The following is a 144179-nucleotide window of genomic DNA, read 5'->3' on the forward strand; positions in this document are numbered from 1 at the left end:
TTCTATGACGCGCTCTCGTCAAATGTTTACACTCTAACGAGCTAGCCTAGTATATGTAAGCCGTGGTTTACACTATACTTTGAAGTTTTTAATTCACATTATAACTCTTCAAATTATAAAACTTCCCTTTTTCATTGACTACAGACGAATACAGGGGTGGCATTGCGCATGTCGAAATGAAAGGTTTATTGTATGCAAGCTTGTATGAAAAGGTCGATTCGAAATGGTTCCATAATGTAGCCCCAGATTTTTCATTGAGACAATACAATAGGTTAGTGGGAAGTGCGCAATAACACTTTATACATATTCCCTAACCTTATAATCAACAAAGGCTGTCTGCCGTCTGTAATGCAGAAACGCTAGTAATGTGGCCAAAAACACGTCAGATAACCTTAATTGACTCCCTTCGACATCAGATTGGCCTTACCAAGCCGTAATGCACTGCCCATAACAGCATAAAAGTCCCATGTTGAAAAACAGCAAGCCGAGATAAACGCTGTTCAAGATTGTCCCATCCATTGAGCCAAATGGATGGGACAACCATGTTTTGGTATTTTTTTATATTTTCTGAACAAACCCGGTAATCTTATTTGTGCAGTGTGTTTCAGTGGTGATACAGAATACAATGCAACGGATAACTCATTTTCGACAAAAATCCACATGGGACTCTTATGCGTTTATGGGCAGTGCAGGTGACGTGAAAACTGCCGGATAGGAGTTGAGACCAGCTTGAAGCTACATCTGACGTTGCTCCAAATGTATGTGATCCAAGACTAACTTGGGTAGTTCCATCGAGCCTAGTTTGCACACCTTACATAACTAGACTTACTGTTAGAACTGTTCTCCATTCACCCATTTACAAATTCTATTGGGATATTTCGTAAGTAAATCATATATTATATTGCAGTAATTTACAAAGTTTATTGGCAATTGTTCATCTCCCTGTCAATTCCTACTAAACCAAAACAAAAATTACAAACAAATGGAAATGGCTACACAGTGAATACCGTTTTCGTTGACTATTTGGGAATGCATATAACGAGAAAGTATCGGAACGAATAGTTCAACATAAAGGTCAGCACCTCAATATATATATAATATCTTAGACAAAATGTGAGAAATATACCACGTCTATATGCCTTGATTTCTCCGTACATTAATTTGAACTGTGAAGTACAGAACTATGATTCGATTGTATATTGTGTGTATCCTTTATTATCACTGAGAACTGACATACAAGTAAAGTTTTCAACTTGTGTAAGAAATTAAACTGTCGCTTTGAAATGACAACAGCAAGTAGCAACTTGCCACTGGTCGGCGCTTCGATCAGCCAGCAAGCGCTATACGGGACTTGTATGCAAACTTGGATATAACAGTGACTCACGCATGCGAACCTAAATGCGATGGTGATTTTCAACGTATTTTCATTTAAATGTTTACACAGGTTTTTCCGGGAAAGTTTGTTCTAGCTTATATGTCTGTTCTCTGTGTTATTATGTACTGTAACTTCCGCTGTTTTTCTTATGTTTCTAACGTGTATAAAAGTGGATAAAATGCGTTGTTTACTGTTTGCAATGCACTATTGTTTTTAAAACAATATGGTACCACAATACTATATTCTAGTTTGTTTTCATTTCTTCGTTTTTTGTAATGCGCCGAAATCAGAATTAAAGTAAAGATAAAAACGATTCATACATTTGGCACCATTTTGCTGAAAGGAAGGAATGCGTGAAATGCCAATGAATTTATCTATGCACAAGAACTCAATGATTTTGAATTTCAATGCGCGCGAGTTTTGTTTTGGCTACGCTCGGTGTTTTAGATTATCGATGTTACAAAATCATGGCAGCACAAAATCATTAATAATCGCAAATATGATATTTTTTGTAAGTAAATAGATACTTACAATTAAACACAAACATAACAAACTAATAATACTTGGTCATCTTAATACACATATAACCGCACCGAAATAATACATAATTCATAAAATATATGCTATATTCAGACTTATCGCGGTTCTCGTAATTGATGGTCTAGTATCAAATAGTATAAAATCACCCTAATTCTTGCTTAACGGCAGTCTGTTCAATTGAGTTTGAAAAAGTGTAACACATTGTTTATGTATTGCGCAGTATCCCGCAAGTTGGGTATAAAACTACATAAATCTTGGTACGACTATTGAAATATCGATTGCTACGAGCAATAACCATGGTCTATCTCCATCTGATTGAGCATCTCTATACCCTGATCGCTGTACTACACATCTACTGAATCGTCTTTGAAGTAATTTGACTCGCGATGAATACTGGTTTTCCTCGATGATTTCTGAAGGCCTTCAACTAGCGTCTCCTGAAAAAAGTAAAGAAAAACGTTTTGAAAATCATGTACATCAAAAAATGGTTAAGAAGTTTCTGGCTGCCTTCCGTCCCGCCAAAGCTTCGGTAAGTTCAAGTACGTTCGAAACCCGGCACCCTTGATGGCTCCATGCGTACTATAATTAGTGCATCGGAATGGTAACCAGAACATAATATTGCTACGTAATGTTCAAGGTGCGACGTTTATGTTGATTTGTCCCAAAATAGCTGAAGCATCTATACGACCTTGGAGAATATTAGCAATGAATGAACAATGATCTTGCTTTATTCCTTCGAACATATACAGGCGATACGTAAAAAGCGACGTTGCATGCTCTCTCGAAGCCACCTTTTATTGCTCCAAACTTCAGGGTAATAATCTAGGCTTAATCGTATTCAAGAGCAGTACAGCGATTTAACACAAGAAATATCCATAAGTTTATTGGCTATCCTGAGACACTTTACCTACTTATATGGAATGTGATGTTTAAACGTAAGTTGAAAGTATCACTCCCAGTTCCTTAACGTTATTAACGTGTTCAATATGTGTTTGTAGCACACGGTATCATCAATATTTCGTAAAAATGAGCATTTATACGGGCTTACACATATGCTATACTAATCAGCAAATACTTGAAGGTGGTGTTGAAGGAATGAACAATTTTCAATACAGCGAATCACACGAAAAATCTTGAGATTGTCCGCAAAGCATCGTGGAGTCTTCAGCACTAGATGCACATCATTAAAGTATAAAAGAAACATCAACGGTTCCAAGTGACTTCCTTGGAATATGCCTGATGCAGAAGTGAATGTGGGGCATGACAATCTACTATAACGGCTATCTCTCGGTATGCGCGATAGGGTCGAAACCGCTGCTCAACACTACCGTTTATTCCGAATCTTTCCAGTATTGCGATTGCGATCGTGATTTATCTTATCGAAAGCGGTAGATAAGTCTTTGTAAACAACGTCGATTTGAGCGCTCTGTTATGTAGGATGTTAGACACAGCAAGTTAGACGCAGTTGACCGTCCAGACGTCAAGCCGTGTTGATCGTCACTTAGGTACTGCTTAAATTGAACCTGAAGAAGTTCCATAATCACCAGCTCGACCAACTTCGAGACAGCACCAAACGAAGTTATTGCAAGATAGTTATTGATGTCTCGCTTATCACCCTTTTTAGAGACTGAAAGCATGCTTTCGGATCTGTAGCGCGATAGAAAAGTACCTCTAGTAATAGATGCTAGAAAGATGTGAAGAAGCGCACCCGAACAGAAATGTGCAGTAACAACACCATGATTTTCACTGTGACAGTACAGTAATTTTACAATAATTTACAGTAAGTTTTAGTGTTATGCTACAATACAAAAACCGACAAAAACAATAAACTTTGACATTTTTACAGTAAATTTCGATGTAAAATAGACTTTTACAGTGAAAAAAGGGGGGTGGTTATGTATCTTAACATTAAAAAAATCATTTTTTCTCCATACATTTTTTCTCGAAAACAGTAAAATTTAATATGAATGCACTGTATAAGTTTTTTGCTGAACAGTGAAATTTATTGTTACATGAAATTTTATTTTAAATCTACTGTGAGAACTTGGCATCGAACAATGTTGAAACAGTAATAACTATAATATTTATTGTTTTATAGGGTAAATGCTATTGTAAAATTTTATCCGGGCAGTAACCAAAGCGTCGTTTTGCCTTTTCATGATAACGGAAGGGAAGCCATTGGATCCCAAATCAAAAGATGATTCAAGCAGAGAGGAAGCTCTAGTAGGGTAAACAGGTCTAATACGCCCTCCTTAAGCAAAAATAGCTATATTTCACCATTCGACGATATGATCTTCTCATTAACTACTCTAATTTATTGTTATATTAGTTAGAAATTATAGAAATTAGTACCCGTTTCATTTTTTACTAAAAACATCCTGATACAAGTACTATTAAACATTTTTCAAAGATGCCTAAATTCTAGTTTTTTCTTTCACCCAGGGCAAAATGCCCCCGGTGAAAGTGTAATATGCCCCACAACAAGAGGACGGTATGCCTCACAGCAATCGGTGAGTATGCCCCACAACAATGGGTAGGGCGTTTTGGCCGGTGATGAGCTGTTGTGAATACATGAATAATTCTACACACACATAGTTTTAAGCCAAGCTAAAAACTATAATAGTAACTATAATATTCTAGTAAGCTACTTTAAATATTGTTTTTTTTTGTGTTTCGAATTCATCTCGTGAGTAACTAGCACCATCTGGGTGTCTAGTTAGACGATGTATCTAAACTAGTACCCAAATTAGCACTAGTTAGACACAAAAAATTCCAAACAGTTCACACAAAAACCATCTGGGTGTCTAGTTAGACGATGTATCTAAACTAGTACCCAAATTAGCACTAGTTAGACACAAAAAATTCCAAACAGTTCACACGACATATGTGAAAGCCTAAAGCCACATGTCCCGAGTGATGTCCCGGGAAGCAAATATAGCTCTGGTTTGCGGACGAGAAAGCGAAGACGAACTCTTGTCTTTTGGTTCAAGAAACCAAACGCCTGGTATTATGCAATAAAAATTGGACTAAACCGTTTTGCGCGTTAAGGGCACAAGACCTAATTTTAATTAAGTTTTGTTTTTTTTTGTGTTTCGAATTCATCTCGTCAGTAACTAGCACCATCTGGGTCAGGGTTGCCAAAATTAAATCTGTATTTTTGTCCTAAAAAATCTTTTCATCTGTATTTACTCTTTGAAAAATCTGTGTCGATATCTGTATCGAATCAGTTGAGTCCTTGAGAGAGCGAACCATTTCAAAAGCTGACATATGGATAGTTATTTAGAATTGACAGCTGCGATGACCACAAGTTGGTAGAGGTGTGAACATTTGTCGATATTTTAAAATCAGTTTTTTTTCTTGTTACATTAAGTATGACAGTCATAGCCTCGAAAAGTAAACATTCACATCATGAAATAACCCAAAAAAAATCTTTACACAACACGTTATCGTTTCCATCTTTATCCCTTCCATCTTTATCCCTTAATTTTGTATTGAAAAATATTGACAACCTCAATTAGGTACAGAAAATGTTTCCGCCTTTTCATTCTGCATCATGGGAAATTTTTTAACCATTTAACTATCGCTCTGTCAATTTTAACCATGCTCCAGAGTAGGGTTATTTTGCAAATAACTTTTGAAGTGTCAGATTTTAACTAAAATTTAAAAATTTCACCAAATGGTTCACAGCCTAAGTCGACCAATGTAGCTGTCTAATTTTCGGACAAAAAATTGAGAATTCACAAAGTCACAGAGCATTACAATTAACGTTTCTGGAAGTAGACTTCAGCCAGGCCTTTGCTGGGTGCTAACCTGAGTGCATTACAAACCTTTACCTTTCAGAATGAGCGACCACTCGAAAAAGTGAAAATATATTGATTTATTTTTAATTAAGGTTTGTGGACGCGGACGAAGTCGATATAAATAATGACTTTTACTGTGAGCCGTGTTTACCAATACTGCTATTAAACTGTGAAGCAATGTTTGTAAACACGGCTCACAGTAAAAGTCATTTTTAAGTCGATTTCATCGGCGTGCACAGCCAAATATAAAGGGCTAAGCTGAGAGAGACACAGAGTAAGTATTACTGAAACTAAAAAAAATATTTCTAAAATAGGTTTTGTAACATCACTTCTCAAAAATCTGTATATCTGTACATACACGCAAAAATCTGTATATCTGCACATACAGATTCTTGATCTGAACTGGCTGAAAAATCTGTATAAATACAGATTATTCTGTATTTTTGGTAACCCTGATCTGGGTGTCTAGTTAGACGATGTATCTAAACTAGTACCCAAATTAGCACTAGTTAGACACAAAAAATTCCAAACAGTTCACACGACATATGTGAACGCCTAAAGCCACATTTCCCGAGTGATGTCCCGGGAAGCAAATATAGCTCTGATTTGCGGACGAGAAAGCGAAGACGAACTCTTGTCTTTTGGTTCAAGAAACCAAACGCCTGGTATTATGCAATAAAAATTGGACTAAACCGTTTTGCGCGTTAAGGGCACAAGACCTAATTTTAATTAAGTTTTGTTTTTTTTTGTGTTTCGAATTCATCTCGTCAGTAACTAGCACCATCTGGGTGTCTAGTTAGACGATGTATCTAAACTAGTACCCAAATTAGCACTAGTTAGACACAAAAAATTCCAAACAGTTCACACGACATATGTGAACGCCTAAAGCCACATGTCCCGAGTGATGTCCCGGGAAGCAAATATAGCTCTGGTTTGCGGACGAGAAAGCTATATTTGCTTCCCGGGACATCACTCGGGACATGTGGCTTTAAGCGTTCACATATGTCGTGTGAACTATTTGAAATTTTTTGTGTCTAACTAGTGCAAATTTGGGTACTAGTTTAGATACATCGTCTAACTAGACACCCAGATGGTGCTAGTTACTGACGAGATGAATTCGAAACACAAAAAAAAAACAAAACTTAATGAAAATTAGGTCTTGTGCCCTTAACGCGCAAAACGGGTTAGTCCAATTTTTATAGCATAATACCAGGCGTTTGGTTTCTTGAACCAAAAGACAAGAGTTCGTCTTCGCTTTCTCGTCCGCAAACCAGAGCTATATTTGCTTCCCGGGACATCACTCGGGACATGTGGCTTTAGGCTTTCACATATGTCGTGTGAACTGTTTGGAATTTTTTGTGTCTAACTAGTGCTAATTTGGGTACTAGTTTAGATACATCGTCTAACTAGACACCCAGATGGTGCTAGTTACTGACGAGATGAATTCGAAATACAAAAAAAAAACAAAACTTAATTAAAATTAGGTCTTGTGCCCTTAACGCGCAAAACGGTTTAGTCCAATTTTTATTGCATACTTTAAATAGTTCTATCGAATCCAACTGTTTCTAATTGGCTGTAATGTTATTGGAAAAAGTGGAAGCTTACATAAAAGTAACTCTTTTGAAACTTTTGTGTATTTTGTTGTTTTGCAACATATTAAAAATACCAAACTAACTTAGTACGTTGATTTCATGAAACGATACTGTTATCAGTCATTTTTACTTTTTAGATAATTCAGGAATCCTGGGAATCGAAGAGGGGCATTTAGCCCCGGTGGGGCGTATTATACCTTTTACCCTAAACGTGATTGCATTGCCACTGATAGCACTGTATGTATGCGAGTATTTTTCCGAAAAAAAGTCCACATGATGATGTCACAGAAGTCTAAGCCGCGCACGCGATAGGCACATAGACTATCCTGAAATTGAATATGGTGTATTGATCAGGGTTTGGAATTAATAATAGCTTTGCTCGACAATAGCGCTAATCTCAGTTTTTGCAGTCTTAGTGATAATAACGGAGTTAGTTCGTGGAGCATGGGGCTTGATGATTCCTTCTTATTGTGGTATCAGCATTCGAAGAGATATTTGTTTCAGTGTAACTGTTATACTGCCCAGTCAAAAAGGGCAAGTTGCTGGCTAACGGGGGGCTATTTGCCAACTCGGTTGCGCTAATTGCCCTACAATTTGCCAGCAAATTGCTGGCAATTTGGGGGCTATTTCAAATGCAACATTTGGGCGATTTGCCGTCTTTTTTTGACGCTCTACCCGCCCTTAAATTGTCACTAAATCGCCCAGGGAACGCGCCATTTAATCGCCCTTAATTGCCTAATATGAGAATTACAAATAATACTTATTTTTTGGATTCATTATCTACTCACATAAACTTATCAGTACACTAGGTAATCACCACCAAACTATAGGAAGAATCGTTGGTTGAATTGGTATTGCACACCAAAACTTACCACACTCGGACTTTCATTAAGACTTTAGGTCAGAGATCTGATTCCACTATACTTATACACGATTCCACAATTTCGTTGGCTAAATGAAGTGCACCAGACAAAATACAAGCGAGAACACGTCAATTGTTTAAAAACAATTTTAAGCTTAAGCCAAACATGAACCGCCATGTTTGAAAAACGCAAAAAACAACCAAGTCCATTTCATCCGCCAGAAAATATGTCTAAGTGTTGAAATTGCCTTTAAATCGCATTCGCAAATTGCATTTGTTCCTAGGGGCAATTAGCACAGGCGAGTTTAGTCAAACGTCAAACTATTTAAATCGCCTGATCATGTTCGTCCGCATTTTCTGACCGGGTGGAACCCAATAATCAGGTATTTGATTAAATACAGTTTACAGTGTTTAATGACACAGAAATAAGCATAAAATCACGATTGAATATAGAGCTGGCCCTAGGGGCAGATCACTCTAGAAATGTATAACAAATTTGCATCAAATTAGAAAATGCATTTAATTTTCATTTTTGCATCAACTTTGCACTCCCTCGCAGAAAATTTTGTTTAACAAACGTCCTACGCTGATTCACTTTGTTCGACGTTTTGTTGAATGTAGGGCTGATTTTTTTGTAGGGTTTTGACGTCTTACACGCAACGCAAAATACATTGCACGCAACGCAAGATACATTACGAATATCTATTTTGATGGAAAGAAATGCATTTAATTTAGCTGATTTTTAAAAATGCATCACAAGTGATCTGCCCCTAGAGCTGGCCTCTCATTAGTGTTTGGTCATCAAGCTAACAACACCACTTTTGCTTTACGCCGAAACCCAAAAAGTGCTACGTGATTTTCCGCCGGTCTTTCATAGGCTGTTTGTTAGACTTATTAAGTGGCGACGAGGTGAAAGGTTTTTTACGAGTGCGAATCCAGTGCTGAAAGTGATTTAGTGAAACGTATTGCTGGACAGATCAGGACGGAGGTCCCACGGACAGTTCGTCGGCAGCATTGTTTCAAGAGCCGGCACAGTTAGAAGATATTTTTTTCAACAAGCAGGCAGTCTTCCATCAACCAGCGGAAAGAACAACGCGGAGGTCGTGACAGCATTTAATCTGGACAATTCTCGTAATTGGGACAAATTCATCTACGAAAACCGTAAGTCCAGCACTATAATATTGTGAAGAGAAATAGTGTTGTGCTCAATAAAAAATTGGAAAAAGTGCCGAAATTTACCCATCCAACGCTATTTTATTTGGTGGCGTCGTTTTTTTTTAGGAGTAGCGCGCTTATTGTGGATCAAGCGGATTTTTTTTTAGGATTTTTTTTCCTTTAAGACTGATTGAACGGTTGTAAATTAGGGTTCTGGTCATATTTTGGTCCATATATAAAAAAAGAAATTTTTTTTAAAGTGTAATTAACAGTGTTTTTTTTTTCTTTGCATAATTCCATATCAACTTTTGAATAGGGCTAATAAGATATGTAAACAAACTATTGTTTTGCTGATTTCTCTTATTTTGTTATAATTTCAACACAGAAAGCATTTGAAATTGATTCTACCAAGGGTAAATATGTTGATTCAAGTGTATTTTTCATGAAATTCAACTCGGCAGCGGAGTAATGAGCGAAAGAAGTTTGTTTACAAAAATCTTATTAGCCCTTTTGAAGAATTAATTTTGAATTTATTTAGGCTTGCGAAATTTACCAGCTTATTGGCTGAGGACGGCTCTAAGTGGAAACCGGTTGTGCGAGTCCAGAAGGTTGGCCGTGCTAGGTACCGAAAAATTAACCCGTCGATAGTCACCAGGTTTGGCCGCAAAGGGTAAATTAGACATCGTCGGTAAGCGAAAATCTTTGTACTTTCAATTATTGTTTTATTGTTTGAATTTTTTTACATATATATTACATATAGTTATGGCTCAAATGAATATTGCGGCTATTAGGGTAACCAACCTAATTTGGATCCCTACATATTTTGGCCCCTGTTAATGTATTTTCCTCCTACACCGCCAAGTTTCTCTGAATTTGTTTGGTTTGGTGCAGCAATTACATTCCTTGGGTTGTCTATTAAGTTTCAATTTCATTAGTTCATCTCTAATTGTTTAAAATTAAACAGAATCCACAGTTTTCAAAAATATCACCGAAAACGTTTCATGTTTCAACGATAGCCAAGAGGAACCGGTAGAAATGATACATGTTCAAATTGGATTTAAATGTACAATTATAATATTTTTTATCGATTTAATTAGTTTGTCTGATTTGGTATTATGCAAGTTACGTGTTTGAAAAGGTTTCTTCGTAATGTTTTATCTAAATATTTTAAATAAATGGTGTCCACAATATGTCTTAAAAAATTGATATCAACTTATTTTGGACGAGTTACAATAAACAAAAAGTGAAAAATTTCGTAACGGTAGGTCGCCTGCTCTTTTCGGTCAAATTATTTAAAAATGTTCAAACCAATGGATGTCAAAAACCAAACGATTAAGAAATATTTTATTGAAGACCATAATGTGACCAAAGAGGAGACTTCTGAAATCCATGTTGAAGAACATTTGTAGTTCGAATTTGTTGAATTCGACGAGCTATATATTGACAAATCTAAGAGACATATCGAAGCTATATAATGATAAAAAGAGTGTGCTTGTTGAATTTCTAGAATCTCCTGAAACACTCACACGAACAGGAACATCACGATTCAAGCGACGTAGTATTGCTGTTTTAACATTGCGCAGAACAGTTGAATACCACAAGGCGAAAACTGAAGAAAAAAGGAAAGTAAAGGAAGAGAAACAAAGAAAAACTGAGCTTAGAAAGAATAACAAGAAACCACCTCGTAACAAAAGAATTAAAAATTAATGTTTAGTACAAGAAAATTCCTGACGAACTTTGAACCTTGACTTATCATCCGCTTGAGGATGTTTTTGCTCCATAATACTGCTACAGATGAATTGCTACACGAAATATATTATTGTTAACTCTATTGCATAACTTTTAATGCTGCTTTGTTAAGTCTGCAGTAACCTAATTGTACCGAAAGTTTTTCTATTTCTCAAAATGATAGAACTAAAAAAATACTTCATGCAGTCAGCCTTCCATAGAAAGATTAATGTACCATTTTTGATTGGCAGTCACTGATTTGCTTATGTTCTTCTTTCATGCATTAAATATATTGCAAAGAGAACGAGTCAGTAGGTCAGTTTAGTAGAAAAAAACTTTGCTGTTTCCAAAATATATTCAGTCACATTCAGTGTGTCCAAAATATGCTTGGAACACTGTCCAAATTAGTGTGGAAGGGTCCGAAATGTTAAAAATTCATACTGTGAAGAAAAGGCATTTTCGAGTTTATGTCAATGTATAAAACATCCATTGACAGTTTTCTTTCAAGAACAGTAATTTTGGAGCAGACTCGTGCATGTATTGCATTAAAAAACATAGGCAAGCAAATATTTTTTGACGTTCACGTAATTTCACTTCCTCTAGGGGTCCAAAATTGGTTGGTTACCCTATAGAGCCGTACCGTAAAGGTGCATCGTTTTCGGACTGGGATGAAGGTTTGGGGTAATTTTTACAATGAGTAAGGTATCTGAAGATACTAAAAAGTCACATTTCACAACCCTTAGTGGTCCGTCCGTGTTTTCTGAACTCAAACTGCTTTTTCCAAATAGTAATTTAGCCAAAATTACTTACGAAACAATGATTGCAAAGCTAAAGGCACGGTTTGACAAGGTCGACTCGGATATTATACAGCGTTTCAAATTTAATAACCGCATCGTTGCTTGTTTGAAGGATGAAATTCTCGAACAGTGGCTGCTAAATGAAACAAATCTGACCTTGGAATCGGCAGAGAAGATAATTGCCACGTGGGAGATGGTAGGGGCCAATGCTAGATCCTTGGGAATTGGGAACCATACAAATCAAATCTTTGAAAAACGACTTTCATAGACCACGTGCTCCGGTTTAAGAGAAGCTTGCAAAAACATACACTCAAAAAAGTAAACGTTATGCCTATTGATTTTACACATAGATTTTTGTAATTAACGGAGGCATATAGACACTATTTGCTGGTACATAAACCCAATGTGTGTATTTTTAAGAAATATTAATCTTACATTCACATTTCATAACTATTAGGCACATATTCTATAACAATATGCACATATAACTTATGTGTGTGCATACATAGTTTATACAGTTGACACATAGAAGGAATGTGTGCGCGTGATAATAATAGCATTTCTTCTTCATATGAATTTTAAGCGGTTTGAAGCAAATAGAATTAACGTTTGGATTTTTTTCAGTGTACGCTAATGCTAAGGCAGGTGCGCATGATTCTCGTCCTATAGGAGGTAGAGAATCGGTGAAGAATCGTTTGGGTTTTAAACCATACAACTATGCGGGAGAGCGATATGGCCGACACAAAAAAAACCCGCAGGTTTCGCCCAGCGGAATGGAGAGACGAGCAGGACGAACATCGTACCGAGTACCGAGTCTGCGGTATTAAGGGACATCTGAAGCGGAAATGCTTCAAGCTGAAAAATCTTCGTAAGGATGTGGTCCAGTTTGTCGATTCAGGACCGAGTACCTTGAGCGAGCTTTTCGACCGATTGGAGACGAAGGCCTTGGATGACGACGAAAACAATGATTCAGGTGAACTTCAATGTATGCATGTCTCGTCTATTAATCACATTAGCAATCCTTGTTCAGTCGATGTAGAAGTAAATGGCAAGTCTCTTAAAATGGAGATCGACTGTGGGTCATCTGTTTCAGTTATGGGGAAAAGACAATATTTTTCGAATTTTAATCAAACTATCGAAATCTTCCAAAACATTTGATTGTACTGAATGGCTCTAAACTCATGATTGAAGGTGAAATTAATGTTTCAGTCAAATGTAGAGGAAAAGAAGCTAAGTTGAAATTACTGGTTCTGAATAGTAGCAATGATTTTATTCCCTTATTAGGGCAACCATGGTTAGATGTGTTTTTTCCGGATTGGAGATTATTTTTTTCGGATAATTTGTCTGTTAACAATGTGTTGTCGAGCAAAAATCAATGCGATGCGATTGTACAGGATGTCAAGCAAAAATTCGCAAATGTTTTTACTAAAGATTTCTCCACTCCCATAGACGGTTTCGAAGCCGAGTTGGTTTTGAAAGACGATGTGTCTATTTTAAAAAAAAGGCTTATAACATTCCCTACAGGTCAAGGGAGAAAGTTTTAGAATATTTGACAAAATTAGAAAAGGAAAATGTGATTACTCCTATTAAGACGAGTGAATGGGCATCTCCAGTGGTAGTTGTAATAAAAAAGAATCATGAAATTAGGCTTGTTATTGATTGCAAAGTGTCAATTAACAAATGTATTATTCCAAATACTTACCCTTTACCAGTAGCGCAAGATTTGTTTGCTAGCCTAGCTGGTTGCAAGGTGTTTTGTGCTCTGGATTTGGAGGGGGCATATACACAGTTATCTTTATCAAAACGGTCCCGAAAACTCATGGTAATCAATACTTTAAAGGGGTTATTCATATACAATAGATTGCCGCAAGGGACTTCTTCCAGTGCATCTATTTTTCAACAAATCATGGATCAAGTATTGGAGGGAATTGACAATGTATTTTGCTACTTGGATGATGTTTTGATTGCAGAAATTGTATTTGGTTTTAGAAAGATTATCTAAAGCAAATATTAAAGTAAATCTGGATAAATGCAAGTTTTTTGTAACGGAATTAGATTATCTTGGACACATTATTAGCGAAAAGGGTCTTTTACCTTGCCCAGATAAAGTTTTGACAATTCAGAATGCTAAAATACCGAAGAATGTGACAGAACTCAAATCATTTTTAGGTTTATTTAATTATTATAATAAATTTATTCCCCATTTGTCCTCCAAGTTATATCACTTGTATAATCTTTTAAGAGTCAACGTAAAATTTGATTGGGATGATAACTATAGTAAAGCATTCGAAGATAGTAAAAAAAGATGGGTGGGTAATGCCTGCGACATAACCGGAGAGATGTAGAATACATAAGGAACACGTTCTTTAAATATTTTGATACTCATTGGAATTTTCGGACAAAAGGTGATTTGGGCGAGGAATATTTCAAATTATTCTTCACAAAAATGATGGTGGTCCTGAAAAGGACCGGTTTTGTTGGCGTTGTTGGCCTTGGTGAGGGAGATGGCTAACGATGAAATTAATTGTTAGCATGAGGAAGTCGCGTAGTACTGGCCAATGGAAGAACAGATAATAATTGATTCCTGAAAATCAATTTTTCTTTATTCATGTAAATTATACATACTTACAAATCTAACAGAAGATTCCTGATCATATTTCTGAATCATTAGTGCGAACATTGTGTAATTTGGTTAAGTACAATGAAAGTTACAAACTTTCCAAACTCGACCTTCTGTTCCTTCAGAAATATTGAAATGGGGTGTCTATATTAAACCGTTAGTCGTGGCCACAATTAAAAAAGATGGGTGGGTAATGTCTGTCACATAACCGGAGCGTCGTGATTTCAATTCGAGACGTTAATTTAAATCTAATAATATTCAACAGAATCACGTTTGAATGGGAAATTTTCAAATAATTCTCTATGGTAATAATGGTGGTTCTGAAAAGAACCTTTGGTATCGGCGTTGGTGTTGATGGTGATGCGCTGGATCGTTGGATATTTTTGGCATGATAGTTACGTGCCTGGCGAACTGTTTTGTAGCCTCGAACAAAACGACAAGACCGGCTTCTTCGGGTACCATTACGGCTGAACTTTATAAGCTTAGCTCGACTTTGAAATCCTGCACAATCTCACGAATCAGACACTAGTAGGGCCATTTTGTTTGTTACTAGCACGGAGCTGCACAAAAAAACCAAAAAGCTTGAATAGAAGCATGCGACTTCAACGTTTCTCTTAAACACATGCAACAACACATTCGTTTTGGTAATACTGATAATAACAGTAGAAAGGAATGGAAAAGCAGTGCACGAAACGAGCGAGAGGATAATTTAAATTTTTGTTCCATGTGCAAGCTACTTCTTTCCACACAACGTATTATGTTGCTTGTTGAAAATTTGCTACACACCTTAAAATGAAAGTTTCTGTTTAACTCTCGCTAGAACACAATTGATTGGTCCTGAAAAGAACCGTTGCTTTTATTGTAATTTACGCCCACTCCCACAAACCGACCAAGTAGGCATCACTGGCTTCATTACGGCTGAGTTTTGTAAGCGTAGCTCGACTTTGAAGTAATACACAACCTTACGAACCAGACGCTGGAATGTTAGCCAGCGGATTAGTTGCTCCGTTGCCCTTTAGTTGGGGCGAAATACTAGCATGGCGATAGTTCCTGATCGGTAGTTGGTTGCGATGGGCCACCAGTAGCTGGAGCACTTTTGCGGACCGTCATCATCGCCAACTGCTTTCCTCCGGTGGACTGGCTGCTTGCTAGTGCTTGAACGAATACGAATGATGAGAAAAACCGACCGACCAATATTCATATATGAAAACACGAGAAAGCACTACTATCGCTCTCCCGCTCGTTTTCGTGCCATTCCTGTGCCTTTCCTTTCCGTTCGGCTACCAATACTAGCATAACCAAAACGAATATTCTGTCTTTCCATCGCCTTCAATCTAGTGGCCAGTGCTAGCAAACTTGCATGTTCAGTTTTTCAATAACAACATTCAAACAATATTTTCAAAGAGTGCTGCAGATTTGAAAAGAAGGAAAAGATTTTCACAAATTTAAATTCTTTCGTGTTATTTGTTAGCGCTGATAAAGGCTATTTAGTTTGCTACTAGCAAGGAGCTGCACAAACAAATCGATTTATGCAGTTAATCAACGGAGGCTGCCAAAAAGTTCGAATAAAAGCATGCGACTAGTGTACTTTGCACGTTCTATATTTTATCAATACTAGAGAGGATCAATAAAATAATTCAAATTGTAATAGCGACATGCAATTGTGGCAACACTGGCCAAGAGATGGTGGGGGAACACGCACATTCGTTTTAGTTATGATGGTAGTAGCAGCAGAAAGGAAAGGAAAAGCAGTGCACGAAAACGAGCAAGAGAGGATAATTTAAATTCTCTTTCTTTCTTTCCACACATCGTATTTTTTATATAGCTTTCTGAAAATTATTTGTTATACACCATAAAATGTAAATTTCAGTTTAACTCTTATTACAACACAATTAATTGGTCCTGTAAAGAACCGTTTATTGTTTTATTGCGGGAGCATAATTCAGACGCACTCCCCGCGGACACGGTGAGCCACAAAGCACTATTTTGCATCCTCGAACAAACCGACCAAGTAGGCATCGTTGGCTTCTCGGGGCATCATTACGACTGAGCTTTGTAAGCGTGGCTCGATTTTGCAGTCCTGTACAATCTCACGACCCAGACGCTGGAACGATAGCCTACTCTGTTGCCCTTTAGCTGGGGCGAAATTCTTGCAGGGCGACAGTTCCTGATCGGGTTGCGATGAGTCACCAGTAGCTGGGGCACTTTTTCCGCCGTCGTCATCGCCAACTGCTTTCCTTCGGTGGACTGGCTGCTTGCTAGTGCTTGAACGAATACGAATGATGAGAAAAACCGACCGACAGATATTTATATAATCGCGCTAATATGCACTACTATCGCTTTCTCGCTCGTTCTCGTGCCGTGCATGAGCCTTTCCTTTCCGTCCGGCTTCTAATGGCCTAACCAAAGGAATATGCCGTCTTTCCCCCACCAACTGCTCTCGTCAAGCAACCCAATGCGAATAATCATAAAACAAACATGTAGTGGACCTATATATAAACTTTTCATTATTTTATTGGTCCACCATTTTGACGGCTCTGTGCGGGATGGGCTGAAAATTTTCACTTTTCCGAGTCGTTTTCGAAAGATTTTTCAAAAACACAATGTTTTGTTATTAGTGCATGTTATAAATACTTCAAATTTTAATACAGCATAGAGGAACATATTTTCAACAAATTGGCCTAAAAATCAAATCATTATGTTAAGTATGATAAAAGTTATTAACGTTCAAAATCTGACGCGGCACCGCAGCCGATATTTTGAAACGGGACCCCTATATTGAAAGCTTAAATGTATTCTACATTAAAATCCTTATTGGCTACGAATTTTCTGGAGTTTTATGACCCGAAAAAGCCTTTAGTAGTTGTGTCCGATGCTTCAGGATATGGCTTAGGCGGAGTAATTGTTCACGCTATGGATGGAGTAGAAAAACCTATATGTTTTACGTAATTTTCGTTAAACAACGTACAGAAATCTTACCCTATTCTAGAAGCATTAGCTCTGGTGTGTACTATAAAGAAATTTCATAAATATTTATATGGACAAAAATTTGCAGTATTTACAGATCATAAGCCTTTGGTAGGGATTTTAGCAAAGAAGGAAAGAATTCTATATTTGTGACAAGTCTACAACGCTTTATTTTGGAATTATCGATTTATAAATTTGACATACAATACAGACCATCTGCTAAAATGGGTAACGCCGATTTCTGTTCGCGATTCCCCTTAGAGCAGATGGTACCAAAAGAACTTGACGCTAAACTGGTAAAAAGTATTAATTTCAGTACAGAATTACCAATTGACTGTGCTAAAGTGACCAGGGAAACAAAGAATGACAAATTTCTGCAGGATATTATAGTGTTTATGCTAAACGGTTGGCCAGAAAGAATTGACAAACGCTTTGTCAATGTTTTTTTTTCAAATCAACACGGGTTAGACGAGTGTTTATTATATCAGGACAGGGTTGTAATACCGCAGATACTGCAAAGCGGGATTCTTAAACTTCTACACGCCAACCATGCTGGCATAGTAAAAATGAAACAATTGGCCAGGCGCTTTGTTTATTGGTTTGGTATTAATACTGACATTGAGAAATTTGTGGTTCAATGTGATGCTTGCAATGGAATGGCAAATGTGCCTAAGAAGAAAATTTTATCTAAATGGATACCGACTACGAGACCATTCAGCAGAATTGATTTTTTCCATTTTTCCCATAAACACCTTTTTGTTGATAGTGGATAGTTATTCTAAATGGATTGAAGCGAAGTGCATGAAAAGGGGTACAGATTGCAATAAAGTTTTAAAGAAACTCGTAGCATTTTTTGCACGGTTGGGTTTACCACATGTTCTGGTATCCGACGGGGGTCCTCCATTCAATTCCTATTCATTTACAGACTTCCTGGAAAGACAGGGGATTAAGGTACTCAAAAGTACACCATATAATCCGGCTAGCAATGGTCAGGCGGAAAGATTGGTAAGAACAGTAAAATATGTTTTGAAAACGTTCTTATTGGGACGAGAAATGAGGGAATTGGATCTAGAGGATCAGATTAATTTATTTTTAATTAATTATAGAAATTTCTGCTCGACATCAGATGGAAATTTTAAATCTGGAAAAATATTCTCCTATGCTCCTAAGACTAAATTTATTAAATCCAAAAAAAGTTATAAACAATTTCTGTTCAAAACTCCTCAAAATCGAAAGGATGAGAGAGATAAACCAATTAATGTTGGTAATCTTCCGAGGGAGCCATTTGACCCCTTGAACGAACTGATTCAGGGGGATGAATTGTGGTACAAAAACCACAACACGCATAATCTTGCAAAATGGGTAAAAGTAAATTATATTAAAAGATACTCTCATCATACATTCCAGATACTTGTTGGAAACGTCGTGGTGCTGGCTCATCGCACGCAGCTGCGAGTGGCCAAGAGAAACGTTGAGACGACAAGGCCGAATGTGGTTGTTTCCGCATCAGAACGGCTTCCAATGGCACCAGGACCGGACGATAGTGACACGGAGTTCAGGGGATTCCCTGAGGTCGAAATAAACAGAGGAGTGAAAAGGAAAACCGAAGAGATGAATTTACCACTTCATCAAAATCGACGTTCGAAGAGAATTAAATTGAAAAGGATGGACAACGATTTCATCTATTCGTAAATTATGGCATGAATATGTCAATTTTTAAGTATAAAACCTAAGTTTAAGCATCAAAATTAGTTAAGCATGTTTTGAATTGATATTTGTCAATTCTTTCGATTTTCTTTAAATGAATTCAAATCTCCCTTAGGGGGAAGAGCTGTTGTATCAGCATTCGAAGAGATATTTGTTTCAGTGTAACTTATACTGGAACCCAATAACCATGTATTTGATTAAATACAGTTTACAGTGTTTAATGACACAGAAATAAGCATAAAATCACGATTGAATATAGAGCTGGCCTCTCATTAGTGTTTGGTCATCAAGCTAACAACTCCACTCTTGCTTTACGCCGAAACCCATAAAGTGCTACGTGATTTTCCGCCGGTCTTTAATAGGCTGTTTGTTAGACTTATTACTTATATAACAAGATATTGGGTTAGTGTTAGGTAACTTTCAATAAAGGAATCGGATGTAGATGATATAACTTGACTGGGCTTTGCATTGCCACTTGGTTCGTCACTTTCCACCGTTGCAGATGGCAGTACCGATGTCATGATCAGGCGGGAAGAGTCTTACAGAGTATTATTGAAAATGGGGGACATTGGGTTCAATTCCCGATTTTCTCGGGAAGTATTTTCCCGGGATGAAACTTGAACCCTGGTTGTTTACGGAATATTCGAAATGTATCTAGTTACGTTCTTTTGAAGGAAAAGCTATATCTGCAAATGTAACCAGTCATTTTTTGCTCACTGGTTTTGTCATGTGTCAAAATATTAATTATCTTCTAGATAAATAGATCAGCTCAAAATTTTGATATAAAGACCAAATCAAAAACTTGAACCATCAGAACCAGTAATCGGCGCTTTAAGACTTAGTTTGGTTGTCTTCATCAGCTGTTGCTCACAAATTTTTTTCGAAGCAGCCACGGTATTATTAAATTGAAAAAAAAACCTGTTTTAATCCACCTAGTCGTGCAATTGTGCCTTTCTCATTTCTCCAAATTATAATATCATGGTTGATTATGTTCAATATGATTGTGGAAATGTCTATTACATTCTTAGAACACTGATATCCACGAACTTGATGAGCTACGTGTCGATGCTGAAACACGTAAAACAAAAAAAAACTTAATTAGCATTAGTTCAATAGTGTCTTATTGCTAACTCATTTTGCCATGCGGGTGCGTGAGGGGGATGAAAAACCCACAACCCTGACACACCACACCCAGCTTATTTTGGTATGTCTGGTGGACGAAGGCGATGGGAATAAGAGAGTTGTGTGTAAGTAGCAGGTAGGATGAGGTGGTAGTCTGAAGAGAGGGGGGATGATGGAAAGAGATGTTAAGGGGGTTTGATGGGTGGGGGTTAAGGGGATGGTTGTGCGACATGTGGGGGTGTATCTCTCCGCCACACACCCCTGCTAAAATTGAGAATTGAGTGGATTAGGTTGACGATTTTCAGAGTAATGGCAAAACCTTTCTATACTGCTCATGATCGCAAATCAGTCCCATAAAGATAGAAAATCCCACAGAAAATGTATTCAAGTGGTTCTGAAGATACGAAGTCGACAAGCAAACCCCTAGTTGCATAAGGAACGTTCGATCGTGCGAGGAGTAACCAGGTGTTTTCTAGTTTCCCTATTGATGAAAGATTACGTTGTTCCCACCATGGTGGAGCAAGGATCCTACCGTCCAAAGGTCATGAAGGCGTATAGCGTGGTATTCGTCTGTATGTCGACTGCGGCAGTCTATTTGGAATGGTATTGGATTTGACTACTGGAGCATTAATATTCGCAATTCAAAATTTATTCAGTCGCCGAGGTATGAAATCGGAATAACATTTCGACAGTGCCACCAATTTTCATGGATCTAAATGACTTTATCAGATGTTTCGTTCCGAACCAGACGTAACCCGTGGTAGCCCGCATCACCCAATTTTCTCATTTTAAGGAAATGGCATTACAGCCCACCAGACGCCTCAAAGAGCATGAAACGTAATCTGGGGCCCTATTCTCACAGTCACGTCACGTAGTGACTAGAGCAAAGTTTTCTTCTAGTCACTGGATGACGTGACTGTGAGAATAGGGCCCCTGATGTCGAACTGTTAACACTAGTTTACAAATTTGGGGTAGTCTTGTTAAGCTAAGAAAAATATGTTTTATAAATCAATTTTGCGTCACTAAATACGAAAATAATGTCCATTTTCCTTTTCAAAGAAGTGTTCGCGAGATTTAAAAAAACGTGATTTTGGGGATTTAAGCAATTACAAACTAACAAGTACGATAGTATTTTTTTATTTCGTCTTTGGTAACTTCAGGGTTACAAATTTACATGTGATTCACACACACACAAATCTCTAAAACACTTCTTTGGAAAAAGAAATTAAAATTGTGTTCGTGCTCAGCGTCCTAAATTAATGTATTTAATATAATTTTTTCAAAGGCCGTTTGAGTTGTTGCCGGCATTGCTTCCAAAATAATATTGTTCATTAACAGCAAAACTATTCCAGAATTACATAGTTGCACTGCATCAATGCTTCGTTGAGGGAAAATATGCACTGAAAAAAGTGAGATATTTTCCTAAAAACAAAAAAAAATATGTAAAACAAAAGTTTCATCTGAATAAAAATGGTCAGTCACGATTTTTAACATAATTGAATCAGTTTTGGTAGAATTACTCAAATATTACATGAAAAAAACTATCTAACCTCAAACAATGCAGTAATTTTTTTACCAGCCACGATACGCCTCACGGGACTAATGGTATCTTTGGTTTCGTCGGTTTCCAGATATGCTTCGTCCGGATTCAGTTGTATGGACATGCTTGTTATCCTACAATCAACAGTACTACTGGGTACAGTTGCACTGTCAATGTCGCATAAACTGGAAATGTCTTCATTGGGTTTATTTGTAGCGTTGCTACCTTTGCGTATCAGCCGGGGCACTGGGACGGGTGGTTTTTCGAATGAACTCCTATCCTGGTCTAGCCCATATACGTACAAAGTATAATCCAACATGCAAAACGGAAAAAAAAGATTGCAAAAAAATAGAATGAAACTTAACAAACATTCAAACCATGCATAAAAGGAGTTTTCCATAATACTAACCACCTAGTTTATTCAGACTGGCAGCCATATCTCTAACTGACTTCTTTTCCAAAGCAGTACCTGAAATCAAATGATTTAAGTGCACATATTTTTGGGGGTGATTAAACGAACTACTCTTACCTCGAGTGATACCGACAATGCTTCCACCACTAATGGCACCCGGCGTAATTCCGACGATTGATCCACCAGGTGTTTGACCGGATATCAAGACCAAATCAATATCATCATCGATTGCGTCAGGTGTTGTCTTCGTCGAATCGTTTGCGCTAAATTCATTTTTTGACTCATGACCAAGAACCGACCATGGTCGAGGTTTTGGCGCAATTACCGGTGTTTTCATGATACCATTTCCTGCACGATGCAGTTCGGATTGTTGACTTTTAACGGATTCGATGCTGGGAGATTTTTCTTTAGTTGCATTATTTTCAGATGTTTTGCCTGAGTTGCTTCGATCATTTTCAGCTTCGTTACTATTTTTGACCAGTGGAGATTTTCTGTTAACTGACGGTGAAACTTTCTCTAAAGTATCTGTAGACCGAGATCGTGATGTCCAATTAACATTCTTCATAAGTGGTGATGCACGCTCCAGCTTGATTGGTCTTCTTTCCTCCAATATAGGAGTTGTTTCGCCTGAAGTCACATTACTAAATCTACCACCATCATCGCGACTTAAAGTGGGACTGTCGACGAACGACAATGAACTACACTCCTCTGATGTCGGCGAAACCAACGGAGTGAGGGTTGAGGGAGTTGCAGAGCCTGGTCTGAAAAAAGCTTCTATACCATCACTGACTAGCGGTGCTGTTACCTCAGTCGTAAGTACAGGTTTCTTGGGTGCTCGAGTTTTGGCGCGCTTCGGACGACCTAGAAGAAAGAGAAGTATTATATTGCGAAAAGACTTTCAGAATTTAGAATTATTTTTCGGCAAAACGAATGTGGAATCAGTCTATTTCCAGCCTCACCTTTTTGAGATATTTAGGGCGATTTGGTGGAATGTCAAAAATTACTCAAACAAGAAATAAAGTTTCGTTGTGAATTCACTATTTCAAAATAGGATTGCTATGCACTTCGATACTACTTTTATCCTGTTCTACATAGCTACAAATATGCTTTTCAAAAAATGTCTTTACTGAGGCTGCTAGACGTTTCATGCTAGCGAATAATCATTACAATCGCAACATATTTACATTTTTTAAATCGTCTGTTAATTTTTTCTGAAGATATGGTTTTTGTTCGTTTGCTTGTATAGACATCAAAAGACCACTTGGCCACAATGTAGGTTACTTAGCGTAACTATATTTGAGAATAGACTAGTTGCATTAAGCGATAGATAAAAACTAAACTTTAACCGTATTCCTCGTCAAGTGGAAGTCGAATGCGGTAGTAACACTGTTAAAAATACTCTGAAGCCCCGTTGATTCTCCTGAAAGTTAGTTGCAGGAAGTTATTACGTAGTGCTCGATTGCGGGCTTATGTGGAGTTGTATTACCTGACAACGGATTTCGTAGCTCGGCAGCTAAAATCTGTTTCACTATGAGAGATGTCGAAGTACAAAGCGGATGAACAATTGTTGGCCAGTCTGTTCTGATAGTACAGATTCCAAACAGCAGGACAATATTCCGGTGTTGAGCGAACCAACGTGCAATAAAGCGATTTAAGACAGTATTCGTCCCTATTTTTTGCTGTCGGCCTTATAAACAATGTATGAAGTATGTAATTTGAACATTAGAGCTGAATCCATGATGACTCTGATATCCTTGACGTGAATGTCTTACAATGCTCGAGTCGAACAAATGGTAGTTGAACTGGATCGGATGACGTTTCCGCGCAAACGTGAGGATTAAACATTTGTTCGGGTTTCAAACGATTCTGTTTATATCACATCACGTATGACAGCTGTCCAGTTCACTCTGGCAAAATTCGGCGTCGGTTATATCCAGTATCTATCGGAAAATCTTCATGTCGTCGGAGAAAAGAAGGCCAGATCTGATATTGACGTCAATAACATTGAAGAGAAATATTACTTTCCGAGATGGTTTCCTTGTGGGATGCCGGATGTACCGAGGAGTAGTGTAGATACAATCTTCAATCCTGATTTGGCGTTGCCTTCCATGGGGATAGGAACGAAACCATGAAGAAGTCCATTACTGCCGAGTTGGTCTATCTTGGCTATTGCGATGTCATGGTTGACTTCGTCAAAAATCACTAGGATTCGTCGCGGTTGCGGTAATCACCGCAACCGTACCGCGATATCTGCGGTGCGGTGAGACACCCGCCAATGCGGTGCGGGAAATGAGCATTTACCACGCGGTGTTACCGCAACCGCACCGCATTAAAAAATAAAACTAGGAGTTTTACCATTTAACCCTAGAACGTTGCACTTGCGTTTTCCATCCTAGAACGTTGCACTGGGGTACAAATGTACCCCACGCGCTTGATCGCAATTTTCGCAGCTAAAAATGCAAACAAAAGAAATGTATAATACACCATTATCTTCATTTTTAATTGCGAAAACAGCTGAGTAAGTGAAAGTACAGAATTTATTTAATCAATGATACATAAATTGGTTTGAACAAAATAAAAAGTTAAAAAATCGCTGTCTTGACTTTTTTTCACAAAAATTAATATAATTTTGCGAATTTTTAACCGATTTGAAAAAAATCATATGATTCTAAAAGTTGAAAGAATGATCCTGATACGGTATAAAATGGAGTTTCGATATTTTTGAAAAACTGCAATTATTTTCAAGAGTAATAGTTTAAAAATCGGGCTTTGGAAAATATCACGAAAACCCCATTTCGGAAATTGAAATGAAAAAAAAAATTTCTGACCAGTAATAAATTGGTAACACGCAATGTTACTGTTACAGCTGTTATTGTGCACAAATTATACTTGAGAGCCATTGCTTTGAAAAACTATAAAAAATTAACAATAAAACAATTAAAATAAGCAAAAATGAGACCGATTTTTTGTTCCGCTTCAAAATTAAATTAAATTAATTATATAAACGATTAAAAACGATTATATAATACTAATTGTTACTACCGTAGTAAAACAACCAGTATTTAAACTGGTATTGTCACGAATCACATTTCCACTGGCAGCACGAAACCTGACGAAACACTATCGGCAACCTACACTGGGTTACAAATGTACCCCACGCTAACTTTGACACCTGCTTCCACGAAGGCTATAAGCAAACTGGCTATACCACCGTTTCCTACTCTTACCAGTGTTGTCATAATCATAATCAAAAAATTGAAAATCAATGATCACCGTCGAAAAAAATCATCGATGATAATCGTTTTTTTTTATTACCACCCGACATCACAAACCTTATAACTTGATATACAGAGAGTGATGTTGATCTAGTATTCTCGTTTTCAATTTTATGTGCCCGTTGTCACCCATTACTGTTCACGCAACACATTTGAGTAGAAGAAATTTTATTAAAAAATCGTGAACAATTTTTCTCAGCGTTGGATGATGTCTCTGGCTAAATGCTCTCATCATATTTTGTAGGCTCTATTAGTAGAACACACAGCTAATGGCTAATTTTCGTTTTTGACAATGCACTACACTGGTGTAGTCGGTGTTACATTCACTCAAACTCCCTATCAGCAGAGAATCCGTGTGAAGTTTCCGGGTTTCTAGTGTTTTGGCGACTTCGATGATCATGATGTAAGCCCTGTTGGGCTGTTGGTCAACTAAAATCCTAACACTCAAATATGTTTAATAGTATAGGAACATATACTATTTGCACTATAATATTAAATAAATATTTTGGCTCGCTGAATACGAGAACATTTTCCCCCTAAACAAATGTGTTGGGCCCTAATTATTTTCCCGTATCTCCAGTTATATTCAGCTCTAGTTGTTCAATCGCAGCTACTGAAAAATGGCAAACGAAACTGATATAGCAGTTTATGCGCATAATAAAATAATCAATATCATCACACATCATTGATAAATGGTGAGATTGATTTTCTCTTTAGATGATTTTATGAGTACATGTGAAAGAAAAACATCACGATGATGAGATCGAAGAAGGCGTAATGGATTTCACATTTTCATTGTATTGCTATACTCATCCGTGATTTGGTTGATAGTAAATATCGAGTAAGAAAATTAGTAGTAATTTTATGCGTTACCGATTTTTGATTTTTTGATAATTTCCCAACACTTACAGAGTCTCTTACTAGGAACTCTAAATTGAATTATGTTTAGGGTCCCAGGTCGGTAAATGCCGAATTCTCGTTTTAAAACGGCCCCAAAGAAGGCGTGGGGTACATTTGCATCCCAGTGCAACATTTGTACCCCAGTGCGTTAAGAAGGACGCAACTAGATTTATTTCCTTAGCGAATGCTTAGCAAGGACAATGGTTATTGAACTTGACTGCTATTAAGAAAGAAAATATATACGCGAACGGAGGTCTTAGCGGAATTAACATACTTTATATATGTTTTTCTACTATTTAATTCTATCATGTTTGTTTGTAGTTAAATGCACTTGCATATCACTATTTAACAGATACCTGGTATTTCGATTACTACTTTTAATCTCCTTCAATATCTGTATCAGTCTATAGCAAATTGCGGGATTGCTAAGTCTTTTATCTTTAATTATTTCCGCTATCCTGGATCTAGCGTAATTAATTGTTGAAAAATGAAAACCTGTCTCTAGGTCAATAATTACTTATGTTCAAAATTTGGTCTTGATGCTATTGCATAATTAAGTCCCTGATCTAATAAAGACGATTGTTCTTCGGTAAAACTCTGGGATGAACGATTTACCGCAGTCATTTAAAAGGTGTACTGTCGGTCGGTCGGAAATGATATCAGGGAAATTATTTCATCAATAGGTGCCCCAACCCATAAAATTGCAAAATGGCTAGCACAAGAATTTCAAAATATGCCAAAAAAGTTTTCCAGTCGATCTGCCACCAATACACAAGAATTCAATCTCAAACTTCAGAACTCAGGTGAAATCAAAGACGATGAGATTATGGTCTCCTTTGACGTGACCGCACTATTTCCAAGTGTCCGTGTAAAAGATTCAATTAACCTCTTAGAGGATTGGTCACTACAACAAAATAGCTACAATTTATGGAAAAGCAAAGTAAGATCTTATATCAAACTTACTCGCCTTGGCATGGAAGAAAATTATTTCACATTCCAAGATGTCTTCTTCAAACAAACCAAGGGTGCCCCACTCTCTACTTTTCTTTGTGAACTATTTATGTCAAACCTATCAAAATGTTTGAAAGAGAAAGGCGAGTTACAAAAACGCAGGTGGCGATACGATCTCTATTATTCTTCAATCAATTTTCATAAAATGTAACTTGTTGAACGCAGAAAATTCTTAGAAATACAACAAAAATACATTCGTTAGCGGCAAAATTCAGAAAAATGATTTTTTTTAACATTAACTGTACAAATCACATTTTTTCATTAAATGTCCTAATACCTAAACTTCCCCTATTTTGCCAGGCATGAAACTTTTCTGATGTGATCCGTAAGCGTATTTTACACTAAAAGTAGTGAATTAAATAAGAAATTTGTTGTTAAATTGAGTTAATATGTGCGATTTTATGATAAAAATGTGAAACCGAGACTATATGTCAGATAATTTGATGTTTCTGAATTTTACCGGTAACAAATCTGTTTTTATTTTGTTCCCAAGGATTTTCCACGTTCAACAAGGTACAGTTTTTTTAAAAATTGAGCGAAGAATAATAAAGATATATGCACGAGAAAATGATAAAATTTAATATGAATGGCAAAAGGCCCTATAACCCCAACTTCTCGTATTCGGACAAAGGTCAAAAAGCTTCCGTTCGATTTCTGAGCTTTTTTCACATTATAAAAACTGCAAAATATGTATAATTTGCATCACGGAGCAGAAAAAATAATTAAAAATAAGGGATTTTCGGGCCAAAATGACCCAGTACCCCACTTTCCCGTATTTTTCTAGACATAAAAATATTTTCATTCAAATACTAAAAAGAGGTATAAATTGTAATTGTCTGATTGCTATTTCAAAAGTTATAGCATTTCATATATTTTTGCTCTATATTTTCCCATAACACCAATTTCAAAAATTTCAAGCGAAGTGGGCGGGAGTCTAGAGTTGTCCAAATGATGTGAATTTTGGCATCTGAGCTTACTTTGACATTTGTCACTAGAGATGCACCGAATAGTACTATTCGGCTTTCAGCCGAATACCGAATATTTAATGTTTAATTATTCGGCGTACTGTATATTCGGCTTAAGTTAAAATCGGTCGGTATTCGGCCCGAATATTCGGTCGACCGAATATTCGTTGCATCTCTAGTATTTTGTACATACCTATGTATTTTCTTTTATTTCGTTTCTTTTAAATATTTCATGAATATTAGACCATTACTTATCATACTCGGCCGAAAGTCGGTTTTTATTATTCGGCGTACCGTATATTCGGCTTAAATCAAAATCGGCAGGTGTTCGGCCCGAATATTCGGTCGACCGAATATTCGGTGCATCTCTATTTGTCACAATATGAGAGTGTGGTAATAATAATACATACTTTCTTTTTTAACGGGCTGATAGGCTGCAGCTTATAGCTCGGGAGGAGGACTAAATTTTGCGCCTGTTTGTCTCGAAGTGTGTAACGTCAAGTCCTCTATTTTGTCCAGTCCAATGTATTAAGCTCCTAACAATGCGTGTTTAATCGTCAGTGATGCAATTAAAACTTCGCATTGATTCCACTTCTGTCTTGTTCCTGATCTCCTCTTGGGTCCGCTAGGTATGAAGCGGATCAATCAACTATTGATTAAATCAGAGAGCGCTGATAATCGTAATGTCCACGAATACTAATTTCCCTGTAACTATGTATTCTGCCAGTTATTATTCCTGTTCTAGTGTGTACTAATGATTATTTTGTTTGAAAATCAAAAACAAGATTTTAATTGTTGGGACTAAGTTATAGAGAACAGACACCCAAATTCCAACAAACAAGTTTAAAATGCTTGTTTTGTCATTTGAACAAATATTTGTTAGAGCATTACGACCACCATGCTGGGATATCCCATAATTAGAATGATCACTTGGATATCAATTCAGGAACACTCACGCACTAAACGGCATGACAGAACCACCTTTGGTGGTAACCTCTCGATTACCTTTGGATGTGCCTTTTACTCAACTTTTACGCTTGAGATGGATGTCTGTTCTCTGTGCCGAAATTAATGTTTCTTCTCAGTTTGGCGCGACCCAGGGGGAACTTGGCCTTAATCCCACTGCTCTGTCATTGATGTTACGTGATATTCGTTTTGTCAATACGCGACATTATTTATGAACGGCTCTTGGTAATATCGATTCTCTTCTTCCCCGTTCTTGGTAATATCTTTAGAGCAGACAATCCAATGAAAAATAGGATTGACAGGATTTTTGTGCGTTTTAGCACCTTGTGTCACATCTTTATGTCTGTTATACATACTAAGAATACCAAATCATGTGATGTGATGGCCTGAAGATTAGAGCAGCAATCCCCCCGCCTTCCCCCCAGGGTGGTAATAATAATACATACTTACTTTTTACTAAATGCTGGAGCGTTAAAGATTGACTAGGAAGCTCAGTAATTGAATCGCAACACTCATCCTCGCGCTGCTCGGGCGTTAATTCTTCCTTGCTCACACTGAAATGTCGTTCCGGCGAAGGTGTTTCCATCAAGTCTGGAATGTGGGTAAGGCTCAGGTTTTCTATGCCAAGCCCGACTACCGATTGGGGACGAACTTTTCTTGCAACCGAACGGCGTTTAGTTTGTAGTTGTGGTGTTGCCTGTCAGGATGAAAGTTCAATCATTTATTCTATTAATTACAGTTTCACTCCTGGCTAAATACAGTACTTACGAGATTCAAATATTCCAGCTTCTGAAGGATGAAGTGAGCGTACATATGAAAAATACGTATCAAAAATGCATATGCTTCAGATGATAGTGATCTTGATATACAAAATATATATTTACAAAGCAAAAAGGTATGATGGAAATGACTAAATGCCTTGATATGGATTGATATGAATGTATGATTTTTTCTGGCATATAAACTGATACTCACAGTCGGCGAATCCAAGCCTAATTTCGGTAGATCTAGCCCACGGGTTTCAAAATGGACTACACCATCAGATTCCTGCAAATGTAATGCATAATTATATATCATAAACGCTTGATTTGATTGTATTTTACCTGACTAGATCGACTTCTCGCAGCATCCGGTGTTTGTGGGTCATCGGTAAAGCTGTGTGGTGAGTCGGCGATTCCTAGCCCTCGTTTGTAGCGAGTTAATGCATCCAAGACCTCATCTGTTGCACGGTCAGAGATTAAACTAGCCATTGATTGCTCTACTTCGCTGTAAGTCGAAAATATTTGTAAAATAGTAAAATTTCGTGAATGCTAATGAATCTATGCATACACACCTAATTCGGTTTATTATTTCACTGCCAGCGCTATTTACCAAACAGTTTTGCAAGAACTCGTCAGATATCACCAATCTTTCTTCACAGCCTTTCCGAAGCTCTGCTATCACTGTTTGGTTTCCAAGGGTTTTGGGACACTGTTCAATGCCTGTTCGAAGCATTGTTTCCATCGTTTCCTTAAAAATATTGTAATGATAAACACACCACAAAATAAAAAAAATCTACTTTTCAAGTGACCTAAAATATAACACAAAATCATGTTTGATCCCCTTAAAACGTGGTATTGATGACGCTGACACTACCATTCGCCCGCAGAAACTGTCATACATTCGAGCACAGAAGCAATTTTCGTTTTGACGCATGCTAGGACCTTCCTATATAAGGACTTTGCTACGCGGTCACATTCAACCGAATATACATTTCCAAATGTATCGTATGTTATGTTCTTTTGTTAAAAATACTGTGCAACATGAAATTGTGCAATATTGTAATAGAAAGCGTTTGTTTTAATGAAAATTCAGAGATAACACATAATTTCGCACCTAACGACCTGTTTTGCATAAAAATCAGATGAATAAATGGCAGATATATTAGGTTTGTTCCAGTACAAGGAAGTCACTCCGGAGTAAGCAGGAGCAAAAATACTTGCTCCTTTTTACTCCGGTTTGCTACCAGAAGAAAAAAGACCACCAGTTTCTCCTGGTACTGGAACAAACCTATTAAGAAGACAGTCATATAACATTTTCAAAAAATTGATTTTTTGCTCGATTACGTATACATTTAAAAGTATGTGTGTAAACTTTAAAGCTGAGATTGGAAAATATAAATGAATATGAAACTTAAAAATAGCCATAAAGTGCGCGATAATGTCTCTCTATCCCCTTAAGATTTCATACGAGCAAGGTTCAAATTTGAAAAAAAAAATCTGGCATTTTTCAACCGATTATGATCATAAATTGGTCGTTAGATGCAGAAATCGAACAATTTTCATATTTTCCATGGAAAAATCGCAAAACTAACTAGTATTTTTTAACAAAAGAGCATAACTTCTTCTTTCCAGGATAATTGAAAAATTGTAAACCGGTTGAAGAATGACAGCGCAACTTAGTTTTCAAGGCTGAAAGTCCCAATAAATATTTTTTGTTATAAACCAAGATTTTGAGGTATCAAACATTGTTTCGCGGTGCATTTGATTAGAGATGCACCGTATATTCGGTCGACCGAATATTCGGGCCGAACACCAGCCGATTTTGATTTAAGCCGAATATACGGTACGCCGAATAATAAAAACCGACTTTCGGCCGAATATGATAAGTAATGGTCTAATATTCATGAAATATTTAAAAGAAACGAAATAAAAGAAAATACATAGGTATGTACAAAATACTAAAGATGCAACGAATATTCGGTCGACCGAATATTCGGGCCGAATACCGACCGATTTTAACTTAAGCCGAATATACGGTACGCCGAATAATTAAACATTAAATATTCGGTATTCGGCTGAAAGCCGAATAGTACTATTCGGTGCATCTCTACATTTGATAAGATCTACAACCTATACTAGATCACCTGAAAAGTACAAAATCACTGTAGCACCATGTAATATATAATTATAAGTAGTTGGCGGTATCTTTTACCTCAAGATATTTTTTTATTGCTGATGTGAGTTCAGTTTTCATTTTTCCTAATCGCACCTCAACGGGATGAGGATCACACCGTACCGATTCTTGAAGTTTTGGAAGAAGCTGTTTGCAGTTTTCGGCGTCCTCCAGTAATCTTAATAAATTACCTTCCAGAGAGTTCTGCCGCATAGATAGAGTTTCTTGTGTTTCTGCTACAAGTTTATCCAAAATTTGGTGTGTTGATGATAATAAAAATCCATGTTGTAATCTATCGGGAACGAAAGTCAAAAATGTACATGATCTTCAAATACGGTAAGTACTACAACAGCTCACCTAAATCCCTGCCCATTACCTCTCCGCAGACCACATCCATTGCGGAATAGAAGCTCCTGCATTTTTCGCATGAGTGCATCCGTTCGTTCCGGGTGCTGCTTCAGGCAAGGGGCTATGTCAAACACAGGAAAGGGGACATTTCTCATCGAATAGTTGTTTTCTAAGGCGTACACGATATCGGCGTATCCTTGCAATGTAATGTTATTCCGATCCATAGAGATCGTTTTCAAACGGTTGTTAATTTGCAACGCTTTTGCTAGCAATCTTGCGCCAATGTCGCCCATCAAATTTCCGGTAATATCTAATACTTGCAGGCTTTGATTGCTACCAAGAGCATTTATAAAATTATGTAGATCGTTTTTCAGCTTATTCTCCGAAAGAACCAGCTCCTGTAACTGAAAATCGTCTTTCTGAATCAAGTTTACCAACGCATCCATTACTGTTGCGATATGTTTCAACTTCATTCCGGTAAAGCACTTGTTCATGTGTAATACTCTAATCGAAGGGTTTTTTCCTATGGCAGTAAGCACTGAAGCCATCTCGGCATCAAGATTGTTGTCACTTATGTCTAAGCTCGATAGAACACGAACACCGTGAATACAGGACTCTAGCACGTGAGCACCTTGCGATCCAAGTGAGTTACCACTGAGGTCCAAGTACAGACCAGCTGTCGATTCGTTGCATGCGAGTCCCAGTAGCAGGTGTTTCAGTGCCTCCAGTGGCAGCTTGCAATTGGCAATGTTCAAATGTTTCAAACTTAGACTGCTCGTGAAAAATTGTTTAAAAGAGGGAGGAATTTCTTTTCCTTTCTTCGTACCAAATAAGTTGTGCGACACGTTCAAATGAAGAAGATGTGTTGAACATCCTCGAAGTAGAGCACCAAAGAGCTGCAATAAATAAGCTATTAGGTTGCAGAACTATTTTAGAGGGTGACACGACTACAATATATTTTGAAAAATTATGTTTGCTCTAAATTAGCACAGTGTCAAATGTGTGGTACCGATATCGGCTAAGCTAAATATTATTTTAATTAGAATTTTGCTTGTTACATTAGAAATCACAGCGAAGACATTTCATCAAATGGGGCGAGCATAGTGTAGTTGGTAAATCGATTGCTTCGTACGTAGCTCACTTGGGTTCGAGTCCCAACCCTCCACATAGGGGTAAATATTTTCTAACCGGTACAAAAGTGGCAAATATCAAATAATCAAAAAATAATAAATCATATTTGTTTGAAATTTTCACAGTACTTTTTTAAGCTACTCAATTCAGGGAAGTTATCTTCGAACGCTTGCAATTTTACCAAAACCTAAATGTTTAAAAATTCCGCACGTGCTTCACTAGCTAATTATGAACAACACAGATTTATCATTTACGGTGGTGTTACCCTTCAAACACAAACAAACTACGTACACTTTCTAAAGTTGTGTCTGTTCTGGAAATATCTAAATATTCGATGGCGTTTGGTTGAGCTAGGAAGTTGTATAAATTCTGTAAATAAAAAATGAAGTTGACGATAAATTACAGTACACTGCTCAACGGGAGCTTAATGCTACTTACATTCACATCATCTTTCAAATTGTTTCCACTCAAGTCGAGATACGTCAGTGAATTGGAAATATTATGATTTAACGACAAGGAGTGAGTTATTTGATTCACTCCCTTTGATGTTAACCCACAGTGAGAGAGCGCTAATCTGGACACGCCCTTGGAAATTTTAGCAATCGGACCTGCTAAGTGACCAGCACCTGAAAGCATTATATTTCACTTACTAAGCAACATTTTGAGGAGCGCGTTTGAGGGAAAACAGAGCTAGAGAAAATGTCACAATGGTTCAAACGAAATGCAACATCAAGCAATATATTACAGCGGGGACTTAATTGATAGAATAATGGATAATAATATAATCTAAAACAATGCATATTATGCTAATGGGCAAATTTTTGAACGCAAACTGCTTTTAGGGTGATATAATTGAATGCAACGATACAATGGTTCTCGAAGACAAATTGATACATTTGATCTATTATCTTAGATTATTTTCAAGGATTTCATTGATTAATTTTATGTAAATTGCGAAAACATTTTCTGAGAAACAATAATTTTGACATTAAAAATGTCTTACTCCACTATCTGGGGCTAGGTGTCATTCTAAAATCTAAACTATCTCCCATGTAACGAAACTATGTAAGGTTTGCACGATTATAACTCCGATATTACTAAATGGATTTTAATCATTCATACACCAACCGATTCAGAAACACCTAACTTAAATATTGGTAATAATTTAATATCTCCCCAATAAAAGTAGACTTTTGGAAATTGGTAAAATTAAAAAGTTCACGAAAAACGGGAAAATTACCATTCGTGAGGCAGATTTCTCATACACAGCCGTCAAGAGAGGGCAGCTTAGTTGCTCAATGAAACTCGAAAAGTCATAAATAGAAGCAACGCATGTCCGTTTAAATCAGTTGTTGCTCTTATCCCATACGAGCAACATCGTCTCCGGGCGATGCAATAAGCGCTATCTATTTTCGGTAACGTTGGCATTTGCACACACTCGCACCTAAGTGACTAAACCATATACGGTTAGTTTATAAATAGAGGTGACGCGTACCCGTTTGAATCAGTCTTTGTTCTTATGTCGAACGGGTAAGATCATGGCTGCAGCGTCTGGGCACTACAATAAGCGGTAGAGGCTATGCATTTTCGGCAGCGGTGGCCGTGTGCGGATTTTTCGGGTACCAGCACGGTGTCACAGAATAGGGCCCCTTACACGAGGCGCTAGTAATGTCATTACTGAGCAGTAATGTCACTTTTAATGAACGTGTAAGGCGAGTAATGATGGAATTCCTATACAATTCCAGTAATGACACTACTTAGTAATGACACTTTTATTGCTCGTCTAAGGGCCCCTAATGATTTGCAAAGTGGGTGGGCGGGGTGGTTTGGATTTAATTCAATACGGTGTGTGCTGCTTAAGGCTCAAGTTACCTCAAGGCTTGGTAGTATGCGTAAGAAAAATTGTGTTCAGCTTTGCCACCAGATTATCCATTCAAACCTTTTCAAAACTCTAAAAGAAGAATATCAGTCGATTTATTAGATCATCACGATTCAATTCATGCAAAATACCTGCTGGAAAAACCATCGGCATAGCTGGATGGTGCTTTTGAAAAAGTGGCTGTGATTTTTTATCACACTACCACACCGAGCTGGGGTACGCAACACAACTGCGCAATGAAAAAACCACAGCCACTTTTTCAAAACCACCATTTAGCTAAGCCGATGGTTTTTTCAGTAGGTATTTTGCATGAATTGAATCGTGATGATCTAATAAATCGACTGATATTCTTCTTTTAGAGTTTTAAAAAGGTTTAAATGGATAATCCGGTGGCAAAGCTGAACACAAATTTTCCTACGCACACTACCAAGCGTTCAATTCTAACACATGCTTAAAAAAGGTAACTTGAACCTTAAGAGTGTTGCGTTTGAAAAAAATCTATTTATTTTTATGCATGCGTGTGCGTTCTAACTTGTTAATCCATGTTTACGGTGCTTTGTAGCTGCGTAGGGTAAAGAGCCTATTGGTTTTCATGTTTCATATTTCGGTTAGGGTGATGTGCCTATTATGGCAGTAGAGCCTATTGTGACCCTATTTCGTACCCCTTGGTTTCGAACCAAGCATATGAGATAATGACAATATCGATTTGGCTAAAACAGGTGTGCAAAAATAAACTCAAGTTATATTCTTTATTTGTTGTGCACATACGTATTCAGAACTATCCACTAAATCCAACTTTTAATTAAAACAAAATCACCTTATTGAAATATCTGCTGATCCGCCTCACTCGCGTAGTGAATCGAAACAGGACGCAACGGCGCTTAGCAAAATAAACACTTTCGAGCCAGCATTTATCGCCTCATATCTCGTTATTCCGGCACAAATATATTAAATATTGCACTGATACATACCTTTATTTTAGCTGGAGAACCTTTTTACGATTATTTCACTTTAAAAGCACTCGTCAAACACTAGGATATGCATAGTGTTATAATAGGAAAATATTAAATACTGGCGTTCATAATTTTGCCATGTTTTGCCGATACACTACCACAATCAAAACAAACTTTTTTGCATCCATCGTACAGAAAAGAATCACCAGTGCGGCCAACCCAAAACATGAACTTGAAAATATGTTGTAATGCAATTTCATGTATAAGTAATCAATTATTTCAAGCTATTCAACTAATTGTTGATTGCAGATATTTTATTTTCATCTGCACATACAATTTGGATCGGGAGGAAGTAATGTGTGATGTGAAACTTTATATTCCAGTTGTTAACTTTCGCATGGTTATTTCCTGCATGCGCAGTTCTGGGCGCTCTTCTACTAACAGCTGATGAGTTTCTTTCGTGTGCGTGATGTTTACGTTTGTTTTGATCGGCTGAAAAAAGCAGAATGATTCGTTTTACAAATCACGCGTTGGCGTCCATGATCTGGATACCTAGTTAGAATCGACGCAAATGAAATATGAGGCATTGCGTTTCAACTAGATTGTTTTTCGATGAGGTGGAAATCGGCACACCCATGAGGCGATAATTGGAACGTTCAGGTGGGAATAGATGCACAGAATAGAACATTTATTTTTATTTATGCTGAAAATTGAGACAATTCTGCCAAATAAGCATTATACAGATGTTTAAGAAACAGTACACTGATACTTTATTCGGAAAAAGGTTATAGGTAATATGGCTTCTTTTTAAGTTGTTCAAAAAATAGTGCGACCCTCTCCATAATGGTGCCAAAATAGGCTCATCACCCTATATGTTTTTTATCAGTAAGGCATCTGACAACGTGCTTCTGTAGTTATTGCACTGTTCAGCAGCGTAGTATTTTATATAGGAGAGTACACTCAGGTTTTTTTTACGCGGATTTTGAAATTTACGCGGTTTTCATTTACACGGCCTGTATCCCCTGCGTGAAAAATCTGAGTGTAATTGCATCGGAAACAATCACATTCCCAGCAGAACTTTTTGTTTTCTAATTTCAAACACTTTTGTTTCGTACTGCACACAACGGAAAATTTTAAAACAGAACTTACCGTCCCAGCAGCAGTTGAAGCGGGTGTTCTTTTTCGATTCAAATTCAAGCCATGTCTTAAGCGTTACTGGACTTAAAATCGTTTTCCCAGTTTATCCAGTCAGAATATCTGTCCTACCCTATGTATTTAAAACACAGTTCTAATTGCGTTTTAAAGTATACAACAAAAAGAACGGTTGGGTATACTAATTTAAATTTTAAAATAAATCTGTTTTAAATTATGAAACAAACCGCTGTACTGAAGATATAATTATGTCAGTCCTGTTACCACATAAAACACCTATATAACATAAAACGCTGCAGAATTGGTTTAATAATACAATGTTTACACTACAGAGTTATAACACGTTTTAATAATTAGCAACAAGAAAAATGTCACCAAGATAGCATAAAAACCCGTTTTAACTGGTAGTGCGAACGTTGCATAACAATGTAATTTATCAAATAATTTCATTTTTTCCACCACTAATCGATCAAGAAATACTTAAACTTAAGATTGTTTACTTAAGTTCATTAGTACATTATTGAAAATTTAAATGGAAAATGAAATTTCATATTTCATGGAGAATCTGTATATTTCCGTTGGCGGGCGTGGGCTTCCTCATCACAGCTCTCAATATGGAACTTTTCTTTTGAATATATTTTCTGGACAGACCAGCCTATTTTTACTAGATGGATCAGCCAAATAATGCCAATCACCTAGTGAGACACTTGATTAATTAATAGATTACCGTTAAAAGACCTTCAATAAATTATGTTTTGATGGGGAGGGTATATAGCAAATTGTAACATATGAAAACAGGCAAGTGAACAAGAACGTGAGTCGATATGTGTGATAGATAAAATTCATTTGCACGCTCTTGAAAAAAGCTACATTTTTAATGTCACCGTGGTCGTGTCCTGTACACAACCCTTTAATTTTCTGGTCACACATATATTCAAATGAATTCTGCACAGAAATATGAAACAAATCTAGCATGTTCATGTTCACGATCACTTGCATCGATTATTGTTGTCAACAACAAAACGAAAGTCACCTTCTAATCTTGCTCAAAACAGAAGCAAAATTGTGTGTCGATTTGTTTAATTTTCGGGAGCAAAATATTCTAATAATAACGCAATGAACCCTAGAACGTTGCACTTGCGTTTTCTACTCTAGAACGTTGCACTGAGATACAAACGTACCCCACGCGATTGATCGCGCTTTTCGCAGGTAAAAATGCAAACGAAAGAAATGTATAATACATCATTTTTTTCGTTTTTTTAATTGCAAAAACAGCAGTGTTAGTGAAAGTACAGAACTTATTGAATCAATGATATATAAATTGGCTTGAACAAAAAAAAAGTGAAAAAATCGCGGTTTTGACTTATGTCACAAAATTTACTATAACTTTGCAAAGTTTCAACCGATTTGAAAAAAATCAAATGATTCTAAAAGTTGAAAGAATGGTCTAGAAACGATACAAAATTTCGATATTTTTGAATAAGTGCAATTATTCGGGTTTTGGAAAATACTAGAGGTGTGCGCCGATGCATTTTTAATCGGCGGCGGCGTAAGCGACATTTTTGGCCGGCGGCGGCAGCGTTGGCGGCGTCACGCCGTTGGACCCTATCGGCGGCGGCGCGCCGGCGTGTGTCGGCGTGGCGAATATTGATGCCTAGGTAACTAAAAAAATTCTTAACTGCACAATTCCTTTCCCAAATTTTCGGTTGCTATTGTAACAGACTTAACAGCACATACACACAAACGTTACAGTTTGAAGAAAATCTAAAAAATCATCGCCCACGATGTACTAGCGACATCTGTTTAACACATTGCACAAAATGTAATTCTCGCAACCATATCAATTTTTTTTTCAACTGATGCTCCAATAGTGACCACCCTGCTTGCCAAATGCAAGATAATAAATGAAAGGTAGAACTATTTTTACAGTTGTAAAATTTGAAGAACGAAATAGAAAAATTGTCGATATCGCATACTACGACTTCGCATGAAATAATGATTGCAATGGACAAATTTGAAGAATGCAGAGTAACGACTGTATTTCAATGACCCATAATAATTATTTATTGTTCTATATTTGGGAAATTAAGCAACAGTAAAGCAGTTTTTGTTTTGTTTGAGGAAATTAATTGTTGTTGTCGTTTCATTGTTTTTTGTTTCTATTTAGTCATATTTACCGTAAGCCCGGGGACAATTGACAGCTCCCATATATTGAATTCATAAGCAAATTTTGGGGTGATTTGGTGATGTCATGGCGGCTCGAATGGAGCAAAATTTGAAAAAGGCGCATCCCATTTATTATTTTCCATATCTGTGAAAAATAATCAATTTAAGCATTTCTACCATTTCTTTTTGCTGCTAGAATTCTAATAAAAACACAAATTCTATTCAAAACGAATGGTTAAGCTTGGTGGTGATGTATTTTCATTAGCCAAAATGTTTTTCATTTACATTTCTCGAGATAAAAAGCACCAATGATTTAACGGTTTCAAACTTCACACAACAAGAAAACCAAAACATGTTTAGAACGGAAGAGAACCGGTTGTTAAAAAAACGACTTCCAGCTAAATATATAATAAGATTTATGTTACTTTGCTGTAGGTTTTCAGTTAGGGATAAATTTATTCTCTAATAATAGTTTTCTTTATTGACATTTTGGAATAAGTTTTTTCTAAATGTTGTTCTAGCCGCATTGACGGCGTTCATAACACACGTAACGAAGCACGCTTTTTTCTTGAAACTTTTTCGTTTCGTTGTTCGTGGTACTCATACAGAGAAGGCATACTAGCGCCACCATCAAATCGGTGGTGCATATATGAAACAAGAACTATCTGTCAAGTTGTCCCTGGGTTGTTTACCGTCGCTCTTTTAGAATCCCGCAGATATCAGGAACCCTAACACGAGGCGTTATTATTGGCATTACTGCGCAGAAATGTCACTTTTAATGATCGTGTAAGGACACCTTTCAAGGTAGGCACATTACTTCATTTTCCAGGCTGGTGTTTACTTTTACTTCTTGTAAGTACAAAATCGCCAATGATAAGGAATACGATTCCCTGGCACTACATTTTCTTACAACGTACGGTCTGCTTCTATCTTGAGTGCAAAGTATGCTCGATTTGCTGGAATAATACAGATCTACACCCTGAAGAAACCTAAATATACAGTTACTATCAATCATAATCATTCCACGACTTGACGTGTTAGCTCCTGTTAGGTTGAAACTGATCACTAAACAAGTCTGATTGAAAATGGTCTGAGCGTTCTCTAGTTTTTGTAGCACCTGCACCCCGTCAATTTCTCCAGCAGTTCCGGGGACCAACGAATTCTAATCCATTGCATACATTCGATACACCGAATCAATTAAATTACTAATGTCCTGTTATGTGCTTACTCACCGATCGGCATCGTGTTGTAACTTAAGAAATGGTTGTGAACAACTCCCACCTTGGGCACTTCGACAAGAATGAATTTCACATTTCCGGCCCATATTGTTTGTTTTGGTTTGCATGAGATTAAAAAGACCGTAACGTTTTCGGGTGGGTGCGGGAACTAAGTAACGCAATTAGCTCTGTGTCAAAATCTCACTAACGCCACCGATTTGTAATTGAAATCGACCGTTTTTTCTACGAATGATGAAAATTCATCTCGTGTTACGTCTTATTTGTCTGTGATACCGGGCTGGTGCAACTGACACTGAAAATCTTTCTTGAGTGGGGCTAGATCACACGATGAATAATTTATGAGACTAGAAATCTTACTTATCATTTATGAGACTAGAAATCTTACCCCATCGCCACATCTGTGCACCAGCGTCGCGAAAAGTCAAGATCACTTTGCTCAACTATTCTTCGGGAAAAAATTGAAAATAAATTTTGTGTTTTCACAAAACTAGTTGACGTAAAAAAAGACATTATACTGAAATGTTTAGTAGGTGGTTGTGTCTGAATATGTTTAAAATTTTTATGATTCTAATTCATAACTCGATGAAACATTGATTTGTATTAACTTTATTGACTAAAACAGTCAAAAATTGAACGACGTGCAACGATTTTCGTAAATTCTCGTCGTGTTATCGTGATATTTTAGTCTTGAGCGTATCGTTGGATTTTTTACACAGAGTCACGTGTCTTATAGTTTTCTAAATTATTTCACGGACATGAATTGTGGCTAGGTAATGTATTTTGCTCAGCGCAGTTTCATTTAATTCTGAACATTTCTCTGAATTTTAACAAAGGAATAACAGGGTTACAGGTCCTAGTAATGTCTTTGTATCTAATGCTCGTGCCTATGAGACTGGTTTCAAAACCAAAAAGCAGAGCGAATAATCCATGAATGATAGTCTGAGTTCCTTGTAATTGTTTACGTAAGTATAATAAGATTATGTGGAAAATTAATTACTTCACGAATTACATCATGAACAGTTTCACGAACTCGACTGGTGAATCGTGTGTAGCATATTAGGGATTAAGATTCGGTTAAAAATCAATGAATAATACACTGCGTTTTAGTGAAATTGATTACGTGCAAAGATTAGGATCAGGCACATAATTGTAAATTTCAGGCACATATATCTTGAAAGTGGAAGTTTTTTTTTTAATTTGTGGACCATTTCACGCACACGAATGGTGAATTGAAAGTTATATGCTCACAATCATAACCAGTTGACGAAGCAAGAATGGATCTTGCATTACACGAGTGTCGTGTAATGGTTTTCGAGAAAATATCAAGATTATTTTAATTTTGTAATCCAATTGACGACCACTAATACCAAATAATGATCAAGATGTGATAAATCATCAATCAGTTAACGTCGTATATTCGGCCCATGGACAATGTTGCTAGACTTGTGGATAAAATTATGAGTCAACAATTTTAGAGTTCGCGAATTGTCGGCGCGGGAAAAATGCATCGGCGGCGCGCCGCCGATCTACCGTTTGGCGTCGGCGTACGTTAAAAATTACCGGCGTGGCGCGGCGGCGCACAGGTCTAGAAAATACCACGAAATGGAGTGGAAATTGAAATGAAAAGTATATTTCTGATTAGTAATATATTAGTAACACGTAACGTTACAGTTACAGCAGTTACTGTGCGCAAATTAGACTTGCGAGCCATTGTTTTGGAAAACTATAAAAAATACACAATAAAACAATAAAAATCAGCAAAAATGAGGATTTTTTTTACTTCAAAATTAAATTAAATTAATTGAATAAATGAATAAAAACTTTTATATAATACTAGTTTCTACTTTCGTAGTAAAACAACCATTATTTAAACTGGTATTGCCACGAATCACATTTCCACTGACAGCACAAAACCTGACGAAATGCTAACGGTAACCGTACACTGGGGTAAATGTATCCCACGCCAACTTTGACACCTGCTTCCACGAACGCTATAAGCAAACTGGCTATACCATCTTTTCCTACTCTTACTAGGAACTCTAAATTGAATTATGGTTAGAGTCCCAGGTCGGTAAATGCCGAATTCTCGTCTTCACACGGCTCCAAAGAAGGCGGGGGGTACATTTGTACCCCAGTGCAACGTTCTAGGGTTAAACAGTTCACATCAAATTACAAAGATCATTCGTTATCGAGCACTCAGTCGAGATAGAAGTCTTTTATTGCCGATCCGTACACACTATAGCGACAAATAGTGCTAATCCGCGTTCAAGGTTATTTCGCACACTCTACTCCTAGTCGAGGTTTCAGTATTTTTTCCCTTATTTTGTGTTTCTGTTTCTGAGTACCGTTAACCGGTCAGTGACCAGTGAAGCAGTGTTCTTCTACTAAGCCGTCTGGATACCGTTACCTACACAAGTTAAGTATTAGTTTACGTTTCCCCTTCTTGGTTGTCTAACTAACGTGCACTGGGCAATAGGCCCGTGCAAAAATAACTTCCCTTGGCGGTTCATCTCAAGGTGAGATGGACGTCGAAACAAAATCGACTCCCCGGCTCAAAGTATATCCAAGCTCGGCCACCCGACCATACGTGATCTTCTTTCGGACCAAAGGTAAAAAGTGTTTGAATCTGTTGCAGATTTCTCGAGTTCTGACGGAACGGTATTCGGCCGTGACAGGAATATCGAAAATTCGCCCTGATAAGCTTCGGGTGGTTGTTAACAGTTTGACTCAGGCAAATGATATTGCTGGCTGCGGGCCCTTTACGAAGGAGTACAGGGTGTATATTCCAGCTAACAGGGTTGAAGTCAGTGGGGTCGTTTCCGATTCGAGTCTGAATTGCGAGGACGTGCTAAAATATGGGACTGGCTGTTTCAAAGACCCCATGCTTAAGCCAGTGAAGATACTGGAATGCAAACGTTTGCATTCAGCATCAGTCGCAGCTGACGGCAAGAAAATATACGTCAACTCAGACTCTTATCGGGTGACCTTTGCCGGTTCTGCTCTACCCAACTACCTCCTCTTTGACAAGGTTCGTCTACCTGTTCGCCTCTTTGTGCCGCGGGTCATTAACTGTACTAATTGCAAACAATTGGGACACACACCTCCCATTGTAGCAATAAAACCCGTTGTGGGAAAAACGGTGGGAATCATGCGGATGATTCCTGTGGTAAAGATGTCGAAAAGTGTCTCTACTGTGGGGGAAACCCACATGATCTCTCTTCATGTCTCGCGTACAAACAGCGCGAGGAGAACCTCAAGCGTTCCCTTCAGGGACGCTCTAAGCGATCTTTTGAAGAAATGCTTAAGATAGCTACGCCACCTGTCTCTACGAACATCTATACCAATTTGTCTACTGACGAAGGCGACTGTGATGAACCCTATTGTCCCTATTGTAATATTGTCCCTCATGACTGAAGGCAAGTGAAGATCATCGCCATTCAAAAACCAGGAAAACCAGCCTCCGACCACAACTCGTATCGACAGATTGCGATGCTGTCCTGTATCCGAAAGTTGTTCAAGCAAGTCGACTGCAACAAGATGTTTTACACCGACCGGTCAAGCCTCGACGGCTCCAGTGGCTTCAGTATATTCAATCAAAACCAATGATCCTGCTTCAGTTTACGTCGCAGAACTTGCTGCTATTCAGTATACCCTTGGGATCATTGATACTTTGCCCACCGATCATTACTTTATTGTCTCGGATAGCCTCAGCTCAATCGAGGCTCTCAGTTCAATGAAACCTAGAAAGCACATTCCATATTTTCTGGGGAAAATCTGGGAGCGTCTGCGTGCTTTGTCTGTAAGATCGTACAAGATTACCTTAATTTGGGTTCCCCCGCATTGCTCCATTCCAGGTAATGAAGAAGCGAACTTTTTAGCTAAGGCGTGCGCTTTACAAGGTGGCATATATGAAAGACCAATTAGCTTCAGCAAATTTTTCAGTATTACTCATCAGAGAACCCTCGAAAGCTGGCAAACTTCATGGAGCAATGGTGAATTGGGAAGGTGGCTACACTCGATAATCCCTAAGGTATCGACGATACCTTGGTTCGGGGGATGGATGTGAGTCGGGATTTCATTCGGGTGATGTTTCGGCTCATGTCCAATCACTACACGCTGGACGCTCATCTCCGGCGTATTGGGCTCGCGGATAGCGGTATTTGCGCTTGTGGCAACGGTTATTACGAGATCGAACATATTGTCTGGGCATGCGCCGAATACTGTTCTGCCAGATCTCAACTATTCGATTCCCTTCGGACCCGAAGAAGATCACCCAATGTCCCGGTTCGAGAAGTACTAGCAAGCCGCGATATTCTCTACATGTCCCTTATATACACGTACCTAAAAACCATCAATATCCAAATTTAAATGCCTCTATCTTTTCTCTTATCATTCCCAAAGGTCCCCTTTTCCGCCTACCGTACCCCAACGATGGTCTGATACGACTCCAAGACGAGACAAAACATCTGTCGAATGACCCAACAACACGAGACCTACAGTACAACATCACACGCGCAACGCGATGTGTTTCCGATCCGTATCTGAGCCGTACTACGAAATCGTCTGGAGGAACCCTTGCCGGCTCGAGGAAAACCGCCCAACGTCCCAATACATGATTCATCCGTTCGAATCTGTAATCCTGACCGTTGATTCCCGATGCCGGAAACTGAAAGTTTAATACCCCCCCCCCCCCTGTCAGCTTTGTCCACCCTCTCACCCATGTCTCTGATACACAGATGTACGACTTCACCCCCCACCCCTTGAATATCTTCTCAAAACTTTTGTGCCCCCCCTATATTTTAGTTTTAGTTAATCAATATTTAATCTCGTTAAGAAAAGCCTAACAGTACCACAACTTTAAAATAGCCTTAATTAATTCCCCCTAATCTTAATAAAATTGAACCACTCCCTCTAGTTATTTCTATTTAATAAGCTTGTATGTTCCGCTTAGTTAATAATTAATTGCTCCAACAATCTCCCTTCTAAAAATCATAAAGTGCATTACTATACAAAGAACACACAAAATGACCCGTCCCCCTAATCTTACTAATATTATATTATTCCCCCTTGTATATGTATAAGTTAGCTATAAAGTTTTTTTTACTTTCATTATATAAAACAAAATAATATTGAAATGTGTAACCCCCTAGTTTTAAGAAATTCAAAATGTAAAACAATGAAAAAATGACACCTTTAAGCTAATGCATACGTGCCTTATCAAATAAACAAATTGAAAAAAAATTACAAAGAGATGGACTCTGCTAGGGAAGATACTTGGAACTTATTCCATGTGTTCCTAATGGTGTTCGGGTGATGAGAATGAGCTGCAAAACCTATCGCCCCCGCCTGACCGTTCAACCAAAAACAATTCTTTCACATAAAAACAAACACGCTTTTCAGATCTTTACGTGCCAATTCTATAGTCAGACATTACATCACGGAAAACCATATGTAGCTCTCAAGTCAGATTTATCTACTGCAAAAGGCACGAGCACACAGCCATCGTATACTAAACTACGAAGGCACAGTGGCGGATTTGGCTAAAAACCTGGCCAAAAGTCGAAAATTGCATGGTAGTACTTTGGGATCTAGTACATATATTGTCCTTCAGATGGTGCTGCCGCATGCTATTTTAAGTGAAATACTCCAAAATTTTCATATTTGAGGTGTCGACACATCCAAACAGTTTAAACCATCGCGGTTTGCTCATATTTTTCATCGAGCGCCCGAAGAAGCCGTGTGGTGTCCGGCGGGCTGAAATCTTTTTGCACTATTTCAGCCAAGAATAGAACCTCTGGGGACTGCTCCCATGTCGTAAGAGGCGACTAACAACGTGCTAGGAGTTCCTAGGTCGAGGTATTGCTCCGTACCGAAGACTTAAGGAGTTCCTAGGTCGAGGTATTGCTCCGTACCGAAGACTTAACATGGACGGACCTTAAGGTTTTACATCATAACCATTATCCATTCTGTATTTAGTAAATCACTGATATATAGTCAGCTTTTCTGATTCGCTATTCTCGATTGTGTACCAACGTTTTAAGTTTCTTCTGGCGGTTGTATAATAGCCGTAAAATCTAATTCTACACTAAGTAATAGCATATATTAATATACCGGCTCTTCCACGCCAAGGTTTAACTTCCAGCTTTGGTTTAAAAACCGTTTTTTAACAAAAGTAAACTTTCATGTAGGAAATTTATTGAATTGGCCTTAGATGGAGCAGTTAAATTGCACAAAAAGTTTTTTATGTTGCAAGCGATCTGTAGATGTGTTAAATTAGTTTTTTTTTAAATTAAATCTGGAACCGTCTACCGACAAATCTACATTAACGAATATCTCCAAAAGTGACTTCTTAAGGTCTCATGAAGGCCTGACACTAGCTTTATGATACTTTTGCTTTCCTAAACAGTGATAAAAATCTCAACATTCCTGAACTTCACTTTGTCAGAAAATGTAGGGCCATCGGAAGCTAAAAACACCGGCTACCCGGTGTAGTGCACTGTCAGGGGCGAAAGCGACATGGGAGAGGTGCGAGTCGCGATTTTTGATGGCTTGCAAGTCATCTGGTCTGGTGTTGTGTTGGGTGTTCCGCGGGTGAAAGTAGACATAAACGTTGTACGAAATTCTTGGATTTAGTGATGTCCGATTTTGACAAATTGTTATCTGCTGGTCGAGTGATTTTCGAGAGCCCGATTGGTGTATTCGATTAGTAGACCGTAACAACCGATTACTGCGTACAGGTATGAGTGGCTTGGTGTTTTTGGAGAGTCTTCCCGTTTTGTTCCGCGATTTTCAAACTTGGATGGTGGCCTCTTTGTGGTATTTTGAGGTGCTTAACGGATATTAGTTGGTTGAGTTGGATATTCGGAAAACTGACAGCCGATTATTGATTTTTTTATTGTTATGATTAATCGATTATCTGCGTGAATCGTGTAAAAATCCATTACTACATGTATTACCTATGTATTTTCTTGTTAACGGTTTTCTGCGGATATGATTTTCTATAGACTCTTTGCGCCCGGTCTTGCGAAGTGTCGGTGATTACGTCCAGAAGGACTGCCAAAACGTTTTTTTTTTCCTTTTTGGTTGCGTTTTTTACGATTCGCGGGTCTGTATAAAGAGTCCAAAATTTTGTAAGTCGATGGGATGTAGTTTGCTTCCATTGAGAGTAACGTTGGGAATATTGGATTGAGAAGGGATTCTCTGCATCGGTCTATATCAGCGGTTCTGAAGCATTTTCGTGCCTCGGGCCCCTTAGAAATCACCCTGCGATGTTGTGGACCCCCACGGTTAAACATTGCTGTCAATATATAATTTTCAGTCTGTTGGGAAGCAAGACTTGATTTTTATATCCACTCGGAGGGGATATTTTGCTTCGCGGACCCCCAGCGGCGACTTCTCGGCCCCCTTTCAAGGTACCTTTCAATACTTAAAATTAGGGTTTTCATTTGGGATGAACCATGAAAATAAAAACAAACATTACCATACCCCAGCGCGAATTCATCGTGAGATAGCATAACATCGCGCGTGAATAATAGTTACAAAAGCCGGCTTGTTCCTCATGACTGTATAAAGAAAGTATATATGCTTATATCGCGATTTAACCTCGATAATTATACTAAGATAGTAAGATAGTAATATTCAGTCAAGTAACAATTTTTCCATAACGACGGGTATCTCCGGAGAGTTAAGACAATCGTATCATATTCTATGTTATTGTTCTAAGATTTTCGATCTTCGTCGGAGTAAAGAAACTTGAAAGTTCCCTTGTCTTATAAAAATATTTGTTCAATCAAAGAAAAGCAATACTCCCGATGGCCGGCTGTCCGGAGTTTAAGTTGCATATCTTTAAGCCTAGAATTCCCAAATTAATACAACAAACGATAAATCTTCTTGAAATTCTCGGCAGCCGGCTGCCCAGAGCAATTATTAACTTATAACGCTTCTGAGAGTCGCATAGATTGTATCACATACCAAGGTGAATCCAGATTTATGTAACTATGTATCCCATCCCACTAACAAAACCTCCTTTCCGTGGTAACCGTGGAGATGCAGAGGTATACACGGTCTCCATAACAACGGTTATCACACTAACATTTCCTTCCTTCCCCGATGACTGTAAGGACGTGGCCGGCGCCGTTATTGACACTTCAAAATTTGAAACTCTCGAAACGTGCACACTGAGGATGGGAAGCTACTCCCAGGCTCCATTCGTTGGTTCTTTGTGCAATTTCGCTTGTTCTGGTCAATCACGGAGTAGCAACTACGAATTGTACGGTCATCATGCTCATGCTCATGCTCATATTTTTCATCGAGCGCCCGAAATATCAGTATTATTCAAGTGTAGCTAGATTTTGATAAAAGTGTCGGTTTCAAATGTGTAATAATGGAAAGTTATGCTGACGGTATGTATTTTAATTATATGTACTGATGTCAAAACATATTATTTTGTTTGTCTATAGAAAATGTCAATAACTTTCACGCTTTTGTAGCAGACGGTTTCAACAGACATTTTTGCTAAATTATTGAAATACTTTTTTTGTCCACGTATGTCCACTATGTTTTAAGGCAATTTGTGTTCCTTGAACGATTCTCTATTTGGAACATAATAGAATTCTTGCCCGAATTTGCCCGTTTATGAGTAATCTTTGATTAAGTGGAGACGGAGATGGATTATAAGATTTTTAGAATTTGGACTCGTACTTTTAATTACTACTGTACCTCCGGTTGTCATAGCGAGTCGCGCAATACTGCATTTTGATCAGAAAGAATTGTGTATTTAGTGGTGAAAATTTCATCGAGATTCATAAACATGTTCAAAAGTTATCAAAAGTGGAACGCATATTCGGCCGTGACAGAAATATCGAAAATTCGCCCTGATAAGCTTCGGGTGGTGGTTAACAGTTCTGCTCAGGCAAACGATATTGCTGGCTACGAGCCCTTTACGAAGGAGTACAGGGTTTATATTCCAGCTAGCAGAGTTGAAGTCAGTGGGGTCGTTTCCGATTCGAGTCTGAATTGCGAGGACCTGCTAAAATATGGGACTGGCTGTTTCAAAGACCCCATGCTTAAGCCAGTGAAGATACTGGAATGCAAACGTTTGCATTCAGCATCAGTCGCAGCTGACGGTAAGAAAATATACGTCAACTCAGACTCTTATCGGGTGACCTTCGCCGGCTCTGCCCTGCCCAATTACCTCCTCTTTGACAAGGTTCGTCTACCTGTTCGCCTCTTTGTGCCGCGGGTCATGAACTGTACTAATTGCAAACAATTGGGACACACAGCCTCCCATTGTAGCAATAAAGCCCGCTGTGGGAAATGCGGTGGGAATCATGCGGATGATTCCTGTGGTAGAGATGTCGAAAAGTGTCTCTACTGTGGGGGAAACCCACATGATCTCCCTTCATGTCCCGCGTACAAACAGCGCGAGGAAAATCTTAAGCGTTCCCTTCAGGGACGCTCTAAGCGATCTTTTGCAGAAATGCTTAAGATAGCTACGCCACCTGTCTCTACGAACATCTTTACCAACTTGTCTACTGACGAAGGCGACTGTGATGAACCCCAGGAGGGAACATCTTCTGCTGTGCCTAGAAGTAGTAGAAAAAGGAAGAACATTTCTTCTTCCAAGCTTCGTCGTAAAGGCCAGAAGGTGTCTCTTCATGGTCCCCCTAAAATAACTACTCAAGGAAGTACTGGTGCAAAACCGAAGCAAGTCGCTCCCGGTCTCAGTAACCTGAGCTCAGAAAAGGAGTTCCCAGCACTTCCAGGAACATCAAAAACCCCAAGTGTTCCCATATCTCAGCCAGAGAAAGAAAACAGTGCTGGCTTAATAAATTTCTCTGACATTGTGGACCGTATTCTTACAGCGTTAAACATTTCTGACCCCCTTAAAAGTATCTTGATAAGCTTTCTCCCCGCAGTAAAAACATTTTTGATGCAGTTCACTGCGAAATGGCCCCTTCTTTCAGCGATTGTATCCTTCGATGGCTAATTCATCGAACGAGGTCAAGGATTTAATCACTGTTCTACAGTGGAATTGCAGAAGCATTATCCCGAAAATCGATTCGTTTAAAATCTTACTAAATAATTTGAAATGCGATGCATTTGCCCTATGCGAGACATGGCTCACTTCAGAAATAACCCTACACTTCCACGATTTTAATATTATTCGCATGGATCGAGAAGACTCTTACGGAGGAGTACTTTTGGGGATCAAAAAGTGCTATTCTTTCAATCGGATCGACCTCCCCTCGACACCAGGCATTGAAGTTGTCGCTTGCCAAACCAGAATTAAAGGCAAAGACCTTTGTATTGCTTCCACCTACATCCCCCCTAGAGCCTCAGTTAGCCACCGACGGCTTTGCGATATTGCGGAACTCCTCCCCGCACCGAGGCTAGTTTTAGGTGACTTCAACTCCCACGGCACGGCATGGGGTTGCCTTCATGACGATAATCGATCTACCCTACTCCATGAGCTTTGCGACAACTTCAATATGACTATTTTGAATACGGGTGAAATGACACGGATTCCTGCCCCTCCAGCGCGACCGAGCGCCTTAGACCTGTCCCTCTGCTCGACATCGCTGCGGTTAGATTGCATGTGGAAGGTAGTCTCTGATCCCCACGGCAGCGACCATCTGCCAATCGTAATTACTATTGCTAACGGTTCAGGGCCACCGAATACAATCAATGTTTCGTATGACCTCACACGAAATATTGATTGGAAGAGCTACGCGTCCGCGATATCCGACAAAATCGAGTGCACTCAAGAGCTTCCTCCGGAGGAAGAGTACGGGTTCCTGGCTGGCTTACCGCGATTCAAGCTCAGACTAAACGCGTACCAGACGCGAACTCCCGCGGGCGTCCTCCCAATCCATGGTGGGACAAAGAGTGCTCAGACGTGTACGCGGAGAAGGCCGCTGCGTATAAGACCTTCCGGGACGACGGGCTGCCAGCTAGCTACCGACAGTACGCGATGGCGGAAACGCGCATGAAGAGTTTGATAAAAGTCAAAAAACGTCGCTACTGGCGCCGGTTCGTCGACGGACTAACGAGAGAAACATCGATGAGCACTCTGTGGAGTACGGCCCGGCGCTTACGAAACCGAAACAGTACTAATGAGAGCGTGGAATATTCAAACTGTTGGATATTCTATTTTGCCAAGAAGGTTTGTCCGGATTCCGCTCCGGCACAGAAGATCTACCGCGCCGCGTCCCCTCACAATAACGCGAACGAAACACCGTTTTCGATGGTGGAGTTCTCACTTGCTCTCTTATCATGTAACAATAAAGCCCCAGGGCCAGACAGAATCAAATTTAACTTGTTAAAGAATCTGCCAGACTCTGCCAAGAGACGCTTGTTGAATTTATTTAATAAGTTTCTTGAGGGTAATATTGTCCCCCATGACTGGAGGCAAGTTAAGGTCATCGCCATTCAAAAACCAGGAAAACCAGCCTCCGACCACAACTCGTATCGACCGATTGCGATGCTGTCCTGTATCCGAAAGTTGTTCGAGAAAATGATCTTGTTTCGCCTCGATAATTGGGTTGAAGCAAATGGCTTACTGTCAGATACACAATTTGGTTTCCGCAAAGGCAAAGGGACGAACGATTGTCTTGCGTTGCTCTCAACAGAAATTCAAATGGCTTATGCTAGCAAAGAGCAGATGGCATCAGTTTTCCTAGATATAAAGGGGGCTTTTGATTCAGTTTCTATCAAAATTCTTTCTGAGAAGCTGCACCAGCATGGTCTTTCACCGACTCTAAACAACTTTTTGCTAAACTTGCTGTCTGAAAAACATATGCATTTTTCGCATGGTGATTTATCGACATCACGAATTAGCTACATGGGTCTTCCCCAGGGCTCATGTCTAAGCCCCCTTCTCTATAACTTTTACGTGAATGACATTGACGAATGTCTTGTCAATTCCTGCACGCTAAGGCAGCTTGCAGATGACGGTGTGGTCTCTATTACAGGTCCCAAAGCCGTCGATCTGCAAGGACCATTGCAAGATACCTTGGACAATTTGTCTGCTTGGGCCCTTCAGCTAGGTATCGAGTTCTCCACGGAGAAAACTGAGCTAGTCGTATTTTCAAGGAAGCGTGAACCAGCGCAACTACAGCTTCAATTAATGGGTCAAACTATTGCTCAGGTTTCAACTTTCAAATATCTCGGGGTCTGGTTCGACTCTAAAGGAACCTGGGGATGTCACATTAGGTATCTGAAACAGAAGTGCCAGCAAAGGATCAACTTTCTCCGTACAATAACCGGAACATGGTGGGGTGCCCACCCAGGAGACCTGATCAGGCTGTACCAAACAACAATATTGTCGGTGATGGAGTACGGGAGTTTCTGTTTCCGCTCCGCTGCGAACATACATTTCATCAAACTAGAGCGAATCCAATATTGTTGTTTGCGTATTGCTTTGGGTTGCATGCACTCGACATATACGATGAGTTTAGAAGTGCTGGCGGGCGTCCTTCCGCTGAAAAATCGATTTTGGGAACTCTCATATCGATTGCTCATCCGATGCGATATCTTGAACCCGTTAGTAATTGCAAATTTCGAAAGGCTTGTCGAGCTCAATTCTCAAACCCGATTTATGTCCTTGTACTTCGATTACATGGCACAAAATATCAATCCTTCTTCATACTATCCCAACCGTGTCAATCTCTTTCATGCTTCTGATTCAACTGTATTCTTCGACACATCCATGAAAGACGAGATTCGTGGAATCCCGGATCACATACGTCCGCAAGTGATCCCTAGCATCTTTCATAGTAAATTTCGAGAAGTCGACTGCAACAAGATGTTTTACACCGACGGGTCAAGCCTCGACGGCTCCACTGGCTTCGGTATATTCAATCAAAACCTCACCGCCTCATTCAAACTCAATGATCCTGCTTCAGTTTACGTCGCAGAACTTGCTGCTATTCAGTATACCCTTGGGATCATTGATACTTTGCCCACCGATCATTACTTTATTGTCTCGGATAGCCTCAGCTCAATCGAGGCTCTCCGTTCAATGAAACCTAGAAAGCACATTCCATATTTTCTGGGGAAAATCTGGGAGCGCCTGCGTGCTTTGTCTGTAAGATCGTACAAGATTACCTTAGTTTGGGTTCCCTCGCATTGCTCCATTCCAGGTAATGAAGAAGCGGACTCTTTAGCTAAGGCGGGCGCTTTACAAGGTGACATATATGAAAGACCAATTAGCTTCAGCGAATTTTTCAGTATTACTCATCACAGAACCCTCGAAAGTTGGCAAACTTCATGGAGCAATGGTGAACTGGGAAGGTGGCTACATTCGATAATCCCTAAGGTATCGACGAAACCTTGGTTCAGGGGAATGGATGTGGGTCGGGATTTCATTCGCGTGATGTCTCGGCTCATGTCCAATCACTACACGCTGGACGCACATCTCCGGCGTATTGGGCTCGTGGATAGCGGTATCTGCGCTTGTGGCAACGGTTATCACGAAATCGAACATGTTGTCTGGGCATGCGCCGAGTACTGTTCTGCCAGATCTCAACTATTCGATTCCCTTCGGGCCCGAGGAAGATCACCCAATGTCCCGGTTTGAGATGTACTAGCAAGCCGCGATATTCTCTACATGTCCCTTATATACACGTTCCTCAAAACCATCAATATCCAAATTTAAAAGCCCCTATCTTTTCTCTTATCATTCCCAGAAGTGCCCTCTTCCGCCTACCGTCCCCAACGATGGTTTGATACGACTCCAAGACGAGACAAAACATCTGGCGAATGAACCAACAACACGAGATCTACAGTACAACATCACACGCGCAGCGCGGTGTGTTCCCGATCCGTATCTGAGCCGTACTACGAAATCGTCTGGAGGAACCCCTACCGGCTCGAGGAAAACCGCCCGGCGTCCCAATACTTGATACATCCGTTCGAATCTGTAATCCTGGCCGTTGATTCCTGATGCCGGAAACTGAAAGTTTATACCCCCCCCCCCCCCGTTCAGCCTTGTCCACCCTCTCTCCCATGTCTCTGATACACAGATGTATGACTTCACCCCTTCTCCCCTTGAATATCTTCCCAAAACTTATGTGCCCCCTATCTTCTAGTTTTAGTTGATCAATCCGTTCGAATCTGTAATCCTGGCCGTTAATTCCTGATGCCGGAAACTGAGTTTACATTCCCCCCCCCCCTTCAGCCTTGTCCACCCTCCCTCCCATGTCTCTGATACACAGATGTATGACTTCACCCCCTTCTCCCCTTGAATATCTTTCCACAACTTATGTGCCCCCCTATCTTCTAGTTTTAGTTGATCAATAGTTAATCTCGTTAAGAAATGCACAACAGTACCACTACTTTAAAATAGCCCTAATTAATTACCCCTAATCTTGAACCACTCTCTCTCTCTCTAGTTATTTCTAGTTAATAAGCTTGTAAAATGTTCCGCTTAGTTAATAATTAATTTCTCCTACAATCTCCCTTCTAAAAATCATAAAGTGAATTACTATAAAAAGAACACACAAAATGACCCGTCCCCCAAATTTTACGAATATTATATTATACCCTCTTTTATATGTATAAGTTAGCTGTAATTTTTTTTTTAGTTTCATCATATAAAACAAAATAATATTGAAATGTGTAACCCCCTAGTTTTAAGAAAATCAAAATGTAAAACAATGAAAAAATGGCACCTTTAAGCTAACGCATACGTGCCTTATCAAATAAACAAATTGAAAAAAAAAAAAAAATCTTCGGTCAAATTTAATTTAAATAAAACCATCAATCTTAGTGAATTTCACTTATTTTCGTATTTTTCTCATATTTATTTTTAGTTACTGCAATTTGCATGCAAACTTGTTGTCAATTTTCACTCCATGCATTTCGTCGCAGAATCGGCTTATTTTCTGTACATTAGAAAAATACTATTTTTCGTTCTTTGAGAAATATATGCATCAGCAATTGAACAATAATCGTACAGAGAGTTTAAAAGTTTTGTAACTATGTTGCATAATATTTCAAAATACATAGTTTGAAATGACTAATAACATCAATTCTCATAATAGCTACATTATCTAGACACCCTCTTAATGCATGCAAATCAACAAATTCTATCATTTAGCTACACACTATTTAAAATTCGATACATTATAAACGTTATTGGCATACACTGGAGCCATTAAATCTTCATTCGTGAAAATTTACTTATTTTTAGATTAAAATGTTGGTCATTTTGCATGCGCCATTTTGAATTTTGAAAATCTGACATTAAAATCGTAATCTGCGCCCCAAAAAACCATGGTATACACCTTTGCAGATCAATCAAAACCATTTTCGACTTTTGGCCAGGTTTTTAGGGAAATCCGCCACTGTGGAAGGTTGCCAAACCAATAATTGCGGATCAGAAAGTAACAAACACTCACGCAACAACGATTCCACCTAATCACGGCCGTAGCGTGGTCTTCTGGTGCCTTTGGCGAGGTCTCAGTTTGGCGCACTTTTGATGTTTACTTTGACTTTCTTTTTCAGTTCGACTTTCAAACGGTAATCTTGTGTGTACTTGGAAATAACATACTTATACCGATTTATTTTATGGCTTATTTTCACTTATGTCGTTTTTTATTTATTTATTTATTTATCGCACGCATCAACAGGCCGCACTCGGACCCAATGATGGAAACTTAAACTAATTACATCTAAAAAACTGCAGGAATCGCTTTCTTAAAGATATCCGAGACAAATGAAAATCGAACAGGTGCGACACACGATTGAAGAGGCGTTGTAGTCCCGTGATGGCGGCATTAGCTGTTTGAATAGTTCGTCGAAACGGCACTCTCAGAAGAACGTTTCCGCGTAACGTTCTGGACCTTGCTTGGATGTTGACTCGCTCTAGTAAATCTGGGGAATCGATGCGTCCTGACAGAAGGTCATAGATGAATAAGGCTCTTGCAGTTTCTCTACGACGCTGAAGGGTATCGAGCTGGATGAGTTGACACCGACTCTCGTAGCTTAGTAGACGAACAGGATCGCGCCAAGGTAGGCGTCGAAGAGCATACCGTATAAATTTTCGTTGAACGCCTTCAATTCGATCGCTGCTGTTCATGTAATTTGGGTTCCAGACTGCCGAACAATACTCCAGCGTGGAGCGCACTAAAGAGCAGTAGAGGCTTTTGAGACAATACATGTCTGTGAAGGATTTAGCCGTACGGAAAATGAAGCCCAGGCTTCGCGATGCTTTACCAACAACATACGAAATGTGATTCTTAAATGTAAGTTTCGAATCTAACATCACTCCAAGATCCTTAACGCAGCTCACCCGGGAAACAAGAGCTCCAGACCAGGGTTGTTAATCGATAATTAATCGTCATCGTCGATAACGTTAACCACCCGTCAACGTCATCGGAAACTCCGTTAACGATAATGTATCGTCGGATTCATCGTCATCGTCGATAATTCATCGGTGGTTATCGCGATACATTTTGCGTTACTTTCCCGTTTATTGGAGTTGAAGTTGATACGGTTAGCTTTCAATTGTTTGAAAATAAATAACTATTAAATGACATGTTGTTGGCAGTTGAAAATCAATAGTATTGAACATTTTCTATGAACAGGGGGGTTCGACGATGTGTCAAAATGTAATCTTTTTTTCAACTTTTCGGGAGTGTTTTATATTGAAGGGAAAGTTATTAGCAGTTAAAAATCGATAGTTTTGGACATTTTCAATACACAAGGGGTTCGACGATTTGTCAAAATGGATTTTTTTCAACTTTTAGGGAAAGTTTATTATACTGAAGATGTTATTAATAGTTTTGGACATGTACCGTCGGTGCGTAAAAATAGAAATTTTTTAATTTCTCCTACAATCTCCCTTCTAAAAATCATAAAGTGAATTACTATAAAAAGAACACACAAAATGACCCGTCCCCCAAATTTTACGAATATTATATTATACCCTCTTTTATATGTATAAGTTAGCTGTAATTTTTTTTTTAGTTTCATCATATAAAACAAAATAATATTGAAATGTGTAACCCCCTAGTTTTAAGAAAATCAAAATGTAAAACAATGAAAAAATGGCACCTTTAAGCTAACGCATACGTGCCTTATCAAATAAACAAATTGAAAAAAAAAAAATCTTCGGTCAAATTTAATTTAAATAAAACTATCAATCTTAGTGAATTTCACTTATTTTCGTATTTTTCTCATATTTATTTTTAGTTACTGCAATTTGCATGCAAACTTGTTGTCAATTTTCACTCCATGCATTTCGTCGCAGAATCGGCTTATTTTCTGTACATTAGAAAAATACTATTTTTCGTTCTTTGAGAAATATATGCATCAGCAATTGAACAATAATCGTACAGAGAGTTTAAAAGTTTTGTAACTATGTTGCATAATATTTCAAAATACATAGTTTGAAATGACTAATAACATCAATTCTCATAATAGCTACATTATCTAGACACCCTCTTAATGCATGCAAATCAACAAATTCTATCATTTAGCTACACACTATTTAAAATTCGATACATTATAAACGTTATTGGCATACACTGGAGCCATTAAATCTTCATTCGTGAAAATTTACTTATTTTTAGATTAAAATGTTGGTCATTTTGCATGCGCCATTTTGAATTTTGAAAATCTGACATTAAAATCGTAATCTGCTCCCCAAAAAACCATGGTATACACCTTTGCAGATCAATCAAAACCATTTTCGACTTTTGGCCAGGTTTTTAGGGAAATCCGCCACTGTGGAAGGTTGCCAAACCAATAATTGCGGATCAGAAAGTAACAAACACTCACGCAACAACGATTCCACCTAATCACGGAAGTAGCGTGGTCTTCTGGTGCCTTTGGCGAGGTCTCAGTTTGGCGCACTTTTGATGTTTACTTTGACTTTCTTTTTCAGTTCGACTTTCAAACGGTAATCTTGTGTGTACTTGGAAATAACATACTTATACCGATTTATTTTATGGCTTATTTTCACTTATGTCGTTTTTTATTTATTTATTTATTTATCGCACGCATCAACAGGCCGCACTCGGACCCAATGATGGAAACTTAAACTAATTACATCTAAAAAACTGCAGGAATCGCTTTCTTAAAGATATCCGAGACAAATGAAAATCGAACAGGTGCGACACACGATTGAAGAGGCGTTGTAGTCCCGTGATGGCGGCATTAGCTGTTTGAATAGTTCGTCGAAACGGCACTCTCAGAAGAACGTTTCCGCGTAACGTTCTGGACCTTGCTTGGATGTTGACTCGCTCTAGTAAATCTGGGGAATCGATGCGTCCTGACAGAAGGTCATAGATGAATAAGGCTCTTGCAGTTTCTCTACGACGCTGAAGGGTATCGAGCTGGATGAGTTGACACCGACTCTCGTAGCTTAGTAGACGAACAGGATCGCGCCAAGGTAGGCGTCGAAGAGCATACCGTATAAATTTTCGTTGAACGCCTTCAATTCGATCGCTGCTGTTCATGTAATTCGGGTTCCAGACTGCCGAACAATACTCCAGCGTGGAGCGCACTAAAGAGCAGTAGAGGCTTTTGAGACAATACATGTCTGTGAAGGATTTAGCCGTACGGAAAATGAAGCCCAGGCTTCGCGATGCTTTACCAACAACATACGAAATGTGATTCTTAAATGTAAGTTTCGAATCTAACATCACTCCAAGATCCTTAACGCAGCTCACCCGGGAAACAAGAGCTCCAGACCAGGGTTGTTAATCGATAATTAATCGTCATCGTCGATAACGTTAACCACCCGTCAACGTCATCGGAAACTCCGTTAACGATAAGGGACCGTTCATAAACCACGTAGACCGAAATTTGAGAATTTTTAACCCCCCCTCCCCCCTAGTAGACCTTAGTAGACTTTTACCAAACCCCCCCCCCCCCCCCCCCCACGCCAAAAGTCTACGTAGACTTTTATTTTTTTATTCGCGGGAAATGTATAATTAGCAAGAAGCACATAATGTTCAATTAAAAATTAGCGTTCCGATTTATTTCAAACTTTTTAAATATTAAAGAAAGGTTTTTCACATTGGTTTTTTGTCTACGACTGATCAAATCAATTAATAACAAATCAAGGTGCTTGTCAACGTTTGTATAACTAGTTCAAGTTTTGGCCGAAGTGTAACCTACGGCAACAATGCAGAATTGCTAAACATTTTTTGATCCTTACTGGTGCATTCAAAATTGTTAAATTAAAGGAAACAATTACAAAATAATACTGTCGATGTGTACTATTATCTAGACTAAAATAATACACTATGCTCACAAACTTCACTTTTCGTGAACAAATATTTAAATCTTCCCAAAAATATTTATTTTTCATATGTAATTAATAGCCATATCACCTGAGAGTATTATCGCAAAGTTTCAAAGCTTAACTCCGAATATTTTCGAAGATACGTATAGTAGAACCGGTTTGCACGGAGTTGCGTAGGGTCAAGACATAAAATTTAACGGGTGTTTAAATATTTTTAAATCAGTGTAAATGATTGCAAGAGAAACTGATTAACTCGAGTCAACACTTTGTTGTAGAAGTTTCACTACACTACTGCTTTAACCACAGAAATCAACAAATAAAAAAAAATTAATCCACTTATTAATAAAAATCGGGTGTTTTGTTGTTACAATGGTGGTTTTACATTTCTTATAAAAGAAATGTATAGAATTCGCTCAAACTTTCAAGATTTTTTCCGAGGCCCGGAGGGCCGAGTCTTATATACCAATCGACTCAGCTCGACGATTTGGGACAATGTCTGTGTGTGTGTCTGTGTGTGTGTATGTAATGGACAAATTCTCATTCGTGTTTCTCAGCAATGGCTGAACCGATCTTATCCAAACCAATTTTAAATGAAAGAACTAAAAAACAGTATGAACGCTATTAATTTGTTTTTGATTCTGATGTTTAGTTTCCAAGATATGAATGTTTGAATGTGTAAAAATGGCGTTTTTTGCAGTTTCTTGGAATTATTTGCCGAAGTTGACAATATAGATTAACAATTTATATGTTCTTTATGTTTAACAAATACCTTTCGAACAAGCTATAGATTGTTGAAATCGGACTATTATCAAAAGAGATATTTAACATTAAATGCGGACGAAAGATTTTTATCATTTCCCATTGCCAGAAATATGACCAAAAACATGTAATCTATTTTTAACGCCAAAACGGCTTATTTTAGGTCAATAGTATCTTCGGAGAATTTAATGGAGGCATTATGCCCTTTCTTTTGGTATTGTGCTTTTGCTGATTCATCCCCCTATGAGTGAGATATTTTCACAAATTTTCTTGGAAGTGATTATATCGAAATGATGCCTTCAGCAAATTTGTAGCTCTTACTTTTGCGAATAACTTTACTGAAGACTTCAAATATCTATTTTGAATAGTTTAAAAGTTATGGCTTGTTGTTTGTGGATTACTCTTTGTCGCCTATTTATTGTTCAATATAGTAATAATCCATTGAAATAAGCCAAACATTATTTCGATAAAACGAATTTTGTATTTCATTTTTCTATCTACAACCGCTAGAAATAATCACCGAACACTTCCAAGTTGTCTGGAAGGAACTTTATAACTTATCAGTGCAAAAAGTTCATTTGTGCGAACCTTCTGACTGCAATTTTTCTAACTCATGACCATCGGATCGATCTGAAACGCATCGGAAAATGAAAAGCGAAATAAATAACTCCAAGCAATGGCGTTGCCAAGAGAAGGTTTTGGGGTTTAACACCATACAACGCCCCCCCCCCCCCACCACACCCAAAAAAATGGATTGAAGTTGAAAATTTATTGATGCAGACTGATTCAATTCAATATTACAATAACAATTATCTGATCCGTACATTGACATCCTGTTGTTGTAAACATCATGAGGACTTTTGATAAATTGTCGGAATGGGGTCCTGATATGTAACTGATCTATTGGTCTTGATTTCACAGTTGTCTAATTGCATCAATATCAAAATCCTGCCTGAAAACATTCCAATAGAAAATTCCAGAGTTCTGTAATCAATCATAATCCTCAGATTTCTTTTCAAATTGAGCTCGTTTTTGTAGAGATGTACTGTAATAAGGGTCTTTATTTAATAGGAAGCGAAGTTAAAATTGATTTAATGTCTATGAAACATAGAACAGCTCACCAAAAAAATGCATAACTTTCAACATTTGCTAAAATGTTTTTGCCTTTCTCATTCACTCTAAAATTCGTCAATCTAATCCCGACCGGGAGGGCCGAGTGTCATATGCCAATCGACTCAGTTCGTCGAGATCGGAAAATGTCTGTGTGTGTATGTATGTATGTGTGTATGTGGAAAAAAATGTGACCTCTGTTAATCAGAGATGGCTGGATCGATTTGCACAAAGTTAGTCTCAAATGAAAGGTACAACCTTCCCATCGGCTGCAATTGATTTTTTTATTGATTGGACTTCCGGTTCCGGAGTTACGAGTTGAAGAGTGCAATCACACAGCAAATTCCCATATAAACTGAAATGAAAAATTTTCAAAATCAAATTTGTATTTTTGATGCCAAATGACTTTATAATGCATGAAACATCGAGATTTGATGTAAACTCGAAAAAAATAATGTTTGACAAAAATTGATTATTTTGGGACATTTTTGCCTTTCTCATATAGAAAGGTTATCCAATCACTCTAAAAATCGTCAATCATACCGGCCCGGAGGGAGTATGCAGTAAGTGGTTGCTACTTTAAAATTAAAACTAGTTTAAAATTTCTTAACAAGTTGAAAATTTTCGGCAGGACCCGAACCTCCCGGATCTTACTATGTGATACTGAAACATCGCTTGAAACCAGCGGCGGTCAGTATCTCAAGATCGTGGCTGTCGATCCATTGTACGTATGTGCAAATCGAACTGAACATGTAATATTTAATTCCACCATTGTATTGAACATAACCAGCCATGGAATCGTAGTCTGGACAAATGAGAAAAGCACAATTGCACCACTAGATGGATTAAAACAGGTTTTCATTTTGGGAATGCGTCGAGTTGAGACGAAAACGTAATATGATTAATAACGAGGATAACACTTTCCGAATGAAGAGAGAAATTTATGAAAAATTACGATTTCCATTCGACTCTAGCAGGTTCTGATCGATTTTGATGAGAATTTGATTTTTGTTGTATGACCAATTATATGTATAGGTCAAATGTTCAAAAACAGTAATTTAAGGTCAAGATAACATCATTTTGAAACCGCCAATTTCGGAGGGTTAGTATCTTCGATGAGTTTTACAAACGTTAAACAGCGCATCATTTGATCAAATAATTTTGACGGAATATCGTCCAAGAATTATTTATGGTGAGTTTTCTCAAGTTAATATTCATGACTACAATAAAGTCTCAACAAATTCGCTAAAAACACGAACTCTGTTACTATTTTTTGAAAAATTAATTCTGCATAATTTTAAAACTTCAAAAATTACGGTTTCGGAATTATGCCGTTTGGACAGTAAGATCGATTTTCACCAAACCCCCACCAATTGTAAAATTGGTATTGTAAACAAAATGTAAGGGTGATACTTCAATGCTGATAGGTGGGACCGAAAAAGTAAACAATCGTCAAAGGGGCGATACTATCATTTTGTCAATTTCAATAGCAAACACAAATTTTAATTTAATAATTTCAAATACTTCATGAAGTTTTGGGTTTCGATCACTGAATCATGCAATCTAGGATGTAAAAAACACAATATTTCTTAAATAGGAAATAAAACCAAGTCTGGAAATATTCACTGTTGATTTTCTTTGAATGGTGTCACTGCTAGTACCGCTTTTTTCCAGAAAACGTTGATATTTAGGTCTCAGTCGCGTTGAAAATTTGAGTAAAGTATAAACTTCATTCCGATTCAAAAAAAAATTCGATTTTTTGGCTCCATACAATATACATAACCCCTTTAGGAAAATTCAGTTTTCCCACCACAATGCATTGATTGAGGAATTTAGATATTTTATTAACAGAGCATTAGCAATAATTCGTTTGTATGTCTATTTTATGGGCCACTTTTTCGCTTTCCCATTGATTTGGTTTGAGATTTCTAGCACTGATGTTGTCCTATGCTGATTTGAGCGATTCTCTGTGTCCTGCCACAATCCCATGTAGTATGTGTTATCAAAAACATCGCGAAGCATCAAGTTCTAAATGTTCTCAAACGATATAATATCCGAAGAGAGTGATAAGAGTTATAAGAAATGTCTCATCACACTGTTAGGTGGATTAAAAGCGTTTTATTGCTTAACTTTGACCATTTTTTAACTTTTTATTGTTCATGTATTTAATGGTCCATGCATGTCTGCTAACTAGTGGTGTCTCAGATGATTTCACAGTCAAAATCTTCCGTCGAGAGGAATTTTGGTCAAACATCTTTAGAACTGTCATTTTGTATTATTCCTAGATCAAAACTATATCAAAATATACGCAAGAAACAACAATGTGTGAGGTTGCCCAAACAAAATTGTGGGTTCTGGGTTGAGTGGTCGCTTAACGAGTAGTTACCTCAATAGTGTACTATCTTTGAAGTGCCTGCATAAATACACCTAGCTGAATACACCGATATTTTAAATACAACTCTCTTTAAATCCCATTTATAATTAGTAATACGAGAATAACAAAAAAATAAGAGTCTACGTAGACTTTTTCAAAGAGCCCCCCTCCCCCCTCGTAGACAAACGTAGACTTTTGCTAGACCCCCCCGTCCCCCCTATGAGTCTACGTGGTTTATGAACGGCCCCTAATGTATCGTCGGATTCATCGTCATCGTCGATAATTCATCGGTGGTTATCGCGATACATTTTGCGTTACTTTCCCGTTTATTGGAGTTGAAGTTGATACGGTTAGCTTTCAATTGTTTGAAAATAAATAACTATTAAATGACATGTTGTTGGCAGTTGAAAATCAATAGTATTGAACATTTTCTATGTACAGGGGGGTTCGACGATGTGTCAAAATGTAATCTTTTTTTCAACTTTTCGGGAGTGTTTTATATTGAAGGGAAAGTTATTAGCAGTTAAAAATCGATAGTTTTGGACATTTTCAATACACAAGGGGTTCGACGATTTGTCAAAATGGATTTTTTTCAACTTTTAGGGAAAGTTTATTATACTGAAGATGTTATTAATAGTTTTGGACATGTACCGTCGGTGCGTAAAAATAGAAATTTTTTCAACTTTTCGTGAACTTTTTATATTGAAGGGCAGGTTGTTGGCAGTTGAAAATCGATAGTTTTGGACATTTTCAATTCACAGGAGAATCCACCAGTGCACAGTGTTTCCAAAATGGCAAAAAGGTGAAAGAAGTTCTTTGAACCACGAAAAACATTTTTTAGCTATAGTGTCTTCAGCAAAGTTTATTTATATTTTTTGCATTTAAAAAGTATTAGTTAGGTGATTAATCCCTCTAAAGCTGAGAAGCAAGTTTTTGTTTGGTCATTTAAATGAAAATAAAAAAAAATTCTTTGGCAAAGTTGTTGAGAATATCTTTAGTATTAATTTCGCTGAAGAGACTATGTGTCTATCTGTCGATTCAATTATACGTTTGTGAAGATTTCTTTGATATACCCCACAAAATTGCTTATTTCAAAATACTTTTCCTGGTAATTTTGTAGAATTTCAAAATGTTCCAAGATTTCGTTCAACATAAGAAAATACAGAATTTTTGTAATGTTAGTTTATTTGTATCTCTTACAACTTAGAAGTTATCGAATGATTTAGTGTCCAAAAAGCAATGTTTTGGTATGGAAGCCACAAATTTCCGCAGGTATAGCTTCACCAAGACGAATCTGTAAAACAAACACTATATATACTGCAAAATAAACAAAAATAATACTACTGTACTGTAAGACCTCCTAAGGGAAATTTTTACTAAATAATAAGAACGGGTTATGAGGCTTTGTCGAGGGACTAAAGAAGATTATTTTAACCACTGCGGTTTATTAAAAAGAAAGGAAAAAAATATATTAGTCTTGGTGTTTGCGTTTCGACATCGTCTCTTCAGAACCAGAAAAAATATGTGCCGATTTAGTCAATGTCAATTCACCAAGGGGCTGATAAAAACGGGTCTTCACTGTATTCAAAAACGACTAAAACTCTATTATGAGGTCGTTCATAAATTACACTACATATTTGAGGGTAAAAGAAGGAAGCATGAAGCATCTTGTTACATAGTGGAGAGAAGAAACGGAGGAGGGGGCTAAAAGCTTCCCAACTAGAAAAAAAAATATACATTGGAAATATGTATATTCTCCTTTTTAAAATTCAAAATCTTCTAGTTTAAATTAAAATTATAATAAAATCTGTTAATCACCACACCACTTAAATGTGTAGTATAATTTGTGAATGGTCTAATAATAGTGGTTTAGTAGTTTTTTCAATATATGTCTTTGCGTGATAAAAATTACTAATTACACAATAGCTCAAAATTTGTTTTCTTCAAGGTCAAAACAATTTTGATCATACTATGTTGCGTTTCGGCTTCGCCTCATCAGAAACCGACACTAACGTATTGTCGGAATAGATTAGCGCCGGCTTGACGCAAATCCCTTAAAACTAAAACACACTATGTGTTTCAATCAAACGACTGATCAAACGTGATGTCCCGTTAGAGCAGAAGTTCTGTTTATGCCGATGAGACACAAGTGAAGCCGAAACTTGTCTTGGCTTAGCAGGCCTATGCGAAAGCACTATGCTATATTTCACCCTAAGGAGGAAAATTTGGTAAAAACCAAAATTTCTCACTAGGGTGAAAATTTGTTGGTATAAACCAGTCTTTGTACAGGAGGGCACAAATCCTTATTTCATACTATGTTGCGTTTCGGCTTCGCCTCATCAGAAACCGACACTAACGTATTGTCGGAATAGATTAGCGCCGGCTTGACGCAAATCCCTTAAAACTAAAACACACTATGTGTTTCAATCAAACGACTGATCAAACGTGATGTCCCGTTAGAGCAGAAGTTCTGTTTATGCCGATGAGACACAAGTGAAGCCGAAACTTGTCTTGGCTTAGCAGGCCTATGCGAAAGCACTATGCTATATTTCACCCTAAGGAGGAAAATTTGGTAAAAACCAAAATTTCTCACTAGGGTGAAAATTTGTTGGTATAAACCAGTCTTTGTACAGGAGGGCACAAATCCTTATTTCATACTATGTTGCGTTTCGGCTTCGCCTCATCAGAAACCGACACTAACGTATTGTCGGAATAGATTAGCGCCGGCTTGACGCAAATCCCTTAAAACTAAAACACACTATGTGTTTCAATCAAACGACTGATCAAACGTGATGTCCCGTTCGAGCAGAAGTTCTGTTTATGCCGATGAGACACAAGTGAAGCCGAAACTTGTCTTGGCTTAGCAGGCCTATGCGAAAGCACTATGCTATATTTCACCCTAAGGAGGAAAATTTGGTAAAAACCAAAATTTCTCACTAGGGTGAAAATTTGTTGGTAAAAATCAGTCTTTGTACAGGAGGGCACAAATCCTTATTTCATACTATGTTGCGTTTCGGCTTCGCCTCATCAGAAACCGACACTAACACATTGTCGGAATAGATTAGCGCCGGCTTGACGCAAATCCCTTAAAACTAAAACACACTATGTGTTTCAATCAAACGACTGATCAAACGTGATGTCCCGTTCGAGCAGAAGTTCTGTTTATGCCGATGAGACACAAGTGAAGCCGAAACTTGTCTTGGCTTAGCAGGCCTATGCGAAAGCACTATGCTATATATTAGTGCTTTCGCATAGGCCTGCTAAACCTAGACAAGTTTCGGCTTCACTTGTGTCTCATCGGCATAAACAGAACTTCTGCTCGAACGGGACATCACGTTTGATTGAAACACATAGTGTGTTTTAGTTTTAAGGGATTTGCGTCAAGCCGGCGCTAATCTATTCCGACAATGTGTTAGTGTCGGTTTCTGATGAGGCGAAGCCGAAACGCAACATAGTATGAAATAAGGATTTGTGCCCTCCTGTACAAAGACTGGTTTTTACCAACAAATTTTCACCCTAGTGAGAAATTTTGGTTTTTACCAAATTTTCCTCCTTAGGGTGAAATATAGCATAGTGCTTTCGCATAGGCCTGCTAAGCCAAGACAAGTTTCGGCTTCACTTGTGTCTCATCGGCATAAACAGAACTTCTGCTCGAACGGGACATCACGTTTGATCAGTCGTTTGATTGAAACACATAGTGTGTTTTAGTTTTAAGGGATTTGCGTCAAGCCGGCGCTAATCTATTCCGACAATGTGTTAGTGTCGGTTTCTGATGAGGCGAAGCCGAAACGCAACATAGTATGAAATAAGGATTTGTGCCCTCCTGTACAAAGACTGGTTTTTACCAACAAATTTTCACCCTAGTGAGAAATTTTGGTTTTTACCAAATTTTCCTCCTTAGGGTGAAATATAGCATAGTGCTTTCGCATAGGCCTGCTAAGCCAAGACAAGTTTCGGCTTCACTTGTGTCTCATCGGCATAAACAGAACTTCTGCTCTAACGGGACATCACGTTTGATCAGTCGTTTGATTGAAACACATAGTGTGTTTTAGTTTTAAGGGATTTGCGTCAAGCCGGCGCTAATCTATTCCGACAATACGTTAGTGTCGGTTTCTGATGAGGCGAAGCCGAAACGCAACATAGTATGAAATAAGGATTTGTGCCCTCCTGTACAAAGACTGGTTTATACCAACAAATTTTCACCCTAGTGAGAAATTTTGGTTTTTACCAAATTTTCCTCCTTAGGGTGAAATATAGCATAGTGCTTTCGCATAGGCCTGCTAAGCCAAGACAAGTTTCGGCTTCACTTGTGTCTCATCGGCATAAACAGAACTTCTGCTCTAACGGGACATCACGTTTGATCAGTCGTTTGATTGAAACACATAGTGTGTTTTAGTTTTAAGGGATTTGCGTCAAGCCGGCGCTAATCTATTCCGACAATACGTTAGTGTCGGTTTCTGATGAGGCGAAGCCGAAACGCAACATAGTATGAAATAAGGATTTGTGCCCTCCTGTACAAAGACTGGTTTATACCAACAAATTTTCACCCTAGTGAGAAATTTTGGTTTTTACCAAATTTTCCTCCTTAGGGTGAAATATAGCATAGTGCTTTCGCATAGGCCTGCTAAGCCAAGACAAGTTTCGGCTTCACTTGTGTCTCATCGGCATAAACAGAACTTCTGCTCTAACGGGACATCACGTTTGATCAGTCGTTTGATTGAAACACATAGTGTGTTTTAGTTTTAAGGGATTTGCGTCAAGCCGGCGCTAATCTATTCCGACAATACGTTAGTGTCGGTTTCTGATGAGGCGAAGCCGAAACGCAACATAGTATGAAATAAGGATTTGTGCCCTCCTGTACAAAGACTGGTTTATACCAACAAATCTTCACCCTAGTGAGAAATTTTGGTTTTTACCAAATTTTCCTCCTTAGGGTGAAATATAGCATAATTTTGATCACCTTTTTGCCGCACTGTGCACCTGGGACTCTTCTGTGCACCAACTTATTCGAAAAATAAAAAAAAATATTCCATTTTGACACATCTTCGGACCCTTCTGCGTATTTAAAATCTCCAAAATTATTGATTTTCAACTGCCATCAACTTTCCCTTCAGTATAATACACTTTCCCGAAAAGTTGAAAAAAAAAATCACTTTGACGCATCGTCGGACTCCGCTGTGCATAGAAAATGTCCAAAACTATTGATTTTCAACTGCCAACAACATGTCCTTCAATAGGTATTTATTTCTAAACAACTGAAAGTTAACCGCATCAACTTCAACTCCAATAAACGGGAAAGTAACGCAAAATGTATCGCGATAACCGATGAACCGACGATGACGATGAATACGACGATATAATTATCGACGATGACGATGAAGGCGACGATACATTATCGTTAACGGAGTTTTCGATGACGATACATTATCGTTAACGAGTAACGCCGAAAAATTTTCGCGAAAAATGTATCGTATTAACAACCCTGCTCCAGACAAGTTATATTCAAACTCAATGGGATCTTTTTTCTGGAGAACGATATCACAGAACATTTCGCCGGATTCAGAATCATTCGGTTGTTTTCACACCATCTACTGAAAGTGTCAAATTGCTGCTGCAAATAAAGTGCGTCCGTTCGGCTCTTAATTCTGTTGAAAATTTTTAGGTCATCTGCATACGACAACCGTGGCCCTTTCAGCTGATAGTTTACATCGTTCAAATAGAGAGTGAATATCAATGGACCGAGATGACTTCCTTGCGGAATACCAGACGTTGCGGAAACAGTTTGGAGTATGCATCACCTATGTTCACACTGAGTTGACGGCCAGCGAGATAGGATTGGTACCATCGCAGGAGTGATCCACTGAAGCCAAGTTTTTCCAATTTAGCGATTGCGATATCGTGATTGATTTTGTCGAAAGCTGCAGATTAGAGATGCACCGAATATTCGGTCGACCGAATATTCGGGCCGAACACCAGCCGATTTTGATTTAAGCCGAATATACGGTACGCCGAATAATAAAAACCGATTTTCGGCCGAATATGATAAGTAATGGTCTAATATTCATGAAATATTTAAAAGAAACGAAATAAAAGAAAATACATAGGTATGTACAAAATACTAGAGATGCAACGAATATTCGGTCGACCGAATATTCGGGCCGAATACCGACCGATTTTAATTTAAGCCGAATATACAGTACGCCGAATAATTAAACATTAAATATTCGGTATTCGGCTGAAAGCCGAATAGTACTATTCGGTGCATCTCTACTGCAGATAAGTCAGTATATATGGGGGTTATTCTGACGGTCACTTTCGGTGAGGTGACACAAATCTCACGTGACTAAGGTGATCGGAAATTTTCAAGTCATCTCACTTAAAGTGAGAGATGTCACCAAGGTGACAAATTTTGTCACATCAGGTGACGAAGGGAATATGGAAAGTGACTAATGGGGGTGACTTTTGGAATAAGAAAAAACGATGCAACTGAGGTGAGGCGGTTGATAATTTGAATTTTGATTGTCGATTTTATTTTTTACATTTTAGCAACTCTGTAAATCTGTTGGAAATTGGTAATGAAGTATGAGTTTCTATAATTTTATTAACGATTGAAATTAATTTAACCAGTTTTTTGTGACTCTGATGAAATATTTTTGAGATTGGAGCGACTAATGGAACTATCTGCTGCACAGCGATTTTTTGATTAATATTTGCATCAGAGGGAATGTGTTAAAGGTTTGGAGTTATCCTCCTCCGCTATATTATTCTGAGCTACGATAACGACCATAAAAGCATTGATGAAATAAAAGGTGGCTACAACATAGCTGTTGGTTTTGTAGAAGTAATAATAGTCAAACAAAAAATCATTTTTATTAGGCACGACTTGTGTGACAAATTTGCTTTTGGATAACATTTTGGGATGTGGAGGATGGTACAAACAAGGGGAAGTAAGGAAAGTGACAGTTTCAGGATACGCTTTGTTTGCACTCCTGTTCGTCTGTGGATAGTATTTTCCAGTTAAAAAAATAACTTATGATTTCAATTTTCACAATGTGATTGGATAAGACCAAATAAACATAGAAGCTTTTTCATTTTGCAACATATATTTTATATAGGCCATCAATCAATATAGATGATTGGGAATGCGCCTCTACTTGGTATTGAAAGTCAATTGAAGAGATGTTTTGATGATCTAAAAGCATGTTTAATTACGCCATAGATCAACTTTTAAGAGTATGTAGCTCCAGGGGAAAACAAGCTCATCGTTACATGTAAGTTCTTATTCGTTACATGTTAGATGTTGGTTATTTGTGTTACTGTTTGTGGGTTCGCGCCTACTCTCATCCCCCGGGGATAGTCGTTGCGAGTCCGGAAGGGGCCTGCTTAATTCCCTTCGCTTGGTATTGACGTTCTGGGGTGGGAATGGAAAGCCTCTTTTTGATCTTAGGGTATCGGGCACATAATTTGTTGTAAGAAGGTTTTCGGATCTGGTTTAAGGTTCAAGTTCGTACCTAAAGTTCTGGATTTATCCGCTTACTTCTGTTAATGAGTGGTTGTTTTCACGCGGAGTTATTTAGTGATAGAAGTAGATTGACGTTACGTATTCTGCTGCGGTGGGCCGTCGAGGCGCGCGATTGTCTTTTATGTTTAGAGTGTTAAGCTAAGATTGCCCGACACACGGCCTATGTAGCCCGCGATGACGGCCTGTTGTCTCTTTCAAGGATCAGAACTAGGTTTGATTAGGGCGAGCCAGATAAATTCTAAGTTGCTCCTTATATAGTTCACCGGCAACTTAAGTCTATGATAGCTAGTCTATGAAATTATTTTGTTATATAAGCATGCATGAAATATATTTTTCATATTCTACTATTGATTCAGAAGTTCAAAAATCGGGGGGGGGGGGGGTTCTATGGAGTGTTTTTATGAAGATCTACGACCGATTAAGTAAATAGATATTTTATTTCAGACATTCTATATTGACGGCGCCAGTGGTTGAATGATAAGCGTGACCGTCACTCATTCCAGTTGGCCTGGGTTCAATTCTAGCCGAGGTCGTTGAAATTTTTCTGAGGTGAAAAAATCTGTGGTCACGTCTTCCTTCGGAAGGGAAGTAAAGCCATTGGTTCCCGGTCCATGAAATTGGTGGATCCGATATTCTAGTCCAGGTAGTGGAATGACCTCTCTGGCGTCGGTAAAGAAGAAGTATATCCAACTTCTATACTCTACTAACAAAAATATCCTCCTCCCGTGATACTTGTGGAGTGCGCAGTAGTATATACGGCCTCTAGCAAAAGCAAGTATCAGACTAACAGTTCCTTCCCTTTCCTTCCGCGATCTACGTTCGGGCCTGGCCGGCGCCGGTATTGATCAGAAACACTTTAGGATTAGCAGGAGCTGCACATTGAAAGATGTTTCGCTAAACCCAAGCATAATTATCTACTGATTCCCTGTGCAACTTCAACTAGTCCCGATCGATAACGGAGTAGCAGCCAGGGGTGGTCGCACAAGCTCAAGCTTCAAGCTAACAACATTTTATTTCAGACATTCTATATTGACTGACTGAATATTTTACGCTTATAATTTAAATATTGAGTTTTGGAGGAACTGAAACGATTTGAACAGTTGTTAACATTTAGTAAATATATGGTGGGCTCTCCTCACCCATTGGGATTGCATTTTACTACAATTGCGATCAATTACAGTGGCCCAGTACGATAATTGAGGAAATTACGTTAAATCTGGTGCTTCTAGGTTTATGTCGTTTTCGAATCATCCTTTCGCATAATTGGGTGCAGCGAGCTCTAGCGTGTGTTTGCTGAAAACAATTTCATGCACTCACTATATTTCTTGGCGAATAGGATTTTCTGGCAGGAAATTTTTTAGAATGGTGGATAAATTGGTTTCTGAGATTTCGTGGTGGCCGCGTTAGAACTTTGCACGCATGCACGCATTTTCAAAATACCTTTATAAAAAAATTGTGATAAGAATGTGTAATCCCGATTGAGCTTCATTGCATTGTAAATGCTATAATAAGGGGCAGATTAGTGCAAATATATAATCATGGGTGAATGAAGAACAGTGAGTCTAATGATGTAAGGTATGAAAACTATGCTCAATGGAACTATTCAAGTCAGTCTTGGATCACATACATTTGGAGCAACATCAGATGTTGCTTCAAGATGTTCTCAACCCTGATTTGGCAGCTGTCACACCGCCACCCACGTTACGGCTTGGTAAGGATAGACTGGTGTCGCAAGGGATCAAGTAAGGCTGTCTGTCGTATTCTTGATGGTCACATCATTACCGTTTCTGCATTAAAATAGGCAGACGGCCTTTGTTGATTTTAAAATTAGGGAATATGTATGAATTGACATATAATGTCTTTTTTGCTTCAGATAGTTGATATTTACGCCACCAGAGTTCCAAAGAAAACGGCGGATTCAATGACAGAGATATCGATTCTATGAGACGATCGACTGACGTTGTCAAAATAGCAGAAGAGATGTTGCAGCAGCTACAACATAGTATGTAAGTTTTAAAAGAGGAAGTGAGATACTACCCCTGAAATGTAATCTGTAAGTAGCACTAACATACATTATTATTCCAGCTCAAACAGTTCAGGGACTGTACAGGATGGCGCTAGGCATGTGACCTTCGACTGGCATGGTCCATTCTCATTGGTTCGATTGTTTTCACGGCTGGTTGGTAGACGTGTGCTTCTACTTACAAATGGATACATCTTTTCCCTTGTATGGAGGGATATGAAGATCCTGTTGGTTATTGACTTTGACCTTGGGTACGGGTTAGTTCGGGAAAGGAGTACAGGAGTGGCACCTAAAATAGTCAATTATTCAGAACTTTTTTATGATCATTTAGCTCGACCAAGCACAACGGCTCTTAGAAATGGTAAGTAACCCTTTCGGGTCGATGCGGTCTGTTTAAGTCGAACCAGATCGACATTCGTTTCGAGAAAAATTTATATGGAATCGTGGATAAATATTTATCATGACCTTTATGGGCAGAGATTCTTTTTGTGAAACCCTAAAAGAACTTTTCCCGTCTGGCTACTCAGCATAATGATGATAGAAAAAGTTGAGGATAGTAACAAATATGAATATGGACTGCAACAAAGATGACATCCACACATCGTCGCTGTTGTGCTATCTTATGACAAGCGCCATTTAGCACATTTCGAGAAAAACGATTTTTAAAGTTTGAGATTGAATATTTTGAAACTTATAAATGGTAAAAACAATTCAAAGAAGACAATTAATGCTTCAATCTATTCTGTATTAAACTCTCAAACATCATAAAGTTCAGTTGACTATGTTGCGAGTTTTCACTATAAATGTAAACAAAAGTCGCACTCACACGTGTCGTAGGTGTGTATTGATGGCAAAATTTGTATGGCGTGTCATAATTGTGCATGGAAAATTTTCCATAGAAAAAAAGCATCAATTATTAACTTTTATTAATATCTTCGGCTTTATTCGGCCTAGAAAAAATCGATGAGATGCATTTTGAAGGAAATTGAGCAAGCAATCTAGAAAAAATAGTAATTTTTAATTACAGTGTTGCCAAACATGAAATATTGCCAATTTAAAAGTAAAACTGCATATTTCTCGCAATACATGTATTTTTATTTTAAAAATTATTATGCCATTGTGTTCCTCAGACATTTTTACATATAAAAGCATCTAAAACTTCTACATTACTTAAGCGAATCCCAAGATACAGTGATTTAAAGCAAAAAACTGACAATTTCTCATTACTTTTTTCGCTATACCTCAGTAACCAAGCAAAATTTCAAAATTCTGAAAACGCCATTTTGTAGAGAATTTTCAGATTATGTTGCATATCTAACTCAGTTTACCCCAAAATGGCGTTTGTCATAAGATAGCACAACAGCGACGACATAGGCATGTGTGCCTATGTGTGGTTGTGCATAGGAGCAATGTATCCCTGAGCAACACGAAAGGACAAACTCTGAGCCGCCATAACGCTCATGGGAAGGCGGGTGCACAGTTCTAGATGCACAGAGCGCTGCACACACTGACATGTGCAACGGTGAGCCGAAAGGTGTACATTTAATGTACATAGATTGCAAAAATACTTTATTGAGACAGCCCGATTGCACACTGATAAATAACAATAACATTAGTGCAAATGTATAAAAAATATTGTGCAATGATTATGGTTACTTAGGTTTCTTGCTATGTTCCGTGCTTGCCATAGAGATAGAAAGTACATGTAATTGCTTAGTGGGAACGCAAATCTCTGTACTGTAAGTATATCTTTGTTAACATATATCAGTGGCTACAACTTTTTCGTTTTGCATATTTTACTTAAGGTGAAGCGATACCAAAATTACAACAATGGTTCGGTTATGTTCGGCTTACGTTACAACATCTGTGTCCAGTAGAGTGGGACACGATTATATGAAAAAAATAAAATTCTGCTCCGAGTAACTTTTTAGGTCCCATTTGGCTCCCAGAACAACTCTGCAAATTTTGAGCTCGATCGGTGAAACTATATTTTTGCGCCCACGGTTTAAAGTTTACATGAGATTTCGTATAGGGAAATCATCTTTTGCAAAATAAATCTTCCAAAAGTCTCCCGTTACCTCCTAAAAATAAATAGATGTCTGATCTTTGTAGGAAATTTGTCAAGGAATTAAAGCCTCGAAGACTGTGAAACGATTTGACGCTCGTGAAAAAAGTTATTAAGCAAAAAACGACTGATGCTCTGGAGATTGTTGAAAATTTCAATTTTCATAGCATCACTGCTACTGATGGTCGAATTATATACAAAAATTTTAACTTTCACTTATTATGTACAAAAAAGCCTCAATTCATCCTTCAAAACTCTTGTGAAGTGACCAAACGGTACAGATAATTGATTTCAACACACCAAGAGAAGATCAAAACAAAATTGTATATAATTGGACAACCAACAGCAGTGGTGCTAGAAAAAATGAATGTTTAATCAATCGTCAGATCATCGATCGGTTTCTGCTTAATTACTTTTTTCTCGACCATCAGATCGTTTCGTGGTCTTCGAGACTTTGTTTCTTTGTTAAATTTTCTGTAAAAGCCACATATTGATTTATTTTTTGGAAGCAATGGGCTACTTCTGGAGGAATTGTTTTGTGAAAGTTAACTTTCCCATACAAAATCCCATGTAAACTTTAAACAGTAGGCGCAAAAATATAGTTTCAGATATCGAGCTAAGAATTTGCACAGTTGTTCTAGGACCGAAATGGTACCTAAAAAGTTGCTCGGAGCAGGAATCTAATTTTTGTCCCACCCTAGTGTCCAGCTAGAGCGTGCTATACCGGTAGGAGATGGGATGCACACAAGTGTATCAAGCGGAAATTAGCTGGCTGATTTTTTACCGCGTGTTTAATTTGTTTTGAAAAACAAAAACCTTTCACGGAATTTTGATTCGTTTAGGAAATTTGTACCTACATATATATTACTTTATTCCCCACATTTCCTAATCTTATAATCAACAAAGGCTGTGTGCCAATTCTAATGCAGAAACGCTAATGATGTGACCATTAAGAATACGTCAGACAACGAAGTGAAAACTGCCAAATAGGAGTTGAGGACAGCTTGAAGCAACATCTGATGTTCCTCCAAATGTATGTGATCCAAAACTAACTTGGATGCCTCCATTGAACCTAGCTTGCATAGCTTACTTAACTAGTCTCACTTTTCTCCTTTCACCCACGAAAACAGCTTAGCAGCCATCATTTAATAAAACATGTTTAAGTTTGCAGGTACACATGCTAAATGTATTGGAACTTTTCGGTGTTTGCTGGAATGGAACAATAAAATAAAATTCAAATCGTGTATAAAAATTCTTCTGAAGATGAAAAATTTGAATGAAAAGTTTTTGCGAAAAATGCATTTTCCCCTTAAATTGTTGTTCTGAACCACTGTCCATTGTATAAGGATTATGGTTGATGGGCCTACTGCAATAGGTAGTAGTACCACAACATTATCAGCATAAATTATGATTTAGGAACACCTTATCTAATAAAAATCATTGCTGTTTCCACTAAATTTAAAATTTGTTTTCAATAGGGAATGCGCCAACGTATAATAAATGGCTAAAATAATGACCCCAGAATATTGATCTAAATTTAAATGTATGATCAAATTCAAAACCAATTGCTTTAAACTAGCAATCGCTCACAATCATAGATCACGACCTAGATTAGAGTGGTTCTTTATTCACAATTGATGAAAATAGGACATTATTATACGGTTCTAGCTAAACTTTTTTTGGTTTCACCAAAAAAAATCTGTCTGTCGTTCGCCATAACAGAACAGACGGTGTTTTCCCGACGAAATAACAGATCCCCAATCAATAGATTTCTCAAGCAGCAAAACTGTCCAAATAAAAAAAATATACACAAAATTTAACCCATATAGTCCAACGATTCCACATATTTATTTCATGGACTTGTTGACTTTTCTCGGTGAAAATGAAAACTCCAAATTTTCCCATCATCACACGTAACGTTTCGGCTTACTGCTCTTGAGCCATCGTCGGACGCCTACAAACATTTATTTAGCATTAACGTTAACATCAAATTTAGATTCCACATATTGTTTGGATGATACCCTGAAGTCTGAACAGGTTGTTAGGTTCTTAAATCACACGATGTTTATTAGGGCGTGCACCCATTCAATGGCACCCCGTGTTCAATCACTCTACCAAATAGAATTTGGGCTGGATGAGATCGAACTATCGTCGTAGAATCCATCCCGGATGATGGATGTCAGGCTAACGACCACATTATAATTACTATAGTAACATCAAAGCAAAAAAGTACTGATTAGGTGTTGAATGATAACTTTTAATGTGTAGTTATTACATATCATCCTAGTGTACATGGAACTGCGAATGAAATAAGATTTATATATACGTAAGAACGCAGAAAAATCTGTTTTCGAATTTCTGTGTCCAATGAAACAGCAACTACGAAACCTGGCATCCGAAAAAGGACTTCATGGTAGAGTAGATTAGTCATAACATTATTATTAAGCTTATTCTGCATTACGACGGATCACTTTTCGAACGAATGTGATTTGCATTCTCAATATAACGACACGAGTCGGATTCGATCGAACCGCATTCGTTTGAAAAATCAAACCGTCTCAATACACAATAAGCTTGTTTAACTTTATACTTTTTAACAATTCATGCCGTCTTTTGATAATGCTACCAGTGCTTTTTACAAATACAAACTTATTAGTGAGCGTTTCCGTATTAGTTTTTTAAATTAACAAAACTACTACAAATAGTTGTAATGTGTTATGAAATTGCTTGAAAAAGCAACAAATACGACGAATACCAAACAATCATAATATAAACAGACAACGATTCGATTTAATGTTTTTTTTCATCGTCGTCATCTCTCATTTTTTCTTCACTTTGCTGTCACCTGGAACGACTAGCAGAATGCGGTGACACACCAGAATAGCGTGACAGAGAGTCGCGTGAGTGACTCGTCTCACCTTAGGTGACTTCGGTGATCGCGCGAGTGAGAAAAAGTGTCACCTCACCTAAAGTGACTGTTCGGAATAACCCCCATAACAGATAATTTTCTCTCCCTGCCATCTTTGTCTACCCTCCCTCCCCTGACTCTTATACCCAGAAGTAACACCCCTACCCCCCCAATATCATCACGAAGCATTTAGCTCTTCTTGTCTCTTCTAGTTTTAACTATTATATTATACAATCTCGTTGAAAATTCCCAACTCTACTACCCACAAAAATAACAATAATTACGAATCTTTACAAAATTCAATCATGCCCTCTAGTTATTCCTACTTTTAAGATAGTCGTAAAAAATTGTCCCCCTTAGTTAAACATTATTTGCTCCAATAATCTCACTGATAAAAATGTCAAACCATATTGCCACAAAAACTAAATGACCCCCTAATCTTACGAAAATAATATTATCCCCTTGTGTAGATATATAAGATAGCTATAAAATCGCATTAGTTTTATTTTAAAAAAAATCAATATGTAATCCCCTAGTTTTAAGAAATTTAAAATGTAAAACAAAACAAAATTGGCACCTTTAAGCTAACGCAACGTGCCTTATCAAATAAACGATTTGAATAAAAAAAAACCCATAACATCAGCTTGTTGATTCGCATCGAACCCTTCGGACACAAAAGAGGTTAGAGATAGAAGATTCGTCGACGTCGATCGATTCTGCATGAATCCGTGTTGGTCTTTAGAAATATATTCTTTACAGTGAAAAAAACACTGACTCCACCCCGACTAACTCAAAGAGCTTGGAAATGGCACAGAGAGCAGAAATTCCTCTATAACTGTCAATGTTCCTCTTATCACCTTTTTTGTGGACAGGAAAGATGAAAGCTGCTTTCCACAATTGAGGAAAAATCGCGGTTGTCATTGTCCATTGAAAAACACCGAGGCAGTGGATTGCACTGGATTTGGATTTTTTAGCAGAACAGGCAAAAAATAAAACGTTTTACGAACTAAACAATTTAGACCACCATTATGGCACGTAAAAAGCTGGATAGTGCCAAAGAGAATAGGGAAAGAGACGAAGAGTGAAAATCAGTCAAAACGGCAACACTCCCTTTATGATGATTTCAACACTAGAATTTTGGCAACCGCTTCTACAGGCAGCACTTTAAATGACTCCTATTATATTTTGAAAACAAACCGTATGTCGATCGATGGATTTGTTTATCAAACGATGTGCATTTCGAAACAAAGAGATGAAATAATTCTAAAGCTTATTTTTACTCATACATATACTCTAGAATGCACCTTACAATCACGATTGAACTAAATTCTGAGAAAATTCAAATTTCTTTTTTGATAGAAGTACAATACTTATCTCCTCCAACTCAGGCATGAGTAATGTTTATTTACATTGCACGATTGGTCTGCTCAATAAGGTATTTTTGGCTTCACACTATTCGTCTCTTTCCCTATTCTCTTTGGATAGTGCGACTAGTTCAAAGGGAGTGTGAAGAAGAAGAACTACAGTTATCCACTAAAATGCTTAAACCCCTTTATCGATGAAAGAGACGAAACGCGTAGGATTCGACACGATCATATTCCTTATGGTATCGTCTGTGTTGCCTTCTCGACGTCCTGTGAGAATTACCATTATTCGTCATTTACATAGGGCCAACATGCATATTGGTCAACAAGCTTTACATGCTGTTGTGAGACAACAGTTTTGGCCTCTTCTAACGAAAAATACTGTTACCGTGCCAACCCAAAGATAGCGACACAGTTAATGGGAGACTTGCCGGAATACAGAGTTCAACCTGACCTGCGTATCGATTCGTCAATGTCGGAATACATTTTGCCGGACCGTTTACGCTGGAAGCGGTAGTGGCTGTAAGTAAACGTGCAAAGACCAAAGGGTACGTTTGTGTTTTTGTTTGTATGGCCATACGTGCTATGCATTTGGAAGCAGTATCAAATTTGTCGACGGATGCATTCTTGGCCGCTCTTGAGTGCTCTGTTTTGTTGGCGCGAACTTGTAAAATTTGCCATCCCTTTCCGATCCAAGATGCACCAGAAGAAGTTGAATGGACTTTGCGTAGCGCTAAACATTGATTGGTTCTTTATTCCTCCTCGTAGTCTCCCCTTCGGAGGAATATGGGAGGTCGGTGAAATGAAAGTGAAGTCGGTCGAATTCCACCTGCGACCGATTCTAGCATATCACAAACTGTCGAACAAAGATTTGTCTCAGTATTGGCACAAATTGAGGCCACTTTAAATTCGCGTCCTTTGGTTCCATCTTCGGACGATCCAAATGATCTTACAGCTATTATTATTTTTTAATAGGCAGAGAGTTTTAACCGCTGCTTGAACCGTCGTACGATCACGTCAAATTAGGAAGGTAGCGTCAAATTAGGAAGAAGCAGACGTATTGGCACACCTGGTCAACAGATTTTCTCCAATAATTTCAAAGACGACACGTCGACCACACTCAATGTTGGTGCCTTACTGCTTGTTGTGGATGATAATTTTTCTCCTCTTCAGTAGAACCTTGCGCGTATCATAGAGTTGCACCCAGGGAAGGATGCACACGTAAGAGTGGTAAAGTGATCATCAAGAATACCTTAATTGACCCCCTTCGGTTAGCGAAAAAACTGCTTTTTTCGTTTTCAAGAATAACGACTTTTCGAGGCTTTCCCTGAATTATTTAAACCATTATTAATTGTGAAAGAAGGAAATCACATTTGATATGCTAAAAATGATTTAATCATGCCAAAACCATACTTAAAAACCCATCGAAACTGTGAATATTGCTTTTGTGGAAAACATCTTGTTTATCATCAACTGTCGCGTAAACCAGCACTATGTGTTAACTGGACAAAAAATCTGAACTAATTCTTCCAAAGATAAAAATGTTTTAGAAAATTCAGTTTTGTTCATTTCACACGTATACTAACAAGGTTTCCTTTTATATACACACTCTACCAGTGTGTACTGTATCTAAGAACTATAAATAAAAGCTTTTCAACGCCATAGTTTAATTCTAAAAACTTATAAATGTATTCCTCACCGGACGAGTTGAGAACCATTGCATCTAATCATAATCGAAGTGAAAATAAAAACGTGAGAACAAAAACACCAGTTTTAATAAAATATGCAAACCTCTTTGTAAACGCCCCACGAGGGCGGAAAAATAGGTTGCACCTATAATACAAAAATATCAAATTCCAACATCATTGCAGCACACACTATAAAATGGTTAACAATTAGCGTCACAGTAACTTACCTTTGTCCTCTATAACATTGTGACTTAGATCGATTGAGCATAGAGCCGGATTTGAATTTGATATCACAGCAACAGCAAGCTTATGAATAAAGTCGGATCTAAATATACAATGCGAATATTACTTCTCTAGACTGTTATTTGCTTACTAATTTCTCACCTCAACCCAAGCGCCTCGAGATGCAATTCCTCCAACCACATGGAGCGCTTCAAAACGTGCAGAAGTCTTTCGAAAGTTTCTGTGGATAGGCGCGTGTTGGTAATTTTTAGTCCACGGAAGAATGTATTATATTCCAAAGCTGAAACGATTGCCATAAGATCCTTCTGTTCAAGGTGATCAAAATCTCGCAGATTAAGTATGCGATTGTCATGCGATAAATATATGGTGTCAATATCCCAAGCGACCTCTTCTCGATACTGTACAGTATGAAAGTCGCACATGCAAGCGTATTGCATGCTAAACCCACCGCACGGACCAACATTACGAGGATCGGATGGACGTAGTTCATCGGAAAATATTGTCGCACGCTCGATTGGGTTTACTTCAAGCTGGAACACATTAACGAACGAAGTTAATGACTAACTTATCTTAAATATCGTGCAAAGCAGCCTCACCTTTCTAATAATGTATCTAAGTGGCACAGTTGGAAATATCTGTTTCACAGCAGACAACAAATCCGTCAAAATGACATCCGCATTCTGAAAGAAACGCAAGTTTCAATAACATGATAAATAAATGATTTGTGATCGTATTTACAGAACTAAAGTTTCCCGCGTCTCCGATAGTTGAAAATGTATATGTTTTGTCATTTGTTGTTATTGAGAAATGGGTGGGTCTTTTGCTCTCGATCGACTGTATATCTAGATAATGAAAATGACAATCAATCTGAAACAGAACAAAAAATATGTGGTTTAATGATATTTATAAATTATGCAAATTCGCGCCTCTAATGTGACTCAATGTTTACTTACCCGCGTAGGTACCTTTGCTGTCAGCAAATAGACGCGAACTGGGGTAAAAACCTATAAATTATATTGGATTAGTGGAATGCGTATTTAAAAAAACACTTATCTTACCAATACTCTATTTTCAGTTTTATCACTTTTTGTTTCCAACTTAACCATATACTTCACCAAAATTTTGGTGTGTCGTCCCAAGAGCGTTTTTACACTTTCTGAAACAACAATAAAGGTAGAATTCAGACGGTATAAAGGTTATTAGATTGCACCGGTAATGTTTTTATTGTCTCCAAGATGCATTAGTATTAATACTTGAGATAAATATTTCCCAGCATATTCAAGACTAAATTCAGTTCGATCGCTTTTTCTGCGTAACATTGTGATTTCAAAGATAAAGGGTAATGTAGACTGAATTCATATACAGGTACTAAATGCAGTGTGGATATTTTCCTAATAATCACCAACCATACCAAATATTATCAGCTGAAACATACTGATAAGGGGTGCACAAGTGTAAGCGCGGTTTATGTTAGTATTTATATGTACAGGTACCTACAGTACGAATTCATTTGCATTCATCCAATTACAAAGGGTGATGGCGACTTAACCCTATCCCGCGAACGCCATTTTCCGAAATTTAAAATAGAAATTATTTTTGATCTAAAGTTTAAACTCCACTTCTTTACCTGCAATATTAAATCTAACAGTACGATAAATGTGCTTAAAAAGCTAAGCGTGGGTGAAGAAATCGGCCTTAGCCTATTATGCAGAAATCTGAACCCGTAAAGTGCTTTTTACGCGTTTGTTATAGGGTAGCTGACCCAATAGTTGTGATAGCTGGTATAGTTGTGATAGTGATGACGATTCGTTGTTTTGGTCAAAATTTAAATAAATTTGGATAACTTTAAGGCAAGTACAGTAGGATTCCATTTTCGGCAACATTTTTTTCAGTTGTCAAAACCGGAACCGTGCCAAAAATGGAACCTTATTATCAAAGTTTGGATTTTCAATTCACGACTTCAAAAATGTTTCAAGTATATTAAAACAAATGTGAAATGGAACGAGTTAAAAATTCAATTTTATTCATGTTTTTATCAAATTTAGTCGTCATCCAGTACAATTCTCACAATCTTCGCACACCTCTCGAGTGCAATGACACTAGCGCGACTGCCGGAAGTTTAAAGATATTTAGATTTGAAGAAAACCAGTGTTGTTGCAAAAACCACTTGCAACTGTCCAAACAAAAGTGATTGAAACATCAGTGCTACGGTAAAAATGTGCTCCAATGAAAGTTCCAAAAATCTCTAAAACAATGCATTTGCGAGAAATTAACACATCAAAAGATAATATAAGCAACCCGATTTTTCAAGAGCCACCCTACCTCAAATTTAAAAAAAAAATCATAACAAATTAATCATTACAGATAGCCAAGTTTATTCAGCAAACATGCTTCAACTTATTTGTGTTGTTATATTGTAGGGCATTGCGCAGGTAAACCTCACACATCTAAACAGTCGATACTTTGAACATCCTAACCACAAGGACCACTCCAATTCCACTCATTTGAAAAAAAAAATCGCCAAAGAACTAACAAATTTGCCAAAGATATCGTAAAGCTAAAACAAACATTCTGGGGGCCATCAGTTTTGTATTCCTAAATACGGTTTTGGGACGCACTATGGTCAGCTTTCGATATGTAGGGGACGGTGGAGAGTTGTGAACATAGCTTTGTTTTCCGGGCATAACTATCATAAACATTGGTAGATTTTCGAAATTTGACCTAGTATTTGCAAAGGACACCCTTAATACATCCACAGGCTGAATCAATTTAAAATAATCGTTTTCTTCTGGGAGATATGGCAGAATGCGTGAAATGCGTGGAATCGGCATTTTTAGTTTAGTAGGGAGTTGTGATCCATCTCAAAAAGTACAATATAGCTGTAAGCTCAAAGGCGTACTATCTGTTTTTAAACCGTACTAACTTTAAAACCGGCCTAAAATATTTGGTAAGCTTTAACCAAACGATGCTGTCATTTATATGGCTGCGTTCTGATCTGCGATACATGACAATGTTAAAAAACAACAAATTCAAGTCAAAGAAAATGAGTAAATTAAAAAACATAATGAATTGTTTTTTTATTCCGATATTTTCTTGCAGTAAAATAGCTATTCTTCGTCAGGTATCTCGCTTCATAACTTGTGAGAACAATTTTGTCAACATGTAGCCAACATGTAGCCGATATGTTTTAACGTGTTGGATAGTTGATAGTTGACCGATGATGTACAGTATTTTGTAGTGACATAATATTCAATACACAAAAGAAAATAAATTGGTATACTTATGCTTGTTTTCATTCAGTTTGAATACGCGCTTGTCGCGTTTAAGGTGGTTGAATCATCGGTTGTAACTGGTGCCATGATAGTTATTTTAAACTTTGATTGAAAAATTGGTTGAAATATTTCAATTTGAATTCAAAATGAACTGTGAATGTCATTCTAATTGAACACGATACCTGTCGATGTAGGGAGAATATTTATATTCGTTTAAAGCAAATTTTCACAAGTTTGGAATAAATTTCAATTATAAACAAAGGTTAGATCACACTCCGCGAATTAAAATTGTGCACGTTTTTTCAGCGGGGCTTAAATAAAAAGTAAACAAAGGTCAAACAAAAAATTAAACTTTGACAGAATGATCATTTTAAATGCACAAGTGCTATATATAGTGCTAGACAGAGAATATAGATATACTTCATGCATCAATGCAGATTGAAACTATTTTATTTGTTTACAAAACTTCTACGATTTTATGAATAAAATAAATAAATAATATATATATATATATATATATATATATATATATATATATATATATATATATATATATATATATATATATATATATATATATATATATATATATATATATATATATATATATATATATATATATATATATATATATATATATATATATATATATATATATATATATATATATATATATATATATATACATATATATACATACATATACATATATATACAGGGTGTTTGGTTCATGGTTAAGAATCTCTCGGGGGTGATAGAGTGCCATATTTGGAGAAAAAATTGTTCTCAACCGTTACAGAATTATTGAACTTTTTGTGTAAAAAACTTATTTGTCTTAAAATACCTCTAACTTTAAAAGTATACTTTGTATTTCAAATGTTTTAGTTCCATTCGAAAGGTGAGAAAATTTCGCATTGAATGATGCCCTCACATGTTTCAGCTAATGAGTTTAAGTAGCCTTTTCAAAGTAATTTATTGAAAATTAAACAATTTTAAACGATTTTTCGTTCATTTCTTGAAAATCCTAATAGTTAACCTTATCATTTTAATAATTCAGATTGTTAGTCTTGATGAGCTGCTTAATTCGTTCTTTGTCATGATACTTACCTTTTCTTATTTTCATGATTTTGGGTTATTCAACTTGGATATTTTTATCTAATTTTCACTAGTACCAGCTCTAATTGAAAAATTATGGCACTCATTGTACTTTTTTTCTTTGTATTCGAAAGCCAGGAAAATTTTACAGTGAAAAATGTATTAATACCTTTCAGTTAAGTGAATTTAGTATTCTTTTAAAAGTAAATTAGTTTAAAGTTAGTGCTATTATTAGCATTTTCGTTAATTTTCTTAAAATAGTAAATAATAAACATCACCATTATTATCATGGAAATAATGCATCTCAGCAAGTTCTACAGTTCTTTCTTTGACTCCATTCAATTATCTCTTTTGGTTTCGACGCAAAATCGTTTTTATCACATCGTTTCATATGCAAAAATAACGATTTCGAACCCACTACATTTGTGGCGAGCTCTTGCTGTGTTAACTATTAAATAGCAGCAAAATGAAAAGAGATATAGACAAAGTGTCTAATAAAAAGTTATAGAGAACATTAAGCGGCATCAAATGAACAATAGTAAAGATAAATTTTGTTGATTAATAATTAGAAAATTAAAAAACTCCAAAAAACACAAATTTTGAGTTATTTCGTTAGTAAAAAATCATTTAGTACACTTAACTAAAAGATATTTGTACATACACTGATAGGACATTTTCTCAGCATTCCAATGAAATCTTGCAAATAACGATATAAATCATATTTTTTAGATTAGAGTCTTTTAAGCACTTGCAAGTCGGTTACAGGAAAAGTATAGTAATGAAATTACAAAGAAATGAGAAGAGATAGAAATCTAAAATCCAAGAACACATTATGAATCGTCCTAAAACCCAACTTTTGGATAATGGATATTGCTATAAACATACTTCATTATTTCGAGAAAATTAGCAAAAACCTCCTCAAAAACACTAACTTTTAACTACTTTACAGCTAAAAGGTAATTAAAACTAATTACTTAAAAAATATGAGAACACCATTCAATAGGAAATTTTCTCACCTTTCGAATGGAACTGAAACATTTAAAATACAAAGTATACTTTTAAAGTTAGAGGTATTTTAAGACAAATAAGTTTTTTACACAAAAAGTTCAATAACTCTGTAACGGTTGAGATTTGATGGTATGCGTATATATATATATATATATATATATATATATATATATATATATATATATATATATATATATATATATATATATATATATATATATATATATATATATATATATATATATATATATATATATATATATATATATATATATATATATATATATATATATATATATATATATATATATATACATATATATATATATATATATATATATATATATATATATATATATATATATATATATATATATATATATATATATATATATATATATATATATATATATATATATATATATATATATATATATATATATATATATATATATATATATATATATATATATATATATATATATATATAACCAGATCGGTTTCGAAGACTTTCGTTTTTTGTATTTCGAAGCCTTTGAAGAGGAGATAATACTATATTGAAAAGCCAGAGAAAGCTGGGTTTTACTGAATCATGCGAAAGCCATCTGACATACGTCCTTCGCGGACGCTACAATCAAATATATTCGGATGGGAGAAAATTTACGCCTTAATCTATGCGAGAATCCTGCTATACCCCAGATAATAGATGCTTAGACAGATTTTTACATAAACATTTACTTTTTACATATGTCTAAGGAACAACCTTTGATGATATGTGAACATGTAGGGCCTATTAAATCAGAGTGTAAGTGATCTTTCTATGGAAACATAGAAAAAACACGATTTTTGGATGGAGACACCTCTAAATCATGTCCAAATGAAGCCATTTTTGGCGAAATTTCCTAAATTCACACCTAAAACAAAAATTTGAGCTGACCCATGTATATTTCAAAACTTTTTCAAAATGTGGAGAGGTCTACTAAATATAGATCTGACAAACAATGGTATCATAGGGACTTACCGCAGGGAGAGCCGGGAATCCATCATAGATGTCAATTTTTGTAGCCTTGGAGTAACAGGAAAGATGGACTGAAAAGTGTGCGAGGATATAACTACAGCAACCACCAAGCTGTCTGGTACAGTATTGATAACAGGACACAGTGTTAATAGATATATAAACGAGTGATGGTAGAAAACAGCGATCTTTCACAAGGACGTGTCCGTCGAAGAGCTTAAATTTGAGGGCACCCTGTTCAGCCTAAATTCGAACGAGTTCACGGCACTACTAACAAGGGTGTGTAATACGACCATAGCAAGGAATAGGAAACCGAGAAACGCTCGCCCGGTGCAGTACGACGATTATCGATCTAGGTATAAGTTCCTTACGAGATTGCAGAAGAAGTTAGAGATCAGTTCGGTTTCTCATTTCGCTCAGTTCAGAAGCTAGAAATCGCATGGCAAGTAATCAAATTTACCCGCGCAACGCTTGGTCTATTTGAAAAGGAAAAAATTAATTCCTTCTACCTAGTATGTGCAACGTGAACAAACAATGAGTGACAATGCAAAGCAAGAGTATATCCTGTTGCGGGCAAACTGTGCTGCTGTTGACTACTCGAAATGTCCGGTAAGACCATCAATTCGTCAAGTGGAGCAAATGTTGAAGGTGAACATGGAGCTCAACGTAGCAGAAGTTAACGCGGTGCAATTCCACCATTTACGTCATGCAGTTTGTTCAAAAACATTAGTCAAGCAGAATCACTAGTTTCCCAGAACAACATGAAACACGTCATCGAATGCAATGACATTTTATACATACAGTATCCCAACGTATATAGATGTTGACAGTATTGAAATGAAGAAGTATGGCCTGGTACCACGTACTAGTTCCTCGGCTATCAAACAAATCATGTCAAAATACGGAGAGGTGTATAGTGTTAAGGAAGACAATTGGAGGAACTTCTTCCCAAGACTCCGCAACGCCGTACGTGAGGTGAGAATTCGTCTGACAAAACCTATTCCCTCTTACATGACTGTCACATGAAAATCACCTCATGGTGTTGAATATTCTCAACGAGCACTAGTCACGTACCCAGGACAGATTCCTACATGTCAATATTGTGATCAGCCGCTAAACCACGAGAAACCTTGCGCAGAGATTGCTAAGGAAATTCCACCTAATACGACCAAAGCGGGTATACAATCATCGTATGCACCAGCTCAACAACGATCGGGCCCAGTACTACTAAACCAACTGTCATTACCAACATCGAAGTAACAACGATTACAGCAAATGTTTCCAAACCAACAACAAGCACCACCAATAAGGAATCAAATACCGATGAAGAAGGATTTACAATAGCGACTTGTTTGTAAGCACAAACAATAAATAAGAACTTCCGATCGTGAGCAACATGAATGCAGTTCGGATGATGACATGGACGTAAACGAAAACGCGAGAGAAGACGAGCTGCATGACCCCCAATGTGCGGCAGACAACGCATCTAACATTTCGCCACCAAGGAAGAGGATTTCAACACGCGGCCGTAAGATGCGTAAACAAGATCCGACGAACAGGCTGTAACGATATTTTTTTATGCTATATTTCACCCTAAGGAGGAAAATTTGGTAAAAACCAAAATTTCTCACTAGGGTGAAAATTTGTTGGTAAAAACCAGTCTTTGTACAGGAGGGCACAAATCCTTATTTCATACTATGTTGCGTTTCGGCTTCGCCTCATCAGAAACCGACACTAACACATTGTCGGAATAGATTAGCGCCGGCTTGACGCAAATCACTTAAAACTAAAACACACTATGTGTTTCAATCAAACGACTGATCAAACGTGATGTCCCGTTCGAGCAGAAGTTCTGTTTATGCCGATGAGACACAAGTGAAGCCGAAACTTGTCTTGGCTTAGCAGGCCTATGCGAAAGCACTATGCTATATTTCACCCTAAGGAGGAAAATTTGGTAAAAACCAAAATTTCTCACTAGGGTGAAAATTTGTTGGTAAAAACCAGTCTTTGTACAGGAGGGCACAAATCCTTATTTCATACTATGTTGCGTTTCGGCTTCGCCCCATCAGAAACCGACACTAACACATTGTCGGAATAGATTAGCGCCGGCTTGACGCAAATCCCTTAAAACTAAAACACACTATGTGTTTCAATCAAACGACTGATCAAACGTGATGTCCCGTTAGAGCAGAAGTTCTGTTTATGCCGATGAGACACAAGTGAAGCCGAAACTTGTCTTGGCTTAGCAGGCCTATGCGAAAGCACTAATATATAGCATAGTGCTTTCGCATAGGCCTGCTAAGCCAAGACAAGTTTCGGCTTCACTTGTGTCTCATCGGCATAAACAGAACTTCTGCTCGAACGGGACATCACGTTTGATCAGTCGTTTGATTGAAACACATAGTGTGTTTTAGTTTTAAGGGATTTGCGTCAAGCCGGCGCTAATTTATTCCGACAATGTGTTAGTGTCGGTTTCTGATGAGGCGAAGCCGAAACGCAACATAGTATGAAACAAGGATTTGTGCCCTCCTGTACAAAGACTGGTTTTTACCAACAAATTTTCACCCTAGTGAGAAATTTTGGTTTTTACCAAATTTTCCTCCTTAGGGTGAAATATAGCATAGTGCTTTCGCATAGGCCTGCTAAGCCAAGACAAGTTTCGGCTTCACTTGTGTCTCATCGGCATAAACAGAACTTCTGCTCGAACGGGACATCACGTTTGATCAGTCGTTTGATTGAAACACATAGTGTGTTTTAGTTTTAAGGGATTTGCGTCAAGCCGGCGCTAATCTATTCCGACAATGTGTTAGTGTCGGTTTCTGATGAGGCGAAGCCGAAACGCAACATAGTATGATATTTTTTTCTGTTTTTACATGTTGTAAAAACACGAAAGATCCACGGCTCTGTTGTACTAACGCATTGAACCGTGTCAAATATATTTAAAATAAAAAAGAAGTTAGAGGGCTCGTAAGGCACCGAAAGAGGGAAACGAGCTGCAAGAGCCGCTCTCAACAAAGCAGTCGAGCTGAACAAGAATTTTCGAGGAGACACCTACAGAGTTGGCATGACAAAGATAAAAGGCTCAGCTGCACCACCTGAAAAGTGCCCGGAGAAGATGGAGGTCACCATCGAAATTTTTTCCCCACCGCATGAATCTATTTTCGCCGTACAGTGAGTAGGATGATCACAAAGAAAAAGCTCGATTTCCCGCAAACAACTGATCGAGATGGCGAAAGCCATAAAAAGGAAGCGATACATGACAAGCCGGATATGTTCAGAACGATCCGATGACTGGAAGCGACAAAAGCTGATGATGCCTCCGATGCCGGAAAAACATGGAGATCTTTCAGTGTAGTCAATATATCCCTTGATCATGTTATAGAGAGTAATCCTGAACAAGCTAACCAAGTACGCGGACTGGGAGAACGGCATGTCATGCAATTCGGCTTCCTTATAGGTAGATCTACAGTAAATTCCATCCGAACGGTTGTGGAAGCTGTGGAGACAGCAGAGATAAGGATATCGCTATTGCATGGTGGTTACATTGTGAAGAATGCTTCAATAGTACTAGCTGGGAAGCAATCTTCCATTCGCTGTACAGCATGAGTAACTGTGAAGGATAATATAGAGCTACTTTCAGTACCAAACACTAATCTACGATACAGACAAGGGAGAATCGCCACTACGACTGACGTTTCTCGGCTCGACGCTGTGGAACGCAGTGTACGATGGAGTATTGAAGCTGAACCTTCCCAGAGATGTAAAGATTTTCGGTTTCGTGGTTGACGTGGTGGTCCAAGTAATCGGATAATCACTAGAAGAGGTGGAGACACTCGACACGGAGACGATTGCCCATCATATAACAGAGTTGGTGATGACTAGCAGACGAAAGACAGCAACAAGCGAAAATCGCGGTAGGAGAGTATATCATCGACTTCAACTTTTAAAGTCACGACGATTATGCTAAGGTGAAGGCTGTGAGAGCAGCCACAGCTTTGCTTGTGGTGCCAGTGTACTGTACACCACGAACTATTTGGAATCGCCGGACCGAAGCATGTGAGCAAATTAGTTTCACCGTCAAGGACAAGATCGAGTAGGTCGAGTGAAGCGCAGCGCAGCGAATCAGAAGCTACGCTCCTTCCGGTATCCCCGAACCGACCTCGCCAAGTACTGTTTGGACCTTTGAGTAGGATTTATGGACTATCCGAGTAGATTGCGACAAAGCTGGGAGCTAAATGACTCATACAACGGGCATCGGTATCGGGAGAAATTTCGCCGAGGAATAAATGGCTCATTGAGATGACTCGCGAAAACAGGAACTAAATGATTCACAAAAACGGGAGCCAAATGGGTAACGGAAGTTCACCAGTGCGATTAGCCGAATAGGTGTTCGGAGCTAATCGGCTCTAATGTATGCTCTAATGTATCATTTTGTTTCAAGACCGAATCAGTCTCTCGCCGATATAACGCTTCGATGCAGTCTCGTGGAACAAAAGGAAGGAAGAAAAGTAAGGACTGCTTGTAGTGGTTAGGCACAAAAGTGAGTCCGACCTAGTGCCAATGCACTTTTGAAGCTATTTAACCATACTATAAAACATATAGACATTTTCAGATATCGACGAACTGAATCTAGTGGTACATGACACTCGACACTCCGGTTCTAGCTTAAAAAGTGGAGTTTCAGAGTGATTGCATAGTCTTCCTTATATGAAAAATGCAAAATCAACTTATGATTCGTATACGTTTCATAAATCCGTACGACTATCAAATGAATTTCTCTGATGTGGGTAGCCATGCGAAACAAAAAGGTGAAAAATGCAAAGATTTTGAAGATGTACACGGAACATAGCGGAATTATTATCATGTACCAAACAAACAAATCTACAAGTCTTCAAGCACAAGCGATAAACCAAAGCTTATGTTTCCACTAGAGCTCGAAAAATTATAGTAAGCACAGAATGTACATGCGTTCACCAGGCTATTGTATGCGAAATACGCAATAGAAAAAAAAAAGTCCGAGAAAACCATATCTGAGATAAATAAATCCATTGACGCACACTTTAGATTTGTGGAGCACCTTTGGATTCATTCCAGAATGTTTTCCAAAAGTCCATAAGTAAAATGTTACAATCCTGTTTCTGTACATTGTTATCAAGCAGGGTCATCTTTGACCGATTTTCATGATTTTTGTGTAAAGTCGGTCTATGTGCCGCCACGACGGAACGAAAACTATTCAAGCAACCAAAAGTCAATACCTAAAAGTACCTACTCTTTAATGTTCACATTAAGTTCTTAGAGAACATTCAAGCTTTTATTGGGAATTTAGAAACAGATTAAACCGCTATTAGAAATTGAACTGTTCGGAAAATTATTTAAAACAAAAAAATTTAGCATCCCTTTCTTATATGAACTTTTGATTGATTCAGTAAAATTTAGCTTGAATTACTCAAGTAAAACAAATAGCTCAACCCCGCCATAAGAAATTACCTTGCGGAAACATTCACGAGAACAATCGAAAGAAAATCTAAAAAGAATTTTTTTTTGTTTTAATAAAAATAAATATTTATTTTTTGTTTACCCCTCCCCCCCCCTTCAGAAAAAAAAATTGTGCTGGGACATAATTTTTAAAAAAGATTTGTAATGGCCTAATGGGATACAGTACGCTAGAGTGAGACCCCATGTTTCAGTTCGTGAATACATGGAGACAGTAGCGCTTTGCTTCCTCTAGTAGTTATAATCTCTTTTGTAGAAACATTATAAGTATCATTGAAGCACATTAAAATTATGTGTCACACATGATAGTTATGTGTCTGCGAGCATATAGAATGCATGTGTTGCCACGCATTGATGATGTTTTTCAAAGAGCGTGTATATAAATTTTATGAGGCTTGTTAAAATATTGTATATTTGAAGCACATATGAATCATGTTTTGCTTCATACATCTAATTATACATATATAATTTTTACATGACTCATATAAAATTTATGAATGAGGAATTTATGTGCTTTTCCATACTAAAATTAGGTTCGGTTTTTTACCGTGTGCTGCATTTTTTTCATAAGAGCAATTTGGTTTAAAAAGAAAAAAAAATAAAAGTTGTTCACTAAAAGGTTTTTGTATGTCTTTAATACAATAAATTTTTCAGTTTGGCAGTTTATGATGGGGAAACGCGAATAACTTATATTATAAAAACCTGTTTTAATCCACCTAGAGGTGCACACATTTCACATTTCTCCAAACTATGATTTAATAGCTGGTTCGTACAATATAACATTATGGAAATGACTTTTATTCTTATTACACTTGGTAAGTATATATAAGAGCACCTTTTTGCATTCATCGCGGTATCGGTTTGAATCGGAGTTTTCTATGTGATCGCACTCCACAACTTGTACCTCCGGAGCCGAAAGTCGGATGGAGATGGAATTTAATATCAGTTTCCGGGGACGCAACACCTTTCATTTGAGACTAAGTTGATCAAATCGGTCTAGCCAATTTCGAGAAACCAATATATCCGTTATTCTGAATTTGGATGCTTCCGGATCCGTCGATGGTGGCCAGTGTGGCCAAAGAGACCTAGATCTACAAATTCAACAGTTCGTCGCTGTTGTGCTATCTTATGACAAGCGTCATTTTGCACATTTCGAGAAAAACGATTTGTAAAGTTTGAGATTGAATATCTTGCAATTGGTAAATAGTAGAAACAATTCAGAGAATACAATTGATGCTTCTGTCTATTCTGTATTAATCTCTCAAATAATATGAAGATCGGTTGACTATATTACGAGTTTTTGCTAAACATGTAAACAAAAGTCGCACTCATACGTGCCATAGGTGTGTATTGATGACAAAATTTGTATAGCGTGTCATAATCGTGCTTGGAAAATTTTCCATAGAAAAAAATCATCAATTATTAACTTTTCTTTATATCTTTGGCTTTATTTGGTATATAAACAATCGGTGAGATGCATTTTAAAGGAAATGAGTCAAGAAAACTATAAAAAATAATAACTTTTGGATACAGTGTTGCCAAATATGCTATATTTCCAGTTTAAAACTAAAATTGCTTTTTCTCACATTTCGTGTATTTTTATTTTGAAAATGATTTTGCCATTGTGTTTCTCAGACATTTTTACATAAAAAACATCTAATCCATCAAGATAACTTGTGCCAATGCCCAGACACAGTCATTTTAAGCAAATATCACAGAATTTCTCAGCACGTTTCTCGCTACATCTCAGTAACCAAGTAGGATGTTAAAATTCCGAAAACGCTATTTTGTAGAGATTTTTTAGACCAACAATATGGCATATTTAACTCAGTTTACCCCAAAATGGCGTTTATCACGGCGACGCAATACTCAACTGCATATTTTACCTTCCATTTGAGACTTGGTTTGAGAAAATCGGTTCAGTCATCACCGAAAAACCGATGTGACTTTAATTGTGAAATATGCCCGGAATTCCGGAATCGTCGATAGTGGACAATATATTCAAAGAATGTTTGATTGGCAATCAGTGATCTAGATCTGCGATTAGAAGTAATTTGGTGACCATTTCAATAGTTTTTAGCCTCTGAGGTATTACGATTGTACCGATTTATATGGAAAATTCCAGTGTATCCTTACGTGTTAGTAAGGATACACTGGAACTCCGGAAGCAAGAGTCAGAACCGAATGAAATTCAGCAGCAGTCAATGGTATTACTGTATCTTTCATTTGAAATCAAGTTTGTAAAAATCGGTAGAGAATTCGTTGGGGAATGGGTGTGATATTAGCTTAGGAACTTGGCGGGTTCCCCGGGGGCGTCATGAACCGTCATAGGTGGCCAATGTGGTCAGACCCGCAAACTAGAGTAATGTTACATAAATTTTAATATGTTTTACATCATTTGAACATCATGGTGGTACCAGTTTATATTGGAATTTGCTGTGTGACCGCACTCTTCAACCCGTAACTCCGGAACCGGAGGTCGGATCAACTAAAAAATCAATAGCAGCTTATGGGAGCGTTACCTTTCAGATGAAACTAAGTTTGCGAAAATCGGTTAAGCCATCTCTGAGAAAATTGTGTGAGTTTAAATGACACACACACATATACACACACACATACACACACAGACATTTGCCGATCTCGATGAACTGAATTGAATGGTGTATGACACTCGGCCCTCTAGTTTCAGGCGGTGGTTCATCATATTTTCGGGGGATAATATGGTGTTGTGGTGTATAGTGAAATGTATGAAAGTAAATGCACTACCCCAATCAAGTGTTGACTAAAAGCCATTGTTTTCACTGTACAAAAACAGTAGTTTAACAATAATTTATACTACAGTCTAATATGACATTACAATACAAAATCAATAAATTTTAACCTTTCTCCATAAAATTTCAAAATTCACTTATTTTGTGAAAAAGGAGATGGCGGGGTTAGACGGGGTTGGACGGTCGTACTTAACATTATAAAAATTGATATTTTTAATGCATTCAAACCTAGGGGCAGATCACTTGTGATGCATTTTTAAAAATCAGCGAAATTAAATGCATTTATTTCCATCAAAATAGAAATTCATAATGTATTTTGCGTTGCGTCCAATGTTTTTGCGTTGCGTGCAATGTTGTTTGCGTTGCGTGTAAGACGTCAAAATCCTACAGAAAAACTAGCCCTACATTTAACCGAAGACTCCATATCAAGAAGACTGATATCTCTTTCCTTCCCCCATACAAACGAGAAGCGACAGAGGTTACAGCGCCTCTATTGGAAGAAGGGAGGAAGCTTTATGTAAAAATGTATATGTGTGTGTGCATCACTATGGAAAGTACCACCTTTACCCGCAAGTGGCGTTGCTGTTACTGTCCCCGGATTCTGGACAGAGTTGCCAGTCTTCTTGATATGGAGTCTTCGATTTAACAAAACGTCGAACAAAGTGGATCAGCGTAGGACGTTTGTTAAACAAACTTTTCTGCGAGGCAGTAGAAAGCTGATGCAAAAATGAAAATTAAACGCATTTTTTTCAATTTGATGCAAATTTGTTAAACATTCTTAGAGTGATGTGCCCCTAGATTCAAACATTTCTTATATTGCTCATAGAAACAGTAACACGAAATGTTAATTAACTGTATAATTTATTGTTAGACAATAAAATTGATTGTTGCAAGAGATTTTATTACAAATTTGCTAGAAGAATTCCACGTCGAACAATGTAGAAATATTCTATGATTCAAGGATAATTACTTTTGTTAATTCGTTCAATAGTTTTTGACTTACTTCGAGAATTTGGTAAGCAGTAAACGTCACGTTCAAAAATGTTCGAACGTTCGACTGTTTAATCTACCTATGATTATGACCTGAGTCAGGTCATGGTAAACGCCGGAGGATCATTTGGCTCGGTCTAAGCACAGACAAACAGACTGATTTGAGAAGTACATCGACCATATTCAACCGCATCGTAAAAAGCGATGAGCTGAAGCGACAGTAGGTAGCGCAAGTAAAGCATTTAACAGGCGAAGCTCTAATAGAATTTCAAATTGTTTGAGTAAAAAGTGTTCACCATATTAAACTCTGGTTAGGAATTTTGCACTACCCCGCCGGACCATTGTTTGAATGCAAGATTCCGTGTTGTCATTTGCCATACTGATAAATTGGAACCAAATTTATAATTTTAAACAATAAGTGATAATTTGATTCCATCTTTGGAATTACCGTATCGATGACAAAATGTTGGATTAAATTGATACACTGTATCAATTTGCCACAAATTCGTGTGTACCAATTTGGCCCAGGGTACGCACTTAATGTTTATTTCTTGAAGTAGATGTAGTTGTAGTTGTAGATAGTATTCCATCTCCAGTGATTCAACCGATTCTAATTGGAAATGATTGTGTTATTAGCGCAGGAATACTACAAGTTAAGCTCAGCCGGAATGTTGGCTGGTTCTAATTCGCATTCCGGCTTCAGTGACACATTTTAGTTAGAATCGGTTTTATCAATGGAGCCGGAATATGGACTAAAATCAGCCAGAATTCCGGCTCATTTCCAAATGAACTTTACTAAGTGTACGCAAGATCCGTATACTGATTACTGGAAGTCAGTTGGCCGATTGCAGCGCCGGCTAGCGGCTAGTTGTTGCTTGCTGATGTTCGGAGAAACTATTCTTGGCTCAGCGCAGTTTATAGCTGTCACGAAATAGATGACAACACTCCTTTTGTTGACGAGCACTAGATGTGTTTGTGTATTGGTTTGGCACTCCCCCTCAACGTGAATTTTGATAATTATCTTTTAATCACAAAGCTCGGATCTACATTGGGAAAGTGCCATTTGAGCCAACCACTACCGATTCCTGATTCTAGTTCTAAGTTAGACGAGATGTGATGACTATATCAACGTATTCCGTGTATCAACCTCGGAAAACAACGCAGTTTACTTCAGCAAGTTAATATCATTATTGAAGCCACGCATAAAATGCTACCACTTCATTATTTTTGTTTTACTGCATACTATTCTGCCCAAGTTGTACAGTAATGTTTCCATTTCGAGTGGGTACAGTCCAGCGTACCAAGTATTTCTGAATAACCCCACTATTCTGCGATTCAAAATCGCCTTTGAACATTCTTAAAACGCAGATATATTTATTCAGCTATACTCTCTGCAATATTACCACAGATGACGGACATTTGGGCTAAAAATTTATGTGAAAATCTGTCTAAGCATCTATTATCTGGGGTATAGCAGGATTCTCACATAGATTAAGGCGCAAATTTTCTCCCATCCGAATATATTTGACTGTAGCGTCCGAAGGACGTATGTCAGATGGCTTTCGCATAATTCAGTAAAACCCAGCTTTCTCTGGCTTTTCAATATAGCATTATCTCCTCTTCAAAGGCTTCGAAATACAAAAAACGAAAGTCTTCGAAACTGATCTGGTTATATATATATATATATATATATATATATATATATATATATATATATATATATATATATATATATATATATATATATATATATATATATATATATATATATATATATATATATATATATATATATATATATATATATATATATATATATATATATATATATATATATATATATATATATATATATATATATATATATATATATATATATATATATATATATATATATATATATATATATATATATATATATATATATATATATATATATATATATATATATATATATATAACCAGATCGGTTTCGAAGACTTTCGTTTTTTGTATTTCGAAGCCTTTGAAGAGGAGAACGACGGAACGAAAACTATTCAAGCAACCAAAAGTCAATACCTAAAAGTACCTACTCTTTAATGTTCACATTAAGTTCTTAGAGAACATTCAAGCTTTTATTGGGAATTTAGAAACAGATTAAACCGCTATTAGAAATTGAACTGTTCGGAAAATTATTTAAAACAAAAAAATTTAGCATCCCTTTCTTATATGAACTTTTGATTGATTCAGTAAAATTTAGCTTGAATTACTCAAGTAAAACAAATAGCTCAACCCCGCCATAAGAAATTACCTTGCGGAAACATTCACGAGAACAATCGAAAGAAAATCTAAAAAGAATTTTTTTTTGTTTTAATAAAAATAAATATTTATTTTTTGTTTACACCTCCCCCCCCCCCCCTTCAGAAAAAAAAATTGTGCTGGGACATAATTTTTAAAAAAGATTTGTAATGGCCTAATGGGATACAGTACGCTAGAGTGAGACCCCATGTTTCAGTTCGTGAATACATGGAGACAGTAGCGCTTTGCTTCCTCTAGTAGTTATAATCTCTTTTGTAGAAACATTATAAGTATCATTGAAGCACATTAAAATTATGTGTCACACATGATAGTTATGTGTCTGCGAGCATATAGAATGCATGTGTTGCCACGCATTGATGATGTTTTTCAAAGAGCGTGTATATAAATTTTATGAGGCTTGTTAAAATATTGTATATTTGAAGCACATATGAATCATGTTTTGCTTCATACATCTAATTATACATATATAATTTTTACATGACTCATATAAAATTTATGAATGAGGAATTTATGTGCTTTTCCATACTAAAATTAGGTTCGGTTTTTTACCGTGTGCTGCATTTTTTTCATAAGAGCAATTTGGTTTAAAAAGAAAAAAAATAAAAGTTGTTCACTAAAAGGTTTTTGTATGTCTTTAATACAATAATTTTTTCAGTTTGGCAGTTTATGATGGGGAAACGCGAATAACTTATATTATAAAAACCTGTTTTAATCCACCTAGAGGTGCACACATTTCACATTTCTCCAAACTATGATTTAATAGCTGGTTCGTACAATATAACATTATGGAAATGACTTTTATTCTTATTACACTTGGTAAGTATATATAAGAGCACCTTTTTGCATTCATCGCGGTATCGGTTTGAATCGGAGTTTTCTATGTGATCGCACTCCACAACTTGTACCTCCGGAGCCGAAAGTCGGATGGAGATGGAATTTAATATCAGTTTCCGGGGACGCAACACCTTTCATTTGAGACTAAGTTGATCAAATCGGTCTAGCCAATTTCGAGAAACCAATATATCCGTTATTCTGAATTTGGATGCTTCCGGATCCGTCGATGGTGGCCAGTGTGGCCAAAGAGACCTAGATCTACAAATTCAACAGTTCGTCGCTGTTGTGCTATCTTATGACAAGCGTCATTTTGCACATTTCGAGAAAAACGATTTGTAAAGTTTGAGATTGAATATCTTGCAATTGGTAAATAGTAGAAACAATTCAGAGAATACAATTGATGCTTCTGTCTATTCTGTATTAATCTCTCAAATAATATGAAGATCGGTTGACTATATTACGAGTTTTTGCTAAACATGTAAACAAAAGTCGCACTCATACGTGCCATAGGTGTGTATTGATGACAAAATTTGTATAGCGTGTCATAATCGTGCTTGGAAAATTTTCCATAGAAAAAAATCATCAATTATTAACTTTTCTTTATATCTTTGGCTTTATTTGGTATATAAACAATCGGTGAGATGCATTTTAAAGGAAATGAGTCAAGAAAACTATAAAAAATAATAACTTTTGGATACAGTGTTGCCAAATATGCTATATTTCCAGTTTAAAACTAAAATTGCTTTTTCTCACATTTCGTGTATTTTTATTTTGAAAATGATTTTGCCATTGTGTTTCTCAGACATTTTTACATAAAAAACATCTAATCCATCAAGATAACTTGTGCCAATGCCCAGACACAGTCATTTTAAGCAAATATCACAGAATTTCTCAGCACGTTTCTCGCTATATCTCAGTAACCAAGTAGGATGTTAAAATTCCGAAAACGCTATTTTGTAGAGATTTTTTAGACCAACAATATGGCATATTTAACTCAGTTTACCCCAAAATGGCGTTTATCACGGCGACGCAATACTCAACTGCATATTTTACCTTCCATTTGAGACTTGGTTTGAGAAAATCGGTTCAGTCATCACCGAAAAACCGATGTGACTTTAATTGTGGAATATGCCCGGAATTCCGGAATCGTCGATAGTGGACAATATATTCAAAGAATGTTTGATTGGCAATCAGTGATCTAGATCTGCGATTAGAAGTAATTTGGTGACCATTTCAATAGTTTTTAGCCTCTGAGGTATTACGATTGTACCGATTTATATGGAAAATTCCAGTGTATCCTTACGTGTTAGTAAGGATACACTGGAACTCCGGAAGCAAGAGTCAGAACCGAATGAAATTCAGCAGCAGTCAATGGTATTACTGTATCTTTCATTTGAAATCAAGTTTGTAAAAATCGGTAGAGAATTCGTTGGGGAATGGGTGTGATATTAGCTTAGGAACTTGGCGGGTTCCCCGGGGGCGTCATGAACCGTCATAGGTGGCCAATGTGGTCAGACCCGCAAACTAGAGTAATGTTACATAAATTTTAATATGTTTTACATCATTTGAACATCATGGTGGTACCAGTTTATATTGGAATTTGCTGTGTGACCGCACTCTTCAACCCGTAACTCCGGAACCGGAGGTCGGATCAACTAAAAAATCAATAGCAGCTTATGGGAGCGTTACCTTTCAGATGAAACTAAGTTTGCGAAAATCGGTTAAGCCATCTCTGAGAAAATTGTGTGAGTTTAACATATACACACACACATACACACACACAGACATTTGCCGATCTCGATGAACTGAATTGAATGGTGTATGACACTCGGCCCTCTAGTTTCAGGCGGTGGTTCATCATATTTTCGGGGGATAATATGGTGTTGTGGTGTATAGTGAAATGTATGAAAGTAAATGCACTACCCTAATAAAGTGTTGACTAAAAGCCATTGTTTTCACTGTACAAAAACAGTAGTTTAACAATAATTTATACTACAGTCTAATATGACATTACAATACAAAATCAATAAATTTTAACCTTTCTCCATAAAATTTCAAAATTCACTTATTTTGTGAAAAAGGAGATGGCGGGGTTAGACGGGGTTGGACGGTCGTACTTAACATTATAAAAATTGATATTTTTAATGCATTCAAACCTAGGGGCAGATCACTTGTGATGCATTTTTAAAAATCAGCGAAATTAAATGCATTTATTTCCATCAAAATAGAAATTCATAATGTATTTTGCGTTGCGTCCAATGTTTTTGCGTTGCGTGCAATGTTGTTTGCGTTGCGTGTAAGACGTCAAAATCCTACAGAAAAACTAGCCCTACATTTAACCGAAGACTCCATATCAAGAAGACTGATATCTCTTTCCTTCCCCCATACAAACGAGAAGCGACAGAGGTTACAGCGCCTCTATTGGAAGAAGGGAGGAAGCTTTATGTAAAAATGTATATGTGTGTGTGCATCACTATGGAAAGTACCACCTTTACCCGCAAGTGGCGTTGCTGTTACTGTCCCCGGATTCTGGACAGAGTTGCCAGTCTTCTTGATATGGAGTCTTCGATTTAACAAAACGTCGAACAAAGTGGATCAGCGTAGGACGTTTGTTAAACAAACTTTTCTGCGAGGCAGTAGAAAGCTGATGCAAAAATGAAAATTAAACGCATTTTTTTCAATTTGATGCAAATTTGTTAAACATTCTTAGAGTGATGTGCCCCTAGATTCAAACATTTCTTATATTGCTCATAGAAACAGTAACACGAAATGTTAATTAACTGTATAATTTATTGTTAGACAATAAAATTGATTGTTGCAAGAGATTTTATTACAAATTTGCTAGAAGAATTCCACGTCGAACAATGTAGAAATATTCTATGATTCAAGGATAATTACTTTTGTTAATTCGTTCAATAGTTTTTGACTTACTTCGAGAATTTGGTAAGCAGTAAACGTCACGTTCAAAAATGTTCGAACGTTCGACTGTTTAATCTACCTATGATTATGACCTGAGTCAGGTCATGGTAAACGCCGGAGGATCATTTGGCTCGGTCTAAGCACAGACAAACAGACTGATTTGAGAAGTACATCGACCATATTCAACCGCATCGTAAAAAGCGATGAGCTGAAGCGACAGTAGGTAGCGCAAGTAAAGCATTTAACAGGCGAAGCTCTAATAGAATTTCAAATTGTTTGAGTAAAAAGTGTTCACCATATTAAACTCTGGTTAGGAATTTTGCACTACCCCGCCGGACCATTGTTTGAATGCAAGATTCCGTGTTGTCATTTGCCATACTGATAAATTGGAACCAAATTTATAATTTTAAACAATAAGTGATAATTTGATTCCATCTTTGGAATTACCGTATCGATGACAAAATGTTGGATTAAATTGATACACTGTATCAATTTGCCACAAATTCGTGTGTACCAATTTGGCCCAGGGTACGCACTTAATGTTTATTTCTTGAAGTAGATGTAGTTGTAGTTGTAGATAGTATTCCATCTCCAGTGATTCAACCGATTCTAATTGGAAATGATTGTGTTATTAGCGCAGGAATACTACAAGTTAAGCTCAGCCGGAATGTTGGCTGGTTCTAATTCGCATTCCGGCTTCAGTGACACATTTTAGTTAGAATCGGTTTTATCAATGGAGCCGGAATATGGACTAAAATCAGCCAGAATTCCGGCTCATTTCCAAATGAACTTTACTAAGTGTACGCAAGATCCGTATACTGATTACTGGAAGTCAGTTGGCCGATTGCAGCGCCGGCTAGCGGCTAGTTGTTGCTTGCTGATGTTCGGAGAAACTATTCTTGGCTCAGCGCAGTTTATAGCTGTCACGAAATAGATGACAACACTCCTTTTGTTCACGAGCACTAGATGTGTTTGTGTATTGGTTTGGCACTCCCCCTCAACGTGAATTTTGATAATTATCTTTTAATCACAAAGCTCGGATCTACATTGGGAAAGTGCCATTTGAGCCAACCACTACCGATTCCTGATTCTAGTTCTAAGTTAGACGAGATGTGATGACTATATCAACGTATTCCGTGTATCAACCTCGGAAAACAACGCAGTTTACTTCAGCAAGTTAATATCATTATTGAAGCCACGCATAAAATGCTACCACTTCATTATTTTTGTTTTACTGCATACTATTCTGCCCAAGTTGTACAGTAATGTTTCCATTTCGAGTGGGTACAGTCCAGCGTACCAAGTATTTCTGAATAACCCCACTATTCTGCGATTCAAAATCGCCTTTGAACATTCTTAAAACGCAGATATATTTATTCAGCTATACTCTCTGCAATATTACCACAGATGACGGACATTTGGGCTAAAAATTTATGTGAAAATCTGTCTAAGCATCTATTATCTGGGGTATAGCAGGATTCTCACATAGATTAAGGCGCAAATTTTCTCCCATCCGAATATATTTGACTGTAGCGTCCGAAGGACGTATGTCAGATGGCTTTCGCATAATTCAGTAAAACCCAGCTTTCTCTGGCTTTTCAATATAGCATTATCTCCTCTTCAAAGGCTTCGAAATACAAAAAACGAAAGTCTTCGAAACTGATCTGGTTATATATATATATATATATATATATATATATATATATATATATATATATATATATATATATATATATATATATATATATATATATATATATATATATATATATATATATATATATGTATATATATATATATATATATATATATATATATATATATATATATATATATATATATATATATATATATATATATATATATATATATATATATATATATATATATATATATATATATATATATATATATATATATATATATATATATATATATATATATATATATATATATATATATATATATATATATATATATATATATATATATATATATATATATATATATATATATATATATATATATATATATATAACCAGATCGGTTTCGAAGACTTTCGTTTTTTGTATTTCGAAGCCTTTGAAGAGGAGATAATACTATATTGAAAAGCCAGAGAAAGCTGGGTTTTACTGAATTATGCGAAAGCCATCTGACATACGTCCTTCGGACGCTACAGTCAAATATATTCGGATGGGAGAAAATTTGCGCCTTAATCTATGTGAGAATCCTGCTATACCCCAGATAATAGATGCTTAGACAGATTTTTACATAAATTTTTAGCCCAAATGTCCGTCATCTGTGGTAATATTGCAGAGAGTATAGTTGAATAAATATATCTGCGTTTTAAGAATGTTCAAAGGCGATTTTGAATCGCAGAATAGTGGGGTTATTCAGAAATACTTGGTACGCTGGACTGTACCCACTCGAAATGGAAACATTACTGTACAACTTGGGCAGAATAGTATGCAGTAAAACAAAAATAATGAAGTGGTAGCATTTTATGCGTGGCTTCAATAATGATATTAACTTGCTGAAGTAAACTGCGTTGTTTTCCAAGGTTGATACACGGAGTACGTTGATATAGTCATCACATCTCGTCTAACTTAGAACTAGAATCAGGAATCGGTAGTGGTTGGCTCAAATGGCACTTTCCCAATGTAGATCCGAGCTTTGTGATTAAAAGATAATTATCAAAATTCACGTTGAGGGGGAGTGCCAAACCAATAATCACCAAACACATCTAGTGCTCGTGAACAAAAGGAGTATTGTCATCTATTTCGTGACAGCTGTAAACTGCGCTGAGCCAAGAATAGTTTCTCCGAACATCAGCAAGCAACAACTAGCCGCTAGCCGGCGCTGCAATCGGCCAACTGACTTCCAGTAATCAGTATACGGATCTTGCGTACACTTAGTAAAGTTCATTTGGAAATGAGCCGGAATTCTGGCTGGTTTTAGTCCATATTCCGGCTCCATTGACAAAACCGATTCTAACTAAAATGTGTCACTGAAGCCGGAATGCGAATTAGAACCAGCCAACATTCCGGCTGAGCTTAACTTGTAGTATTCCTGCGCTAATAACACAATCATTTCCAATTAGAATCGGTTGAATCACTGGAGATGGTATACTATCTACAACTACAACTACATCTACTTCAAGAAATAAACATTAAGTGCGTACCCTGGGCCAAATTGGTACACACGAATTTGTGGCAAATTGATACAGTGTATCAATTTAATCCAACATTTTGTCATCGATACGGTAATTCCAAAGATGGAATCAAATTATCACTTATTGTTTAAAATTATAAATTTGGTTCCAATTTATCAGTATGGCAAATGACAACAACAACTAGATTTTTATATAGAAAAGAATACAAAAACCAAGAAAAAATTCTACTAATTTTCCTTGGTTTTGATATACTTTTCTATATGAAAATCCAGTTAACAAATTTTCTATTGCGATCAGAGCTATGTTACCTGTTAAAACATGTTAAGATATGTCTAAGGAACAACCTTTGATGATATGTGGGCATGTAGGGCCTATTAAATCAGAGTGTAAGTGATCTTCCTATGGAAACATAGCGAAAATACGATTTTTGATTGGAGACACCTTTAAATCATGTCCAAATGAAGCCATTTTTGGCGAAAGTTCTTAAATTCACACCTAAAACAAACATTTGAGCTGACCCATGTATATTTCAAAACTTTTTCAAAATGTGGAGAGGTCTAATATTTAGCTTTGCTAGAGCCTTCTTGATCGCTGATGGCCAGACAAAGTCCTTTTGATTCCAGCGACCATCTCGACAATTTCGCTTGTTCCTGGTTTTTGGAATATTTTAGAATTAAGGTCTCTTCGGCTTTTTGGAAAACGGCTTATTCGATTTTCACAAGCTTAGTCTTTAATGGAAGGTTTAGTAGCAGATTTTGGTCTGGTCAAGTTTATATGAATTGCACATTTGGTTGCGGAAATACGGTATGAACATTACGATCACATATGAAATCTTTAAATGTCAAAAGCCTTTCGGTAAACCTCATGCATATTGAATATTGAACCGCATATAAATCGCCAGGAGTCTGATTTGAATTCAGATTGTTTCCTTATTGAAATTATTTTTGAATGCAATAATCGATTCTGTCTCTATCGGATGTTGCGTTTCAATCAATTGAGAAGTCGGTCTGTATTAGCCTTTCCATGAGATATTTGTTTGATAATTCACAGGCGGGTCTTCCTTCCACGAACAGTAAACGTTTCATTTGATGTTGGACTGGATCGATGATTTCATTCGGACGTCAATCTACCCGAGAATGGTCAAAATAAAAATAATCATGGGATAGCAATTTCCCAAACTCCCATAATAGTTTTCTATGACGAAAAGCAAAACTATAGAAGCTATTGTTCTATAAAACGAGACAATTTCTTAATATTTTGGTTATTATAAAAAAATTATTTGCCCCCTGATTTTTTTCAACGATTTTGAAGGGGGGGGGGGTGACATAATTTTTAAAAAAGATTTGTAATGGCCACTTTGACATGTGTGTTCCCGGGACAATATGTGTCAAACTAATGGGCCTAGCATATGTAAGAGCGAGATAATAAATTATCAGTGTTAACAGCGACATGCGACCTCTAGTAGTTATAATCTCTTTTGTTTCTACACATATTTAAGATGCGTTTAAGAAATTAAAAAGATGAGACATGAACTTTAAGGGGTACTAATATATTTATCATGTGTTGAAAAATACAAAATGTTTCACACATAATTTATGTGCCATTCGTGAGTGTGTCAGAACATCAACATGGGGCAAGCAGCAGATAAATGATGAGTTTTATTATTTTATTTAGTGAGCTTTTCTGTGCAGCGAAACGAAGATGACTCGAGAAGTGGATAAAACAGAAAAAGTTAAGTCCACCTGTTTCTGAATTTGTCCAATATAGTATTGATCCCGTTCTGTAGGTTTCAGGCTCGTTAAAATTGTGTATGTATGGGATGGTGGCTTTCTGTTCTGGGATACTTCACAGCTGATTCTTATCGACACACGCTACGAATGTAATTAAACGAATAAAATTAAAATCTGTTCAATAGAAAATTGTTTATTGAAAACAACGCAACTTGAATGTGAAATAAATATCATTTTGTCACAAATAAATATCATATTTCCGAAATATAAATTGTATGTATGAATCCATAACACTCATAACGCACATCACATAACTTTCATGTATCATGCATGTAACAATTATTGATGGCCACGTATATATTATATTCTGTGAAAGCATGGATGTTATTTACGAACAACTATAAGAATTATGTGTGAAACTCTATTGTAAATTATTATATAGTTTCCAGAGTTAAAAATATTCAAATTCATTGAATGAAAATTGATCATATTCAGGCGCATTCATTTTCAATATTCAGTGACGCAGCTGAAAACGTCAAACGAACAAACCACCCATTCATCCATGCATATTTTCATTCGTCTCCGATTACTACACGAAGCGACCGTGCAGGCAACGAATCAAACGCATCAAAGTAGGCTCTGGCGCAATGTAAGCGACGATGATTGTTGTTTCATATGATTTGCCGGCATTTGAAAACAGTTTCTTAGATAATTAGTGAAATGAATATATTGTACGATATTCAACTGAATGAATAACATGGATATTTGAATGAATATTTTTTCTATTCACCACGAGTCGCATCAGGTTCATTTTCAGCCGTCAAAAAAGAGCTTCGATTATTTTTAACTCTGATAGTTTCACACATAATAAAAATGTGCACTTTTTTACCAGTGTAGTTTTCGTGATATTTTAGGTTTTTTGAACAAGAACAATTGCTTTGTTTTATTGCGATCTTTTCATAAGAACAATAGATGTTTAAAATAGTGTAACCTTTCCTTTCATATCAACAAGGCGATATTGTAAACCGTTTGAAAGCTACATGAAAACAACCAAAGTATAATTCAACCATAGGGTCTGACTTTACGCTTTTCCGGGCATGCCGCTGAGGTCAAACCAATTTAATTCGCATTCGATAAAAATGGTAGAAGATAAAAGGTCAAGTCGTCGGATGAATCCTATATGACCCTATTCCACGCTTTTCTTCCTTAAGTACTATGGCTTTTAGTATTAAAAATGCTTTACAACTTTCAGTCCCTTGCTTATTGAATGCCGTTAAACTTTTGAAGAATTATCACGATATATTAAAGGATCAAATATTCTTAAATTACCGATAATTTCTATAAAATATTTATCATTCCAAATTTTTAAAATTACTTAGGGAATCCAAGCACCTATCAGCATAATTTTTATAGAAACTTTAAGGACTTAATAATGCGTTATAGAATCTAACGCTTGGTCGTCTCCCCAGGTTACCCATTATGTGCAACTGCTTCTCAATGATTGCCAATTTATGCATTTATTTTTATAGAAAGAATTTAATGGCATTTTCTTTTCCAACAGTACACTATCACCGGTGTAAAATTTTACGGAAAAGATACTTGGTTTGGTGTTCCATTTGGTGAAATTTTTTAAACTACAATAATCAATACTTTTGTATTCCTGTTCTGCAACTTGTTTAAAAACTGAATTAGAAAACAAAGGATTGGATCAAACAAGACGAAGCATGCCATCTTTATCCGATGATTCATACCGTCGAATTTGACTGTGTAATATCACCTCTGTTGTTTTGATTAGATGTATTTGGCAAAATTCCACCTTATGAGAAATCACTCACCGTTCAAATCTTTCGTCAATTGGGACCTGGTGGACATCGTTGTAGATTTGTATGTTTATTCCATTGGAAGAATTATATCAGCATGTTCATTATTTTATGGATTTCACATATTTGAACACATTTTCTTACGGAATGGGCAAAAAATTTAAATTTTTTTAAGTGATCTAATGTTTTCCACTTTCATGTCTGAAAGCCATTTTCCTTTTTTTTAACGTCAAATGAAAAAGAGGATTGGATGTTTTGGTCGAACGAGTCAGAGATATAGTTACACGGTAAAAAAAACTTTCACCGGTATATTCTGATTGCAGTTGAAAACTGGAAAATACAACCAGCGACAATCGTTTTTTCTCTTGTTGATATTCTGGTTGCAGTTGAAAATCGAAAAATTGGCTTGCGCTTTTTTTTCGCATCTTGTGTACATATTAGAGAATCAACTTGCGCATCATCTACACCAGTTGCGATTTAGTTCCGCATGCTGAAAATAGGAGAAAAATCGAAAGGCGTAAGTTCCCTATTTAGATTTTTAACTGCAACCAGAATATACATGCATGTATTGATACTACATGGGATAGTGGCAGGACTCAAGCGGACCCTACACGAGCAGAAATATTGACAATAAATCATATATATTGATGGTGTAAGGTAATTTTTGAAAATATTGATTCTGTAGAATTTAAATGGGATTGATGGATTGAAGCAGTCTTGTCAATATAATTATTGACAATATTTCTGCCTCGTGTAGGGTCCGCTTCAGAGAATCGCTCAAATTAGCATAGGACAATATCACTGCAAGAAATCTCAAAGGTCAAACCAATTTAATGGAAAAGCGGAAAATGGCCTATAAAATAGAAATACAAACGAATTATTGCTAATGTTCCGTTAATAACATATCTCCAAGGGGTTGATCACTTGTGATGCATTTTGAAAAATCAGCGAAATTAAATGCATTTCTTTCATCAAAATAGAAATTAAAAATGTATTTTGCGTTGCGTGCAATGTATTTTGCGTTGCGTGTAAAGCGGCCCTTACACGTTCAATATTTTTGTCAATACGCGTATTGACGATATTGTTACAATATTTCAATCCCATTTGAAATCCACATCGTCAATACAAGTTTTTTCGATTACACGTAGGGTAACGAGGGTATTTTGGACCAGTACCGTATTTTGGACCACTTGACGATGATTTGTACATTTTTCCATTTAAAGCTCATAACAAATTGAAATATTGCAAACGTAACACTGAAATTATTATGCTAGAAAGTAACTCCCGGTGTATTCTGAGTCAGATGGTTTAATAGGAACCATTGAATTGAAAATTTTTAATCGTGTTTTCACATTTCAGCTGAACTGATCCAAAATCAGGAGGAGGTGGCATTGTTGTCACCAACATCGAGGAGTTATTATTTATAAAGTGCATACATTTCAATCATGCAAACATCATTATTATCTTTATAAAATACATAAGAAATCGATTTTAGGTTGAAAAAAGCAATCAGATGTATGAAAATTGTTATTTTGGGTATGTCCAAAATATGTTAGCTATTTCCAAAGGATAACATATTATCGCCATGCTCCCAATTAACTCTGACACCTCTTTGCATATCTACTCTGCATTAAAAAAAAGTTCTCTTTTTGTTCCCAGAAAAGCACTTCTTAGTCAATCATGTACAAATTCATCATACAAAGTAAGATATGTGAACATTTAGATGGTCCAAAATCTGTTTCGATATCGGTCCAAAATATGTTTACAGCAATGGTACAAAGGAAAATCGATGGTCCAAAATATGCTTTGTTTACGGTCCAAAATAAAGTTGATGGGTCCAAAATAAGAAAAATGCGCTTTCACGATTTGTCATTTTTCCCAATTATTAAGGTTTATTTGACTATTTAGAACACTACATATCCAAAAAAAATCATAATGCTGTACATATTAGCCTATGAAATGATCCAGATTACGTAGCCAAACCGTGTTTTTTCAGATTTTTTCTCATGACTTCCTAAAGCGGTCCAAAATACCCCTGTTACCCTACAATACTTTTGTCAATACTGTCTAGTATTGACAAAAATATTGAACGTGTAAGGCCCGCTTAAGACGTCAAAACCCTACAAAAAACTAGCCCTATATTCAACACAACGTCGAATAAAGTGGATCAGCGTAGGACGATTGTTAAACAAACTTTTGTGCGAGGGAGTGCAAAGTTGATGAAAAATGGAATTTAAATGCATTTTTTCCTAATTTGATGCAAATTTGTTATACATTTCTAGAGTGATCTGCCTCTAGCATTATTTCTTCAATCAATGCATTGTGTATAGGAAAAACTGAATTTTCCTAAAGAGGTTATATATGTTGGGCTGAGTCAAAAAATTCGAAAAACAAAAACAAAAAAGTTCATACTCAATAGCGTTTACTCAAATTCCCAACGCGGCTGAGAACTAAGCACTGAAATTCCACTCTTGATATCTCGCTATCTCTGAAGTGCATGATTGCATAGGGTGACCATACGTCCTGGTTTCCCAGGACATGTCCTGGTTTTACATTAACTGTCCTGATGTCCTTGGTAGTCGAGGAAAATGCTTGATTTGTCCTGGTTTTCTCCTGTAAGCCTAATATTTTTTCTATTTATTCAGTCTTCGCTTTTCACTATGCTCCAGATCGCAGTTACGACCGACTGCAATCAGAACTGCAACGTATACTCATCCTCAATCGAAATGCGACAAACAAAACTTAATTCAGTCGAATCTCTCAATTGTACCTTCCGATGTCTTTTTTAATCTCTCAAGAGTGCCTCGTCAATATCGATGAAACAATGTGTACCAGTTTGGATTCTTCATACTTTGAGTTTTTTATACGGTGGGGTTTTTTCACAATTCGAAGATCGAAAGACTTTCATTTTATGCGCGATGATCATAGACTGTTCATCGTTAACTGACCATCGTTAACTGTCTGGATTCTTTAATTTTCATTACGAGGGGAACGACACGCTGTGATTTGTTGATCAAATCAATATTAATTCGTCAAAAGGGCGAAACTGTTTTTTGTAAACAAACTTGTTTCGCTCATTAGTCTGCTGCAGAGTGGAATTTCATGAAAAATATGCGTTAATGTAAATTTTTACCCTTCGTAGAAGTAATTTTAATTGTTTTCTGCTTTGAAATTATAGTAAATTAAGAGAAATCATCAAAATAAAAGTTTGTTTACAAATCTTTTTCGCCCTTTTGCAAATTTAATATGGAAATAAACTTATAATTTAAAATTCTGATTAGATTTATAAAAATTGGTATTGGTTAGATCAAAATGGATTCGTATTTCCATTATTACTTGATAATGGTTTGGAATGGCCGAGGATAGTTTGAAATGTGTCATAAAAAATAAATTGAATTGCTCGAATTTCACGTTTTGACAGTTTCAGTGCTCGATAAAATCAAAACAAAACATTGCCAGCAGCATAACTACAGGAACAAATCAAAACAGAAACATAAATTTTGTTGCCAGAATTATTGAATGTTTCGAAAATAGAGCATGCAGAGTTGCCAGTTACATCAAATTGATCGGAATTCGAGCAAAATTGGATTGAGATTGGTTAAATTTGTTGAATTTTTTTCAAATATTTTAGCAATACTCGATGTGATACACGGTAAAAAATTGTCACGTTTAATTCAAATGATTTTACACTTGAATCAGTTTATCATGCATCACTAACAATTGAAGTGATTTAGCATTGATAAGTTGCATTTCCAAAGTAATGTAGAACGTGAGTATTATATATTGTACTTGTGGTTAATTTATGCAATTATTTATTCTCAGCTAATATATTTATAATGGGATATGTCGTAAGAAATGTGTATATAGTTGAATGCAAGGTTAATCAGAAGCAATGTGCAGCTCATTTCAAATGGAAGTGTTTTGCTGTTGATTTTGTAGTGCTTTGATATGATCTATTCCAATAGATTGACACATCGCATTGAAAGGTTGGGCAAGTAGTGCGAAATCGACTGCAAATCTCTTTTCATTAGAGTGACGATTTTTTACCGTGTAGAAAATTGTATAAATTTTCTAAAATTGCCGAAAAATGAAAATTCATGCAAAATCGAACGGAATATAACAATTATTCTGAAGTGACGTTCCCCTCGTTTCATTACTTAAAAACTAGCCTACCTAAATCTAGTACTACATATTATTCATTCAAGTTCATTTCTGTCTGATGGACTATGGTTCGTAAAGAATAATATTTTATCGGCTTGGTTGCACGGTTGACAAAAAAACAACGGAGAAAGGAAAACAGGAAAAAAACGTTGCGTTTACGAGTGCAGCTGTTATTTTTAACGGTATCTTCTCAGGTTTATTTCTATTTGGGTTTTACGCTTACGCTTGGAATTTGAAGTCAAGTGTTTGTGACTTGACATGAGTCAGAGGTTCGTACTGGATTTATTATGTAATCGTTTGTAAGCATGAGTGCCACACTTAATTGTTTTGGATTTGGTTTCAGTGGAGAGGTTGACTATTCTGTGAGGTTTCGGGTTTATGATTTAATGACTTGACTTGGGAGAAATCGTGGGAAAGATTTGAGATGGAAAGATTAGAAATTTATCGGTTAGGATATGGATGTTGTTTTCGTCTTAGGTTGTGAATTGGTATTTGGTTTTGTATAGTATTGAATATAGAGTATTGAATATAGTACACCAGCGCTTCTTCTCGGGTTAAATCGTCTTTCAATCCGGGACCCGAAGAATTATCTTTGGTACCTCTGAAAAGACACATCGGAATTTTGGTGCTTTTGCTTCAACTTGAGTTCTCTTGCTAGTGGCTTTTTTCGTCTTACTGGAAATCCATTCCATAATTTCAGAATCCTTTTTCAACACTTCCGGAGTTCCTCAAGGTAGTACGCTAGGTCCACTACTTTTTTCACTGTTCGTGAACGATGCGGTTTTCGTTCTAAGCCGTGGAGGAAAGCTGTTTTTTGCCGACGACTTAAAATTTTTTCTTGTTATACGGAATGAAGCCGATTGCCGTGAGCTACAGCATCTTATTGACACCTTTTATAGCTGGTGTGTAAGAAACATGATGGTCCTTAGCGTTGCAAAATGTTTTGTCATCAGCTATTATCGAACGAGAAATATGGTTACCTTCAACTATAACATCGCAGGAACTCTACTACAACGCGTTGACCACGTGAAGGATCTAGGAGTCATTCTTGATGATAAGCTAACGTATACTCATCACGTCTCAGCGACCATCGACAGAGCCAATCGTTTGCTGGGATTTATTTTCAAAATATCCAACGAATTTCGGGATCCTCTATGCTTCAAGGCTCTTTATTGCTCATTGGTGCGCCCGCAGTTGGAATTTGCAAACGTCGTTTGGTGCCCGTATCAAGCTACGTGGAGCCTTAGGATCGAAGCAGTCCAGCGTAAATTCATACGATATGCGTTACGTGAATTGCCGTGGAACGATCCATTAAACCTGCCACCGTACGAGGACCGTTGTCGTCTTTTAGGACTTAATACTTTCACACGCAGGAGACATGCAGCGCAAGCTACCTTCGTGTCAAAGATTCTGCTGGCTGAATATGATGATCCGGAGCTACTAGCGCAAATCAACCTCTACGCGCCTACCCGTTCTCTTCGCCCTCGAGCCCTGCTGCATTCTGAAATGCGCAGCACTAACTACGCTACCAATAGTATAATTTTAGCAATGAGTCGTCGCTTCAACGAGTTTGCTGAAATTTTCGACTTCGTCATGAACTCTTCGCAGTTTCGTCGTCGTGTATTGTCACTATTTTAATTATGTTTAGTTTACCTTAGTTTAGTATAGTTCATTAAGACAAATTGTCAGTTGGACTTTTTTTATACAAATACAAATAAAAAGAAAAATAGCAACGATCGTGGAATAATGTCATTGAGCGCTCTCTCGAGCTAGGGATCATGGAATTACTACAGGGTCGATACCAGTACCTAATCAGTCGCTCTGCTTGTTAACAGTGCAGTGAATCAAACGAACATTTCTACCAAAAGTCTGCTGTCTTTATGTACCGTGCCAGTACTATAAAGAAGCAAAGCAATCGAATAATAAAATTCGTCCCAAGCCAGTGTGAACAATAAAGCATCGTTACTTTCATCGGTGCGATATTGATAATTAATTTCAAGCTGTTTTAAACTCAACAGTAAATTTGCAAATGCAGTTTAGACTAACGGAAGTCGTCGTTATACAAGCCCACCACACTCGTTACGGATAACGTTTAAAACTTTGGCCATAACGGAAAGCTACGCTATGGAAGACAACATGCAAAACGTCGTTGAGTATGATAATGTTTGGACCAAGATAACCGTTTATATTTACAATGCGATATGCGTGTGCACGACCTACACCTCGGTACTACTAATTTTTTTACAACCATCATGTTGGAATACGTAACGGTGGAATCCTTTAAGTTTGAAACCTGGAGAAAATTTTCTAGTTATTTCCTACGGTGTTTGTTTCGTGAGAATGCGAGTGACGGAACCTATTGCTTCATATCTGAACTTTCAATTCAAAGGCAAATTCATGACCAAATCTCAAATCACGTTGTGCACGTATGAAGGACAGACCCCTGCGTGCCCTACGTTGTTACACGAGAAGACACACTACGAGAAACCATTTACACAAACCTCTAACGAAGCAATATCAACTGCAAGCATATCCATCACACACCCCTTCATTAACATCAACTAAATCACAAACCTCCGGAGTTGCAGCTCAGGCATTAACGAATTCTAAAACAACAGAACCTACGCACAACGTGAACGATCATTGTGATGCGCCTATTACTTCCCAATCAACTGCCAGCACCACCGATAATAAAGTAATAAAGAACGCGGATAAGCGATCATGACCCGTAGGCCCCACAAACAACTCAAACCAGGTAATCGTGAAAGCCCATAAAACATTAACAGCGAGGATATCATGAACGAAAACGATAAACCGAGAGAAAGCGGGCTAAGTGGTCCACAAGCAACAAGAGGCAATGAAGTAAATAGATCTTCAACAAGAAATAAGATCTTTACGCAAAGTAACAAATCGCGTAACACAAGATCCGATGGATATACAATAAAATTCGATTTGATCGATAATATTAAAAGATCCACGGCTCGAGTAATGCATTGAGGGGTGCCAAATAAAAGAAATAGCTAATGGATGATTAACATGCCTTCACGCCTGGACGCTGAACAGCGACTAACCGACGAGTCTAGCATCCTACATAACAGGGAGTATGGAATGTCGCGCTCAAACCAGTGCTGCGAAATTTCAAAATCAGTTACTTATTTCTGCTTGTATTTACCGAATTCAGATTCATCGCCTCCCTCATCCATTAACTTCCCAACTGACTGAAACTTCATGCAGAATGGAATGATTGAGTTCAGAGGAAATATAAATTCCTTCACCAACCAAAGCAATTATTTGTTTTTATGTGGACAGCTTGAAGGCAGCGTGAAGCTGGCATATTTCTACATTTTCGAGCATAAGTGAACTGCATAATCTATATCTGGTGCACTTTTGCTCAATAATCCCTCTCATAGGTAGAATGGAATCAAAATTCAGTTTGCTTCTGAAACCGAACATGTACAAACCTGAATGCGCTGTATCGGGAGACGAGGGAAACGAACCAAACATTTCATTTATCGCGACGGGCATGAATTGAATTTTGTTTTCTTTGAAGTTTACGCAGGGATGTCAATTTTTTCAAGCTCAGGCTCAAACTGATATTATTTACACCAAGCTATCCGCCGGTTTCATATAACAATCGATTAAGCGGAGAAATTTCTGGTAACAACGGTAGGTTTTGCAGATCTCAAATCGAGAAGTAAAGGTTGTCATTGGAGATTACCAGGCATAGCACAGGGAAGCTAGTTGGGATCGCTGATGTTTCTGATTTACGTTAATGTCGTGTTTTTAATACTGAAAACTCTTCGCCGGTCGTGCACAGACCATCTCAGTATGAAACGTTCGTCGATGGTGGTGTAGTAAGAACAGACCTTTCTCGTCCGACCTAACCCCTTTTTTTCTTATTTTTATTTAAAATATTTCCGTTGAAATGAGACTTTTTAGAGCTATCGTGATTTTTTAATGATTTTTTTTTAATTTTAAAAATGCAAGAATGTTGAATATTTTTTTCACCTTTGCAAGAATGGTGGGACTCAAAATGTGTGTTTGGGCAACACTTTTTTGTATATTTTGCTTGAGTTCCTGACAACGCGGCAAATGAAGTGGTGAGTCGTAGAGCACTCTAGTTAGAGTGTGGCCAAGAGGCCATGACGGATCCAAACGAACATGGGATTTGACGTATACACAATAGAAATACGTCAAATTTCATGTTCGTTTGGGTACGTCATGGCCTCTTGGCCACACTCTAACTAGAGAGCTCTAGTGAGTCGCGGTACAAAATTCATTGATAATGTAAACAAACTAAAGTGAACCTCTCGCTGGAGAACATTGCATGACAATGTTTAACCTCACTTTTTTGACAGTTCAGAGAGATTGTTTACACGGTATTGGTATTTTTGTTGATTCGATCATAGTATTGCGCACTTCCCACCAACCTGGACTCCGCACTTTTAAAGTGCGAGTGATCTCAAAACGGTTATAATCCAGTTTTTAGTGCCACAAGCAATATGAGAAACTTGGTTCGGCTCGTTGCTAAAACAAGCTCGATCAGCTGTAATTTTTATTTGATGTCGGCATCATGCATTGTTCCGTTAGATTTGACATTTTGACTTTTCTTGTACATGATTCGTTGAAGAAGTAAGCAATTTCTAACCAAACATTTGAAAAAGGCCTACTGCCAAATGCAAACAAATCGAATTTTCATCACAGACTAACAGACATAACACTCGAAAACAATGCTTCGCCCGCTTTAACGGTCATTTTAAATATATTTGTAGTTGGGACTGTGACCACATTTGAAATTATGGCGCCACTGACATATAAACAAGCATATGGGGGATAGACCACTAGTGAAAAAATTGTTCCCAAACCTGAGGGGTAAGCCATCAGCAAATGAGTGTTTGGGACTGTGAATAAAAGGTGGAGCTAGTGTTCTGGGAAAATTGCCGGATCGATGTTTTTGGTGGGAATTCCCTCATAGTGTTATGTCTGTTAGTCTGTGTTTTCATGTTCTCTTTTAAAATCCTGACAGAACCTGTGGATAGATGTTTTTTTTCTGTTCATTTTGTCTCTTGTCTTGCATAGCCACTCTTTCTTCCTCACATATTTTAAATGTACTGGCTGCATTTGACAGTTCCCCCTGACTGCATTTGCCGGTTACCTTTGGCTGCATTGGACATTAGATTTTTTCGTATTCGCACGTCCCGTCCCAGTTAACAACTATCTATCTGGCCATGTACATATACATAACGCAACAATGGATTATGAAGAGTTTTGATAATGATTTTATCACAAATTATAAAAGGGCCTGACTGATATAAAAGTCCTAACTAGCAACACACTTACTATAAAATGATTAAATGACGAAACCACTGCCACTCTCGCCAAGTTGGCCACCGTAATAAGTGCGACGTCAGCGGTATAGTGCCAGGAATAGACGAGAAGAGTGCCAGGACTGACTTCCCGAGAGCTAACAGTCCTGCTATTGGACGTTTTAAAGTGACCATAGTATAACGTAGAGGCTTTAGGCGGATGATTTATTCCGCAGAATAAGATAGCAAAATTACCAAAACATAAAAGCTGGCTGCTGAAGTGAATCCACACACATCACCTACAGAGGCAAGCAATATTGGAACGCAGCATAATTCCTCACAATGAATTGATCTCGTTAGATGAAATTCTAGGAAGTATTTCATAGCCTAATTTAGTCGACCGAAATTGTACTCCTCAGTCGAGAGATGGGTAGCAGCAGCTAGGAATTTGCTTTCGAAACTAGGGGTAGATCACTCTAGAAATGTATAACAAATTTTCATCAAATTAGTAAAAATGCATTTAATTTCCATTTTTGCATCAACTTTGCACTCCCTCGCAGAAAAGTTTGTTTAACAAACGTCCTACGCTGATTCACTTTGTTCGACGTTTTGTTGAATGTAGGGCTAGTTTTTTGTAGGGTTTTGACGTCTTACACGCAACGCAAAATACATTGCACGCAACCCAAAATACATTATGAATTTCTATTTTGATGGAAAGAAATGCATTTAATTTATCTGATATTTAAAAATGCATCACAAGTGATCTGCCCCTAGTAATGAAAGCTAGCAGCGGTTTCGCGTATCCTGACGATAAGTAGAGAGCGTTAAGTTTTTACAAATATCGGTTCACAATGGTAGACTATTACAAAGTTATGGACGTGGCCAGAACCACCACCGATGCGAACATCAAAAAGGCGTACAAAAAACTAGCGCTACGATGGCACTCACATAAAAACCCAGACATTACAGAATCCATATGAGATGTGAAGTGCTATCAGGTGAGAAAAAACGTCGCATCTATGACCAGTACGACAAGGACAGTCCGACCGGTGCCACCATAACACACGGCACCGGCGACACATATATTCACAACATACTAATGACATCCTTCCGAAAAAGTAAATAAATTGACTATGCAATTTACCATTCGCTGCCTAGTTATTCCCTGCCAATTTGAGCAAGAGAGCAGTTGCAGATAGCTTTATTGCGGTGCCAAAATGATGGCAACTCGGGATAGAATATAAATTTACATATAGTTTCTCCTCCCTGATATTTTTCCAGAATGTATAATGCTCTGCATTCTTATCACTCCTATCAAATCCTTTATACTCTTTATCGTCAGTGCTGAGCACTGTTTTGCATTTGGCGGCTAAATCAACGACAATGCGATACTCGACGAAACTTTTTCTGTAATGGAACTTGAACACGAATATTTTAATGCATTTAATTTATCTGATATTTAAAAATGCATCACAAGTGATCTGCCCCTAGTTATGAAAGCTAGCAGCGGTTTCGCGTATCCTGACGATAAGTAGAGAGCGTTAAGTTTTTACAAATATCGGTTCACAATGGTAGACTATTACAAAGTTATGGACGTGGCCAGAACCACCACCGATGCGAACATCAAAAAGGCGTACAAAAAACTAGCGCTACGATGGCACTCACATAAAAACCCAGACATTACAGAATCCATATGAGATGTGAAGTGCTATCAGGTGAGAAAAAACGTCGCATCTATGACCAGTACGACAAGGACAGTCCGACCGGTGCCACCATAACACACGGCACCGGCGACACATATATTCACAACATACTAATGACATCCTTCCGAAAAAGTAAATAAATTGACTATGCAATTTATCATTCGCTGCCTAGTTATTCCCTGCCAATTTGAGCAAGAGAGCAGTTGCAGATAGCTTTATTGCGGTGCCAAAATGATGGCAACTCGGGATAGAATATAAATTTACATATAGTTTCTCCTCCCTGATATTCTTCCAGAATGTATAATGCTCTGCATTCTTATCACTCCTATCAAATCCTTTATACTCTTTATCGTCAATGCTGAGCACTGTTTTGCATTTGGCGGCTAAATCAACGACAATGCGATACTCGACGAAACTTTTTCTGTAATGGAACTTGAACACGAATAATAAATTGTTCCATTCGAAAGCGATAACATTTTTGCCATCATGTTCGCAACTATCATACGCTGGTAAACGTTCTGACAAATGGAAACGTTCTTCGTTATGGTGCAAGGAACGATCAAAATCATGAGTAATCAATCGGATCATCTTGTTAGGACTTAACCCACGAAACAAACAGATGCGTACAAATCCTTATCAATCATCCAGAAAGTAATCGATTTATAGTCCAATGTTTGATCTTGTGATTCAACATATGCCACCGGGTTTCACATCCAGCGCTGATACGTCAATGTATGTACCAGGTTCCCATTTCTCGACAAACATATGATTACGGCCTAAAACCCAACTGTCAAAATCCACTTTGAATGGAAATTCCGGACAAACCGTTACACGCCAATCACAGATGTTGTTAATAAACGAAAGAGAAAAGTTTTCTCTTTCATAAACTGTTGTGAACTGTGTTCGACTAGTAACAATTTGTCTGGAATTTTCATTCAAAGTGGATTTTGACAGTTGACTTTTAGGCCGTAATCATATGTCGAGATTTGTTCCAATTCTCATCCCTCTTGAATTAATATTCTTCCAAAGAGCACTGAAAGTATTCACTCAAGTAAACAAGTCTTAGGTAAACAAGCTCTCTGAACTGTCAGAAAAGTGAGGTTATACATTTTCCTACAATGTTCTATGTTTTTGACAGGTATATGAATGAATCATTTCAGCATCAGTGATGCCAGGTCTATTTAAACAACAGCCTGCAGTAAAAATATAAAAGTCTGCAGATTGCAACAAAAATCTGTTATCAATTAGACATAGAAATGTAGTATGTTGATATTTTAAATGATCAAAAATGTTGTAGTATGGGGTAAATTGGCTGTCATAGGCTTTGTTCTGCTAAATATTTGTAATTTGCAAAAGATCTGCAGCGAAAATGCAGAATCTGCAGATTTACTAATATATATGCAGATCTGGCATCCTTTTAGTATGGAGTACTTGACAATCTGTAACTGTATTAGTGGATTAAACTGTATTAGTGGGTTAAACACCTATGACAGGGGGAGGAAAACAAATCGAAAATAGCTTTTCGGTCGGATTATTTTCATCATGAAACCCGACCAACCGGTATTGTGCATGTCCGGAATAAGTTTTACAGTGTCATAGAGTATTTCAAAGCCATTATAAATACTTTAGGCGAGCTATTTCAAATGTTCAAATTGGCTGACAGTTTTATATATGACAGCTGGAGGAAAACAAACCCCCAATTAGTGTGTGTGATATGATTTGCATAGAACTCTATTCCCCACAAGAAAATTCATCCAAATGGTGTAAATCGTTACTGGAATTTTCTTTTTCGCGAAACTTTTCGATAACCTTCCGTCACTTCTCGACAAACATATGATTACGGCCTAAAAGCCAACTGTCAAAATCCACTTTGAATAAAAATTCCGGACAAACCGTTACTAGTCGAACACAGTTCACAACAGTTTATGAAAGAGAAAACTTTTCTCTTTCGTTTACTACCAACATCTGTGATTGGTGCGTAATGGTTTGTCCGGAATTTCCATTCAAAGTGAATTTTGACAGTTGGCTTTTAGGCCGTAATCATATGTTTGTCGAGACTTCTATTAAAATCTCGAATACTTTATAGTTTACATAATCTTATTAGAAACAGTTGTTTAAGAAGCTTGTGTATTATCGTGTAGGAAGAGCTGAAAATTTATGAATTTTCTCTATCAGCAACATATAAACCCTTAAGTATACCAATTAATTTAGAAAACCCTTTGAACATAAACTATTGCACGAATGGGAATAGGTTCGCCGAATTTTGGAAGAATTCGATAAAATAACCCCAACCCTCCCGCAACTTGACGTTTAGCCTAAGTTGCATGAAACCATCGTGTTTCGAATGATGTCGCCACCATAGAACCCCGTCCACAAATTGCGATACTGTAAATTTCTATGCGAGAAAATAATTCCGTGACGTCTTTTACGAACTTGTTTTCTATATTTACATTCGGAAGTGTTTTCTATATTTACATTCGGAATCAAGATGATCATTTGAAAACAGCGTAATAATTTAATATAAATACAAACAAGTTATTTCGTCACTTTGGAGTTTCATAAAAGAATTACAAATTGTGCCGAATGAAAAATGTAAAATGCATGATTTGATTAGAGTGCGCTTCTAGTGTGAACTTTTTCTTCTCCCGTCGCCCTTGAAATATCTTTCGCATATGACAATTCTCGAAAGTTTGTCGTTAATCTAAATTACATTTAATAGCGGTAAGCTAGAATCTAGTTGGTACTATCTTTGATTTTAGGCCTGAGTTTAGTCCGGCCTAAGACGTTAGTACCTGTCATTGCAGAAATGGCTGCATCCTGAAGCCAAATGAAAACAGTGTAAAAGGCCGCCATGTTCGTCTTGCATACATCTCAATAATTTGAATCAACTTTTCGAACTTTATGTGCAATATTATGGCCCATGTTGCACACAAATCATATGAGGGCAAGTAAGCAAGTTTTATCCCGTACGAAAAACAGGTGTAATCGAATTTTCAATGCATTTTTTTTAATATTCTTTATCGTCCTATATCTAGAAGGTGCTACACGCTCATTTCAAAACGCCACATCGAAGAGTTATATTGCAGGTTAGCAGAAGTCGAATCATATTGAAACAAACTGTCGAACGAAATTTTATAATTGGATTCAGAGATAAATTTTTTTTTTCGTTCGTTAGTTTACCTATGGCTATCAAAATGAGTGAAGTTTAATTTGCTCACAATTTTTCAGTTATTTTTACACGAGGAAAAGAATATGTAATCACAATTTGTTCTTTTTTCTAGTTGTATCTTCTCACAAGGAACACCATAAGCATGTGGAAGTTTATTTATATTTTTACTGCTTTTGAAAGAGTTCAAAACTAAGATTGAATAAAAAATTGTAAATGAAGCCATGCCATATAGCCTAAGTAACACTTTTAAATATGACGGCAAACAAACTGTTACAAATATTCTCATTTTGATCGTTATTTAAATGTTATCGGAGCTTGCTTGTATTGTTTCGTAATTTATAATTTTCTAGCATATCTTGAACGATTTGCATTTCCGCTGTAGTACAAATTTTCGGTTAATTCTTTATGATAGAACAGATATGCACAGGGTATGAAAGAGCTGTGAAAGCTGAGACTAGACAGATGACTTGGCAAAATGACGCAAAAAGTTGAATACGGAAAAATCGCTTAAATCGTGTCGGAACTTAAGGGGGGTTGTGTAAAGTGTTGTCGGCAAAAAATTGAATACTTTAATTTTTTTTTCGATGCAAAGATTCTTTGACTTTTCAGTCAGGCGCCACATCGAAATCTTGTTTTGCGGTATACACCATAACTCAAAATCTACTGGACAAACGTTGAGACATTTGCACAGTTGTTTTTCACAACATTTCACAAGTAATTAAGGGAGCTTTTATTTTTTGGTCGATTTTCTCGTAGTACTTTGAAACCAAAGTCTGATTATTGCTAAAACAACGATTAACATGTTATTGTAAAATAATAATATTTAGCAGTTTGCAAAAAGCTCTTGTAGTTGCCTGGGCAATTATGTGAAGAAGAAGAATTGTGCAAAATTCAAAACGATTGGTCCAAGAAATTTTGTCTGCATCCAGTATCAGGTTCAATTTGTAAATTTATAATTGTCAATTCATTATCAGACAAATTATTAATTAAAATTACTGGACTTTTGGTATTTCAGGCATGATTGGATAATCGTGCTGATAATTTGAATTACTTCATTTTCAGCAAAGTAGATCTGCCAAATTCTATATGCATGGTTAGTAGACTGGTTGGGTAGGATGGTATAATAAGCCCCACCAGGTTAAATTTCAGATTTCCATTCCATGGACGACATAATTATCTGAAGCAAATAAATAATTTTTATGGCATTTTTCATGTGTTGCAGAACAGCAACTGATACAAACTTTTCAAAAGATGTAAGCTTCCACTCTATAAGCATTTGATTTAATTTGGAACAGTCAGATTTGGCTGAACTGACAAACTACTAAGTGTAATGTTAGAGAAGCTCTTCGAGCCCTTGGAATGGCTAGCGCCTAACAATACAACTCTATAAAGTTTTCGATAGTATGCACCATTATCAGCAAACTAACGTTTTAGACAATTATGGATCTTAAATAATAACTTGTTTAAGCAGTTACTCCACTGTAGAATTTTAAAAAAATTGATTTTTTATTTAGTAGTCTAAAATGTGCTTTAGGATGTAAAAAATGATATCCCAAAACATGGAGAACGAAAACAATTCAAAAATATTATTTTCAATTTTGCCGCAACGCTTCTTATATATAACCCATGTGTACTGCAATCTTTAACCGCGTTTTTCTCGAAACCACTGACCGGAAATGTAACTCGAGCAAATGATTTTTGGTCGCTTTGAAATGTTCACAGTATATTCAAAATTGATTTTTCTAGTCACGTACGCAGGATTAAATTTTTTATTGCTTACCTTTTTATTGATTAACGATTTTGTGCAGATTTTTATGACATTCTCTACGCTTTTTCACTCAAAACTGCGCCATTTCGCTTAAAATCAAAATATCGAAAAAAAATCCTATGTACATCGCTATTGACATAAGGAATCAGAAAAACTTTAGTTTTTGGCGCTAGGTCAAAAATCACGGGAGATAGATTTCCGACCGTGGACCTCTTCGAAAAAAAAGCGCATGAGGTGAAAATGCTGCAGAGCCGCCATCTTGTGATGAAATTGCTCGAAAAAATTATTTTATTGATACAATCCTTATGTTATAAATCCCATTCAACAAGATGTCGATTCACCATTTTATTGAGCAATAAAAAAAATCTCGAAATAATCGGACTATTAAATGGTATAAACAGTGAATTTTAAATTAACTTTATTGTACAGTTTTTTAACATAGCCGTGTATTGCTGATCAGAACGCAGTAATGCAAATGGCAGCATCATGTTACCGGAAGAAGACAAAAATATTCAAAAATTTGTCATGCTTCTCTTGCATACATTTCGTTATTTTCAATCCTCTCTTCAGATTTTTTTGGATAAATATAGCTCTCTTTGCTCGCAATAAAGATGGCAATAAATAAGCCAGTTTATCAGGTAGGAAAGACAAGCACTGACGAACTACACTAATAAAATAAAATACCAATTAATGCGTAGAAAACTACGCATTTTCAATAAAAGTGGAATAACCCAGTGGGTAAAGAGTTCGTATCCATAAATGAATACAGCTCTTGTACGTCAACCTGGGTATGTTTTACCCTTTATTTTTCGCAGAACTGTTACAACAAAACGCGTGAAAAATATCTATTCATGAAAATCGCACCAGAATGAAAAATACTGTCAATAGAATTATTTCTGAATTTAAAAAAAAAACATAAAATAACATTCATTTCACATTATTGTCTCCTTACTACTTAACAAAATAACTGGATATATTTTTAATGGCTGGATCTTTTGGCTGCTCTAAAAATGCCAAACGCATATTTGCAACATTCTCAGTAGTTTAAACAGCCGTTTTTTATGAGCATTGCCGAAAGGTTCCGTTTCCGCCACGTACTCACACGCAGAAAAATAATTTTTAATGTCAACTAATATGAGGGTTGAAATAATAAATTTACCAGTTGTTCTGTGTTCAATAAAAAATACATGTTCATATAAAAAAATTAATTGTTGAAATAACTCTGAAGAATTTATTGGATCAAACATGGAAAATAGTTGGACCAAAAATTTTTTTATTGATTTTATCATAACAACAATCGAAACAACAAACAACTTTGTTGAATCAATGAGCTCGTTTTGTTGAATAAAACTAATAAAATATTTGGATCAATGCATGTCAAATGTTCAATACCAAAAACAATTATGTTAAATCAAATAATATCTTTTATTGTTTTAAACATAACAAATATTTGAATCAATGCATAGCAAATATTGAATCAAAACCAATTTTATTGTATATAAAATATGCCTATTCTTTAATAGGAACCAAAGGCCTACTGTCATGGTGACAAATTTAGAACAAACCATTACTCGCTGACAACAGATCACATCAGTACAAATGAACCACACAAAGTAAATACTGGCCGTTGACTTATTGGCCTTTCTCTAAAATCAGGCTACAAACGCATTAATTTTACGCTGTCAAATCATTCTGGAACCGCTTCGGAATCCTGAATGGATTCAGTATGGCCCAGTCAAACCCATTCCGGGATCGGTTTGGAATTCTGAATGGATTCATTATGAGTTCCAGCTCAAAGGCAACAACCGATTCCGACTCAATCGTTTGTTGCATTTGAGCGAGAATCCATAAGGGATTCCAAACCTGTTCCGGAGTAGGTTTGCTTGGAATGAAATGAAATTTTATTACATGCAGCGCATACGATTCCAATCACCGTCCCTTTATGTGGTACCTTTGGCCGTGCGCGTGATTTGTTCCAGATATGCGCTATAATGTAGTGCTTCAGAGTCTCGGCTTTTCCAAAAAGATTGCAGAAGGCGCACGAATACGCTGTGTCATCCTGTTGGACCAGAGATGGTGAAGTACAGGAAACTGCCCTCTCGAACGGGTATTATTTATTTCTGGTGCGTTGAAGTGTTTTCAGTTCTGCGATTGTCGTTTTTAAGCCACACAGGGTGTTTTGTTTGAGTCCTGGAATAGAGGAAGGCATCATAAAACGCACCGTGTGCATTCGACTTAATTTATTCACTAACCTTTGTGCGACATTATGATTATTTTCAAGCTGCACTTGCGCCCTTCGAGTCCGGAAAATCTGAGCACTATACGAATTTATCAAAATCTGAATTCCCTGATTTAAAAATAGCGAATTTTTCCAGCATTGACGCACGTGGAAAAAGTTTTCTACTTCGTAGCAACTTTTTTTTTTGTTTCAATTCAACAAGGACTGTTGATGTAATGCATTCAGTCCTTTTGAATCAATTTGCTGCATGCTTTTGTTAGAATCACTGATTTGTTTGGAGCAAACAATAATTTTGTCGATCTTCGAAAAGCACAGATAACAAAACTTGTAAGATTGATTCAAAAGATAGTTTGGTTGATCTAACCAAAAAATTAAATTTAGTTCAATAAATTCCTTGGATCACAATAAAGAATTTTTATCGATTAAAAATGAAGAAATAATTTATAGAATCAAACATGCACAATTCTTTTGCGTGCAGATGCAGGCCGGTAATTTGCAGCTTCCGTTACGAACCTTAGTTTGCAGGTTAACTCGCTTAAAATAATTCTTAATGACTTTTCGCTCATTATTATCAGTATATCCATTGACATTATCTCATCGAGCAGTTGTGAAATGAATAAAAAGCACCAATTGTTATAAGCAATAAAATACCCATTTTTTGACAGCTCGAATAACTTCCGAAAATGGGGAATTTGAATACATTGAGTTCTTTGCGACCGGTCTCACGAACACTAATGCAGCTTCCTGGTTGAAAACAATCCCATTTACTTTTGCCGTCTTTGTTTATTATTTTCCACCAGCTTGAAATGTAGTATTTGTGTCATGTGGCGTGTACGTACACGAGCCGTAGAAAAGTCTATAAAATGGGTAAAGTTTTTTTACCGTGTTTATCTACACGGTAAAAAATTGTCACGTTTAATTCAAATGATTTTACACTTGAATCAGTTTATCATGCATCACTAACAATTGAAGTGATTTAGCATTGATTTTTTAAGGATTCATAACTCGTATCAAAATGACCTGGTCTTTGAAAGCTATTTAATAGAAATGATCTTTAAATTGAAATGAATAGCCGTTGATTTTGCACCACTGTACTAATCTATTGAATTTGAGTGGTTTCATCTTTAATTACAACTGTCAAAGGTACCAAAACACTAAAGTTTTCAACCGATTACAAACACATGTTCGTAAATAGGAGCAAAAATGGATAAGTTGCATTTCCAAAGTAATGTAGAACGTGAGTATTATATATTGTACTTGTGGTTAATTTATGCAATTATTTATTCTCAGCTAATATATTTATAATGGGATATGTCGTAAGAAATGTGTATATAGTTGAATGCAAGGTTAATCAGAAGCAATGTGCAACTCATTTCAAATGGAAGTGTTTTGCTGTTGATTTTGTAGTGCTTTGATATGATCTATTCCAATAGATTGACACATCGCATTGAAATGTTGGGCAAGTAGTGCGAAATCAACTGCAAATCTCTTTTCATTAGAGTGACGATTTTTTACCGTGCACCCGCATTTTTTTATTTCCTCGTTGTTTCCTTCTCTCTACACGCTTGATTCCAATTGCACATGAAAGGGTTACAGCAAAGAGAATAGTGAAAGAGACGAAGAGTGAAAATCAGTCAAAACGGCAACACTCCCTTTATGATGATTTCAACACTAGAATTTTGACAACCGCTTCTACAGGCAGCACTTTAAATGACTCCTATTATATTTTGAAAACAAACCGTATGTCGATCGATGGATTTGTTTATCAAACGATGTGCATTTCGAAACAAAGAGATGAAATAATTCTAAAGCTTATTTTTACTCATACATATACTCTAGAATGCACCTTACAATAACGATTGAGCTAAATTCTGACGAAAATTCAAATTTCTTTTTTGATAGAAGTACAATACTTATCTCCTCCAACTCAGGCATGAGTAATGTTTATTTACATTGCACGATTGGTCTGCTCAATAAGGTATTTTTGGCTTCACACTATTCGTCTCTTTCCCTATTCTCTTTGGGTTACAGTAGAGCACGTTTGGATAAATTTAGATCTATTCAATCAATTCAGATCAAAGTTGTTTTTGTGAATTAGAAACAGAACTACAATAAGAATTGTTTTGATTCTTTTCTTTTTGCTTATCGCTAAGAGAATAAGCGGGACCATTTAATTCGTTAATATAAATCGATAACATATTTTCACGAATGATTGCCCATATATCTATTGTATCACACATCAAAGAAAGTAAATAACGGAAGGAAATTATTGTTTTTAGGGGATAGATCCAAACAAATAACAATTGGATATAGATCGTAAAATGCAATATTTTATGAATTTACTTACACTGGTCGTTAGCAAATTGAATCAGAATGTTAACAGCTTAGAAATTAGCTCCACAAATACCCTAAGCTAAGAGTAAATAATTGATTTCAAATATGTGCAATGTTCCAATAAGAATAAAATCACATAAAACTTCTGAATACAAAATGTTTTGAATTTTATTGTGAACACAACGGTGATCAATATATTTATTTCGATTTTTGGCATAAATCGTTCCAATGTGCATTGATACATTATAGAAATATATCTATATTGTCTGCCACAGTGCAAAAAAAAATTAAATATAACACTCGTGAATATAAATGATCATTCTGTCAAAGTTTAATTTTCTGTTTGATCTTTGTTTACTTTTTATTTAAACCTCGCTGAAAAACGTGTATAATTTTAATTCGCAGACCTTCATTGATAATTTATCTTTATTCCAAACTTGTGAAAATTCACTTGAAACGAAAATAAATGTTCTCCCCCACGGATGTTCCGGATCACAGATCTTGGCAGTAAACAAAAGAGAAAAAATTTCTCTTCCATTAACTGCTATGAACTGTGTTGATCCAGCGACGGTTTGTCCGGAATTTCCTTTCAAAGAGAATTTTGACAGTTGGGCTTTAACCAGTAATCATATTTTTGTCGAGAAATAACTATCATGGCACCAATTACAACCGATGGTTTAGCCACCTCTAACTCGATGAGCGCCTATTCAAACTGAATAAAAACATGTATATGTATATCAATTTATTTTCTTTTGTGCATATTATGTCACTACAAAGTACTGCACATCATCGGCCAACTTTCAACCAACGACTAATATCAAATATCGGAATGAATTTACTCATTTTCTTTAACTTGAATTTGTTATTTTTTAACATTGACGTGTAACGCAGATCAGAACGCAGCCATATAAATGACAGCATCGTTTGATTAAAGCTTACCAAATATTTTAAGCCGGTTTAAAAGTTAGTCCGGTTTAAAAACAGTTAGTACGGCTTTGTGCTTACGGCTATTAGTTTTGTGATTATCATTTTCACTTCGCATTTAACAAAGGCGGGATTGACTTCGGTTGTTTATTTCTGACAGCATGCGACATTTATGGTGCAAAGGTTTCCACAAAATTCAGAAGTGATGCCCAGTAAAGTTCAGCCGGAAATGAACTGGAATTCTGGCTGGTTCCAGTTCGTATTCCGGCTCCAGTGCAACAACCGATTCTAACTAGAATCGGTTGTGTCACTGGAGCCGGAATACGAACTGGAACCAGCCAGAATCCCGGTTCATTTCCGGCTGAACTTAACTGGGTGACAGCTCATTTTCTATCGGAGAGTGAGAAAAACAGTCCACACGGTAAATCTAGACTACCTATTTTATGACTATATTTCACGCATTTTTGAGAATACCATTTATACGTCAAAAAGTGTATCGATTTTAGTTATGAACGAAGAGTATGTTTAACGCATTTTCGAGAATGTCAACGGCGAAGAAAAATGCGTCAAAAGTATATCCCACAGAGTAAAGAAAATTTACACTTCGACGTGGGGCCATTTTCAAATAAGTCTCCGTATTGCAAACAATGCTTCTTGTTTACTTTCGCGATTATTTATCGAAGGCAGAGAAATATATAGACGAACATCCCAAACCTCATAATAAATCATATAATAATGCTATGGTACGTATACTTCTTTCTTATTAGTTTCTTTAAAATATCAAGTTTCTTCTTTTTTAGATTCGAAATGCATGAAACCCAGTAATGATTCAGAGTCAGATTTGAAAAAAGTTTTATATTTGAGCTCGATTCTTGAAGGCGTACCGCCGCGCCGTTTAAGGAAGTTCAAGATGGTATGACCTCTAAATATTGTTTGTATTTAAATAAATTAGAATAAAAATTAATGTGATTTTTGTTACTTCTCGAAAAGAAATTGAAAAACAAAAGTTGTACAGTGTTTACGCATTACTGACTTCTTCTAAGAAGTAAGAAATAGGTATTTTTTACTTTTTCAAGAAAGTAAAAAACTATACATTTAACTTTGCAGGCTTGAGTATAAATTACCCATTTTATAGTTTGTTGAAGGAGTCAAAACTATGCATTTTTTACTTTGTTGTGTGGAGTAGAAAGTATGCAGATTCTGACGTACTTTCTGTTTACACAAAAGAGAGTAAAAACAATATATTCATTTTGTGGGTAGTCCCAGTTTCCCATCAAAATGCGTACTTCATAGTTATAATAAAGTTTGTTGTGATTACCGTGCAGTATCATTGTGTGTGTTGTTTACATTGCAATGCAAATATTACTACTTAATATCTTAAAACTAAATGAAGATGCTCACTAACTAGCATAAGCGCCGCTTGTTTGTATGCTGATGATTCCAAAAAATCATGAACCATTTAAAATAATGCATCGGAATAAAGATGCATTATTTTTATAACAAAACAACACCAAACCCAAAAAGTCAAGTTTCAACGTTTTGTATAGGAGCTGTCAAGTTGTTCCCCCTCTGAATAACCCCTTGAAAACTACCTAAAAATTTGTGTATTTCGATGCAATAGAAAGAAAATATCCTCAGAAAATGGTGTATTTTAGGCTGACATTGACTAAACGCGTTACATAACCTGAAACTTCGAGGAGATGAAACATTGCAGTCATTTTTTATGCGTTTTGATAAAATCGTCCGAGAACTACGTGACATTGATAAACAGTTCGACGAAGTAGATAAGGTGATGCGACAGTTGATGCTGATGCCGGAGAACTTTCAGCCAGTACTTGCTGCTTTAAGCTAAGTATGCACCTCTTGCGAAATGAAATTTTCTATGCAAAACCTATGCATAAAAAACGTCGCGAAATGCTCGCGAAAAAAATTTTCGTTTCCATTTCGTAAGAGGTACGCAGCTCTCGCGAAAACATAACGAAAAATGAAGTTATCTGAGACACGGTTCGACAAACGATAGGTTTCATAATACTTCCGCGAGACAGCGCTGCTTTCTATGCGCTGTCACCAAGGCAAACTTTTTCCTTGCGAAATAATGGTCAGCGGTATTATTTCGCACGGAGGCTCGCGAAATTTTGACAGGTTGCAATAAAAAAATATAAGAAAACACAAGATTGGTATTTTTTTGTATTTTTTTCATTGCAACCTGTCAAAATTTCGTAGTTTAGAAATTCAATATTTCGAATTTGAATGGTAAGTTTAAAAATATTACTGGAAGTGTGATTGTTTCTAGTTTTAAATAAATTTAAATAATTAATATTATTTGCAGCACACCCGAACAAAGCAAATCAGCTCAACTAATCTTGTCTCAACATCCTGGATCTGGCAATCAGCCAACCAACATTAAATCGATACAACCGCAGCAGTACCAACAACTCCAAATCCAGCAACAGCCAACAACCCCTCAAAAAAGGACCACATAGCAATTACTGCTCAAACGAACAACAGGAGTTTACGAATGATGGACGCATCGGAAAACATTTCATCGGTACATTCTGCCTTAAAACTTGTCTACGGTTGCCTTCCTGATTTAGAGAAATCGGAGTCAAGCACAAACGTCATATTCCAGCCTTGGTTCCTACCAATTCCTTGCATGAAAATATCACTGCCTCCACAGTGCTCGTGATTCCATTCCAGCAGCAGCAAACAATCACTATTCGAGTGCTTATCGCCAACATTTCACAGCAAGCTCAGCAGCAGAACCACCTTCAACCATAACATCAGAAAATTAAGATTTCCGGTGCAACCTGGTCAGCAACCGCAATTAGTGCAATAGATCCAAGCCAAATGTAGAAGACCATTGACCAACTGCAAAAAAGATAGCAACAGCACATTCAAACATACTATACTGTCGACACGACTGGCAAACTGCTTGAGAGGATCATCCTCAACAGGCTAACCCCGTACGCGGAAGGTACGGACGGTCTGTCAAGCAACCAGTTTGGCTTTCGGAAGGGTAAGTCCACAGTGGACGCTCTCAACTCAATGATAAATACTGCCGAGATAGCGATCCAACGGAAAAGGCGAGGTATTCGATACTGTGCGTAAGTGACACTTGACGTGAAGAACGCATTCAACAGCGCAAGCTGGGATGCCATCGCGCTCTCGTTACACCGGCTTAGCCTATCGGTGGGTATGTACCGGATCCTGGAAAGTTACTTCCAAAACCGCGTACTGCTATACGAGACCGATGCCGGTCAGAAAAGGGTTCCGATTACCGCCGGAGTCCCGCAGGGCTCGATCCTAGGCCCGGTGCTATGGAACCTCATGTATGACGGGGTTCTGAGACTGAAGTTCCCTCCTGGGGTCAAGATCGTCGGCTTTGCCGACGACGTAACCTTGGAAGTCTACGGGGAGTCAATTCCTGAGGTAGAACTAACCGCAGAACACGCGATCAGCACGGTGGAGGAATGGATGAGCGCGAGAGGCCTGGAGCTCGCTCATCATAAGACGGAGGTAGTTATCGTCAACAACCGCAAGTCGGCACAACATGCAGTTATCTATGTGGAAGAAGTCGCGATCACTTCACAGCGAAGTCTGAAGTCCCTCGAAGTCATTATAGACGACAAGCTGACCTTCGGCAGCCATGTCGACTATACATGCAAGAGAGCGTCGACTGCTGTTGCGGCTCTATTGAGAATGATGTCCAACAGCTCAAAGGTGTGCGCCAGTAGACGTAGGTTACTGGCAGGCGTTGCCGTATCTATCCTCAGGTACGGCGGACCGTCATGGTCAAGAGCACTAAGGGTAACCAGTTACCTACAGAAACTGGAGAGCACCTACCGCGTGATGTGCCTCAGAGTGATATCTGCCTACCGCACGGTATCACACGATGCATCCTGCGTGATAGCGAGCATGATGCCAGACGGGCTGGTCATTCGGGAAGATGAGGAGTGCTTCGAGCTACGTGCAAATAGGGGAGCCCGCGAGCGCACCAGGGTGACCTCGGTCGCCAGGTGGCAGCGTGAGTGGGACAACTCCTCGAAAGGTAGGTGGACCCACCGGCTGATACCTAGCATATCGAGCTGGGTGGGAAGACCCCATGGGGAAGTTCACTTCCACATGACACAATTCCTGTCAGGCCATGGCTGTTTCCGACAGTACCTCCACAGGTTCGGGCACGCGGAGGTCCCAGTCTGCCCGGACTGCCCAGGTGTAGACGAAACTGCCGAACACATACTGTTCATATGTCATCGGTTCGACGTCGAAAGAAGAACAATGCTTGACGTCTGTGGCTGGGACACAACTCCTGATACCCTTATTCAGCGGATGTGTCAATCGGTGGAGAAGTGGAACGCAGTCTCGGCTGCTACCATCCAGATTGCCAGTAGGCTACAGGTAATCTGGCGAACCGAGCAACAGATGACGGGCACGGCTAACTAGTGACTGGTTAGCTGGAGCGAAAAAAGGCCAAGCGCAAAAAAGGGAGTGAATGGTCTGTTCATACCGAGGCAGGTTTGGCGCAGCGACTGGCAACCGCGTAAGGGGTAAACCCAGCCACCCCGAAGCAAGACAGAAGAGTGAGTGCATAGGCGTATAAGTGGACTGCCTCATGCCAAGACGGGAGGGTCGTAGCGTAGTATGTTGGGACTTAGCTATCGATGCGTCATGGCGTGGCAGAGGAGTGAAAGTGTGATCATCCAAGTCAGTCTCACACGGCATGTTAAGGGTGAGCACAAAAGTCAGCCTCACATGGTATGGTAGAGGCTAGCACAAAAGTAAGCCTAGCAAGGAATGAAAAAGGTGAGCACACAAGTCAGCCTCGCATGGTATGTCAGAAGTGGGGCCTAAGAAAAATGTCCCACATGGGATGCCAGGGGGAGTGACAGAGGTACAATAGAGTGGCACGATTGAGAGTGAATCAGATGATAGGGTGAGCACACAAGTCAGCCTCACATGGTATGGGTGGGACGAGCACAAAAGTAAGCCTAGCAAGGAATGAGTAAGGTGAGCACACAAGTCAGCCTCATACAGGACGTATGTACGCGTGAGTGAGAGTGAATGTACATCCATCCCCCCAGAAGTAATACCGAGAGGTAGTTTCTGGGAGGAATGATGGCGGAGCCCAATGGAGTTTAGTCGGTATTAATGGCAGCGTCACCATTCGAGCCCGACACGCCCCCAGTGCACCCCGTGTGGTAGATTGGACCCTACCAATAGCACGTGTACTGGGCTAGGACGTAAAGGTCTTCTCCATTGTAAAAAAAATTAAAGGGTTGTGTACAGGACACGACCACGGTGACATTAAAAATATAGCTTTTTTATCTATCACACATATCGACACACGTTCTTGTTCACTCGCCTGTTTTCATATGTTACAATTTGCTATATACCCTCCCCATTAAAACATAATTTATTGAAGGTCTTTTAACGGTAATCTATTAATTAATAAAGTATCTCACTAGGTGATTGGCATTATTTGGCTGATCCATCTAGTAAAAATAGGCTGGTCTGTCCAGAAAATATATTCAAAAGAAAAGTTCCATATTGAGAGCTGTGATGAGGAAACCCACGCCCGCCAACGGAAATATACGGATTCTCCATAAAATATGAAATTTCATTTTCCATTTAAATTTTCAATAATGTACTAATGAACTTAAGTAAACAATCTTAAGTGTAAGTATTTCTTGATCGATTAGTGGTGGAAAAATGAAATTATTTGATAAATTACATTGTTATGCAACGTTCGCACTACCAGTTAAAACGGGTTTTTATGCTATCTTGGTGACATTTTTCTTGTTGCTAATTATTAAAACGTGTTATAACTCTGTAGTGTAAACATTGTATTATTAAACCAATTCTGCAGCGTTTTATGTTATATAGGTGTTTTATGTGGTAATAGGACTGACATAATTATATCTTCAGTACAGCGGTTTGTTTCATAATTTAAAACAGATTTATTTTAAAATTTAAATTAGTATACCCAACCGTATTTGTTGTATACCTTAAAACGCAATTAGAACTGTGTTTTAAATACATAGGGTAGGACAGATATTCTGACTGGTTTAACTGGGAAAACAATTTTAAGTCCAGTAACGCTTAAGACATGGCTTGAATTTGAATCGAAAAAGAACACCCGCTTCAACTGCTGCTGGGACGGTAAGTTCTGTTTTAAAATTTTCCGTTGTGTGCAGTACGAAACAAAAGTGTTTGAAATTAGAAAACAAAAGGTTCTGCTGGGAATGTGATTGTTTCCGATGCAATTACACTCAGATTTTTCACGCAGGGGATACAGGCCGTGTAAATGAAAACCGCGTAAATTTAAAAAAAAAGCGTGGATGAAAACCGCGTAAATTTCAAAATCCGCGTAAAAAACCTGAGTGTACTCTCCTATATAAAATACTACGCTGCTGAACAGTGCAATAACTACAGAAGCACGTTGTCAGATGCCTTACTGATAAAAAACATATAACCGAAATATGAAACATGAAAACCAATTGGCTCTTTACCCTACGCATGCATAAAAAAAAATATATTTTTTTCAAACGCAACACTCTTAAGCAGCACACACCGTATTGAATTAAATCCAAACCACCCCGCCCACCCACTTTGCAAACCATTCTGTGACACCATGCTGGTACCCGACAAATCCGCACACGGCCACCGCTGCCGAAAATGCATAGCGTCTACCGCTTATTGTAGTGCCCAGACGCTGCAGCCATGATCTTACCCATTCGACATAAGAACAAAAACTGATTCAAACGGGTACGCGTCACCTCTATTTATAAACTAACCGTATATGGTTTAGTCACTTAGGTGCGAGTGTGTGCAAATGCCAACGTTACCGAAAATCGATAGCGCTTATTGCATCGCCCGGAGACGACGTTGCTCGTGTGAGATAAGAGCAACAACTGATTTAAACGGACATGCGTTGCTTCTATTTATGACTTTTCGTGTTTCATTGAGCAACTAAGCTGCCCTCTTTTGACGGCTGTGTCTGAGAAATCTGCCTCACGAATGGTATTTTTCCCGTTTTTTGTGAACTTTTTAATTTTACCAATTTCCAAAAGTCTACTTTTATTGGGGAGATATTAAATTATTACCAATATTTAAGTTAGGTGTTTCTGAATCGGTTGGTGTATGAATGATTAAAATCCATCTAGTAATATTGGAGTTATAAGCGTGCAAACCTTACATAGTTTCGTTACATGGGAGATAGTTTAGATTTTAGAATGACACCTAGCCCCAGATAGTGGAGTAAGACATTTTTAATGTCAAAATACTGTACCATGCGGTGTGCAGGAGGACTTTTTTATTCAGTTGGTGCGGCAAGGTGAGACATTTTTATTTCGAAAGGATCAGTACCGTGTTTAGTACATTGTAATGTAATACCCTATTCTTCTTTAAAAAGCTCGAGTTCACTCATTTACGGATATTTTTTATTATGATTTTTTTTCAGATCGAACACCAACAACATAATATCATGGTAATCACCCAGCAAGAGAACGCAGTGATAATGGACCAACAGAAAACACAACATCAAGATGCTCGGAAAGGACTTTCTCTTTCGGTATGTATTTACCAGTAGCATCCCTCCTCCAAACATTCCTTTGCATATCTAAATGTCTTTATCAATTCACAGAACAAACATAATGGTACGTCATGTTCAATCGGCTAACCGTTTGGAATAAGCGCTCATCATCGGTTTCATGGCAGGGAAGTGAGCAGGCAAAAGAAGGCATCGTTTTTTCCGCAAGGTCGCTCTGGTCAAAATTTCAGCGAATTGCAAGAAATAAACCACCTGAGGGACAGTACCCGTGCTGATTCAGGACGATTTCCCATACTTTGTACCTTGCTATTGAATTTTAATACCCGATCGAAACGATGGCAAGCGCTGCCGATAACTGGGTCAAAAAGACGACGGATCAAGAAATTTCTGCACTCGGTAAGTGTTTTTTTGTTATAACCTATTTTTGAAGCGATCATTGGGATGGGATTTGAATTTTTCTTTTTAATACAAATAGGTTAGCGAACTGAGTACATATCAAAGGATTCAGAGCCGGCGGCTTGCAGTCCAGAGAAAGAGAAAAACCTAGTCCACCGGCAGTAGAACCAAAGATGCACCTGATGTTTGGAGTTCGGTATCTACGGAAATTCTGACTCTAGCAGCTCCTGAAGAAAAACAAACTGCAAGAGAAAATGGAGAAACAGCTTCCTCCGCGGAAGATGCAGAGTCATTCAAGTAAGTCGAAATCTGCAGAAAATTTTGATTAGGACATAAGGAACATTGAGAGCCTCTCTTTGTTTACTTTCTCTTTCGATTATTATGACGTCACTATAACATTTTGCACTAATTTTCCAGTACATAGCCGATGGTTTTTACTAAAATATTAGGCAAAGAGTTGAGTACTAAATATTGAAACGACCGAGTTATAAACAGAAGAGAAAGACCCCAAAGAGAATCTCATTGTTGCTTACGTCCTATTCTAAATTTTCTCCCGAAATATTTAGTATCAGCTTTAAAATTATCCATGACTAATCTTTTAGCCCGGCGGATGCAAGTTTGCTAATGTTCGCTAAGGTCTAGTAGAATCAAAGCTGGATTTGGAGGTGCAGCGGAAGGATTCTTCTTCGCCGGGTGGTTGGTTAAAACTTTCGAAGCTTTGCACATGAAGCCGGAATTACTTCAGGGAGTCTATGCGATGGGTTTCAACGCCCCTTCCAAGATTCAGGAGATGACTCTACCTACTTTGTTGGCCGGTCCGCCACGGAATATAATCGCCCAGAGTCAGTCGGGAACAGCAAAAACCGCTGCCTTCGTGCTGGCAATGCTCAGTTGAGTCCATCAGTTAAAAAACTATCTGCAGGTGATTTGCCTTTCCCCCACGTATGAGCTGGCAATTCAGAAGGGGGAAGTAGCTGCCAAAATGGCCAAGTTTTGTCCGGAAATCAAACTTCCTTACGCCGTTCGCGGGGAGTAGACCGTCAAAGGGGCGAAGCTGACTAATCATATCATCATCGGAACACCCGGCAAGCTAATGGACTGGGGTATAAAGTTCAGGACGTATGACCTAGTTTTCCCTTTTTGTACTGGACGAAGCGGGTGTTATTGTCGGTGTTCTTCTTGGCCACGTACGAGCGCGAGGTGATGGAGTTTGCTGAGTACATCGTACCCAATCCGATCGTCATTCGGCAGGCGCGGGAGCAAGAATCACTCGATAACATCAAACAGTACTACGTCAAGTTCCGCAACCAGGACGAGAAATTGTGTGATTACCGTGAGACAAGCGATCATTTTCTGTCATATGCTGTATAGGACAGTTGTAAACTCCAAGTAAACTTATTTTCAGAACTGTTAATCGATCAAAACAGGTACGCAAAACGGCCGGTTGGTTGACCGGCAGGATGTCCCAGAATGGTCACTCGGTAGCGGTACTGTCCGGTGATCTAACGGTGGAGCAACGGTTGGACGCTCTGGATCGATTCCGAACCGGACTAGAGAAGGTACAGATTATAACGAACGTTTTGTCTAGGGGTAAGTTCCACCACTTGATTCTGGCTACAGCACTAGGTTACGGAGAGATTCTTTCGTCTTAGGTATCGACGTCGAACAGGTGACCATTGTCGTCAACTTCGACCTTCCGATGGATCAGCAGGGACGAGCCGATTGCGAAACGTATCTACATCGAATTAGACGCACCGGTGGATTCGGTAAGTGTGACTCATTCTTGTGGTCCTATAGATTGTATTTCTTCCCACTTCTTTAGACTATCAGCACCGGGCGTGAGTATAAGCAATTTACCAACCGTCATCATAACACGACACCGCACCGGCGGTTGGTAAACAGGTTGGGAAATGGAAACTTATCGTTTCGGTTTACAGCGAGTGTCTATATTTGGTAACTTCTTCCAACCGACGCCAACGTTGCTATTCGCAGAAAGGAGGTAAAACAAAGGAAAATGTAAAAAATAGGATCTCGCGATAAATGTTATGCAGAAGTGTTCTGCGTGAATTTTGATTCGACTCGTGAAAGATTTTTATTTTAAATAAAATTATGGATTGAGCTCAATAAATAAAACTATCGGTTGTGAGACAATAAATTATTTGATTGAATTCAATACCATTTTTTTTAAAGTTTACAGAAATTAAAACAATTATTGAAATTAAAAGTTTATTGTAACTTTAATGAAAATATACTTTCAAACCTCGATTCACACCAATTATTTTGTCGTTTGATACAATGAACAGCATTTGTTTGTATTCAATTACCCACAGTTTTGATTATGCTGTATGTTTTCTGCGTGGAAGTAAAAATTAGTGCATCTAAGCAGCTCGGATTGAACTGGAAGATGTAGCATTATGTCAAGCTGGGCATGATGTGTCCCAGGATCCGATTGATGGGATGCTAGCAAGAAGCGGAATTTCATTGGCTTTGAAGCTTGTAAAAGCCCGAAAATTTTTATATGTGGAGGCCAATACGAAAGCTAATGATAGTGTCCAACGACAATCGAAACTCGCTGCGAACAAATGGTGATGATTCTGGGGACTGTGGAAACTAAGCTTCGAGAAGAAAGAAAATGCGTGTATTTTTCTCGCGCAAAGTTTTTAATTCAGGACCAGTAGTAAAAATTTGCATTTAATTGCTAATAGGTACGCATGGCAGGACACAGATCACACCTGTTACACCATCACCATCTCATTTCATCCGGTGGTTCATCATATTTTCGAGGGATAATATTGTGTTGTGGTGTACAGTCGTGATTCGCTGGTTGGACACTTTTTAACTGGATTGCTTTTAGTTGGACCTCCGCTAGTTGGACCATTGTCCAACTAAAAAGCATCTGAACGTCAAAATCTCGTGCCAAATTTACTTTGACAATCAATCTGACAATATTTAGAGATAAGAACAGATGCATTTACACTGCCAACATCTTCTTTGGAGAGTTTTTGACATTTGTCAGTCGGTCCAACTAGCGAATCAAATTGGTTAGTTGGACAAGGCTGTGGCCCAACCAGCGAATCACGACTGTATACTACCCAAGATCGCTTATTTGCCCCGTTTTCTATGGGATTTCCTATCTTCATGGGACTGACTTGCGATCATAGGCAGTATAGTGAAATGCATGAACGTGAATGCACTTGGAATTCAATTCACTTAGTCTGTAAATAAGGGGAGGGCGGGAGTAGACGGGGTTTGGTGGTTGTACTTAACTTATAAAAATGATATTTTTAATACATTTTAACATTTCTAATATTGTTCTTAGAAACAGTAACACGAAATGTAATTAACTTTATAATTTATTGTTGGGCAATGAAATTGCTTGTTTCAAGACGTTTATTATAAATTTACTAGAAGTATTCCGCGTCGAACAATGTGGAAATGTCCTATAATTCTAGGATAGCCACTTTTGTTAATTCGTTGCAATAGTTTTTGACTTACTCCGACAATTTTGTGCAAACTGTGGATACATGGATGTGGATTTGATGACCAATTTGGTAAGCAGCGAAATTTGGCACTACCCCGCAGGACCGTTGTTTGAAAACAAGATTCCGTGTTATGTCATTTGCCATACTGATAAATTGGAATCAAATTTATAAATTTTGAGCAATAACTCATTATTTGATTCTATCTTTGGAATTACCGTATCGACGACAAAATGTTGAATTCACCAATACCAATTTGCTCCAGGGTACGCACTTAATGTTTATTTC

The 144179-nt window shown here is 37.4% G+C and overlaps 1 protein-coding gene, 1 long non-coding RNA gene and 1 pseudogene across 11 annotated transcripts; 2 read left to right on the forward strand and 1 right to left on the reverse strand.

Annotated features, from left to right (window-relative positions):
• Positions 1 to 888: 888 nt before the first annotated feature.
• LOC131691372 (F-actin-uncapping protein LRRC16A) lies at positions 889 to 111093 on the reverse strand. 10 transcript variants are annotated; one of them, XM_058977705.1, is made up of 21 exons: positions 83657 to 83788; positions 83505 to 83602; positions 83400 to 83450; positions 83185 to 83313; positions 83043 to 83126; positions 82588 to 82976; positions 82431 to 82528; positions 82307 to 82348; positions 34186 to 34373; positions 34039 to 34116; positions 32626 to 33512; positions 32308 to 32560; positions 30668 to 30843; positions 30438 to 30600; positions 30310 to 30381; positions 30103 to 30123; positions 29785 to 30031; positions 22335 to 23078; positions 22215 to 22274; positions 21842 to 22090; positions 889 to 2352 (listed from the first exon to the last, which is right to left on the reverse strand). In XM_058977705.1, exons 1-21 carry the CDS (start codon positions 83763 to 83765, stop codon positions 2339 to 2341), a joined length of 4152 nt encoding a protein of 1383 aa, XP_058833688.1. In that variant the 5' UTR covers positions 83766 to 83788; the 3' UTR covers positions 889 to 2338. The 10 variants fall into 10 exon arrangements, with proteins under 10 accessions (XP_058833688.1, XP_058833686.1, XP_058833689.1 ...); XM_058977703.1 differs by having other exon boundaries at positions 21816 to 22090; XM_058977699.1 differs by lacking the exon at positions 889 to 2352 and adding an exon at positions 9655 to 10933 and having other exon boundaries at positions 83657 to 83789.
• A 27379-nt stretch (positions 111094 to 138472) lies between these two features.
• On the forward strand, positions 138473 to 140797 carry LOC131691375 (uncharacterized). Its single transcript, XR_009305755.1, has 4 exons — positions 138473 to 139800; positions 139927 to 140037; positions 140110 to 140412; positions 140492 to 140797. It is a non-coding gene; the product is annotated as an uncharacterized LOC131691375 (long non-coding RNA).
• A 215-nt stretch (positions 140798 to 141012) lies between these two features.
• On the forward strand, positions 141013 to 142254 carry LOC131687840 (DEAD-box helicase Dbp80-like; annotated as a pseudogene).
• Positions 142255 to 144179: the final 1925 nt, after the last annotated feature.

Source organism: Topomyia yanbarensis, chromosome 3, assembly GCF_030247195.1.
Source record: "Topomyia yanbarensis strain Yona2022 chromosome 3, ASM3024719v1, whole genome shotgun sequence".
Taxonomy (NCBI): Eukaryota; Metazoa; Arthropoda; class Insecta; order Diptera; family Culicidae; genus Topomyia; species Topomyia yanbarensis.

Bases quoted from the DNA above. Each gene is read 5' to 3' on its own strand.
- LOC131691372 (XM_058977697.1), bottom strand. From the start codon at position 83,765: ATGTTACGCAGAAAAAGCGATCGAACTGAATTTAGTCTTGAATATGCT. The intron at 82,349-82,430 runs GTAAGTTACTGT...TTTGTATTATAG, and splicing joins CAATGTTATAGAGGACAAAG to GTGCAACCTATTTTTCCGCC. The intron at 34,374-82,306 runs GTTTGCATATTT...TAATGCTTTCAG, and splicing joins CGTGGGGCGTTTACAAAGAG to GTGCTGGTCACTTAGCAGGT.